This window comes from Triturus cristatus, chromosome 6 (assembly GCF_964204655.1).
Source record: "Triturus cristatus chromosome 6, aTriCri1.1, whole genome shotgun sequence".
In the NCBI taxonomy this organism is placed as follows: domain Eukaryota; kingdom Metazoa; phylum Chordata; class Amphibia; order Caudata; family Salamandridae; genus Triturus; species Triturus cristatus.
This window is the reverse complement of record NC_140589.1, coordinates 1446026205-1446170383: the sequence shown is the minus strand read 5'-3', so window position 1 is coordinate 1446170383 and position 144179 is coordinate 1446026205.

The following is a 144179-nucleotide window of genomic DNA, read 5'->3' as shown; positions in this document are numbered from 1 at the left end:
TATCTATCTATCTATCTATCTATCTATCTATCTATCTATCTATCTATCTATCTATCTATCTATCTATCTATCTATCTATATACATATTCACTGAAAAAACCATAGGTTTCACACACGTTATAGTTAGGAATTAGCATTTAAAAAACCTTGCAAATTCACTGAAAAAACCATAGGTTTCACACATGTTATAGTTAGCTGTACATTTCACTCGTAAAAAACCAATGAAATTCCACGTTATAGTTAGTGCAGGCAACTATAACTCACGCGACCGCAATCCTCTGCTAATGACATATGTGTCTTTATGAAAAAAAAATATTTGTAATATATGTATAGCTAAAATTTAATGGAAGAAGACATGGGCAAATAAGTGTCTAAATACAGTATTAGCATCAGCAGAGGATTGCGGTCGCGTGAGTTATAGTTGCCTGCACTAACTATAACGTGCAATTTCATTGGTTTTTTACGAGTGAAATGTACAGCTAACTATAACTTGTGTGAAACCTATGGTTTTTTCAGTGAATTTGCAAGGTTTTTTAAATGCTAATTCCTAACTATAACGTGTGTGAAACCTATGGTTTTTTCAGTGAATTTGTACGGTTTTTTAAATGCTAAGTTACTTTACGCCGTTCGTGCCGTGCGCGCCCACTTCACGTAGTTTGTTCCGTGCGCGCACGGTGCGCTTCGCGCACCGTGCGCGCACAGTGAGCACGCGGTGCGCTTCGCGCACCGCGCGCCCACTTAACGCAGTTAGTGCCGTGCACGCACGGTGGGCACGCGGTGCGCTACGCGCACCGCGTGCCCACGTAACGCTGGATGGGCCATGTACGCACGATGCCCTTCGCGCACCGTCCGCACACGGAGGACATATTATGCACTTCGTTGTGAAAGGTTTTCTATTAAATTTTTAGTTATAAATATGCCATGCGCAAAAGGTGCCCTGCGGGCTCTTTTTTCACACGGGGGGGGGAAATATGGATTTTTTTTTTTTATTATTTAATTTTTACCGCGTACGGTAAGCGTATTCAGCGTTTTTTCAAAAAAAAAAAATTTAATTTTTTGGCCTTGGATGGCCTTCTGGCACACCATAACCAAGGCTAGGTGGTTAGGAGCTGTCTAGCCTGCCCCCTTTTTATGATATCCATCTTTGTTTTTCCTCCACCCCTCAGAGTGCGAGAGAGAAAATGGCGGCCGACACTTCCTGGATTCGACCGATTCGAATGTTTACTAAGATCTAACAGCCAATCAGAATCGCGCTCGCGCACGGCACCGTACGCGTACGGTAAGCTTACGGTGCGCGCTCGGAGCGCGCTTACAGATATCTATATTGATTTAAATGCTATTTTCTCAGGAACTACTGAACAGATTTACACCAGACCTACAAAAGGCACTTCCTTGACCTGAGGACTACCTCTCTGCCAAATTACAAGTAATTCTGTTCAGCCGTTCAGGCTGTAGCTGTGTCTAAAGGTCCTATGGAAAAATGCATGGGGAAAACGCGTTTTGGGACCCCCCTTTTTTCTCAGCCCCCGCTTGACGAATCCCCCCGAGACTTTCAGGGTAGGAGCGGAGCGTAGCGCCCCATTAGTTTTGAAAATTTCACGAGGATTCGTCGACCGGCGCCAAAGTTATTCCAAATAGAATGTTGCGTATTTCCTATGGAAACAGGGTCCTAACTATAACTACCTACTGGCGACCGCCAGTAGGTAATATATATATATATATGTGAACACTCTTTTTGCAGGTACACCACGTAGCTCCATATCGAGAGGGCGCATCACTAAGCCAGCACCTGCTAGCTGGCAAACATCCCAACCTTGCTCTCTCCTCATGACGAAAAGAGTGTGACGCTGCTCCGGGGGTCGTTAAAAACGGCCTTATTTCTGTTAAAACGCTGGCATTAAAAGTCTCTGGAAACGCAGGGCAGACGCGTTTCCGCCTTCAATGGCTTCATCAGTGCCCATTCCAGATATTCTCTCGTTGTTCCTGGGGGTCTTTTCAAATGTTGTTTGCATCATGACCACTCCCAATCATGTGATCATAGGCCCCTCCTTCACCTTGCAGGTGTAGGCATCTCACGTTCCTTTTACCACGCTACTGCATTCTGGTAAGTGAAGTCCTCCATAGGAGCCCATACAGTGATGGACTTACCTTAAACATCGGTTGATGCTCCAAACCTTGTTGGCTGGTGACCCCACGCCTTAGCAGTCATGTGGAAGGTAAGGCCGTCTGTAATCCCCCTTCTCAGGCAAACATTTTTGCCTCCTCTCTCCCCATGCTGGCAGCAGACTCCTAGTGGAAGTGTAGCGCCTGGGGGGGCGACGCGTTACAGTTTAATGTGAACACTCTTTTTGCAGGTACACCGCGTAGCTCCATATCGAGAGGGCGCATCACTAAGCCAGCACCTGCTAGCTGGCAAACATCCCAACCTTGCTCTCTCCTCATGACGAAAAGAGTGTGACGCTGCTCCGGGGGTCGTTAAAAATGGCTTTATTTCTGTTAAAACGCTGGCATTAAAAGTCTCTGGAAACGCAGGGCAGACGCGTTTCCGCCTTCAATGGCTTCATCAGTGCCCATTCCAGATATTCTCTCGTTTTTCCTGGGGGTCTTTTCAAATGTTGTTTGCATCATGACCACTCCCAATCATTTGATCATAGGCCCCTCCTTCACCTTGCAGGTGCAGGCATCTCACGTTCCTTTTACCACACTACTGCATTCTGGTAAGTGAAGTCTTCCATAGGAGCCCATACAGTGATGAACTTACCTTAAACATCGGTTGATGCTCCAAACCTTGTTGGGTGGTGACCCCACACCTTAGCAGTCATGTGGAAGGTAAGGCTGTCCGTAATCCCCCTTCTCAGGCAAACATTTTTGCCTCCTCTCTCCCCATGCTGGCGGCAGACTCCTAGTGGAAGTGTAGCACCTGGGGGGCGACGCGTTACAGTTTAATGTGAACACTCTTTTTGCAGGTACACCGCGTAGCTCCATATCGAGAGGGTGCATCACTAAGCCAGCACCTGCTAGCTGGCAAACATCCCAACCTTGCTCTCTCCTCATGACGAAAAGAGTGTGACGCTGCTCCGGGGGTCGTTAAAAATGGCTTTATTTCTGTTAAAACGCTGGCATTAAAAGTCTCTGGAAACGCAGGGCAGACGCGTTTCCGCCTTCAATGGCTTCATCAGTGCCCATTCCAGATATTCTCTCGTTTTTCCTGGGGGTCTTTTCAAATGTTGTTTGCATCATGACCACTCCCAATCATTTGATCATAGGCCCCTCCTTCACCTTGCAGGTGCAGGCATCTCACGTTCCTTTTACCACACTACTGCATTCTGGTAAGTGAAGTCTTCCATAGGAGCCCATACAGTGATGAACTTACCTTAAACATCGGTTGATGCTCCAAACCTTGTTGGGTGGTGACCCCACACCTTAGCAGTCATGTGGAAGGTAAGGCTGTCCGTAATCCCCCTTCTCAGGCAAACATTTTTGCCTCCTCTCTCCCCATGCTGGCGGCAGACTCCTAGTGGAAGTGTAGCGCCTGGGGGGGCGACGCGTTACAGTTTAATGTGAACACTCTTTTTGCAGGTACACCGCGTAGCTCCATATCGAGAGGGCGCATCACTAAGCCAGCACCTGCTAGCTGGCAAACATCCCAACCTTGCTCTCTCCTCATGACGAAAAGAGTGTGACGCTGCTCCGGGGGTCATTAAAAACGGCTATATTTCTGTTAAAACGCTGGCATTAAAAGTCTCTGGAAACGCAGGGCAGACGCGTTTCCGCCTTCAATGGCTTCATCAGTGCCCATTCCAGATATTCTCTCGTTGTTCCTGGGGGTCTTTTCAAATGTTGTTTGCATCATGACCACTCCCAATCATGTGATCATAGGCCCCTCCTTCACCTTGCAGGTGCAGGCATCTCACGTTCCTTTTACCACACTACTGCATTCTGGTAAGTGAAGTCCTCCATAGGAGCCCATACAGTGATGGACTTACCTTAAACATCAGTTGATGCTCCAAACCTTGTTGGCTGGTGACCCACGCCTTAGCAGTCATGTGGAAGGTAAGGCCGTCCATAATCCCCCTTCTCAGGCAAACATTTTTGCCTCCTCTCTCCCCATGCTGGCGGCAGACTCCTAGTGGAAGTGTAGCGCCTGGGGGGGCGACGCGTTACAGTTTAATGTGAACACTCTTTTTGCAGGTACACTGCGTAGCTCCATATCGAGAGGGCGCATCACTAAGCCAGCACCTGCTAGCTGGCAAACATCCCAACCTTGCTCTCTCCTCATGACGAAAAGAGTGTGACGCCGCTCCGGGGGTCGTTAAAAACGGCTTTATTTCTGTTAAAACTCTGGCATTAAAAGTCTCTGGAAACGCAGGGCAGACGCGTTTCCGCCTTCAATGGCTTCATCAGTGCCCATTCCAGATATTCTCTCGTTTTTCCTGGGGGTCTTTTCAAATGTTGTTTGCATCATGACCACTCCCAATCATTTGATCATAGGCCCCTCCTTCACCTTGCAGGTGCAGGCATCTCACGTTCCTTTTACCACACTACTGCATTCTGGTAAGTGAAGTCCTCCATAGGAGCCCATACAGTGATGGACTTACCTTAAACATCGGTTGATGCTCCAAACCTTGTTGGCTGGTGACCCCACGCCTTAGCAGTCATGTGGAGGGTAAGGCCGTCCGTAATCCCCCTTCTCAGGCAAACATTTTTGCCTCCTCTCTCCCCATGCTGGCGGCAGACTCCTAGTGAAAGTGTAGCGCCTGGGGGGGCGACGCGTTACAGTTTAATGTGAACACTCTTTTTGCAGGTACACCGCGTAGCTCCATATCGAGAGGGCGCATCACTAAGCCAGCACCTGCTAGCTGGCAAACATCCCAACCTTGCTCTCTCCTCATGACGAAAAGAGTGTGACGCTGCTCCGGGGGTCGTTAAAAACGGCTTTATTTCTGTTAAAACGCTGGCATTAAAAGTCTCTGGAAACACAGGGCAGACGCGTTTCCGCCTTCAATGGCTTCATCAGTGCCCATTCCAGATATTCTCTCGTTTTTCCTGGGGGTCTTTTCAAATGTTGTTTGCATCATGACCACTCCCAATCATTTGATCATAGGCCCCTCCTTCACCTTGCAGGTGCAGGCATCTCACGTTCCTTTTACCACACTACTGCATTCTGGTAAGTGAAGTCCTCCATAGGAGCCCATACAGTGATGGACTTACCTTAAACATCGGTTGATGCTCCAAACCTTGTTGGCTGGTGACCCCACGCCTTAGCAGTCATGTGGAGGGTAAGGCCGTCCGTAATCCCCCTTCTCAGGCAAACATTTTTGCCTCCTCTCTCCCCATGCTGGCGGCAGACTCCTAGTGGAAGTGTAGCGCCTGGGGGGGCGACGCGTTACAGTTTAATGTGAACACTCTTTTTGCAGGTACACCGCGTAGCTCCATATCGAGAGGGCGCATCACTAAGCCAGCACCTGCTAGCTGGCAAACATCCCAACCTTGCTCTCTCCTCATGACGAAAAGAGTGTGACGCTGCTCCGGGGGTCGTTAAAAACGGCTTTATTTCTGTTAAAACGCTGGCATTAAAAGTCTCTGGAAATGCAGGGCAGACGCGTTTCCGCCTTCAACGGCTTCATCAGTGCCCATTCCAGATATTCTCTCGTTGTTCCTGGGGGTCTTTTCAAATGTTGTTTGCATCATGATCACTCCCAATCATGTGATCATAGGCCCCTCCTTCACCTTGCAGGTGCACGCATCTCACGTTCCTTTTACCACACTACTGCATTCTGGTAAGTGAAGTCCTCCATAGGAGCCTATACAGTGATGGACTTACCTTAAACATCGGTTGATGCTCCAAACCTTGTTGGCTGGTGACCCCATGCCTTAGCAGTCATGTGGAAGGTAAGGCCGTCCGTAATCCCCCTTCTAAGGCAAACATTTTTGCCTCCTCTCTCCCCATGCTGGCAGCAGACTCCTAGTGGAAGTGTACCACCTGGGGGGGCGACGCATTACAGTTTAATGTGAACACTCTTTTTGCAGGTACACCGCGTAGCTCCATATCGAGAGGGCGCATCACTAAGCCAGCACCTGCTAGCTGGCAAACATCCCAACCTTGCTCTCTCCTCATGACGAAAAGAGTGTGACGCTGCTCCGGGGGTCATTAAAAACGGCTATATTTCTGTTAAAACGCTGGCATTAAAAGTCTCTGGAAACGCAGGGCAGACGCGTTTCCGCCTTCAATGGCTTCATCAGTGCCCATTCCAGATATTCTCTCGTTGTTCCTGGGGGTCTTTTCAAATGTTGTTTGCATCATGACCACTCCCAATCATGTGATCATAGGCCCCTCCTTCACCTTGCAGGTGCAGGCATCTCACGTTCCTTTTACCACACTACTGCATTCTGGTAAGTGAAGTCCTCCATAGGACCCCATACAGTGATGGACTTACCTTAAACATCGGTTGATGCTCCAAACCTTGTTGGCTGGTGACCCCACGCCTTAGCAGTCATGTGGAAGGTAAGGCCGTCCATAATCCCCCTTCTCAGGCAAACATTTTTGCCTCCTCTCTCCCCATGCTGGCGGAAGACTCCTAGTGGAAGTGTAGCGCCTGGGGGGGCGACGCGTTACAGTTTAATGTGAACACTTTTTGCAGGTACACCGCGTAGCTCCATATCGATATATATATATATATATATATATATATATATATATATATATATATATATGGCACTTGCTTAAGAGCACACAAGGTATTATGTATCATCATGAATATGAAACACAGTGAGGGAACTGTGGTAATATATGTTAGGTGACTGCAAATGTGCTATATGAATCAAGATTCACCTTATGTACAAAGCTGGATGTTTTAAATGTCATTCTCTAGCAAGAGAGAAAGTGGCAAAGTGGCAAAGTAATCATGCACTAGCATAAATTATGCAGCCAATGACATAATATTTCTGATAACTTGCTGGAGAATTACTGTTTACAACTTTTAATAATTGTAACATTTTACGACCGTGAATTAGATATTCACTTGAAGGGAGATGAAGGAACCTGCATACATGCTCAGGTTTCCCATTAGGAAACAGTATAACAATTTTTACAGTATACTGGAGAACTGTTGTTTACAATTCAGGAGAATTATTAATTTTTAGAAGATTGTACGTGCACTTTAGTATACGACCTTGATTCAGATATTCACTTGAATGTAATTGAAGGACGTCACACATGCGCATTGGTTTCTCACAAAGAAATGAAATTATGGAAGTATTTGAATTTGATGACTAAGATTTATGAATTTAATTTTGTGCCGTTCAACAAAATGATCAATTTGTAATATTTAATTAATTAATGTATTGACTAAATGAAATCTAGCATTACCAGTTGCATTTACGCATAGTAACCATAAGAAGCATAGTCTGTCTTCAGTGGTAATGACTATTGTGACCCACGTGACCGGACGAGCCTAGTGGTTTTAAAAACAGTGAATATGCAACAAACGCTTGATGTGTGATCAAGGCTGGTAAAGCCGAAACGTGTTACAGACAGCAGTGAATAAATACCAAGCGCTAATTTTGCCAAGGAGTGGTGTGGAGTCTTTTCCCGGCGTGGATGTCCGATCCTAAAGCAGAGTCTGGAACTGGTAGTTGATATATATATATAAATATATATATTTTTTACTCCATAGCAACCATTGTTTTGTGATGATCCAGTCACACTCTCCCCGCAACTCCAACAAAGGTGCCAAGAATATACGAATGCTCATTAGGTGTTTATTTTTATTTTTCATTGAACAGCAACACCCACCACGGGACGCCAACGTGTTTTGGCTTACATCTTTAACCGAGCACTCCATGACCCACAACCACTGTGTTTAAAAAGACTGTCACATGCTCGTCTCTCATTTCCTTTCAACAACATCTCGACTGCCTACTTCCCCATCGTGTCTCACGGCTTCAGCCACATTGGAGTTGTTTCTAATTACATGCAGTAACATGTTCCCTGAATGGGAACCACATTTTCAAATATGATTTTTCAAGCATGATTATCAATATATCTAAGTGTCAGATTTGAAACTCTTCAGCCAAGAATTCATTATTAAGTACTAATGCACAACCAATCCAATACCCTACATACCTGCACAGCTCAGCAACTATTATACAGTGCACATTTCATAGAGTGTCGTGGTTCTTCAATACAGCACTATAACATATATATTGTTGTTGAAAACACAATATTAAATCGCAAATGCCTATGTAGTATTTCCATTTTTCAACTATAGATATCCAATGCATCTATTATTATTTCACAATGAATTGCAAGTGCCGCCAATATGTATCCATTTCTAAATGGCATCACCTGAATAACTAATATCGATTATAATTTTGTTCCAATATTATTGCACAAGCCACATAAAGTGTAGGTTCATACTTCTAGGCAATTTCCCACGGGTTTCAGCCATCCCACAACTAAAGTGCAAGTGCTTGTTAAGGACTATTATTTCTATGCTCTCATTTCTGCCACCGAAAGTGCAAATGCATGTTCACAGGTACCAACTCGAAAGCATCAAGTATGTCCAGTATAAAGGGTAACTGCTATTTGTAAACAAGTCACTTATCTATGCTGCCGGAATGCTTCTAAGGTGCAAGTGCTTGTTGGTAAACATTCTTTTCAAGTCTTAAAGTGCAGGTGCTACTTATAGGCATGTGCAGATGTTATCTTATTACTCTCTATATGCATATAAAGTGCAAATGCGTAAACATGAACAATTTTCCAAACAATTCCTATTAAGTGCAAATTAAAGTGCTGATGTTGTATGTAAATAATTACCACTGCATCCAACTTCCCTTACGGTAAATCCCCTGTTGTTTAACCATGTACTCTATAGTAACCATGTTTTGAACACCTAACCATAATTGTTAGCATGGTTCCATTCCAAATAATTCTCACATATCCCTCTGCATGTACCCTGGCACTGTAGCTCGACCCCTTGTGCATAGTATGTTTCGTCAAGGCTGATACATGTTCCTTTAAATATTCTCGCACGTGCTGTGCAGTACATCACATCAGAATATTCAGATAAAAACCCAGATAAAAACCCATTTCCTGTTCAGTATATGTCTCAGTTCTCAGATTCTAGAGGGTCTGGCAATATGCTATCAGTAAAATTCAGGCTATAAAGATGTAAGTACTCAAACGCAAGTACAGACTGTTCATAAATGGACATGCAGCTCTGCATCAAGGTAATGCCCCCATGGTCTTTCAGTGCCCAAGAGAATAATCATCCTCGATTCACACTGACTTAGTTCCCTATTGCTTCTATGTGGGTGGACCTTAATGTGTTTTATACCATAATATTGCAAGGATGTTAAATTGCCTTGGTGCACTTCCCAAAAATTCTTTGCCATGGGGTATGCTCGATCTTGGTGCTTAATAGCCCTGATGCACTGCAGAATCCTCAGTCTCAGCCTGTAAATGGTACTGTCAACATAACACACAACCACATTCCAAAACGTAGTCCACGAACTCTGTCTCACATGTGATCTTTTCCCTGATCTTGCATAACCTGCCTTCAAATGTCTTGTAACCTGCACAGTTAGTTCCAAATGTCAGCCAGTGTGGCTCTTGATAGAACATTGATCTTGTCAACATATCACCCAATGATGGTGTCCTGCGATATGTATTCCTGGGATGCAGACCTATGATATCTTTCAGATGTTCATCAAGTTGTAAAATGTGCCAGTTACGCTTGATCAGGGAGCTAATGGACTCATAGTCCATGTTGCATCCCATAAAAAAACGTATCACCTGGTCCTGGTTACATGTGTCCCCTGTTGTGGTTGTGGATTTAGCCTGAGTGTTCGAGAACAGCAATTGCTCCCTATTCTTGATCAGAATCCTCTGTTTGGCCCCTCTGAGATCTTGTACAGGATATCCTCTCTTAGAGAACCGCACAATCATCAACCTGGCTTCTTTTTCCAATTAATTCATCAGTCGAACATATATCATGAGCCCTTAATAGTTGACTGTAGGGTATACTCCATTTCAGGGAGTGTGGATGGCCACTATTGCCATGCAGAATAGAATTGCAGGCAGTCTTCTTCCGAAAAACATTGGTTTGGATGGAATCCCCTACTACTTGTACCTTTACATCCAAGAAGTCAATTTTATGCTGCTCCATTTTACAGTCAGCATGTATATTGTAGGAATTGGTGTTTAAACTTTCAACATACTCACTCAGTGATGCCTCTTCTTCATCCCACAGGATGACCAGATTGTCAATGAATATATACATTCTGGTTTTGTAATCAAAGGTAATCACACAAGGGCAAACACGTTGTAGAATATCTATCATGGGTTGGGTTTTATTCTTAAAAGTGTAAATTAGATCTTGGAACCGAAATATAATTGCAATTTGTAATAGTTCAATATATAAACTATTTAGATCTTGCCGGGACTCCCATCGTCCCTCCCCAGTGGAGTATCCAAGTACTCTGCAAGGCTGACGGTATCCCACCCGTCATATTCAGATGTGTGCTCGCGAATAGGACACGTTACAATGCAAACATTTACAATGCATGCTTTTAGAACGCAGTTTTTACATCGCAACATCCATTTCAACGCATGATTTTACAACGCATTCCATCACAACACCTTTTTAAAAACTACATTCACAAAACATTGCATTACAATGCATACCATTACAACGTATACCATTACAATACAAAATACTTTTAGGGTAACAGTGGGGTAAGTTTTAGATAGTGTAGGGGTAAAATTACTATTCCCACTCCAGTGAGTGCAACAGTAGGGTAAGTGTTGGATAGTGTATGGGTAAAAAATACTATTCCCATGTACACCCAAACCCATACCCACCCTAAAACAAAAACAAAATCCATTACTTACCTTATAATGCGTTGTAATGGTATGCATTGTAATGATATGTATTGTAATGGCATGCATTGTAATGACATGCGTGGTAATGCCTGCGTTGTAATGGCATGCGATATAAACGTAGTTGCATTGTAACACCCACGTTGTAAAGGTAGTGCGTTGTTATGACTGCATTGTACTGGTTGTTTCCCGTGCTCGCTGAACCACCATCTGCATAGACAAACTGTTTCCCATCACGTAAACGGCACACCTTCGTCGAGATGGCGGAAGCCTCTGCTAGCTAACAGTAATCCTTCGCCATCAGGTTGGTGGGTTTGTGCCTAGCCTATTTACATGTCCCGTTGTGCTGCCATTGTCCTAGCAGGTTTGTTGACGGAGTCAATCCCTGGTGGAGACTGGTAAGCACTACTGATTTATGTGTCAATACACATATATGTTGTGTTTGACTCTAAAATATATGTAGGTAATGTGTTATGCCCCTTTTCTTACATATTGCATAGCACACAAACAACACAAATACACTATTGAATGCACACCCACAGGCACCACACACACAACACCCACAACAACATAATTTGTTTTTAATTGTCAATACAGGTGTGTTCATTTTACCTTGATAAGTTGCAAAATGTATACTAATGCATTACTCATAAAAAAATGCATGTAAGCGCAATGTAAAAATACACAAGACTAAAGTAATTGTCAACACCCTATTCATAGTAAGACAAGTGTAAAAGAAGCTTACCTTGGACCCCCTCTTGTGATCATGTAGTAGCAGCAAAGGGAGGACTTGCACAATGGGGTTCAAGACTGAAACGGAAGTAGAAAACAGAAAAAAGGTAATTTTCTACCTCATTTCCTTGGATTCACAAAATCAAAGTAGGCGGAATCCCTGCCACAGTTTCTTTGAAGAAAGACACATTGTGATTGACCCGGCAGTAATCCTGTTTGGAGATTTGCCACTTCTGCCTAGGACGCCGTTAAAGCTGGTGAAAATTCCTGGAAGCGTCGGTGGCACTCAAGCTGTCTTTCGTCCATGGGCCCCCTAGCATCTAAATAGAGCAGGCAGAGCAACAAGTAGGTGGGTGGTGAAACAGTTGAAAAAGTGATGTCGGGACCAGATCCTTCAAGATCTAAATCAGGCCCTAAGTGTGTAAGCATGCTACTAGTAGAGGGTAAGTTCAAAAGTTCAAATTGGCATAGGGTATGCTGTGAGAAAGGTATGGGTGGGTACTCATGAGGGGCATTCACCAAAGGTGGGGAGCATAAGGGAGAACATGAAAAAAGCTGTCCTCAAATAATAGAAATAGGATTGTAGATAAAATTCTGATTAAATCGATGGCAAAAGGTTATTGGGGGAATGGCTGACCAGCAAGGTGGGCAGGCCCTTTCAATATTATGCTGGAATGTGATTAGGTTGCCGTTAAAGAGAAAACAGCATTTGATCCTTTCTGTACTTAAAAGAGATTATGTTGCAAGGGACACACTTGCTAAGACAAGAATGAAATGAGCTTATGCTAAAACTTAGGGGGGTAGATAATATGGTGGCCACTGATCAACAACACTGCACCAAATGTGTAACTATCTTAGTTAAGTCCAACTCAGGTGTGGAAATAATGAGACACAGGAACAATGAGGGTGAATGCTGGTGAATTGCTGAAATTAAAATGAGACAAAACCTTTTTACATTAGTCAATTATTTTGGCCTAAACACGGATGGTGTCTCCCCCCTGATTCAGCTCTTCACCACATTGGTGGCATTTAAGGATCCTATTATCTTAGCAGAATCATTTAATATTTTACTGGATAATCACCTAGACAGATCTTTAGTATGCACCCAAATTAGCTCACCAAGAATGAGGACCTATCTTCTCTCTATGATAGAAAATCTGAACCTATGTGATGTGTGGCACAAGGTAAAGGGAAATCGCAGGGATAACACTTTTCATAGCAAAACAAATGATCACTACTTAAGGTTACTTCTTATTAGGCAGCAGAGAGGTAGAGAGTATTTTAAAATTAGAACATCTCACAATTCACTTGTCAGACCATGCAGCTTTATTTTTAAAGATTAAGGGCCTGATTTACGTCTTGGCGTATCAAGTCGTGTCATGGCTCTTGCGGTGGTCTTCCTGCCTGCTGGCTTGGTAGTCCGCCTGCCCTATTTAGATGTTAGTGGTTCCACAGACGAAAGACCAACGCGGTTCCGCCTGCACCGCCAGGAAATCTCGACCACGTCGATGGCGTCATAGGCAAAAGTGGCTGTTGGAGGGAGGACCACCAGTTTCCCCACTGGTTCAATCACGATGCGCTTTCCCGCCGATGTGACTATGGTGGTAAAACCTCCACACCTGATTTGGTGGAATTGAAAGGACATAAGGCAGAAACTCACCTTTTCTCACTTTCGCACTTCCTGTTTCGCCAGGGATCCGATTTTCCAAGTACAGCCGCTGCTTCTTGCTGACAAAAAAACCAACACCATTGTGGATGCAATCGGCCTTAACCTTTACATAAAAAATGACCTTGTGCCCATGTAAAGTGACCTCAAGGCTGTGTGCTACTCTGAAGGGGTCTGGGAGATACTGGTAGCTTCCAAACAGCTATTTGGAGAGCCATGATCTAGGCTTAGTGATTTGTGGGATGATATACATATCTAACATCATTTTCATTTGGTTTGTAAGGAATACATATTTATGTACAATTGTGAAGAGTATATCATTTCCATGACGTGCGTTTTCAACGTATCACATGTAAATCAAACATACACATACATATAGCTCTACATACACACCAAATAGAATCAAGGGCTTTAAACACACAACAAATATTAATGTTGTTGTTTTTAAACTTTGTAAAGTGCTTGCAAATCCCAAACATCATTGTCCTATGTAAGGACCAAAATATATGACACTTAACATCAATCACTACACCTCACTCAGGAACTCAAATGGAAATTGTAGCTTGTGTCAATGGGAAAGAAAGACAGAATCACATATGCGTTTCAAACATGTACTTGTTTTTCTGGCGAGCCATAGAGCTGGCCATACAGAGAAATGACCTTCTTTACCAGCAACTCCAGCTCCTCTGGCATGTAGGCAGCGAGGAAATTCAAATACGGCCCCATCTTTGCTTGTAACACCATTACGCTGTTGCCCTCACTCAGGCCCCTTCAACCTTCACAGTGTTTCTTTCACATTCTATACTGTTGCACATATTACACGACCTTTCCTGTTTCCCTGAGCTAAGTCCATTCTGAGACCCCGCTCGAAGCAACTAATCCCCGAGATAACCATCTATTGACCCTTGGTGACCGTTCTCGGCCTCTCCAGTTGTTTTACGAATCTCCATCTTCAACACGCAAACACGTCCTGTCGTAAATTAATTTAACCAAGGAATGGCTATTCCACCTGACCTATAGGGTCGGGTAGAGAACACGACCTTAGGGAAGGAATTTCTATTACCCATTATCCTGTATCTTGTACAAAGAATGTTTTCTTGTGGATGATTTGTATTTTTATTGCACATTGAGGGGGGTTGTTGCTTTAGGGGATTCAAGCGCTACAAAAGACTGTGAGCCACGGATTGAAGTGGCAGTCTCCTGAGAACCTATCACTGATGTACTTCTAGGACAACTGTACCTAGCTGCAGCTAATAAATTGAAGTTCCTATGCCAAACAGAGTGTTCCGTGTCTCTGTAATTTGGAAGGAGAACTCAGAAGATTTCAGGCGTACCCTGCTCCGCCAGGCTTAATAAGCCCGGTTCTTCAATTGGTGCCCTCTGTGATGCCGCTTCAGAGGTCGTGGGTCCAGCCCGAGGATCGTGAGGAGCCCCGCAAGGAAATTCCGGAGGACGCGCACCACGTGATCGACCCCTGCATGTCGTAAGTGGACCGAAGGTTTTTTACCGTGTGGCTTCTCCCTTCCAACGGCTGCAAAGACCTGCTGCCCTGACTGCGGCCACGCTTTGGCTCCCTTGGTAATTGGGATCGCGAAACATCAGACGGACCTCTGTTGGCGTACGGAAACATCTGGTTAAGTTAAGTATAGTGGCCACTCCTTTGTCTTTGTTTTGTCTTTGTTCGACTTTTGCAAAAGCCGAAACCGAGGGGTGAGTGCAGTTTTTGTACTATAAAGTGACTAATTAACCCCTTGAAGTTTGTAAAGAAACTATTGTGGTAGTGATGCCTGGTTTCAGTAAGTTTGGAAAATGGTTTTGTTGTAATCGTGATAGGGCTTCCCGACTGGAGGACTCTTGTCCAATTCCTCCGGCCGGAACTCCCACTTATGAAGTATATTCTATACATGGTATTGGCCCCATAGCTTTTAATGAGGCATAGGTTCGCTATACTAGAAAAGATGGTGTTTTACGATGGCCACAGAACGGCAGTTTTGAGCTCAATATTTTAGATAATTTGGAGAACACTTTGTTTAAGCGAAAAGCCCGGCCGGCTATGTTTGACTCTTTTCGCCTATGGCGTAAGGAGGCCAAACAGAAAGAAATAAAACAAGCTAAAAGAGATAGGAGGGATATGTCTATTTTACAAGCTGCGCAACAGTTTAAAAATAATGAAACCGATCATGCGATTGAGGTCTCAGATAGGCAACATTGTATGGCGGTAGATAAATGTTATCCAGTGTTGCCAACTTCCCCTGCGGAGAAAAATGTGGACCCTGAGAAGGATCCTTTAATGTCCCATCTGTTGAGATTACCCCCGCCCTATGCGCAGGGAGCTAATGTACCTTTTGGATTACCGCCTGCCCCCGGCGCGAATGCACCTTTATTATTAGCACCTGCCCCGCCTGTTCCGCCTGTTGTCCCACCTGTCGCTCCTTAATCGGTTCCTGCACCCCCACCACAGCTTTCTCCGGTATTACCGAGCTCTCCCTTACCTTCGGCTCCCTTCGTAAATGTTACTCCCTCTTCTGCCCCGCCTAATATTCTGTCTCCTGTCCTAATGACGAATTCTCCCTCCGCTCGGAGGCGAATGATCGATACCGTTTCTGGCCTTTTGTCCCCTCTCTTTGGGCATTTCAAATGACCCCTGTTCCTCCTCGTAGACAAACTCATAGTCAGCTCCCAGGTCCGGAGGAATGGGAAGTGCTAGATCTTCAAGCCCGGAGATGGATCACGAATGGCCCCCAGTATAGTGTGCAAGATATTATGGTAACCTTTCGGCAGTGGGAGGCACCAATGCAGAGATATGTTTTTGATACTATGTGTAATATTTTAAGTCAAGAGTGGGAGGATATGGGATTGGGACGAGCCCCTCAGGGCCTGCTCAATGTACAGGCCGAGTTTGATAAAGGGCTGATTGTGGGCGCAGAGGTTGAGGACGCGGTAGGAACGCTTGTCACTTTTAGAATGATGCTTGCCTGCCGGTCCTTGCCAAAACGCGATTCCTCCGTTAGGCGAAAATTAAAACACTATCCCATGAGAGAGGTTACCCCAGTGTGGAGAGAGGAGGTTGCAGCACAGGGTGGTAATCCTCTTATACCTGCTCACTTTCAACGTGTGTGGGTACACGTTCCTTGGAAACGATCTGAGGTATTGGCCCTTAAGCAGTCGTTACCGGACCCCCGTAAAAATCCTGCTGGGTACTACAAAGAGTTGTCCCAAACTGTTGATGCATGTATTATGAATTTGGCCGATATAGACATGCTAATTGGTAATGTAGTCCCACAACCGTTATGGGCTAGGATTCGGAAGGAGGACCATGTGAGGGAACTGGGGGGGTGATTGGGCTGCCATACTCGCCGCGGACAGACTCCAAGTGGGTGGTGCCAAACCTGAGGCTCTAATTACAGAACTCCCAGCTAGGATCATTGCCTTACTGAAAACTATGATGCCCCCTCTGCGAGTTAATTGGGATAAGTTAGCAGCTTGTAAACAGAAAGCGGATGAAAACGTCTCTGATTTCTTCACTCGTTTCGAGGAGACGTTCATCGATCATAGTGATCAGGATATGAGAACGGAAGGTGGCCAACGATTGTTTGTAGGCAAATTTGTGTCAAATTTGATTCCGGAAATATCTAATAAGTTGAAGAATTCCGAAAGTGCGTGGGCGGTCTCCTCTTTGGCCCAGATATTGGCTACTGCCCAGTATTATGAAAATAGGGACAAAGGGGAAAGAGAGAAACTTGATAAAAAGACCAAAGAGTTGAAAACAAAAGTTCTTTTACAACAAGCTTATCCTTCTCGCCCTGCCCAACGTGAGTATCAGCCGTCTCCACAATTCCAGAGACAGTTGCAGAGGTCTGGGCCTTTCGTTCCCCGACCCCCACTGGGCCAAAATCAATGCGCCTACTGTAAAGAAGAAGGCCATTTAAAGTATAATTGCCCGGTTTTGTTACAGCGCACGAGCGGTATTCCCGCGTCACAAGGCCAGGGTGGTTATCAGTCAGCACCAAGAGGTAGAGGACGAGGTACGCCGCCTAATAACCAACGTTCCTTGCCCCCTGGAAACTCCACGAATTATTTTGATCAGCAAAATGTTCAGTCTACCAACTATTACAACAGTGATTACTATACTGAAGATGAGAGTCAGAATTCCCAACTTAGCTAGGACAGCCATGGACAAAGTAAGGGAGTAGTATAAGTTCCAGTGGACCAAAGCGGGACTTATGTTGACGTGGAAGCACTAGGTGTTACAGAGCCATTCCTATTAGACACTGGTGCAACAAAGAGCTCTATGATTCACTCTAAACTCCCTGGGGCACCTTTGTCTGGCTGTACAAATGTTTCTGTAGGTTTTTCTGGCGCCCCAGTTCAGAACCCCGTTTCATGCCCTTTGCCCATTTCCATAGGTCCTTACAAATTGAAGGCCCCACTCCTTTTAACAACTGGTTGTGGTGAAAATTTGTTGGGCTTGGATTTATTGAAGAGATTGTATGCGACATTACACTGTTCCCCTTCTGGTGTACGTCTTACCTTAGGTAAGAAATTGACCTCACCGATGTACTTGTCTAAAGATCAGCTTCCCCCTGAATTACAATCTCTTCCAGCCACCCTCTGGGCCACCGGCACCAATGATGTGGGCCTCCTGCGGATTCCTCCCTACATTGTAACACTCAAGCCTAATACTAAATTTCCTCGCATTCCACAGTATAAAATTTCCAGTGACGGCGAAAAAGCTCTTTTGACTATAGTTCATGATTTGGTACAAAACGATGTAGTCGAAGACACTAGGGGAAATATATGCAATAGCCCTGTTGTGCCTGTTTTTAAACGAACCAACCCTTCCCAGCCACCTGTCTATCGTTTTGTGATTGATCTCAGAGAGGTCAACAAGATTGTGGTACCTCAATTCCCTGTTGTCCCGGATATTAACGCCCTGCTGACAATGATACCAGCCTCAGCTTCCTGGTTTTTTGTCATTGACCTCAAAAATGCTTTCTTCAGCATTCCCATTGCTGAGGAAAGTAGGGATATTTTTGGCTTCTCCTTAGCAGGCCGAAGCTTCCGGTTCAAGCGAGCTCCTCAAGGCTATTGCGAGAGCCCCTCCATTTATAGTCAAGCATTGAAATCACAGCTCGATACTTTGTGTTTACCACCAGGGGCCCCTCTCATTCAATATGTGGATGACCTGTTGGTTGCAGCAGACTCTAAAGACACTTGTAAGAAGGCTACCATTTCACTGTTACGCCACTTATCTGACCACAACCACAAGGTTTCATCATCAAAATTGCAATATTGCTGCCAAGAAGTTACCTACCTAGGTCATCTCTTGTCAAAGGAGGGATGGCGATTGACCCCAGAACGTATCCAAACAATTGCCCAAATGCCTATTCCATGTACGCAAAAAGAGGCGCGTGCCTTTTTAGGTATTACCTCTTATTGTAGACAATGGATCCCCAATTTTTCCCTTCTGGCAAAACCTTTGTTGACACTCACTCTTAAAGATACACCACACCCGCTTCAATGGACTGCGGAATGTCAGAAAAGTTTCACTGATTTACGCACTGCCTTGTGCTCTGCCCCTGTGTTAGGTACTCCTGATTACAGTAAGCCTTTCACACTCTATGTTCATGAGAAAGAAGGTTGCGCGTTAGCAGTCTTAACGCAACGATTTGGGGACAAGCAACGGCCCTGTGCCTATTTTTCGGCCACGTTAGATCCAGTGGCCAAGGCATTACCTAGCTGTTTGAGGGCTACAGCAGCAGCAGCAGTTTCCATTCGCCAGTCTGCTGGATTGGTATTAGATAATACCCTTATTGTCATGGTACCGCATGCAGTAGACACCCTCCTAAACAGAACAAAGACTCAACACCTCACGAGTGCCCGCCTTTCGGGGTACGAATTGACGCTCTTGGCTAGCCACATACACATTAAGCGATGTAATACCTTGAACCCGGCAACATTGCTGCCAATTCCAGTAGAGAATGACACTCAGGAGCAACACGACTGCTTCCTCCGCACGGAGGAAGAGAAAAAAGGCAGAGTTGATTTAAAGGATACTCCACTCCCGGACCCGGATGGGACCTTATGGGTGGACGTTTATTGTTTTAAGCTTCCCAATGGTGAAACGACCTCAGCCTATGCAGTCACTACCTTATACACTGTTGTAGAAACAGTGCGTATTATACATAACTCAGCCCAGGCAGCTGAATTGATAGCACTGACTAGAGCTTGTGTGTTGGCTGAAGGAAAAAGGGTGAATGTGTACACTGATAGTCAGTATGCGTTTGGAGTGGCCCATAGTTTTGGCCGCCTGTGGAAGGAAAGAGGGTTTCTCACATCCCATGGCACTAAGATACAGCATGGCCAATTGGTAAATGACCTCCTTGAATCACCCACCCTGCCCACTCAGATAGCGATTGTGAAGTGTAGTGCACATAAGAAGATCACTGATGATGTAGGTCAAGGAAATGCTTTCGCAGACCACATAGCGAAAGAGACAGCTAGAGACACTACAAGCCGCATGTATGTTGCGGGCTCTGCTAGATGGGTTGCACAAGGAGGGATGTGTGAGAATTCTGTGGACAGTGTGAAAATGATCCAGGCAGAGGCCACAGAGAAATAATTGAGTGCGTGGAAAGAAAGTATAGGAAGATTGGATGTGACAGGGTGCTGGACAGACTTGTCAGAACATCAACGCTGGTTGTTACCAGATGCTTATGTACTCCCAGTAGTTACCATGGCACATGGTCCAGCCCATATTAGCGCTAAAGGTATATGCAAGCTTCTGGCTCCGGTATGGAAGAATGTGGGGATTCCTAAATGTGCAGACAATCTGGTTAAGCATTGTATTGTATGCTTGATGCATAACCCGGGGAAGGGAACACCAACACCAGCAGGACACTTTGCTTCCCCAACTTACCCTTTTGAGATTTTACAAATAGATTACATCCACATGGAATGATGTAACAATCTGAAGTACGTTCTTGTTGTGGTATGTGCCTTCTCCCGATGGGTAGAGGCCTATCCCCTGAAAGATAATACTGCTCTATCCACGGCAAAAGTCCTTTTGAAGGAGTTTCTGCCAAGATTTGGGTTATCCAGAATTATTTGGAGTGACAACGGGAGTGAATTTGTGGGTCAGATCATGCAGAAAGTATGTACAGGCCTTGGCATCAAGCAAAAGTTCCACGCAGCAAACCATCCTCAGTCAGCAGGTTTGGTGGAATGCTATAATGGCACCCTTAAGCTTAAACTGGCGAAAATACAAGCCAGCACGGGTCTTGCCTGTCCTGATACATTGCCCTTGGCTCTCTTATCCACCAGAACAACCACCCATTCCCGTATGGGGCTTAGTCCTTATGAGGTTGTCTTTGGACACCCTGCAAATGTTTGGGGAGTCCCAAGGCCAAAGAAATACTCAGAGATAGAGCATCCATTGTTGATTGACTATTTACATTATCTAACCACTAAGTAACGTGTCCTTCACCAACAGGTACAAGATACTTTGCCCTAGGCTTCAACGGATCCTGGTCACACCATACGGCCGGGAGACTGGGTCTGTGTCAAAAACTTCCAGAGGTCAAAGAACTTGGAACCTCGCTGGAGAGAACCTCGTCAGGTACTACTGACGACGCGTACTGCAGTAAAGGTGGTCGGCAAAAAGAACTGGGTACATGGGGTACATTGCAAGAAAGTGCCCCTACCATTGCCTTATGATCAATGGGTTCATAAACGAATTAGCGACTCTGAAACCGGAAGAGTACCAAGATTTGGACTATTCAGCGATACGCACCTAGACTTTGCCGGAGCAGGACAGGACGACGACGAGGTCTTCCAGACAGCTATACCACCGGCAGTGAAATTGGACACTACTAAACCACATCTCCTTTTCCAAGAGCAAACTGTACCTGGTTCCCGGAGGTACGATTTGAGGCCCAGACTGAACAAAATACCTCAATAGTGCTTCATTGACTTTGTTTTTATCCCGATTTCCACATGATTGCAGGGCCGTGATCGTAAGTCTCAGAATTGTGACCCAAGATGTGGCTCTAGGCCTGTGGGACTTGTAGGAAAGTATAAAGAACTACAGACAATCACAGCTGAGTGAAGCAACCTCCCGTCACGGGCAATATTTAGAGCTGGAAATAACTGTTAACAAGGGAATGAACAAAATGCAAACAATGAGCACAAATCATTGTAAATTATTGCATAATCGTTTTATAGTGGCTTTAATAATATTTATTTTGTGGTGTATTATATTGTCTTGTATAGGATGGGGACTACACGTAATTTTTACACAGCCTACTCCCAAAGTTACGGTTGAAATGCATACACATGTCACTCTACCACCTCATGTTGAGTCAAGAAGGAGTGAATTCCGCAACAACACATTTGTTTCCATGCTACACCAACATCAATTGGCCACTAATGCGACGAACTGTTGGGTTTGTGGTCTTCTGCCAAGTTCAGTGAATACTGGAATGCCATACATTACACTTCCTTTTTCATTTAATGGCTCTTGTAGTGCATGGTGGGAATTGAGCGCCAGTTGGGTATTTTCCGGAGATGGGGATACTCGAGAAGTAAGAAGCTTGGGAGTGCATCTATACCATTTATGTTGGCGGGACAGAAAAAGGATATATGGGTCGGATAGTGAGAAGTCAGAATATGCTGATCGCCAAACCAAATCTACGGATTTGTATTTTCTGCCCTCTAATAGAACCTCTCGAAAAGGAGAAACTTTTCTAGTGGTACCTGGACAAGCACCATTCTGTATTAGGAAAGGAGGGTTAGAATATAAAGGTACAAGCAATTGCCAACATATTGTGACATTGAATGGGACAGATTGGCCTCGCATAGTTCCCTCACGTAATACATACTTCGTGTGTGGAAATAAGGCTCACACTTCTCTTCCTGGTAATTGGAGAGGCACTTGTTATATCGCTTGGTTGTTGCCCCCTACATATATAGCGGATGCCAAGCATCATTTACAGAAAAGAGGGGTGGCGTCTGACCAGGATACGTCAGGACAAGAAGTTGGGGATGTCTTGAAAGGACTCCTTCCATTCTGGGACTCAATAGCCAACAGTAGAGACATAAGACAACTAATTTGAGTTGTAGAAGCCACTGTCAATGACACAGCTGGAGCTTTGAGTAACATCACTGCAGAACTCGCTGCTGACCGCCTTGTCACGCTTCAGAACAGGATGGTATTAGATATCATCCTTGCTGACCGTGGGGGCGTATGCAGATTGATCGGATCTAGCTGCTGCATTTTTTTATTCCAGACAACGCCCCTACAGTATACCAAGCCATCTCTAAGCTACATAAGATCGCTGAGTCCGTTCGCCAGAATGAAGGGAATTGGTCTCTGATGGGATGGTTTGGGGAACTACTGGCTACATGGGGAAGGAAGATTCTTACCTTTGTCGGAGCGACTTTAGCCATTCTCTTCTCAAGTTGCCTTTGCCTACAATGTGGCCCAGCTATATGCGGGCTCTGCGCCATCCTGTGTGTTCCAAATCCGGTATCACAGAAAGCAGCGAACACAAAGATAATGCTGCAACAACAGCTTGTAGATTTCATGGCTATTGAAGTTGATTCAGATTAACAACAGCCTCTGGTTTCTTTGCCTGAGTAATGGCAAAAGGAGGGTCTGAGGAAATTCAAATACGGCCCCATCTTTGCTTGTAACACCATTACGCTGTTGCCCTCATGCAGGCCCCTTCAACCTTCATAGTGTTTCTTTCACATTCTATACTGTTGCACATATTACACGACCTTTCCTGTTTCCCTGAGCTAAGTCCGTTCTGAGACCCCGCTCGAAGCAACTAATCCCCGAGATAACCATCTATTGACCCTTGGTGACCGTTCTCGGCCTCTCCAGTTGTTTTACGAATCACCATCTTCAACACGCAAACATGTCTTGTCGTAAATTAATTTAACCAAGGAATGGCTATGCCACCTGACCTATAGGGTCGGGTAGAGAACACGGCATTAGGGAAGGAATTTCTATTACCCATTATCCTGTATCTTGTACAAAGAATGTTTTCTTGTGGATGATTTGTATTTTTATTGCACATTGAGGGGGGCTGCTGAGGAATCCAACAAAGCCAGAGGAAGTGTGCTTCAATGAGGCCCATGGAAGAACATGGTGGCCTGTAGAGAGGGCTTTCGGGTTCCTAAAGGCCAGATTTCATTAGCTGGAAAACACTGGTGGAGTCCTCCTCTACTCACATGATCGGTGTGCCAAATCACCTTGACCTGCCGCATGCTCCACAACATCGACATGCGATAGAACATCCCTTATATATCGCAGAGGATGGAGACCATGAAGAGCAACCAGGTGAGGATCCTCAAATGCCAAATGAAGATGATAGTAGTGAAGAGGAAGAAGTTGGCTTACATCAAGATGCCATTGACAACATCTTCTTATGAGTGTAAGTATATCTTTACATGTTATCACTTTCACAGTTACACCAACTATTGATGTGATGATGAGAAGTATGTGGTGGTAATTTGTTAGGAAGGACAAGTTCAGGGAAATTCAGGCCAAATGTGTTTGTTGATCAAATATTTGACACATTGACTGCTGTGTTCAGTTAAATTTTTTATCTTTGATAGTTTAGTGAAACTGTGTCCTCCAAATGTTGGCTTTATAATGTATCTATTATGTTATGTTTGGTAATCTTTTTGTTTTGATCTGCTTTAGGTTCCTTCACCTTGTCATCTTCATTTGGACATTTCAGAGTTGTGATATTTGCAGGTGTAGGATGCTGTATTGAAGTACATGAGTTGATCCTAGGAAAGACAGACACAGACTTTGAGTGTGCACATCTTGTACCAAAGCAACTTGCACTGTGATTGAATGGAAGATTTGATGATTTCATCAGACTTGTTCTCTGTCACGTTTTGGCATTAAAGAAATATATGTGCCGTCATTAGCTCAAACCACATGTGGTAGTGGAGACAATTCATGCTAATCTCCCTTCACATTGGCAAAATCTTAATTATCTGTTGATGTGTCTCATCATTGTAGGACATACTTCTTGTGGCATACCACTGAAGCCTGGCTGTGACATTCCACAACATACTGGAACAGTGGGTTAGAATGATCCTGTATCTACAAAATGTGGTGCTGACATGATTGTGACTCCTGGTGTTATTGATGTGGGGTTTCTTATGTGAGCCAGAAGATCTAGTTCTAGCTGATGACATGAATCAATGATAATTTGCCTATTCACTCTGATTGTTTTGGATATTTATTTATTTATTTTATATATTTACTTGGTGTTTTATATAGCGCGAGCATGACCCTAATAGGGTGTCAGAGCGCTTTACATTTACATATCTTACAACTTAAAACAACATGAACGCAATGCAGTTTCCGTAAACCTAATCAGTGTACAGGAAGTTATTAGAAACAGTTAAGCTACAAAATCATAATTGAATTGTACATTGATTTGTGAGAGAAACGTTTGTGTTTGACAGTTGTATTTACAATACCAAAATGATGTTAGTGGTCAATGTGTGGTAGCGTATGTATTGAACAAGAGGGTCCTCTGATAATGTCAAGACTGCTGGAGTTAAGGAAGGAATTTGCTCATAAAAAAGGATTTGGCTGCATTTTTAAAAGCAGCGATGGACGAAATGTTTCTTTTGTTAGGGGGGAGAGCATTCCAAATTCTTGTTGCTGCTCCAGAGAAACTTGGTCATAAGTTCTTTTCTTTCGGAAGGGGGCCGGTTTCAGTAATAGATCTCCAAGACTCCGGGAAACCTGGCATCCTCCTGATAGAGTGATTTTCTTGGCTAGATACCTTGGTGTATTGTACTGTATTGCTTTGTGAGTGATACATGCCATTTTTAATTGTATTCTTGCTTCGTAGGGCAGCGAGTTGAGCGTTTCAGATGAGGGGTGATGTGGTCAAATCTTCTGGATCCAGCTATAAGTCTTGTGGCCGCATTGAGACAGGCTTTTAGTGGTGCTGTAGAAATCTTAGGAAGACCGGCTAGTGTTGTGCAACCATACTCAATCCTTGATATGACTAGTGCCTGGACTGCTGTTTTAAGATCTGAGTCAGGCGCGCAACACCCATTGGACTCAAAGGGCTTCAGCCCCCCCCCCCCCCCGTCGTGTGTGGCAGCCCGGGATGAGACACCTTCCCGGGCAAAAAAGCAGCCGCACCCGAGCACTTCACAGGTCTTTAAAAGACCATTTGCATGTTAATGAGGCCTCGCTGTTGTTTCACCCCTTCTAAGAGCCCCTGCAGCTCCACTCTGCCTATTGCTTAAAGTTCAGCCCCCCCGAAATTTTTGCTCAGCCCGCCCCGAAATTTGGCTCTAGTTGCGCCTCTGATCTGAGTTATTTAGGAAAGGTTTCGGTTTTCTGAGATAGCCTAAGTGGAAGCGGGCTTTTTTTGCCATTGTGTTAATATGTGTAAGCATGTTCAGGTTTTTATCTAGCATGATGCCCAGGGATTTGGTTGAATCTACCATCCTCGGAATACAGTTTAGCGGCGTGATTAGTTTGGTTCACTCCATGATATTTGTAGCGCTTTTCTGGGGGGAAATCAGAAGCAATTCAGTTTTATGCGGGTTAAACTTGAGATGATTACTAATTAACCAATGGACGGTTCTCTTTAGTGCTTGGTTCATGATACCGATCTCTTCTATCAATGTGATCTTGATGTATAACTGTTTATCATCAGCGTACATGTGGAAGGAGATATTTGCTTGCTGTAAGATTTCTGTGAGTGGCTCTACGGAAATTGAATAGAGCAGTGTTGAGCACTGTGGTACTCCAATAACATTTCTGGATGAAGCAGATAGTGTTTGGTTCATTCTATATTTTTGCGATTTATTTTCTAAGAACGTACTAAACCACTTCAGGACTGTACCCTCTGAGCCCATACTTTTTTTCAGGCGATCTAGTATTTTGGTATGGTTTACAGTGTTGAATGCCTATGAAAGTTCGAGCAGGATTAGAAGACAGGTTTCATTGCGGTTGAGGGCAAGTAGAGCATTGTTCATGATGTCCAGAATTGCTGTTTCAGTGCTATGGCTTGGTCTAAATCTTGATTGAAAGTCATTCAGTAGGTTGAATTCAGAGATGTGTTAGCTCAGTTGTTGTTGTACAAATTTTTCCAGGACTGTGGCTAGCATGGGAATGTTTGTTACTGGTCTGAAATTGTTTAGGTCTGTGGTATTCTCTGATGGTATTTTTAAGATTGGAGTGACATGCCCTGTTTTTAGGCAGTCCGGTAGTAAGCCTTGCGATAGCGAAGCGTTCATAATCTTTGTCCATAAGGGGATGAGCAGATGGTTTATTGTAGACCAACAATTTGCAGGTAGAGGATCGTTGAAGTGATTGTTTGGTTTTATGGTCGAGATAATCTTCACAGTGTCTGTGTCCCTGACAGGCTTGAATTCTGACCATTAAGCATTATTTTTAGGTATTTCCAGTGTCGTTGATCTTGAGGCTTTGCTGGGGTAATCTTTTTGATCGAAGGGCAATCCGCAGCCTTTTTGAGCTTCCATTGATCTAGCTTTAGCTGTAAAGAAGGAGGAGAATTATTTGCTGCGTATGTTCGATTTTGTAGCTGTTGGTGCAGATTTGGCCATTTTATTGGATTGATCTTTTAGTAGTTCGAAGAGTTTCCTCAGTCTGTTTTTTGCATTATCCAGTTCTTTTCTAAAGAAATCTTTTTTTGAATTTAGAATGCTTTTATTGTAGACCTTTCTGGCCTGTCTTAGTTGTATTAACTGGGGTGAGGAAGGGTGTTGTCGCCATTTCCGCTCTGTGAGTCTGAGTGATCATCTTTCTTCGTTGAGGGATCCGTTAAACCAAGGGTTTTTATCTTTGTCTGGGACCCTTTTGAGTTTTAATGGGGCAAAGACCTCTATTATGCTCGTCATTGTATCGTTGTATTAATCCGTGAGGTCATTGACGTCTACCAGGTTATTAGGAGGTTGCAGTTCTTTCTCACAGCGTGCAGCAAGAGTTTTCATATTGAATCCTCTGGTGTCATGCATCCATTTTCTTGGTTTTATTGATTGTGAGGAGGTTTTCGTTTTTATGTGAGGTATTTGGAAGGTAATGATCTGATGATCAGACCAGTCGCAGGGGATGATCTAAATTTCATTGACAACTTTTTCTTTATAGATGATCCAGTCTAGGGTAGAACCATTCGAATGGGTTGGTAGATGGCTTTCTTGAACCAGCGATTGATCTACAAGGAAGGTTTAAAGTGGATTGATCTGATTGTCAGTATGACCCTCCCAGTGAAGATTGAATTCTCCTAGGAAAATATCATTAGAATGGAGATTAGTGTTTGTTGTGATGATTTCTATCAGTTGGTCTATGAACATGGTGTTTTTGCCTGGAGGGTGGTTAAATGTGAGAAGTTTGCAAATTTGATTGTCTAAGGATCTTAAAGACAGACCGAGATATTCACAAGGAGTCTGATTGTACTTTTGTAGTGGTAATGACAGATTTATGTATACAGGTGATACCTCCGCTCTTTTTGTTTGGTCTGTCTAGTCTCACAAGGCAATAGTTCGGGGGGACTAATATATCTAGGCATGGGGAGGATATATCAGATAGCCATGATTCTGTTAGGATAGTTACATCTATTTCCTGGTTTAAGATGAGGGCGGCTACGTCTGCGGCATGTTTCTTTGCTGACCGACAATTGAGTAACAGACACAAAATGAGTTTCTGTGGTTTGATCGATAATGATTCTTGCTTTTCGGGAATTAGTATCACGTTTTTTAGGTTGTTGATATTTGCCATTCTATTGCTAGTCTTTGCAATTCTGTTTGCGTTAATTAGGACTGACTGAATGATATGTTAGTCTAGTTTAGTGGGAAGATTGGTGAAAGGTTCATATTATAGCAAAAGGGTTTGTAACTCAATGTCTGTCAGATATCTAAGTTGATTGCGAGGGCGGTATAGTCTGTTTGTTGCTGCCAATGGGATAGACTGTAGTGTTTTATGGGTATTGTGAGCGGATTTCTGTAGATGCTCCAGTTTTGATAGACATTTTTCTGATAGGAGTAGAAGGTTCTTCATATCCCTGATAGCGAGTTGCATGGCTTTCAAGGTTTTGCTCGATTAGGAGCTGAGATTATCATATTCCATACTGGGTTGAGGAGAGCTGAGATTTTCAAACTCCATACCAGGTTGAGGAGAGACAGGAGGTAGTATGGGTGACCCTGTTGGTGTGGTAGAGTAAGTTGTCTCTTGTAGATTTGGGCTACTGTTTGGTTTTTCTATGCATATTTTCTTAAATCTTATTGCTGTTTCACAGTTCTTAGAGCCTGTCCTATGAGTATGTCTCCAATTATCCTGGTCAGTGCCTGCTGACTCCTTCCTAGCAACATTTTTCAGCATAGGATTAGGACCAGTGCTGGGGCTTGCTTCAGAGCTATAGGTCCTGTGGTTAGTAGGGGATAAGGTGGATTTAGATAGCTGAGGGCTGTTACTCTTAGCTATGGAGCTTCTGGATTCCATTTTTGACTGTTGGGGCTCTATAGCGGTAATGTTTTCTATCTTGGCAGGTTGATTCCTGTGAGGAGAGATGGCTTGTGATTTATTCTTTAGCAGGTTTCTTGAGTGAGGGCTGTTAAGAACGTGTTCATTTAAGGTTGAGAAATATTCGGGGAAACATTCTAAATATTTTTTACGGCTTGTGTGAGAATTGTGCCGTTCTTGTAGCATGTTATATTCAGTGTAGCCATTAGTTTTCGAGAGGGTGTTATTAGCATCTTGATGCCGCAAGGGATGTTTCTTACTTTCTGTACATTAAGCATGTTATTTAGGGTGTTGCGCCATTTAGCCATTTTAGTAGTGAAAAATATTAGGTCATTAATAATGGCGCCTTTTTTATGTTGAAGGAGAGGTCTGAGATTAAAGTTTCTGGGTTTTTTCTAAGTAAGTTATGTTTAAAGGATTTGGTGACATTTGTTCAGAGATTAGGGGGTATGAGATTGTGTAGGAGTTCCTTCCTTCCGATTTCAGATAGGTCTCTGTTATGATTATGAGTAATGATTTCGGTCCTTATTATTCTTGAGTCCTCTACTCCTATGTTTGACTTGTAGCAGGAAGAAGAATATAAAGATATCTTCAATTATATGTTTCCTCGGTTTTTGAATGTTTTGTGATGTGGGATTTACACTGTAGACTGATACCTCATTGAATGGCAGGTAATCCAGCATACCTTCCTTAATGTTGTTGCTTGCAGCATAAATCTGTTTCTATCTTCATTGGTTGATTTAGATCTCTCCAGCGCAGTTCTGTTTCAAGTATCATCTGGATTCCTAAGGGCGTGTATATTCTTTCTTATATGGTCTTATTGAGGTGTATGGTTGGTCTTAATAATGTGAGGGGATTGACGCGTCCTGACCAATCCAAGATGGCTGCCCTCCATGTATGAAGATTGCACAGGTCACCTTTTCTATTTCTGTTTGAACTTTAACTCCCAAATGGATGCCCGCAAAACAAAAGTTTAAAATGGGCGCCTCTCCATAGCATGCAATTCACCTGAAGCGTAAGCGCGCGCTTACGCCCACATTAACCACGCTGCTCACAACCAGAGAGAACCAAGTCAGTCTAGCCAAATAGCAATCCTCGGGTGAGAGGAGATCGGGAAGCAGCGCGTAAATTCGCAAACACAGGCATGGAGCATCCCGTACTTAAACACACCAAAGAATAGAGAGAAGCCCAACTCGATGACACACTGGTTTTACTGTGGGTTGAAAGTGGCAGTACATCAACCCTGACGAGTTTCGGCCGTTAAATGTGGCCTTGTTCACAGGTGAGGCAGATCAGAGTCACACGATATAAATCGCGGTGACCACATGACAAGGTAAATCCTACATTTCCCATAGTATCTATATATATATATATATATATTTATATATATATATATATATATATATATATATATATATATATATATATATATATATATATATATATATATAGCCTCGCTCAATCTCCACTTCAAACGAAGCACTCTCGGACGGGTGCGGTTTTGCGGTAGTGGAACCCGCTACAATTACTGCTCAATTCCCTCGTTCGTGAAGAAATATCGCACTCACGGGGGGCATTTGAAATGTTCTTTAATCAACGACCAACAGCAAACAAACGCGTATCGGCGAAAAGCCTTCTTCTGTGTTCATGACACAATGTGAAGGGACGAATGCCGATCCACGGCGAGATCTAATAGTTGCATAGTACGAATAGGCCGATACATGGCGTGCTCACTGTGCGCGCACGGTGCGCGAAGCGCACCGTGCGCGCACGGAACGAACTGCGTTAACTGGGCGCGCACGCCACGAACGGCGTAAAGTAACTTAACATTTAAAAAACCGTACAAATTCACTGAAAAAACCATAGGTTTCACACCCGTTATAGTTAGGAAATAGCATTTAAAAAACCTTGCAAATTCACTGAAAAAACCATAGGTTTCACACATGTTATAGTTAGCTGGACATTTTACTGATAAAAAACCAATGAAATTCCCCCGTTCTAGTTAGTGCAGGCAACTATAACTCACGCAACCGCAATCCTCTGCTGATGACATATGTGTCTTTATGAAAAAAAAATATTTGTAATATATGTATAGCTAAAATTTAATGGAAGAAGACATGGGCAAATAAGTGTCTAAATACAGTATTAGCATCAGCAGAGGATTGCGGTCGCGTGAGTTATAGTTGCCTGCACTAACTAGAACGGGGGAATTTCATTGGTTTTTTATCAGTAAAATGTCCAGCTAACTATAACATGTGTGAAACCTATGGTTTTTTCAGTGAATATATATATATATATATATATATATATATATATATATATATATATATATATATATATATATAACCGACTGGCAGTTGCGTTAACTGCGTTAACTGGGCGCGCACGCCACGAACGGCGTAAAGTAACTTAGCATTTAAAAAACCGTACAAATTCACTGAAAAAACCATAGGTTTCACACACGTTATAGTTAGGAAATAGCATTTAAAAAACCTTGCAAATTCACTGAAAAAACCATAGGTTTCACACATGTTATAGTTAGCTGGACATTTTACTAATGACATCACTCATGACATCATGCAGTGAATGTGTGTTTCTATAAAATGTAAATATGTTTTATATATATATGCCAAGGTGTATTGAAGAATGAATGCATTTACAAGTGCCTAAAGGAATTATTTCGTATGAGTGTGACTGTATAAGTGAGTGATTAAACGTGTCTTACTGAATGCATGGGTTAGTGACTAAACTGTGTAAAAGTCTGTATTAGTCTCTCGATTGGTGTGTAAGCAACTGCATGGGTTGCTGAATACCTACATGAGTGTCTATATAGGTTATTGATTTGTTGTCTGAGTATCTGTATGGGTCCCTGAGTGTCTGTGTGGGTGGGTGGGTGTATGAGTCTGTGCATAGATGTCTGAGTGGGTGAGTCAGTGGTTGTATGGATTAAAAAGTACATCTGGAAAGGGCTGTATGGGTGTGTTAGTGTGTCTATGGGTGTGTTGGTGAGTTAATAAATGTCTCAGTGGTATATCTGTGACTAACTACATATGTTTTAAGCCACTATTTGTGAGTGTTGGAGTATATAAATGAGTATACGTGAGACTAAATTATTTCAAGAGTGGGTGAATAAATAAGTGACTGCTTCTATCAGTGATTGGATAAGACAGTAATCTGTGTTAGTATCTGTATAAATAAGTGATGTGGTATGTCTAAAAATAACGAAGTTGGTGTGTATAACTGTATACATGATTCATTCTTTGCATTACTGACTAGGCATGTGAGTAACTCTATGGATGACTGGCAGCGTGTGACTGCATGTATAGATGTATGAGTGCATATTATAGTCCTCTATTGATGAGTAACTACATGCATAAGTGACTGGATGTGTGTGTAGACCTAGGAAATAGTGAGTGCTATGTAGTATATGGCAATCTTCTGTGTATGGTTTCAAAAATAGTAGGCAGCATTTTAGAATGGGTGTATCAAAGTTTATATTAGAGCATCAGTATGTGCATCAGATTGTCACGTGAATGATGTCATGAGTGATGTCATGAGTGATGTCATTTGAGATGTCATCAGTGATGTCATGAGTGATGTCACTGACCATGTCATGAGTGATGTAATATGTGACATCATCAGCAGTGCATTGCGGGCGTGCAAATTATAGTTAGCTCAACTAACTATAACAGGCGAATTTCTCTGGTTTATATGAGTCAAATGTTCAACTAACCATAGCGTCCCTGAAACCTATGGTTTTTAGCGAATTTCTAATGTTTTTTAAATGCTAATTCCTAACTATAACGTCTGTAAAACCTATGGTTTTTTCAATGAATTTCGAAGGTTTTTTAAATGTTAATTTCATATTTTAATGTTTATAAAAACCTATATTTTTTCTATTATATTTTTAAATATTTTGGAACTCTATTATACTTCTTGTTTTTAACTTTAAAAATCATGTAATGTTTTTATATCTTCCTTAAAAAATATGTATATATTTTTTTGGGGGGAGAAAACTGCACTCCCATATTGTTAGTGTACCAAGCTCCATCACCACACAAATCCTATCCGCCATATTGCTAAACTCCTAAATGATGCGCATTTCGTATCCGACGAGTTTGTGGCACCGCGTCCCGCGTAACATCATATACGCATGAAGTTACCCCAGTTACTACTTTGGTATCCGACGGGTACGCAGTACCAAGCCACACGTTACGTCATGTACGTTTGGGGTTGCGCCTGCTGCGCGTTGCGTATTCGACGAGTACACGCTGCCAGGCCCTGTGTTACATCACAGGCGTATAGTATCGCGCAGGGTACGCATTCCCTTTTTTTTGTCTCAAAAGCATATCTAAATAACTTTAAACAGTATATGAGAGCACGCAAAAATATAAATTAGTTTAAACATTATATATTTCTAACTGTAATAAACTTATATTATTATAAATATATTTTGTCAAAATCGTGTCGGGTGCGGCCTCATTGGGCGCTCAGTGCGCAATTGCCATGTGACCTTAAAAAAAAAGCATTTGATTGGTTCATAACATTTCCCATTGTAACAGTTGTACGACCCCACCCATTTTACTAATTCTCTCTACAGCATTTGATGAGAGACACCTCTTCTGCTTAGAAAGCTTTTTTGAAAAGTGTTTTCCTGTATACACATATCTTATACTACACACAACATGCAACGTTCATCTTGATCAATATTAATGATCTGTACATTAGCCTTTCATGTGTGATTGCCATGCATCTCAAGCGTTCCATCAAAAAACAAATATGTGTTACACTATGCCTCTGGTGTGTTTGTCTGCACATTATTGTGCTGCCTTTCGGCCTGGGTATTGCTGGCTCTAAGGAGCATCATCAGCCACGGGCAGACTGCACATCCTATATCACATGCCATCTCATTAATGATAGTTTCCGCCCTCCCAACACACGCTACACTAATCTAAATTGCATACTCTGCGAGGTCAAAACTACAAAAGAAACACACATAAGTACATTTCCTGGTCAGGCAGGAACTGAACAACGCCCAAGTCCCCGTAATAATTATTCACACCCCTACGCTGGCCTGGCGTGCGCAAGCCCAGCCCACTTTGCGTACGTATAAATAGGATATCCACGATGCCACACGTCCCTCTTCTTCCACACTACCTCAAATGATTTGCCGCATCCACCTCGCATAGCACAATGCGCAATAAAAAAAAGAAATGGATCCATGAGGTGTACTCCATCCTGGCAATCAACACGGGCTCTAAATTGTGAGCCCTGCTGCCCGTCGTCTACGAAAGGGATCCATGAGGTGTACACTCTCCTGCAATCAACACTCCATCTGAATTGTGAGCACTGCTGCCCGTAGTGTTTGTTCACACAACAATGACAGCAGGTAAGCAGAGCAGACTGGGTGCACAGGGCCTCCAATTGAGCGTGCTGTGGCGAGAGGGGTGGGGTGCTTCAGCCTAGCTGCACAGGTCCGTACAAACGATATTGTCATGTGTTATGATGTGATCTTTGACCTCATTCAGTCACATCTCTGTCTCATTTTAAAGACCTGCTGGACTGTACTGTAGGTCTGAGCCAGCGGGCAGCGCTACCCTACAGACACCTCTTCAGCACAGTGCTGTCGGAGGGATGGGATGCATCAGCCAGACTACGCACATGCGAATAAGCGATATTGCCATGCGTTATGATGTGATCTTTGACCTCATTCAGTCACATCTCTGTCTCATTTTAAAGACCTGCTATACCATAAGATAGGCCTGAACCTACGGGCAGCCCTGCCCTACAGACACCTGTTGAGAGCGGTTCTGCCGGAGGGGTGGGGTGCATCACCCGAAGTGCGCACGTGCAAAAAAGCGATGTTGCTGTGCGTAATGATGTGATCTCTGACCTCATTCAGTCACATCGGTCTAATTTTAAGGACCTGCTGGACCGTATTGTAGGCCAGATCCAGTGGGCAGCGCTGCCCTACAGACACGTGGTGTTGGCTTTTAGGACACTGTAGTGAGCTCCTTACTAAGTGTACATGCACACAGGCTCCCGCCACTGCATTACACATGCACATTATGCTTCTAGCATGTGCTCTGTTCCTTTGTATGTGAACGTTGGTATAACATATTATTATTTAACCTTGTGTATTCTCGTGCACTCTAACTACTCTTTGAACCACGATTACCACTAACAGTTGGTAGATCGTACTTCAAAAACGACGAATTGCACTCAACTCCTATTTTCTATGAAGCTTGAAATTAACCTTCATTTACCTCCAGATGTTTCCACCATTAAATTATTTCTCCCTTTTCAGACATTCCATTGATTGCCACAAGAAGGGCGGAGCGGGAGCTGACCCCGCAATGATGCTCTGGCATTCTGACACCTTTCATCGTGGTATAAAGACACCGTCCCCGACCGGAGACCTGGTCTATCGTACAAACATACCCTGGACTAGGAGCTTGCACCAACACGTCATGGGACACACCAGTGGTGGCAGGTGAGCAGTGAAGCCTCGGTGTGCAAGACCTACAATTGAGCACAGTGCGGGGGAAGGGGTTGGGGTGCAGCACCCTGGGTGCACAGGTGCATGCAAGCGATTTTCCCATAGCTAATAATGTAGGACTATATTATCAAACAACGGCGATAACATTATCACCATTTTAGCGACAGGAAACTGCCGCTTAAGCGACGATAATGGGTTGATAATATGCCCTTGTAAATTCCCATAGAAGCCCAGGTTCACACCAGAACCTGGGCTTCTAAGGGAATTCACAACGGCATATTATCAACCGCTTTAGCTGCAGTTTCCTGCCGCTAAAGCAGTGATAATGTTATCACCCTTCCTTCATAATATGGCCCATAATCTCTAGCCTCATGTATTTAATTTTAAGGACAGGCTGAACCACACTCTTTCTCGCAGACCCCAGCATCCTAGACAAACGGGTGACGGAGGGTAAACACTAAGGGCTGGGTGCAATAGGCCGACTCTCTGTCTCCTCCTCCCTCTCTTCTTTTGACTCTCCCTCCCCTTCTACCTTCCACCCACTTCCCCTCCCTTCCATTCTCACTATGGTCCTTTCATTCGGACTACCTTTCTTTACCTCTTCCACATAGCACACATACTTATGTTTCATTTTTGTCATGCAGGTTTCCTACGCTGCTTCCCCTGGAGTCCAACCCACGTTTTTTTTATTATACTGTTCTATTAAAGTTACATTTCTATTTATTTCTGTTTTAATAAAGGTTACTTATTTTTTCAAATAAATAACTGAGTGTATAGGTCTTCTTTTTCTGATGACACTTGTCTATTGTTTCTTGTGAAAATCATCTGCTTATAGGAGATTTTAAAGACAACATTATTTAATATTAGAGTCCACGTACCAAACATAATCTAACTGACTATTAGACAAATGAAGCCTGGGTAATTGTACAACTACAAGAGTTCTATGAGTGTATCACTTTATAACACCAGAAGTACTGCCCGTGTGATTACAGAACAAATAAGGCACTGCCTAGGACCACCGAGGCTTCAGGGACTGCCGAGGCCCACCCTGCATATTTAAATAAAGACCCGGAGTGTGGCGATCCCCGGACTTCAGTTGGCCTCAAAACACCCCGAACAATAAGTAAACAATACCCGGAAAGGTGGCGCTCCCCTAGGCTGCAAAATGTCTCTGTGCCCTTCCGCGCCTAATTTACATGTGACCTTAAGATCCCCGGTCCTACAGAGACCCCGCAATATAATAAGTGGATTGGTCATGGAACATTCCCCACCCACCAGGGGCCTCATTTAAAAGATGAGATCCCGCTTTTTTTTTGTTTTGTTCTTGTCTCTCCATTTTTACCATCCGCATCCCCCTATCACAGCGATACAAGGTTTTCCTCCTCTCGCTTCAAGTAGTCTAACAAGTATTTGTTATCACAGGGTGGAAGCCATGCACCACCTTCTAATAGCAAACACAAATGTCCAGTGAATGCACACCCCCGGGACATTGTATGAGCTGCGCCTGAGAGGTCGCCCTCCCTACTACCATGATGCATTTGTTAGTATAAACGCACGCTAACACTACTTACACACGTGTAGTACAGTGGCCAGAATGTATTGAAGAAGCAGAGGAAGCGCAAAATCTAAAAATATCAATCCTACCAGAAGTCGGATGACATAGTTCACTGAGCTGACGACCCTGGCATGAGTAGAAACAGCTACACGAACAAAACGGGTCTTCAGCACAATGCAAGCAATTTTGAAATATTGCTGAGTGGTGCCTTTTTTTGCCTTCTCCCACTCATCGCCAAAGTTATGTAATGAAGAGACAGACAGCAGTGAATCCAATAAGTAGATTTATTACAAGAAAACAAGACACCTGAAACAACCACCAACAGGAGCAGACAGCAAAGCAACCGTTAAATCCAGCACCGTGTGCAAACTCCGCAAGGTTCCCCTCATGACAGTCCTACATTCTAACATTACATACTGAGGGCCATATATCAAGGAACGGCGTTAAAATTATCGCCGCTTTAGCGGCAGGAAACTGCCGCTAAAACGGTGATAATGGGCTTGATAATATGCCGTAGAGAATTTGTAGAGATATGTAATGTAGTGCTGATGTCATGGGATGGTCACCTAGCTACAGGTAGAATGTAAACAATGGAGGGTTCAGATGGGGAGCGGTTACTGAAGAGAGCATTGAGATGTGGAGACTGTAATTTGCTGGGATGCTGAGTTAAGAATAAACCTACTTAAACTTCAAGAAACCTGTGAAGGCTCTTCTTTTCATGGCGACGGGAAGCTGCGCAAGGAGCAGAAATCAGCATCTCACCCTTGGATTCACAACAAAAGATTAAGGCCAGATCAAAACTGATTGAAACTACTTAAAACTATAAGACTATTCTCTTAAAACTTAATTGATAATTATCCACGCGTATACTAGGTGAACATATCCATGTATGCCATGAGCGTGAACTGAATATTTAAAAGATCAAGGTTTTGCGCTGCTTGAAATAAACCACCGTTGTTCGCTTTTGTTCACCAGCAGACTTAATGTGTGTGTAATTTCAAGCATTTCCAAGAAGCGCTCTACAAAAACGATCAATTTCTCAATAGTCACCGACGCGTTGTTGTGAAGTGCATACTTGAAGGATTAGTATTCAAAATACTAGCGCGTACACAGAGCAAGCTTCAACAATCTAAGTGTTTACTTTCAAGCATTTCTGGCTGCATCACGCTCCACGCTACCTTCAAATTGTGAACGCCTGGCTGCCTTTAAGTGTACTCATTCAGACACGTGTTTGGTTTTAAGTTGAATATGGAATACACATGCATGGGGGCGTTTGTGTCTGCATCACGCGAAGCGTTTTGTTTTTAATTAAACTTAAAGGCTCGCGTGCATGACGCATTCCGTTCTCTAGAAGGTCACAAGTAAGATTGAGCGCGTGTCCTCATTACGCATTCTGTTTTCCCGGAGATCACATCGCGTATGCAACGAAGGCCAGAAAAAGACTGTAGTTAATTTAAAACACCAAACTGAAGTTTGGATACTTACAAATCGTGGACTTTCGTCCTGTTAGTTCTTCAGCTCCAATAAACACAGAAGGAGGACTAAAACTTACAGCAACACCAAGGAAGGACTTTCAACTACAAGTACATAAGCAGCAAACACAAAAAGAGGACAAAAACTTACAACAAGCATTAAAGAAAGACCGCTCCATCAAAAGAAGTTGGAATTTGGAATATAAATTTGAAATAACAAAAAGAAAAAGGGAAGATAAGAATAATAATAATAGCTATTATTATTATTCTATTATTATTAGTGTTCAAGTTGTTATTTTAATTTATTGTTTTAGATTCTTATTTTAGTTTCACTTATTTTTAAGATAATGTCGGATCAATCCATGTCATCTCCGCCTCCCTTTTTAGTGTCACCAGGGGAGCCGTCTATACCATGGTTACAATGGAAGAAATTATTTATAACTTATCTTTTAGCCATAGGGGGTGATAAATATGGTCCTGTTAGACGACAGGCAATCCTTTTGCATCATTTAGGAGTAGAAGGTAGAAGAATATATGAAGAAATACCAGAAATATCATTAGGTATGGGAGATGGTCAACCTACCAATATATATGATATGTCTTTACAAATGTTAGAATTGCATTTTAAACCAAAAACGAATGTTGTGCTTGAAAGTCATAAGTTTTTCACTAGGAACCAAAAAGAGGGTGAAGATATAAAATCATATGTTTCTACTTTGAGATGGTTAGCAGTAACGTGCAAGTTTGAACAGCTAAACGATTCTTTAATTAGGGATCAATTGGTACGCTGTGTAAATAACTAAAACATAAGAGAAAAGTTGTTGACAAAAGAGTACAGTTTAGATGAGACAATTGGGATTGCAAAGGCAATGGAACATACTGATATCTGGATAAAAGAAATGGATAAACCTGCTAATAGTTTTAAACAAGACAGAGTAGAACTTATCGAAAAGAGGAATGACAACAAGAGTGATGTAAAAACTAATCTTGATAATAAGAGGTTACCACCCCAACCTTCTAAAACGAATTATCAAGCAAGAGAAATTAAATGTTTCAGATGTGGGACTCCTGGGCATATAGCTACTAGTCTTAATTGTGCTGCAAGGGGGACATTATGTAGGAATTGTGGGAAAAGGGGAAATTTTTCCAAAATGTGTCGAACCAAAAGTATTGGGGAAAATAGAGTTCAAGAAGTAGAGAGTGTCTGTGAATATGTTGATGATATTTTTTTAATAGTTGATGTCGATCAAGAAGAGGTTCAAGAGAAAGAGGTCAAAGAATTATCTCGTAGTGATGTGAAAATGGAGAGTACAGATACATTAGAGAAACCTCACTGTAATGTCACACTTGATGGAAAGGAGATTAGGATATTAGCTGATTCAGGGAGTTTGTATACACTTGTGTCAAAAGATTCTTTTGAGAAAAACTGGCCTAGAGGCCATAATCCGACTATGTGTAACTCTGATATCCGAGCAGTGGGGTATGGGGGAAAGAGAATAGAGATTCTAGGAATGTGTTGGATGACTTTACGATTTAAAGGTGAGGCAGTCAAGGGTAGAGTGTACATTACAGATTTTGGATCAGACCTCCTAGGATGGAGACATCAAAAAGATTTAAATATCGTCATTGATCCAAATGCTAAAGAACCAGTTATGGTTTTAGAAAAAGCAAAGGTACAAGATATATCTGATGACGAGAGATTATTTGATAAATATCCCAATGTGTTCTCTCCCAGATTAGGATTGCTAAAAGGATTTTCACACAAGATAATTTTAAAAGACAATGCGAAGTCGGTTGTCCATAAAGTAAGAAATGTACCCAATTTAATGTTGGAACCTCTGCGCCAAGAAATTGATAATCTATTGAATCAAGGTATTATCGAGCCAATAGAAGCCTCTGAATGGTTGGCTCCGATTTTAATCGCGCCAAAGGAAGGAAAACAAATTTGCCTTTGTATCGACTTGCGCGATCTAAATAGGAACATTTGGGTAGATAGGGAACCTTTACCCAACATATCTGAAATGTTGTCAACCATGGGCAAGGGGCAAGTTTTTAGTGTCTTAGATATCTCGGCGGCGTATCATCAAATTAGTTTGCATGAATCATCTAGACACTTAACTTCCTTTGCTACACCTTTAGGTGCGTTCAGGTATAAAAGGATGCCATTTGGTCTGGCATCAGCTTCGGCTGTCTTTCAGAGGGCAATGAAAAGTATTTTTGGGGACATGAAGAAGGTTTGGTGTTTTCAAGATGACATTTTGATTGCTGGTGGAGATCATTCTGATCATGATTGGTTATTTGAAGAGGTGATGAGAAGGCTCGAAAAGTATAATTTAACCATAAAGAAAGAAAAATGTCAGTTGAGAGAGAGTGTAGTAGATTATTTGGGGCATGAAATAAGTGCAGAGGGCATAAAACCAAAAATAAGTATTGCTAAGGCAGTGACCTTGGCACCAGAACCAGAAAATCAGGATCAACTTAGGTCATTTTTAGGACTAGCAGAATATTGTTCAAAATATGTAAGTAATTTTTCAGAGACGGTTGAGGCCTTAAGAGAATTCATGAAAAAGGGTGTTCCTTTTGAATGGTCAGAGAAATGTAAAATAAGTTTTGAACTTATAAAAAAGAAAATTTCCGAAGCACCCACATTAGGACGGTTTGAAGTCGGTGGGAGAACGATTTTGACTACGGATGCCAGTAGTGTTGGTATTGGAGCGGTATTATCACAAGTGACTAAAGGGGAAGGAAGAATCATTGGATTTGCTAGTAGTAGATTGCAAGGTGCAGAAAGGTCATATTCAGTAATAGAGAGGGAAGCCTTAGCGTGTTGCTGGGGTATGTGCCATTTCAAGTTTTATCTGTGGGGTCTTCCGTTTAAAGTGCGGACTGATCACAAGCCCCTATTGTACATTTTTAAAGGGGGTAAAGGATTGGAAGGAAGTGTAACACCAAGGATTTCTAGATGGTTACTATCTGTCATGGAATTTAATTATGATGTTGAATATGTCAAGGGAGAGAAAAATGTGATTGCAGATTGTCTATCGAGGATGCCCTTGGAAGACGATTCTGAAGAAGTTTGTGGTGATATAAATGATGATATCTGTGGTAATGTAGGGGTGAGTGCCTTGTTGTCTGGAGATTGGGAGAAAGCTATGAAAGGTGATTCGGTGTTGGAAAAAGTGAAGTCGAGGATTGTTCAGGGCTGGAAATTGGAAGATTGTAAAGACTTAGATTTGATAGAGTTTTGTAAAGTTAAAGAGGAATTGAGTCTGTGTGGTGATAACATTATGAGAAGATGGCAGATCATACCTCCGAAGGAGGTAAGGAAACAGATTCTTGATATAGTCCATGAGGGGCATCCAGGTCAGGGGATGTCTAAACGAAGAATTAGAGAATCATTCTGGTGGCCGGGAATTGATAGTGAAGTTGAGGCTTTAGTGAAGAATTGTCAGTTTTGCTTGAATAGCGATAATTCGAAGGTTGTACGTCAACCTCCTCTAGAATGTACTAAATTTCCATCAAGACCTTGGGAGAAATTATCCATGGATTTCATTGGACCAATTAGTAAATTAGGAATGAGGGATAGATTCATCCGGGTCCTGGTTGATTATCATTCCAAGTGGTTCATAGTACAAACCATGGGGGAAATTACTACTGGTAATGTCATAAGATTCCTTGAGAAGGTTTTTATGGAAGAAGGATTACCAGGCAGAATTGTAACTGATAATGGGGTGCAGTTCATATTGAGAGAAATGGTTGATTATTTAAACAAGTTGGGGATTGTACATGAGAGAGTGGCTCTTTTCAGACCGCAAGCAAATGGTCTAGTGGAGAGAACTAATCGAATAATTATGGAAAATATACAATTGTCACTTGCTAATGGATTGTCGTGGAGAGAAGAGTCGAGTAAAATGATGTGGATGCATAGGATTACTCCCCATTCCAGTACAGGGGTAGCTCCTTTTGTATCACTCAAAGGAAGAGAGCCTGGAAAGAAAGAGTGTCCTGTATGGCTGTGTAAGAAAGAGAAGGTATGGGTTGATCGTGAGGAAGAGTTGAAAAGGGTGCAAGGAAATCAGGAAAAGATGAAGGATATTTATGATTCTAGGAAGGGTGTAAAAAGAGTGGGTGTCCAAAGAGGAGATTGGGTAGTAGTGCGGAAGAATGAGTGGGTTCGTAAAGGCGAAAGCAAGTACCTTGGACCTTTTCAAGTCAAAGGGGTTAGATCCAATGTTGTTGATTTGGAAGATGGTACAACTTGGAGTTTGGGGAATATTTGCAAAGTGTGCCAACCATGAAAAGAAAATGTGAGGTGATGTGTCAATCACGTAGGATTATCTATAAATGTATCTAGAATATGTTAAAACTTATTCAGGTTAAAGTTAGAGCTTGACTAAATATTGTATATAGTTATTTAGTACTTGCTATTTCCGTCCATATTATTAATGCTTGTTTTGTGTTATTTATTATTGTAAGAAAAGGAGATATGTAGAGATATGTAATGTAGTGCTGATGTCATGGGATGGTCACCTAGCTACAGGTAGAATGTAAACGATGGAGGGTTCCGATGGGGAGCGGTTACTGAAGAGAGCATTGAGATGTGGAGACTGTAATTTGCTGGGATGCTGAGTTAAGAATAAACCTACTTAAGCTTCAAGAAACCTGTGAAGGCTCTTCTTTTCAGAATTCCAATAGAAGCCCATGTTCTCGTGTTAACATGGGCTTCTATTGGAATTCTCTACGGCATATTATCAAGCCCATTATCACCATTTTAGAGGCAGTTTCATGCCGCTAAAGTGGCGATTATTTTAATGCCGTTCCTTGATAATATGCCCCTTAGATTCTAGTAGAATTACATACTAACATTCTACTATGACTTACGATGGAATACTACACAGAGCACATGACTTTACAGCAATGAGCTCATAGTTTCATCCACAAGCCTGCACACCGGTAGGGGTAAGACTTTCGCTTCCCACTCCCTATATTGTATAAACTTAAACTAACACTTCTTCCACAAGTATGCTACAGCGACCAGAGCACATCACTTTACAGCAATGAGCTCACTATTTAGGCTCACGGTTTAATCCCCGAGTCTTCACACCAGTAGGGTGAGTAGTTCGCTTCCCACTCCCTATATACTATAAATGCATACCAACACTACTTACACACTTATACTACAGCGACTAGTATCCTACACTGCCCAGAGCCCATCACTTTACAGCAATCAGCTCAGTTTCATCCCCAAGTCTTCACACCAGTAGGCGTAACTACTTCGCTTCCCGCTTCCGGTATACTATCAACACACAGTAGCGATCAGTAGTTCGCTTCCCACTCCCTGTATGGTATAAACGCCTACTAACACTACTTGCACACGTATGCTACAAACACCAGACCACATCACTTTACAGCAATGACCTCAAGGTTTAGACTCTCGATTTCATACCCGAGTGTAGCACCATATCATATCACCACCATGCCACTCTGAGCAACACCGCACTTTCAGACCATTAACAGTGATAACTACCTACTGGCGACCGCCAGTAGGTAATCAAGAACAAATTACAATAGTTCCTTAATTCTTTTAGCTTTCAAAAATTCTCTCTATTACTGTCTTTCTACTTTTCCATATAAATATATTTTTTAATATTCAAGTACACATCGAAGTCAAAAATGCAACGTATTCTATCAACACACTTTCTAGAACATCCTACAACACGTGGAGGTTAAAAGTTCATCAAGTTTTTTTAAACCTAATGATATTTTTTTGCAACATTTTCTCGAACATTTAACGGCACGTGCAGGTTAAAAGTTCACGATTGTTTTAAGTTCGAACAGTGCCTTCCAAATGCAAGTAGCAGGTGTGGTTGAGTTGAGCACATTTTATCCAATAATATGTACTATAATATGTACGTGCAAACTGCTTTTTCTTAACCAATCACAAACATACTTCTCCACAAAACGAATGTGCACCCTACTTTTAAAAAACAATGCTTTTTATGTCCCAATCAGGTACCGTTTTGTAGGCGAAAAGAAACTAGTTCCCCATCTTTAAACTTTAAACATATCTCTTATTCTACGAAGGGACTGCATGAGCTACAGACATCTTTCCATACCTTCCAGCCATACCTTCAAAATGCTAGTGTGGATCGTAGAACATTGCTATGTTTTCTGGTGCAAGAGGTATGCAGAACCGAGACGTATTGACTTAGACCTAGGTTTACAAAATGTGGACATTAAATGGTTTGGACAGAGAGGATTGAAGTGGCACCAATTGTTGCCTGTTTGCATCTCCAACACCCTGACCTCGTGATTGTGCACTGTGGTGGAAACGACCTAGGCACATTGACTGGGGTAGATTTGGAAATGCTTATGAAGGACACCTTTGGACAATTGATGTTACTTTTGTCTCAAACTGTCTTTGTATACTCCAATATATGCCAAAGACAGAAGTGGAAATGGTCCAAACAATTTTGTCCTCAGATTGAAAAATCTTGGGAAAAAGTCAACAAAGCTGTCTCTGCATACCTCAGAGACCACAAAATGGGGTCTATATACAACAACAACATATGTTTTGATATGGCAGATATATACAGAAGTGATGGAGGACACTTCACAGATCAGGGAAACCAAGTTTTCCTGAATAACTGGAAGCTGTGCATCCACACTTATAAGTAGCTCCAACTAATGAACACAAGGGCTCTTTTTAGAGCCACCCTATAACTTACAACTTAGGCCACCTATTTTAGGGCCATATAACGCCAACTCCCGCACCCTCGTCAAAATGTATTCTCCACACAGCTGTGGCGCAGCGGCCAGACCATCTCACTTTGCAGCACAGACCTCTCGCTTTGATCCCCAGCTCTACTCACCCATAGGGGTGAGCAGTTTGCGCTCTACAAATACCATATTGATTTACCTTCGCACTCCCTATACAATACCACCTAAACACCATACACAAGCTACAATGTTCTAAACAAAAGTTCATCCAAGTACCTATAACTACATGCTGACACTACTTGCACAGATGTGGCACAGCGGCCAGAGCACATGACTTCACAGCATATGACACACAGTTTGGGCTCCGACTTTAATCCCCGACTCCGGCAGCAGCTCAGCTTTGCAACATCAGACTCTAGACAATACCTCACATATATTCCGTACCCCTGGACATTCATACCAGTATGGGTCAGTAGTTCGTCCTAGTAGTTATTAACACATCCGGACACTACTTCCACAACTGTAGTGCAGCTGCCACGGCACATGACTTCACAGCATAAGACACACAATTTGGGCTCACGCTTTAATCCTCGAGTCACACACCAGCTGACCTTACCTGCATCAGACTCTACCCAATACCTCACTTAATTTCTGTTGCCCACCACTTACACACTGGTAGGGGTAAATACTTCGCTTCGCACTGCCTCTATAGCACACTCTAAACACCCCACAGAGGTTACAGTGCTCCTACCCTCCTATTTCCCACTTTTTCCCCCTTTTTCCCCCCTTTTTTCACCTTACTCGCCTCAACGGAATCACAAAATGGCGGCCAACACTTCCTAGTTGCAACCGCTCGCACCGCTCGCTGCCAATCAGCAACAAGCTCATGCTTGTAACGCCTCAGCCAATCAGATGGCAGAATTCCCAAATATCGATATCTGTAAATTTCGATATTTCTCAAAAACTACTGAACGAATTTACACCAAATGAACAAAAGCGTGCTTTCTAGACCAAGACCCTTCTCCCTGCCAAATTTGGGGTCATTCCATTCACCCGTTCGACCTGTAGCCTTGTCTAAAGTTTCCTATGGAGAAAACACATTTTGGGACCCCCCTTTTTTCTCGGCCCCCCTTGACGAATCACCCCCAAACTTTCAACATAGGAGCTGATCTCAACAAAGAATTAGTTTTCAAAATTTCACGAAGATACGTCAATCGGCGACAAAGTTATTGGGAATAGAATGTTGCCATTTTCCTATGGTAACTAGGTCCTAACTTTAACTACCCACCGGCGACCGCCAGTAGATAATATATATATATATATATATATATATATATATATATAGGAGGTAGTTAGGAACATCTTTCCATAGGAGAAACGTTTTCATTTTGCCAATCACTTTGGCGCAGCTTGATGAATCTTCACAAGATTTTCAAAACATTTGATACAGTCACTTCAGCTGCTGTGTTCAAAGTTGCAGGGTGATCTGTCATGTGGGGACCGAGAAAAAAAGGAGGGTCCCAAAACGCGTTTTCCCAATGCATTTTCCCATAGTGATTTAAAACATGACTACAGCCCGAACCGCTGAACGGAATTACACCAAATTTGGCAGGAAGCTTGATGTTGGTCGAGAAATTGTGCATTTTGTGATTTGGTTTAAAGCCACTCTGTTGTAGAGATATTTAAGTAAAAAAAATATAGATATCTGGGGACCGAAATCATTTCCATGGACTCGTAGATCCACAGTCCCTGTGCTGATATTTGATTGGCTGCCAACACTTCAACTAGGAAGTGTTGCCAACCATCTTGGGATTCGGCTTGAATCTGAGTCTCACAAAAAATGTAAAAAATAAAGAAAAGTGTGCAGGGTAGGAACACCCTGACCCCCCTGATATCCCACAGGGACCCCGCCGGGGGTTAAAAGCATTTTTTAATTCAAATTTTGCAGCAAATTTGCAGATTGACCCGCAGATCTGTGGCAAAATTGAAAAACAAATGTGCAGTCTCCCATGTGTCTTTTTCAGGAAGCCTCCAAGTAGGCCAAATCCAAGGTGCTTTTAGTGTTATTATAATAAAGGCGAGGGGCTCATGGGGCCCCATCTAGGTTTCTTAAAAGCCCCAGGGACTGCCACCTTACCGGGGCAATAATGTGTAAATGTGCAGGAGTGCACGAGCAGCATCCCCATGCCCTGGGGACCACCACCTCCCCAGGGCTTATTTATTTATTAATGGGGTCCTCTTAGACCCCCCAGACCACCACCTCCCTGAGGCTTTAAAATTGCAGAATGCAGGGAGCACGCGGATCTCACTGGCAGCCCTGGGGGCCGCCACCTTCCCGGGGTTCAGTTTTAAGTAATGTGGGTGCTGTGCAAACTCCCCTGCAGCCTCGGGGCCTCACTCCTGGAGCCATACATGGCCCTGAGGACCACCACCACCTAGGGCTGGCTCCAGTTATTTCCTGTGGTACCCAACCCGGAGACATTACTGTTTGCTATGGCTTGTCCATAGCAAACTGTGCTCCACTTTGAGCAAGCAAGAGCATTTTGCTCTTGCTTGCTCAAATCAGAGCACAATTGCTTTGATGGAGAGGGAGCAGCATGTTGAGCAGCATGTTCAGTGGCTATCTCTGTGTCAAAACAATGCGGGCTCCCGCAGGAGACAGGGAGCTGGCAGGGACCACGGGTGCCTTGAGGCTCCCCCGTGGTCCCCAAAACTACAAAGTGGGTGCCCCCATTATTTATTTATTAAAAAAATTATAAGGACTGGCTGGGCCCCGGGCGATGGGGTCCCTGGGGGTGAAATTGTCCTGGAAGGGGTTCCTCTCGGTCCCCCTCTCGTTAAGTTATTAAAAAGAAATGTTGGGAAAAAAGGCTGGGCCCCGGGGGAGGGGGTCCATAGGTCCAAAATCGGCCTGGAAGGGGGGCCATGCCGCCCCCTCCATAGTTCAAAATAGGGCTGGCCCTGGGGGATGGGGCCCCTGGTGCCAAAATTAGCCCAGGGAAGCGGGGCCATACAGTACCTCTCCCCCAAAAAATTAAAAATAAAATAAATAAAGACCATCTAGTCGCCAGAGGCCATCCCCCTTTCCTCACCACTCTGCAAATGCCCCTCCTGGTGCACTGTTGGTTGGGGAATGAAGTCCTCTTGGAAGCTGAAGGTCCTTACGGGTCAAAAGGCCCTCCTTTTACCTCTAGTAGCTGTGACAGGATTTGTGAGAGCTGCTCGGAGGCCCCACCCCCTTCCTCTACCACTCTACAAGCGGGACTACTAGTTAAATAAACACAGAAATTCACACAAAAAAAACAAAGTTTACAGGGATGTTATAGCTAGGCTGACATTTGAAAAACCAGATAAATTCAGCACTTATAGTTAGCCGAGATAACTATAACTTACGCCCCCACAATCCACTGCTTATGACCTCACATAATGCATAACTCATGACATGGTCAGTGACATCGCTCATGACATCACTGATGATATCTCAAATGACATCACTGATGACATCTCAAATGACATTGCTGATGACATCATTCCCACTCACAAACCTTCTCACTGATTCATAGATCCACTCACACATCAATTCGCCCCTACAGCCAGTGGCTGCAACCACTAATTCACATATATAGCCACTCATGCATCTTCTCACTGAGCAGTACACCCACTGTCACATCCAGTCATCCTCCAGATATACTAACACTTACACACCCACTCATACACCCATACAGCCATTTTCATACTCAGTGAGTCACCTATAAAAAAATACTCACATACCTACTCACTCAACTATATATTCACTCACACATCCCCTCACTCACCAATACAGTTACTCACACACCCACTCACAAACTCACAGATATACTAACACATCTATTCACTCATGTGTACAGTCACTGAGACAAGTACATATTCTCCCTAACAACGTCTCTCACACTCACTTACTCACTGATACAGCCACTGACATATCCATTCACTCACCCATACAGGTACTCACACACCCACTTACTCATACATACACCCACTTACACACCCATTCATGCACATATACAATCACTTATGCCCCGTTACTCACCCATACAGAAATGTATGTACCTGCCCAGTCACCCATTTAGCCACTCATGCAATCTCTCATTCACCATTTACAGCCACTGAAACACCCGCAACCACTCAGTCAACCATACAAAAACTTGCACACTCACTAACTCATGTAAACAGTCTCTCACATAACCACTCCCTCTTGTATACACCACTTACACACCCACTCACTCACCCATATAGGAACTCCAACAGCCACTTACCTTAGTATATATTTTTAACATTTAGTAACTTATAGAAAACATTCACAATCATTAGATGATGTCATCATTGATGTAATTAGTGATGTCATCAGTGAGGTAATTTGAGATGTAATCAGTGATGTCATCACTGATGTCACTGACCATGTCATGAGTGATGTAATATGTGAGGCCATAAGCAATACATTGCTGAGACACAAGTTATAGTTAGCTCAGCTAACTATAACTGCTGAATTTCTCCGGTTTTGTATGAGTGAAATCTGAGCCTAACTATGACATCTCTGTAACATTTTTTTCCCCGTGTATTTCTAGGGTATTTTAAATTTCATTTCCTAATTACAACATCCCTGTAACCTTTGTTTTTTTCAGTGAATCTCTATAGTTTCTTTTTAACTAGTAGTCATGTTTGCAGAGTTGTGGAGAAAGGGGGCTGGGTCTCCAACCAGCTTTCAGTAATCCCGCTGTGTAGGACTTACAGGCGGTACCAGGAGGGCTTCTGGGCCTCCAAGGTCCCTCAGGAGTAAAGTGGACTTCATCTCCCAACCAGTAGTGCACCACGAGCTGTGTTTGCATGGGGCGTAGCCTCCGAAGACCTCCTAGCAATCCCACTGTGTGGGACTTATTGGAGATAACTGGAGGGGTATTTGGCCCCCAAGGATGTCCTTGGGGGCCAACTACCCCTCCTATTACCTCCAGTAAGTCCCACAATCAATCAATCAGTGGGATTGCTAGGAGGTCTTCGGAGGCTATGCCCCCTTTCTCCACCACTCTGCAAATGCGCCTCCTGGTACACTACTAGTAGGGGGATGAAGAACCCTTGGCTATTGAAGGTCCTTGGAGGCCAACTACCCCTCCTGTTACCTCCAGAAAGTCTCACACAATGGGTTTGCTAAGAGCTTTTCGGTGGCCACACCCTCTTTCTCCATCAGTCTGCAAACACACCTCCTGGCATACTACTAGTTGGGGATGAAGTCTCCTTGGCTTTTTGTTCCCTCCAGTAAGACCCACACAGGTAGATTGCTGAGAGGTCGTCAGAGGCAACGCCCTCTTTTTCCACCACACTGCAAACGTGCCTCCTGGCACACTACTCATTGGGGGAAGAAGTCCACTTTTGTCCAGATACCCTCAGAAGGCAAGGAGACCTCATCCCCCACCAGCAATGCCATAAAGATGCAGCAAAATAAAATAAAACATGTACCCTGGTATACACTAGAGCACTGGGGTTTATTAGTAACCCAACACTTGCACATGACTAGACCATGGACGTTTCAGGCACTATTGCTTAGGTCATAGCCAGGGAGAAAAATCTAAAAGACAGTCACTGTGAATTTACCACAGCTACTGATTCACCCACTAATCCAAAAGTCCTTAGTGGAACCTGTGGTGCCAGATACATCCCTCTCTGGTCACTGTTTCCAGAAGTGAAAGACAGATTTGCCAAATGTGAAATGGACAGATATTTTAAAGTTAAAGAAGGTGCATCACACGCTATGTGATTGCATAAGCTTGAATGTTTTGACCCAGGAAAACGATCCTACAAACCCACAAAGAATGTATGCCTATCATCTTTCATCTTTCCATGCACAAAGCCTGGATCTAAGTAGGTGCCAAGACTGAAATATGTGGCATGGCTCCAACATATATTTCTTAATGTTACTGGCTTGATTCTATGATACCATGCTCACTGTTCATGCATTAAACATATTAGAGTGTGTGCTGCAAATGTAAGGTCAAGTAGGCACAACTATTCTGAATGATGCAGCTAAAAAATATGTGCTCGATTTCCATGTTTGTCTGATATTTATGTTAATATTCTGGAAAAGAACATATTTAATTGTTTGATGCTCTTTCTTAAGCAAAACAGCTAAATAATGACTTTCCAAATTGTATCTGGAAGGAAGGAGGGGAGTGTAGCCTTAAGCTTCTCAGTACTTCCTACATTTTGAACAAGAACTGTTGTTTGGTGTTTTGTGTGACAAAACAGGAGGCAAGACTCCTTCTCATTTCATAGAGCACCATATGTAAGAAAAGGATATAAGATACTGGTGCCGGGCAGGGCTAGTCACATGGAATGCTTGCTAGAGGGATACTTAAAAATGCTTTTCTGACTTCAGACCTGATGGCACAATAAGGTAAGCAGGGAGGCATTGCTTGACTTGCCATATGACGAATATAACCATGCTGCAAAATGGGTAGCTATAACTTAGGTAGAGTTCTAGACTAATTGATTATGGGTGTATGATGCAATATAGTTGGGTCTTATATAATCTTGATCTAAATTTGCATAATAATTTCTGAGTTAGTTGTAATATGTTCAATCATTGTTATGCATATAATTTGCAGACAAATGATGTACTATAAATGATCATTATCTTAAAATACAAGCTATTATGAATGCATACTGATTTCTGGGTACAGGGCGGTCTGACTCCTAACACTCTACCTACTGGACCATAACTATATAGGGAAATAATGTGAGACATCACCTGTTATTCATGCCTGTTGTGTGTAGGCTTTTCATGACAAGACCTGAAAAAAGCAATTGTTTTTTGGCATTCAAGCAAAGTAGATAGCAAAAGTAAACTTCAGTGCTGAACATGCCATTTCAGATAGACTGTCAAGGTCAGGAAATGCTTTTGCTCCTTATTCATCTGCAGGGTGCTCCATAAAAGCAGACAGTGCCAGCTTAATGAAAGACTGAGAGGTAGTGGTTCATCCATTGCAGATCACTCACACATTCCCAGCTTTTACAAAGAGAACGACATCATGTATGTATGAATGTTTATTCATATGTATGTATATATGTATATAAACGGTATTCGTGTAGCACAAACCTAGAGGAGAATTCTGAAGGGTCAGAAGCAAGCATACAGTTAACACGGGATAAGAGAGGCAGCTAGGTTCTGGAAGCAGAACTGTATTGCTGCAGCATTGTAATATACTGTTCTTTAAAGGGGTGCATCTTTAAAACATTCCTAGCCTGGAGCAGCTTTGGGATAGTAGTGATAGATATGAGGTTATTCCAGATCCTAGGTGTGTAGATGGAAAAAGCCTATTGCCTTGTATATTTTTTTACACTTCTTGGTCTTTATTCAGATGTTGTCTAGACTGAGGGTGTGCTGGGAGCCACAAGAGATAGCGAACGTGTCTCAGAGAAAAGCTGGGATACTAGTCATAATGTTTTTGTAAATGATACATCTGGTTTTGAAGATGGTGCTAGATGGCAGAGGGAGCCAACAGAGCTTCATACGATTGAGGGTCATCTAATCATGTTTTTCCAGGCCTAGAATGGATGTGTAGGATGCCCTTAAGGATGTCCATTGTGGACTTTGAAAGGCTGTGGAGCACGGTGTTACCACCATCCATATGCTATAGTACATGGTCTTGAACGGTAGTTCTGAAGTCAATTTCTGGAAGAAAGTGTTTACATTTCTTTATGAGAGACAGCTGGTAAAAGACAATCTTTGTTTTGTTTGGCATTGCTTTCTTTTGAGAGTGATGTTGGTGTCCTTGGTGAATTAAAGTAATTTGGAATTCTGTGAAATTTGGGGTTTGAAGCCATCATGGTTCAAGTCACAGAGCCAGGTTTCTTCTGTGTTTGCTTGGTGGGGTTGAGCTCCAGGTTGGCACAAGACCTCCAGGTCTTTATGAGGTGAAATCAGTTGTTGCAGCATTGGATGTCTGGAGTAGAGGATTCTTTCAATTAGACTTATGAATCACCAGCATATTGGTAAATGTTGTTGCTATTCCATGTAGAGGTTGAAGATGATCGGGAACAATATGGAACTCTCAGCAACTTCGCAGGTGATAGGGATCTATTGGGTCCTGGAGGTGCCTATGTACATCACCAAGGGAAACAATAGTGGTGAATGTGGCGAACAAACATGTGTTTCAAGGGAGGCTTGGCACGACTAGCTATGGACTTCAGGTCACACTAAGCAAGGCTTGTGTGTGATATATTTCTGATGTTCTTCTATTTCGCCGTCTTTTTCAGGCTTCCACCTCCTTCCTTTCCTCAAAATGCATCTAGGTATTCCACGGTTGAGCACTAGGTACAGCCTGAAACCTGAAATGAGGCAGTCAGCCTGGCAGTTTCTTTACTGATTATTTTGATTTAAGATATTGGCATTTTAACAGTACTCATTGCCAGTGAGCTTCAGAACAGATCATGGCAGGGGTGTTCATCTCTATTGAACATTAGGCAATGCTAGAACTATAAAGTGAAGAGAAGGTCTACTTCACATTTTACAGTAAGGAACAACACATTGGATTATCACAACAAGCAAGGCTGGACTGGCAATACCAGGCATCAGGCATTTCCCCAGGAAGTTGGAAGGGTGGGAGGCCTGTTTTGTTAGTGGAGGCCAGTTTTGTAGCAGAGTTCCTTGTATATACATCCAGCAGTTTTCAGACAACAATATAAGTGTCAAGATAACTGGTGATTAATGTACCTGCTAGACAGAGATCATATTTTTGTGTAGTGGCAGTTTTGACTCATCTAAGGTAGCATAGAGCGTTAATATGCCTGTTGCAAAGAAAGTGTATCATGCAGATCGCAGAACAGTATTTTTTGTGCATAGCTCAGTGTGTTACTGCTTTTGTCACAAAAATCTGTTTGTTACTTTGTAGTTCATAAGTTAGAGTTGTAATCTAGCACACTGAGCTATGAACTGTCATCAAAGAGCTGCTTGCAAACTGCATGGTACAGGTTAGAAAGTTATATTTTTACCAGTCTTTCATTATCCAAATAATGCAAAAAGAAATTTGGGTAGAACTAAAAACTTATTTAGAAAACCAACCCCAACCACTGTGTTACATTTTGAATCCTAAGGTTGTGCTTCTCCAGACCAAGCACTCTTAAAAAATGTCTACCATGACCGACTTTGAAGTAACATTGAAAGACACAAAATACCAGAAATTCAAGACGGATACAAAGAATTTCACACATGAGAGAGTCTACCCCTACACTCGAGATGACTACAACCCAAAAGGTAGAAACCCCCGCCCTCCCCACCTTCTTCTATGGACCACCACAGTTCCAACAACAACCCTACACATACTGGAACTCGGCTCAACAGGCCGAATACCCGGGACAATCGACTCCTTTTTTAGGGAGAGGCAACGGGACACAGAGAGGAACAACAAAAAGAGGGCAGCAGGAACATTGGTCATACCCATTGGAAACTATGAGGATGACAACGAGGAGCATGGACCCTCTGAACAACCCTACTACCAGCAACCACCCAGTCTAGTGGTCAATTTGTGGGGCAAAACTCTATCACCCACCCAACTGGGTTTACTGGGAAAAGGCTTAGGATTCGTCCCCACACCAAGCCTGGACAAATTCAAGCTGATCTGAGAGTTGAACGAATTTATCAGGAAGATCAAACTACAGGTCTACTTTGATAACAAACCAACAACGGAAATGGAGAGACAGGCCTACAGCTGAAATCCAACTTGACCACCCCCCCCCCCCCCCATCAGCCACATTGCCTGTGGATCTCCTAGCCTTTGAAAAAGCTATCTTAAAGGAAGTAGGGGAGATTGATCCAAGGGCCATTAAAATCTTCCACAACACGAGCAAAATTGAACATGAATCCATCCAACAACTGGCCGACGACACCAGCATAGTTGTGAAACCGGCAGACAAAGGGGGCGCCATTGTGCTACAGACCTCTGAGGCATACCGCCAAGAGTGTATGCGACTACTTGAAGATGAGAGAAACTACCTACGGATCCGAGACAACCCTACAGAACGCCTACAAGTAGGATTCGTAAGCATGGTGGAGGAGGCCATCCTGCATGATTGGATTACCAAGAAAGAAGGGGATTTCCTGATCAATACCCACCCGATAACCCCTTATTTCTACACCATACCCAAGATACTCAAGTCACTGGAGGACCCGCCCGGACGACCCATTGTTTCAATACTGGAACCCCATTCAAAAATCATTGATGCCTTTTTACGTCCTTTAATACAAGGAAAAAACACATACCTACAGGGCACAAAGGCAGTACTTCTTAAAGACTTGCAGTTCAAACCAGGAACTAGCATCCTCATAGGGTTGGACGTCGAAAGCCTGTATACCAGCCTACCACATAAGGAGACCCTAGACATCATTGCGGAGGTCCTGTATGAAGAGAACTGGACCTACCACACACCGAGACATCTGATGTTTGAGTGCTGAAAGTGGGCCCTGACAGAGATTTGTTTACCAGGACCAGTATAGGCAGCACAATCGCCCCAAGTGTGGTTGGGTTATACGTGCACCACCTTGAGAAGCATTAAATCCTGACAGAAACAAACCCATATCGCCAACACATCACACTTTGGAAAAGGTACATCGATGATATTCTGCTGGATTAGGATGGCGAAGAGTCCTGGTCGGATGAATATATCGCCTAGCTGAATCTTCAAGACATTTTTCTCAGATTCACTCCCACTATGAGCAGATCTCAGCTGGTATTCCTTGACCTCAATATCTATGCAGTGGACGGGGACCTGGAGACAGAGACAAACGAAAAACCCACCACCAAAAACAGTTTACTCCTTTATGATAGCTTCCACCGAAGACATTTAAAGGAGGATTCCCCTTTTGGCCAGCTCTTCAGGCTGAGGAGGAATTACACTGAGACCAGAGACTTCAAATACAAGCCAAAAAGCTATCCAACAAACTACTAACAAGAAAATACCCAGCAGGCCTGGTATCAAAAGCAAAGAAGAGAGCAGCCAATAACCACAGGGATACCCTTCTTGAGACACATTCAAAACAGGACACCAGAAAGACAGAAGCCCTATCTGCATCATGACCTTTAACATTGCCTCTGATCATGTTACCAAGATTGTAAAAAAACACTGGCACATTCCAAACAGCGGAAAACTCAACATCCCAGAACCAATGTTCTCCCACAAGAGCGGGAGGAATTTGAAAGACATTTTGGTGCATACCCACCCAAAATCAGTAACGAACAGAGATAGGAATCAATAAGTTTTGGGTACACCACCCACAGGCCATTACCAATGCGGTAATTGTAGTGTGTGCCACCTTACCACCGTTACTAAGAAAGTGTCATTCAATAACACGATAAGCTGGGAACTACGTAACCTAATGAATTGTAACACTACAGGCGTAGTATACATGATAACCTGCCCATGCAACCTACATTATGTAGGTATGACTACAAGAAAAGTAAGCATCAGGATATGCGAACACCACAGTAATATCAGGTGTCACCAAATTACCACAAAAATGTCCTCACATTTCATGGAACATAAACATACACCTAATGATCTGAAATGGGTGATTTTAGAACATCTTAGTCACATTGATAATTTGGAACATACACTATTGGAAAAGGAGCAGTGATGGGTGTATAAACGTGGCACAGACACGGAGGGATTAGGTGACAATATCCCTTGGTGGCTCTTCGTTGGCTAATCCATTAGGAGTAGCCTGTTTGGATCTCACCAAGCCCCGAAAACCATCTTCTGTACCACACACCTAAATATCATTGGTGTAGTGGTATAACCTGCATAATTCTTATTCTTGAGCACCTGACGATCCAGCCCGTTAGGTCAAATTCTCCACCTAGGGACAAGTGTTACCTTTATAACTCTGGTGACCAGAGGCTACACAGTGTACCAGAGGCGTCATAGAAATGCCCTGGACATCATATGCGGAGTCTGCAGCCCGGTTGGTGCATGGAACATCAGTAGTCATCATGAGTAATGCACAAAAAGGACACTCCCAGGTTCAGGCCTATTGTATACAAATTAATACTTACAGGGGCCACTAATTAACAAACAAAAGAACCCCCTCCCCCCGTTGTCTCACCACAGTTGTGCCTATAATCAGTTTTAAATGAAAAGTAAAGGATCGGTATACTACTAAGATGGCCCCGCCATTGTCCTAATGGGACGGCCATTTTGTTTGATAGTAAACGGTCTAGTAGTTCAGAAGGATGACAAGGCACTTCCACACCGACCGCTATGAATAGCCACCCGGCAGACACACGCATTAGTATGCGGTCTCTAGGGACAGAAGTAGGTAACTAACAGAGAGGCATGCTTTGATGAAGGAAGTACAAAGAGAAGGGGGCCTTGCTGTACTCGGGTGAGGAATTAACATCCTCCGGTTTTTATCTTTTTATCTTTAGAACAAAATGGCTAAATAAGTGTCTTATCTCCATTTCTAGGGTGTGACTACAAGCCCCTCAACCCCTGTTGTTGACCATGAGGCAACAGTATTGGCTAAATAGAGGTACGTTTCGTCATATGCTACATGTATTTTACATGTTGTTTGTCACATAGTGTCTTTTCTCACTAGTTTTCATTAAGAGTGTTTTCACTGGCATCGAGTGTGACACATTCACTTCACACTAGATGAGCACACAACAGAGGCACTAAGTGCACCCAGTATATACGGGTGTATTGATCTAGGTAAGGAGATGCATGTATTTACAAGCCTATATGGCCTGCCGGCTTGTCCGGTGGGCAGCAGTTGTTTTTAATGTATCTCTTTGCTTCTTCTTTCACAGATACGGAGTATCATTAAGTAACCATATGTATTTTGTGTATGTACATTAGGTGTGCACTTAACTGTATCTTCATTATAGGATTAATTAGGAGTGGTACGAATGGGGCTGGAACCCATGTAGTCCTGATGAAGAGCTTGTAGGGGACAGCTCAAAACATGTTGACACAGATGCAATACTAGTGGAACCAAACTCATTAAGCTCAGGTTTCTCCTTAGTATTAACCCCTGATTTTAACCATACCAGCTAGGGGCGGGAATAAAATAGTAGCTCACTAGTTAGGTATTTTTAAGACTTATCTTCATTCCATTCCACATCACTGCACCTCACATATTCCATAACTAAGGTGCATATCATCAAGGCCAGGCGATAATTATCTCTCAGCTCTCTTAATGCGAGGATAATTATCGCCGGCCAACGCTGAATTTTATCGCGGAGATAGCGTGCTATCAGCAACGCTTATCTCCAAAGCGATAAGATTCAACTCGCAAGCTGCCAACTGGAAATCCAGCGATAATCGCACAACGTTTGGCGAAAGCTTGCTGATAGGGCAAGGCAGACTTAGCCATGATATCCACCTTCCATAGGATATCATGGCTATGTCAGTTGAAAAGTAGGCGTAAGTAAAGTAGCGATAACCAAGGTTATCCCTACTTTTCTTGTCGCTCTGCAGGTTAGCGTGTGGCTAGATAATAGGAGAAATGTCGCTTGGCGACATTTCTCCCATTATCTTGCGGTGGAACGCCCACTTTGCATCTCATTAGAGATGCGAAGATGGGCGTTGGGGGAAAGGGCGATAAGGCAAGGATTCATGCTGATAAGGCGATAAAATTATCGCCGCTTTCCGTCCGAAAACAGACGCTAAAGCGGCGATAATTTTATCACCTGGCCTTGATGATATGCCCCCATGCACTTCTACATAGTTCGCAAGTTGCAGCATGCCTCAATCCATAGAGGATTGAGAGGAACCCCAATGATGAAGCATGCCACCTAGGGGAAACCCTGGTGGGTGAGGAGTCTCTAGAAAAAGAGTCTTTTTTCTAGTAAGGTGATTACATCGAACTTTCGTTGAATCCTAGTTCCTCCATATGTTAGTTGTTTTTTTATATACTCGAATTTAGTGAAACTACCATTATGGATGACATGTGAATCCTACACCTTAGTCCCTATTGTCTTATGTAACATTTTCTATACACTGATTTACATACGTATGATTCATTGTCACTGATTATGATGTAAAGTGCTTTGAGACCCTACACTGTTGTGAGAGACACTAAAAAACAAATTAAATACATGTTGGAGAGGGGCTATGGAGAAATGAGAGGCCCTGTTGGAGGGTGAGAGTGGGAGAATAATTTAATAGCCCTAACAAAAATTGTGATATCCTGGTGCACTGTAAGGTAATCATTTGCTATGCTTTTAAAGCTAATGCAATTGGACAAATAATGAAAAACATGTTGTAGAATGCACCATTTTTGCAATTCTTTCCCAAATTTCTTGGCAAGAGAAGCCCTCCAAATGTCCCCCCTCCCGACATCTCCACCCCAGTGGTGAGGCTCGCTGCACTCATTCCCTATGCACAGTGCGAGGCTGGTCTGGAAACATTTGCCAGTGCTGCTTTGGGTTTCCAGTCTGGGCCTGGCAACAAGGCACGTGGATTGGAGCAAATGCTGTTGTATTCAGTACTTACTTTTAGCCAGTGTATTCCGGTGCTGGGCACCAGCACATAATTGTCAGCACTGGCACCTTGTGGCAGTTTGCCACAAGGTGGTGCTGTCTGGCTAATTTAGAGATGACCACAACAACAGTTAATTATGTATTCAATATACATTAAAAATGACTATTATCTACCGCTCAAGTCATTCTTATAGCTTTGCGGACCTGAGTAAGAATTGTCACACTTGTAGGAGCGTGATGGCTATTAATTTTGTTGTCATAACATTGGCAGCATGGCAGGGGCAATGTGCGGTGTAAGCTGCAGTGACCTCTTGAAGAGAGCCCTGGCACTTATTGTGTTACAAATTAAGCACTGGTGGCATTAAACTTCTTTCGAAAATAAAGCTGCTTTTTATTTATTTTTTTGCAAAAATCTGTTTTTATTTTTCATATAAGAAACAAGGGGAGGGTCTAGGAATACACAACATCAGGCCCACAACCCTGCTTAGGGCCGGCCGCGTAGTGCAGTAGGGCTGCAGGAGGTTTGAGGGAGGCGAACCTGAGCAATTCATACACAGCATGTCGCCTACAACCCTTGGTGAACCGGCCGCGAGATATTCAAAGCAGAACAGTGAAATACAATTGTGGGCAAGAGTTAGGACCCATAATGAACTAATTAGGTAGCAAAGCAGAAAGCGGAACAAAGAGTGTCGGTGAGAGGCCTACAGAAAGAAGGTAGTGGTGAGCAGACAGATGAGAGGTAGGAGGAGAAGAAGATGTAGGGGCGAAAGAGGTCCCTGAGTCAGTGACCCTACTTGGCCGCTACTATATGGGGGGGTGTGAAGGCGGGCGTGGGGAGAGCCAAAGGAGCCAGTGTTGCAAGGTAGTTGGACCAGGGGTCAGCATGTGTGTTGTATGTTGTTGTGAGCAGGGTTAAAGTGAAAGCGTAAGTAATCTATCGGGATCAGTCGGGAGCTGATAAAGCTGCTTTTAACGGCTTTAAAAGCATTCTAGTTATACCGGTAAATGCAGCAGCCAAGGACGGCAATAATCAAAGTTTATTTTACTCATACAAATGTGTACTGTGCTACCTTTAGCTCTTTGGGCCAGATGTACGACCCGTACATTTTGCGACTCACAAATTGTGTCGTTTTGCGACTTGCAAAATGCAATTTACAACAGTGTCCCGGACACTGTTAGTGATTCCTATAGATGTCGCAAATTGCCTGCCTCATGAATATTCATTACGCAGGTGCTATTTGCGACCCCATTAGGAATGGCCAGCACTCACAGGATGGTGGCCCACTGGGGTCAGCAGACCACCATGTCTGTGACTGCTTTTTAAATAAAGCATTTTTTTTTAAATGTAGCCCATTTTCCTTAAAGGAAACAGGATGCATTTAGTCCAACTGTGTAAAATTGAACGGGGGAAAGACTGAGGTCTTGCTGTTGGGCTCTGATTCTTCTTTTTGGTCACCTAAATGGTGGCCTGCCAGTCTGGGAGACTGCCCAGCACCAGTGTCTAAGGTAAAAAATGTGGGTTTTATCTTCGATGATAAACTTACATTTAACAGTCAGATCAATACCCTCTCCTCAACAATTTGGTTCATCCTAAAAATGACCAGGATAATTCGTCCATTCATTCTACCTGATTACCTAAAACCTCTGGTTACAGCACTAGCCTTGTCCAGGTTGGATTTGGGCAATGCCTTGTACATGGGGGCCAAGCCCAATATCTACAAAGGCTGCAGTACCTGCAAAATGCGGCAGCCAGATTCGTATTGAATATCAAAATATACACAAAAGATGAAGGGGGGTCTGAGGGAATGTTTTAAGACCAGCGCGGATATATTTCCCAAATATAACAATAAACACAACAGAGTATCCACATGTCTACCAAGCCTATTGAAGATCTAAAAGCATGTCGCACAAGTAGACACCTTTATTTATAACTGAAAGGAATCCTTCAAAAAGGACGGAATCCCATCACTCACCGAAGTGACATGCTTCATCATATGGGATCTCCTCTTAGTTTCAAAACCTAGTGCAACCAAGGGCTACAACCCCCTCACCGAGAGGGAGGAGCTCAGGGATGTTTTCAGAGATAATGTCGGTTAATAGGGTTTCCTAAAATCCATCAGATGTGAAGAGTTTGAATTTGTAAAAGTGATGGGTGCAGTGCACATGTGTAGACTGTGCTGTGAGAGTTAAAATTGGCTACCAGGAGAGAATTTTTTTTATTCACTATCTCTTGATGTCCAAATTAAAAACAGTGTAGATGCAGTTGTGAAATAATGATTGCATGTGTCCAGAAACAAGGTCTACATGTTTCGGCCATTATGATTCTTTTGGAATCATGGCCTTCCTCAGCACCTAGATGTAATTATGCTACTGGGTTATAGTGAATCAGTGAAAAAAAATATTATCACAAAAAAGTAGTTTGAAACAAATACAACCGCAAACCTGATGTCTAGGTTCCTCGGTGGATCACAGAATGCTGATGGCACCTAAAGAGAAAAAAGGGTGACATCAGACAAACAAAAGATCATATACTTGTGCTGTATGCTTATAAAATATGTGGATCCTAACAACCCATCGTGACTGGTACATATATAGTGTACTAACAACATTATGTACTAAGTATCGCTTACCTGTAATTCAAAAGAAAACAGCCTCAACTCACCAGGCTACAGCTCAGGACGTGAGGCCCCGCTCTAAAGAAAAGGAAAGGAAAAGCAAAGGTGGTATTCAGACATGAAGCATGTCACGAAGTCTGTGATACCGATGCTATCAATGTCATAATGAGTCAATGCCAAAGAATAGTGCGATGTTGAGTAAAACACTATAATACTTTATAGGACATTAAACAGAGACAAGGGTTTGATCGCAATCCACATGGCGGAGCAATAAGTAATGACTACATGTAAAGTTGTTCTCTAATGGAACTCTCCATTGCATTACATGCAATCATATGAGGCTTTTCGAAAAATTATATAAAATTATATAAAATTAAAGAAAGCACACACACATCTTTCTAAGGTTGTATGGAAATGGACTTGATGACTGGTACCATTAGCAAGCAACTATCCACTTTTCTAAGGTGGAAACTAACGTGTAGTATATCAAGGGAGAAATGAAACTCCGAAAACACTAAAACCACCACAAATAAATAAAGATGTTTAGATTTGCGTGCACTCAATCGTGGCAGATTGCTTGTATCAAGGCCACTATGAGTCACAACCGGGTGAAAACAAAAACAGAAAACAATGCCTCTTGTGTAAGGGTAGCTATGCGTAAGCACAGAAATCATTTGGAAATAGATAACAACTCTCAGTCCATAAAACCAAAAGAATGTGCTCACTTAAGCGGTATGCCGGATTTAGTAAACGTAAGGTGTAATGTATTACAGCAGTGTGAGCAAGGCGTTATGTGTTATAGGGGTGTGAACAGGTGAATAGAACCTATAATTAGGAAGTAGTTATGAGTGAGCATGGGAGCTAATTCCTATCAGGTTCCCAACAGTCTAACAGTTACCAACAACATGTTCCAAAAAACCATCTAGCAAGGAGGGAGCGCGGATGTTTAGCTTACCTGTCCATCGGTACCTCAGAACTTTGTTGAGCTGTATATGGAAGTGACTGACGGCAGGTTCAGTCGCTGTATCAATACTAGAAAGACTGCACCGGTGTTCCTCATTACCCTCCATATGGGCGCTTACTAATCGCGTCAGTAGCAGCAGGACTACAAAATATCCCAATGCAGCATGGGAATTGGAGTCCTGACTGCATGCCTAAGACAACTAAGTGACACACGGTACTACCAACAAATTAAAGAAGATCCAACCAACAAACTGGTCATTATAATAAGAACATTAGTGACCAGTGCCTTAGTACAGGGCTGGATTTCGAAAAATGAGTCGGAATTCCTGACAAATAAGGATCCTCGGATACCTTACTTTTACACATTACCCAAAATCCACAAAGGTGTTCTGCCCCCGCCTGGGAGGCCGATTGTGTCGGGTATCAACTCGGTACTGGAACCCCTCTCGCGGTTCTGCGACCACTTTTTACGCCCTCTGGTACAAAAAACGCCAACTTTTCTACTAGACACCAGGGACGTCCTTAACATCATTAAACAAACTAACGAAACTGGCAGTAGAGTGGATGTCCTGGTCACTTTGGATGTAGAGGCCCTCTACACTAACATCCCGCAGAGGGCCACCCTGGATGTTGTGGAAGAAGTACTACGAGCACAAACATGGAACTCACCCACCCCAGTCTCCTTTATTATGGAGTGTGCAGAGATTGCCCTAACCAAAAACTATTTTCAATTTGAAGATCGAATGTACCATCAAGTCCAGGGCACTTCGATGGGGAGCACTTTTGCTCCCAGCCTGGCATGTCTCTACATGGCTCACTTTGAGGCCAACCACATCCTTTGTGAGACCAACATCTACCAGGGTAACATCACCCTTTGGCGAAGGTATATTGACGATATACTCATTTTTTGGAAAGGGGATCTGAACGCCATCCCTTCTTTTGTAACATGGGTTAATTCCCTTAACCCTTATTTGCGATTTACAGCCAATTCCTCTGTGCTTGAACTGCCGTTCCTGGATTTGCTTATTCAAAAAAGCACTTTGGGGCTGACCACAAAAACTTATAAAAAGCCAACTGACAGCCATAGCCCACTACTCTTCAGTAGTTTTCACCCCAAGGCTTTACGAAACAACCTGCCATACGGGCAATATCTTAGACTACGTCGAAATTGTAGTGCACTGGAGGATTTCAAATCACAGGCACACGAACTCACTGACCACCTAGCCCGCAGAGAATATCCGGACAGTATAACACAAACGGCCTACAAAAGGGCTCGCAATACCAACAGAGATGTCTTGCTGGCATCAACAGAAAAAATGAAAACTGACTTAATTACCTGTGTTAGCACCTTCACTCCAGAATCTAACACCTTCCAAAAAATAATCAAAAGGCATTGGAAACTTCTATCGGTAGGAGGCTGGCAAGCTCCGAAACCACGTTTCGCATTTAAAAGAACTGACAATTTGAAAACTATGCTCATCAGCACCAGACCCAAACCAGCTCCTCGAGCTGAACAAAGACTGTGGGGACTCCCGCCTGTGACAGGCCACCATCCATGCGGACAATGCACTGCTTGTAACCTTACAAAAACGAGTAAGTCTGTAACCTTCTCGGAAACTCTGAATTGGCAACAAAGATCCCATACCAATTGTAATACCCGCAATTGCATTTATCTAATCCAGTGCCCCTGTGAACTAATGTACATTGGCATGACGACACGTCCAATAAAGATCAGGATCTCCGAACATCGAAGTAACATTAGATGCAAAAAGATCAGCACAAAAATGTGCACACATTTCTTGGAAGCTAATCACACTGCTAATGACCTTTCATGGACAGTCCTTCAAGCCTTCCCAACAATCAGCAAGGAAGCCCTTTTCCGTAAGGAACAACAGTGGATCTTTAGAATTTCGAGCCATACCAACGGCCTTAACGATGATATACCGTGGGCCACTCTTAATAATACATGAACATCTGGCGATATGAGATGGCCATTAAGAATTCTATAACGGGTATATCTACTCAGGGCGGTGACTTGGGTTTTGCAAACAATTGCGACAAGCAATAGCGATTATTAGGGATAACCTAGACCATGCCCCATGGGCCTGGTGGTCCGAAAGTCAGTTTCAACATTCAATCCTTTTTTTGGCTTGTCAACCTGATATGCAGAGAATACAAAAAAATCCCCTTACATTTTTGTTATAATTACAATGGCGACAGAATCTATATCTATGTCTGTCCAGGGGATAATAAACCACATGTTACCCAATCACCTACATAAGAATCACCCATATCTTCCACATACATATTTTCCCTATCACGCACGAATTCTGTACTTAAAACTGGGCCAACTGTCCATTACCGCCCTCGATGGACAATAAAGTTATTTGTCACTCCCATCATGGCGGCCGTGACTTGCGGTCTAGTCTTTCTCCCGGGCTACGTTTGCTCACTTCCGTTATTAGCCACACACGCACAGCAGTGCGTTACGGAAGCCTGAGCCGCAGTAGGTATCCGGCAGCGAACGCGCCGACACTTTGTGAGTATTCCTCCAGCCATGGGTTCTGTCACAGTTATTTTGAATCGCCAGGTATGACATACTATTCTTGTACATATTGTTCTAGGACAGGCGCCCCCTGGCCGCCAGGCGAACCCGTACGAAAAGTTCTTTCCCAAATGGGGGTGAGTCCACTCCTCACTATCTACATTATGATCGATAGACCCACGAGTCGGGCGCGGCAGTTTTCTTTTGAAATAGTGTCTTGTGCCGTGATTGTTATCCCCCCACAATAGCGCGAGTAATTAATAACTATTATTTTGAAGGGTATTCCCCTAGAACACCTCACCACTCTTGACCCTTACGCGGCGGAGCATATGTAGCACCCAGTACAAAATTGCGACATATCCTCGTAACGGTGTGCACCCAGTCACACGCATCTAGTGACGTCAGGCATGCCTATAGTCACCTTAAAAAAAAAAACCCCAACATTAGTGCGAGGGTTCACTTCTTTAAGGCGGTCCACGAGAATATTACACCACGCTTTATTCTTCTACTGCGGAGCATGTGTAGCGCACAAGATATTTGCGGCACAACTTTGTTACTGCGTGCACGCAGTCGCACGTATCCAGTTTCGTGAAAGCATGCCCCACGCCTGGTAACTCTCTGTGCCAGCGCTCCACAATTTGTGCCACTTCTCAAACATCCGCCAGACATCTGCACTTTTCACTTATCTGGTAAACACTTGTATATATTAGATATGACTCTGGTTGGGGCACTGTGTGAGCACTTCCATATGGTGGCCACACCATACGCACGGTTCCCTTCAGGAGCCCAGAACTTTTGCGAATTATGTTTCATGTATTTGTGTTGTCCCTCCCTTTTTTTTTTCCCCTTTCTTTTCCAGGTACTGCAACAACGGGTCCACTTCCTTTAGGGACCCCATTGGATTGCATGGTGATGTATTGACAATTTCTGCATCACTAGATTATGTAGTAGGGTTTCCACAATTTTCTTTGAGCACTTTCTCACATGGTCCTGATGAATTGCCACCGACCCTTTTGGGCATAGAGCAAGAAACATGTTGACCGTCTGATCACCCTAGGGATCATCACAATCCCTTTGGGATCTCCTATTTTTTACTTAGGCTGGTATACCATCAGAATAAATTGACACATTGCCTGGTAATACCATACCTATTTTAACTCACTACACCACCACTCACTACACTTGTTGCACTGACCCCCACGCACCCATACGGCTGTCTCTTAAAAAGATCTCCGAAAAAGAGCCCCTTCGCGGGAGCCCGTCGGGCATTGCAGCGCCGGCCCGACGAGGAGCACAGCCCTATGATGAAGCATGACACCTTGCTAGGTGTGTGAGGGCATTATATAGAGACTAATCGCTCTCCCCCTCTCCTTTCCAGAGGAACTGCATCCCTTGGTTTTGTTCTGTCTGTACCAATGTCTACTGTTGTGGTGTGTTCAGTCTGTGGACATGATGCAGAAGATCCACACGGAAAAAGCCCTTTCACTGCTGGCAGATTCCATAGAGTCTCATGCGTGCGCACAGGTTGAATTTTAGGTCTTGTATGGACCAAGTTGTCTCGCAAGTTGGAACTCCTTTTAAAGGAGAATAAGGGTAAAGGATTCTCTTCTTTGCCGATATTAAGTATCCGCCAGTGTTTACGCACACGTTTTTGGATCCCATTAGATAGTGTGCTAAACGTTTTCACACATGTGAGTCTTTTCGTTGGTTGTTTCGGTGTCTGTGGTTCCAAAAGTGCATCCCGATTGTTATTGGATGCACGTTTTCAAGAGCGTCAAATTGGTCTCTTCAGATACTTCCTGTCTTGGAGTTGTTTGGAAAGTGACTTGGCGTGGTCCTCAAATTTATCTTTAGTTGAACAGTTCCTCCAGAGACGAAGGAATTGCCCATAGGGTAAATTGTCATAAAGTGATTTCGGATCGTAGCTGTTATAACATAAGAGGGAATTTCTTGCCATCGGTTTCTTATATAGTTTACTCTCCAGTCCTGTAGGTGTAGAAAAGATCCAAAGGTCGAGAAACGGTAGGCTGTTCTTGTTAAATTGAACAGTGAATTTAAGGTACTCATTCATTGAGTTGAGCCATGTCTGAAAAGTGGTGATGGTATCAGGGTCCCCTCGCCATATGACAAAAATTTTGTCAATATAACGTTTCCACAACCGGATGGAATTGTGGAAGTGATTGGTGTCAGTAAGTACATGCTCTTGCTCAAAAAGATGGACATACAGGTTCGCCAGACTTGGAGCAAAAATGCTGCCCATGTACCTGATGTTTGCAAGTAGATCTTCAAATCTGAAGAAGTTTGCTTTCATGGCTATTATTGCGCATTCCATAATAAAATGCATGGGAGATATTGTGTCCAGATCTCCATTGTTCAAAAGTAGCCTGATCGCATCCAGTGTCTCATCTTGAGGGATGCAAGTTTATAAAGACGCGAGACGCGACGTCAAACGAGACTAGAAAATCCCTATCCATGTTGAACTCAACTTCCGGTAGCAACCTCAATATGTCTTTTGTTTCTTGGAGATACGTGAGCATCACTTTCACCATGGATCTTAAAAAGTGGTCCACAAAAGTCAACAAAGGTTCGAGAAGAGAGCCCATTCCTGATAGAATCGGGCGTCCCGTGGTGGCCTTTAAGGTTTATGTATTTTTGGCAATATATAAAAATACGGCATAACCGGATGTGAAGTGGTCACGAAACCGGCCTCTTGCGTCGTGATCCAGCCTTCGTTTGCAGCTTCTTCCACAAGATTAGAGATTTCTCGTTTAATCCTCTCTGTAGGGTCTGTTTTTAAGAGACGATAAAACCTGCTCTCATTGAGTTGCCGTAGGCATTCGCTGCGGTATGTTGTTGTATCCAAAATAACTATGGCACCACCCTTGTCCGCAGGCTTAATAGTTATAGTTTCATCCTTCATCAAGGTCTGTAAAGCATGTTGCTCATTCTTAGGGAGATTCTGGAAATGTAGTAATTACTTATTGCTCCCCCAATTTTGGACTAAGAGTATAGAGGATTACGATCAAAGCCCTGTCTCTGTTTACTGTCTGATCAAGTATTATACTGTTTTACTCAGCATCGCTCTATTTTTTGGCATTGACTCATTATGACATTGATAGCCTCGGTATCACAGACTTCATGACATGCTTCATGTCTGATTACCCCCTATGCTTTTCCTTTCCTTTTCTTTAGAGCGGTGCTTCACGTCCTGAGCTGTAGCCAGGTGAGGTGAGGCTGTTTTCTTGTGAATTGCGGGTAAGCGATACTTAGTACTTAATGTTGTTAGTACACTATATAGGTACCAGTCACGGTGGGGTGTTAGGATCCACGTATTTTATAAGCATACAGCACAAGTATTTGATCTTTAGTTTGTTTGATGTCACCCTTTTTTTCTTTAGGTGCCACCAACATTCTGTAATCCACCGAGGAACCTAGACATCAGGTTTGAGAGGTTGTATTTGTTTCAACCTACTTTTTTGTGACAATATTCTTTTTCACTGATTCACTATTACCCAGTAGCATAATTACATCTAGGTGCTGAGAAAGGCCACGATTCCACAAGAATCCTAATGGCCGAAACATGTAGACCTTGTTTCTGGACACATGCAGTCATTATTTCACAACTGCATCTGCACTGTTTTTAATTTGGACATCAAGAGATAACAAATAAAACTTTTTTCTCTCCTGGTAGCCAATTTTAACTCTCACATCACAGTCTACACATGTGCACTGCGTCCATCACTTTTACAAATTCAAACTCTTCACATCTGATGGATTTTAGGAAATCCTACTAACCAAAATTATCTCTGAAAAACATCCCTGAGCTCCTCCCTCTCAGTGAGGGGGTCGTAACCCTTGGTTGCACTAGGTTTTGCAACTAAGAGGAGATCCCAGATGATGAAGCATGCCACTTCAGTGAGTGATGGGATTCCGTCCTTTTTGAAGGATTCCCTTCAGGTATAAATAAAGGTCTCTACTTGTGTGACATGATTTTAGATCTTCAATAGGCTTGTTAGACCCGTGGATATTCTGTTGTGTTTATATTATTGAATATCCCCTGGTTCAAGCCAGTTTCCCACGGTTTAAAAGCCTTACACTGGCTCCCGGTGGACAAGAGAATTAAGTTTAAATCCCACTGCCTTGCCTATAAAGCACTACATGGCGCCGGGCCTCAATTCTTGAGGACTCATCTGAAATAGTATGCCCCATCTAGAAGTCTAAGATCCGCACACAGCAAACTGCTGCAAACACCCCGGTTTAAGAAAGCTCGCTGGGGCGAAAGAAGCTTCCTGTTAGGGACAATCAAGACATGGAACCTACTCCAGGTCACCATAAAGAGTAGCCCCACGCTTCTATTTTTCAGAAAGGTGCTGAAAACCTGGCTCATTTCCAACTAACAGGTTCAACACACCTTTCTGCCAACCTTACTTGACCCACCTACCTGTAGCGCCAAGATGCCCCTGGGTAATCGTGCGCTTTATAAATGTACAAATCAAATCAAATTAAAAAAGAAAAATGAAACATTTCTGTTCCATGTTTTTTAGAGCAGGCAGTGGTCCCTGGGACCACTGCCTGCTCTTAAAAAAAAATTCCGCACACACTCACAAAGGGGAAGGGATCCACTGGGGACCCCTTACTGTTTGCAAGTGGCTTACCACCTACTTGAAGTAGGTAATAAACTGCAAGTGTTTTGCGACCACAAATGCGATTGCAAAACAATGGTGCATTCCATTGTCACTCACTATTAGGAAGGGATGCTTTTTGCGAGTCACCGACTCGCAAAATAGCATTTGTACATGCCAGGACCCCTTTTTCTGGTCGCAAACTGGGGCTGATTTCCTGTTAGCGACCGCAAAAACGGTTGTACATCTGCCCCTTTGTCCTGCTGCCAGAATTCAAAGGTGGCAGAGCACGTGTGAATGGATTCCTGTCACTGCTCTAATCCAGCACGCTCTAAAATGCCATCAGCCTCAAACGTTCTTGCATGTGAAATGCAGATGCGCTGCTGCTGATCCTATGAACATAATAGATACGCCCTCAAGGCCCTGAGCGCCTTGCCTCCTCCATAAATAACTCTGTGTTCCAACTGTGAGCCACGATAATGATGATGATGATGATGGCTGTGTGTGTGCGAGTGTTTGTTTTGAAGTAATCGCTGTTCATCTTAAGAGCAATATGCTGCCTCGTCACGTTTCATAATGTATACGAATGTGTTGGGGGAGAAGAGCTGAAGCTAATCAAAAGCAAACCATCCACATTTTCTGTGTGTTGTAATAACAACAATCTTGTCGAAATAGGACTGTGGACACTCAGGGGCTTATTTTACACCGCCTGCACGTTACTTTTTCCCATATTAAAAGGGAATCACCTGCCGCGCAAGGGGCTTGTAAATAAGCCCCTCTGATCTCCAAATATTTTGGATCTGAATCCGCTCCCAACCTGAAGAAAGTAGAGGCAAAAATGAACCCATGTGGAAAGAGCAGAAAATAATTAAAGCCTAGAAAACACAGAAATATGAAACTCTTTTGGGAGAAAAAGAGGTAGGAATTGCAAGGGAAAAAAAAGACTAAACACCTCATTTTCAGAGTATGGAGTTTATTAGAGAAATGAGGATTCAGGATGCACAGGCAGTAAACCGCATTATTGGTTTCCTCGCATGTGCATCAGGGTAGAAACAGAGCCATTGGAACAAAGAGCCTGATTTGGAGTAGGCCTGTGCAGTAAATTCCGTCCGCTCGCAGAATTTGGGTAATTTTTGGCTGACTTTTTTGCTTGTTCTCGCTTTCAAAATGCATGTTCGTGAGATATTTCCACCCCGAGCACGCAAACAGCGTTCGCGAACAGGAAAAAAGAATCGCGAACGGGCGAAACAAGCCATTTCATGTGTTCGCGGACTCTGAGTGCTCGCAGAGATTTATTACCTTTTCGCAGAGCTTTGCGTAGCGAGACAACGCAAATTCCGCCCACCCCTAATTTGGAGAAGATAAATATCTTGCAATACCCCTAACTGCACTGGTCACGTTATTTCTGCATTAAATGCCTAATTTCTCCGTGTTCTTCCAAGCGTAGGGTGACCATATTTTTGGACCAAAAACCAGGCCACTTCTAGACATAGTAATAAGACTAAAATGTTGTCACCTACTGTGGATGAAGTATCACAATGACAATATATGAGACATATAAATAAATGGGCCAAATCTATAAATATATTTAAAAGACTACATATAATAAAACAAAAAAGTGAGTCAAGCAGTGGCAGCTTGCCAAGGGAGTGCTGCGGGGCAGTGGGGCGGTCGGGGGAGGGGCAGGGTGGGGTGGTAGTGGACTCTGACATACGGCGGAACGGAGTAAACTAAGTAAATAAATAAATAAAACTATTTACCTTGCGTGCGCTGCATCACCAACTCGGCGATCCGCCACTGGACTTAAGGGTTGTACAACTCATTCCATTTCTAAAATATAAGGCTAGCTCAAAGTCTGTCCAACTTTCTTTGTCTTCTGGGACTTGTAGTCCTGTATTTATAATAGTAAAACAAGAGTACAAGAACCAGAAAGGAAATGAAAAAAACAGGACTGGATAAGTAAGTACATTTTTTATTGCAGATTAATAAAAATCATTGCAAATAAGCATCACAAGAGTTAAGATTTACATGTTGTTGACAACAGCAATCTGTTCGTTAAAATGAGCATAATGCATAGAAGCTATGTAAATAAAAAATAACAATTCTAAAATTGAGAGACTTCTAGATAGTAATGGTGATGGCTGGATCACTAAAGTGCAATGTAGTATAAAGAGTCATGTTTCACGAGGATTCACAGTTCACCTATTAGTTAAAAGTCCAATGCTAGAATTAGCTGTTTGTCTGGAACAATGAAGGCAAGGGGAGGTCTCTAAAGTGCAATATAGTGCAACTAGAGAACTGAATAAGCTTAAAGGGTGGGTGGTGGCCAGGGCTGACCTTGGGCATGGGCGTGATGGGCCCAGGCCCGGGGCACCAATTATCCGAGGGGCACAGCAGTAAACTGACTGACTTAATGTTATACAACCAGCAGCTCGTCCATCCCACTTGGTCTCAATTGGGTCCCATTAAAGACATGGGGCCTTATGTAGGTGGGCTGGCATTTACCACTTCATAAATACCGAATCATACCGATTCGGTATTTATGAAGTGGTAAATGCTATGTAGGTAATTGGTCTGTAAATATTACCGAATCGGAAAAATTCGGTAATTACCGAATCGGTATTTACCGATTCGGTAATGAGGCATACCTTCCCATTGATGGGAAGGTATGCCTCATTACCGAATCGGTAAATACCGATTCGGTAATGGGGGAGCACATGCAAGGGTGGCAGGGTGTCACATTGACACCCTGTTGCACCCCTGATTCGGCCATGTGTGCACATGTGGCACACATACATGCCCTGAGGGCATGTGTGTCTGCCACATTGCACACATCTACGGGCAAAATATTGCATTCACACACATATTCGTCATTTACCACCAACTATTAGTTGGTGGTAAATAACGAATCCCCACACACACCACACAGTCCCCCTACATCTCATTTCTGTATTCGGAATTTACCGAATCGGTAAAATTACCGAATCGGTAATTTTACCGAATCGGTAATTTTACCGATTCGGTAAATTCCAAATACAGAAATTCTCCCCCTACATCTCAAAAGCCAAAATACCGGTCGGTAACGTTATAATTACCGAAAATCGGCCGTTACCAACCGGTATTTGGCTACCTACATGAGGCCCTTAGTAATCAGTCCTTAATGTATTCTAGCTTAATTTGTAGCACTCCATCAACCCCCTGCCTTCCTGTCCTCACACCGCAACAAGCCCCTACCCCCACAATAAGACACCAAATTTTCTTTTCGCCCAAAGTGCTGTCCCGGTCAATCCGATTTAAGGTTGTCCCTGGTTGTGGCGACATGAGCAGGTCTTACTAGATCCCCATGACCTGCGATGCCTCCTGATCCACGTCACCCCCAACCCCACCAACTGCCTGAGCCCTTCTGAGTGGACCAAACTCTGCCATTTACGTCCTTACCTTTCTGAGATGAGCCCCAGGGGCAGGCTGCAGAGGATTCTGATTCACTGCTTTCAAAAACCTGCATTGCTGCGTGAATGAGACAGCACAGCAGGTGACTCTTGCAAGTGTAGAACTACTGTCCCTGGTGAAAGAGGCACAGTCAAAATGAGAGCAGTACAATGGCATGCAGGCGCTCCACCCACTCCCCACCCTCTTCAAAAACTGGTACATGTATTTAAATTACAAAAAAGTGGCAGGACCTGAGACAGTGGCACTTAATTTGAAATTAAATTATTCAAATATGAGTTTAACCTCGGTGATTTAATACCACTTAAGTCTTCAGCTAATTAACTCAAATTTGTTAAATACAATCTTTTACCCTGACAAGTGAATTGAAACTTTTGCAAATGTGTTGATTCACTAAGATTTTTGTGACTTTTGCACGCATTGCATTCACGAAAGTGAAAGGAAAGCAAAATGTACAAGCCATATTCACGTGGTGCTCTGGCGTGTGCATAGCTAAGGCTGTGCAGACAAATTATTGCAGGGTTTGCCAATGTAGGAGGGCATGGGCTAGGCCTTAGGCCTTGCTGGCTGGCCCATCTATGTGTGCATCACTTATTCACTAAGTTCCACTCACACACCGCTTTGTGTGTACATTCCCCCAATACTCTTGTGAAGCGGGGTTCCAGACAAATTTTGCCAATCACGGTGCGTCTGTATTTTTTTCACACGAGGCTCCAGAAATGCAAGATGGGGAACTCAAACAAAATTTGGTATCCCCTAGCGTGATATTCTAATGTGGGCAGTCACAGTCAGAGGGCTGCTTCTTGAGTAGATTTGCTCCTACTCCAGTAGATTTTCTACTAAAGCAGCAGCAAAATCAACATGAATGACCGCATTCTCTTGCACACAGCATGGCACGGCTCGCACTGATTGTTCAGTGATGCTCGCACTGCTAGGGCTAAATTGCAGCACGAGCAGCCCAATGTGAATATTTGTCACCCGTTGGTGGAACTCCGCAGAATCTCACAGAGTTTTTATGTTACTCTGCGGTATTCCGCAGAGAGAAACTCCGCGTGTTCCGCCCACCCCTGCTGGTAACATACAATCTTGAAACACCACCGTGGAATTCAGGGCAGATTTGTCAAATGAGAATAAATCTGGGTTATAATCTGTATTATTCATAAAAGTCAGACCAAAAGAACAATTCGTCTCTTCAAGCAGACATGGACAAGAGTTGAAATGTGAGGGACTGAGCGTGGACCCCTGAAAGACTTCCCATGGCAAAGTCTTAATCTCAGAGCAAAAAGGAGACAGATAAACAGCCGGATATCTGTACCAGAGATAAGATTTGATCCACTGTAGCACAGCCCCCTACAAACCAACCTCTGCAAGTCTGATAAGCAACCAACCTTTCAGGGAAAATTGTGTTAAATGAGGCACACAAATCTCCGGGCCCGATTCACAGAACTAACTTAAGACAAAATCCTAAACTTACTACCATTTTAGTATTCACAGAAGGCACTTACTCATTTTGGTATTCACAGAAGGCAATTACTCATTTTGGTATTCACAGAAGTTAGGACTCCTAACTTTAGGACTCCTAAATACCTTCTGTGAATACCGACAGTCTCAAAGTTAGGATTTTTCTCAGTTTAGTAGTAGTAAAGTTAGGAGTCCTAATCAGGTACCTCTTTTGTTGAAATTTCACCAACTCGTTAAGAATATTGTAGATCTGGGGATCTTGCTAGGGAATTACCTCTTTTCATAAGTTATATCAAGCTGATAATAAGGGTATAATTACATATGGCACATCTAGTGAGCATGTTGAGGGCGAGGCTGGAGTGGCCGTACCGGGCATCAGGCATTTCCCTAAGAGTCTGGAAGGGTGGGGGGCGGTTTTGTTACTAGGGGGCGTTTCTGTAGCAGTGCACCAGTTTTGAAAGAAGCTACTGCACAGTTCCTTGTTTATCCTGTAGTTTTTAGGTAACAATAGAAGTGTCAAGATAACTCTGGTGATTAACGTACCTGCTGGAGAGAGATTGGAGTTTTGTCTAGTGGCAGTTTTGACTCATTGAAGGTAGCTCAGAGGGTTAATATTCCTGTGCAAAGGACATTTACCATGCAAATCACAGAACAGTATTTTAAGTGCATAGTGTAGTGGGTTACTGCTTTTGTCCCTCTTACATAGACAGGAGGACAAGAGGATATTTAAATGATTTATTGTAACAGGAGCGGCCCCCGGTCGGCGACCTCTCAACAGCAACCGTCGCACCAACTCTGGCAAAACATTCTTGAAGTAGAAGCACATAAACAGTCCCCAAGAAATACAATGACATAAGCGATAACACATCTCCCCTCTTTAACAGAAACAGAATAACATTTTGCATGAATGATATCAACAATATAAAACAAAATAAAACATAAAAACGTACAGAATTATCAAGCATTACAAAATAATAGCAACTTAACTAAATACATACATAATATTCCAAATACTTGGGCCTAGATTTACACCACAAACTTGGAGCACTTACATTTCCATGGGTCTGCTAAATCTTACAAATATAAGATTCCAAATACTTGGGTCTAGATGTACATCACAAACTTAGAGCTCTAAACATTTCCATGGGTCTGTTAGATCTCGCAGGTTTGCTGGAGCTGCTACCACCACAATCCTCTTTCATGGATTTGCTGGAACTACTGGAACTGTCACCACACTTTTTCAACCACTCTCTACATTCTGCATCATTGCATTTGGCCACCTTTCTAGTGTTCCACCATCTACTATCATCCAACTTGACCACACCCCCTCTTACAACAACAATCCTTTTCGGGATGGATAACTTAGAACAACCTTTCTTTTAAAGATGATCGGAATGCGCTCTGACCAACATGCCTTTGTGAAATGCAATATGTTTTTTTCTTCCACTATCGTGTGACTAAGTCTATATCTTGTCTGATATTCGTCCACTTTGTCACATAAAACTTTGTAATCAACATCAACACAATCAGCCCTAGCCATCCATGCCGGAGCTGCAACAGTACATGGCACCCTGCCTTTCAACAAACTAAAAGGGGTAACTCCGGTTGTAGAATGATGTATATCACAATAGTTCCAGAACATCGCTTTAACTTGATCTTTCCAACACAAGTTACTGTGCCTTGCTAATTGAATACTCTCTCACAAAACACAGTTAAAACGTTCAACCATCCCATTCCCCCTAGGGTGATAAACAGGAGTTCTGCAATGTTTAATGCCCCATCTGTGAAGAAAGGTGTTGAACTCCTCCAATACAAATTGAGGACCATTCTCCGTTACAATTTCTGCAGAACACCCCTCACGCCGAAAAATATCCTCACAAAAAGCAATCATATTTTTTTATTCAACCTCCTTTACAAAACCTATTTCTAGCCATTTAGAAAAAAAATCCATTAAAACTATTGCATATTTTCCTTCAGCACCTAGACCTTCAAAAGGGCCACAAATGTCCATGGCTAATCGTTCCCACAGTTGTTTGGGAAACAAAACAGGACATATCGATGTTTCCTGTACCTTGTGAGACTTATCACTGCAAGCACAAGGAATGCAATTACGTACGCACCTTTCTATATGTTTGTCCATTCCCGGCCACCAGAAATCCATGCAAGCTCTTTTCTTCATACCAGTCATACCGCCATGTTCCTCATGCAGCAAATTCATAATTCTTTCTCTCAGACCCATTGGTACAACCAGTCTCTCACTATTTTAATTATTCCATTACAAACAGATAATTCATCCCATACAAATTTAAAAGGCATCAACTCATTATCCTTAATCCAACCTTTGTGTTTGGGAAGAGCCTCAATAATCCTCAACTAAAACAGCGCTTCTAACACAGCTTCCTTCCATTTCTCTTCACCAACGGTGCAATTCCAGTCTTGTATGTCGGCCACCATCCACTCCTCATCACAGTTCTCATCATGCTGTTCCAGAGGTAATCTAGACACACAATCCGCATTTATGTTCTGTACACTAGGTACATATTTTACGGTGAATACGTATTCTTGCAGAAGGTATAACCATTTTGCAATGTGAGGGCTAGCCTTACTGGCACCAGTTGTAGTGAATAAATCTACTAAAGGTTTATGGTCTATATGCACTTCAAATTCCACTCCCCAAACAAAAAAATTGAAAAGTGCTGAATGCCCCACTAGCAAGCAAGTGCCTCTTTCTCGATAGATGGAAATGTACTTTCCGCCCCTTTGAAAGTATGTGAGCCAAATGCAACCACCCTTTCTTGACCACCATAAACCTGCTTGAGCACAGTCCGAAGACCACAATTACTACCATCCGTCACAACAATGGTCTTGTCCGCAGGATTCAAGTGTTTAAGTGAAACAGCATTTACAATAGATAGTTTCATAAAATCGAATGCATGTTGATGCTTGTCAGACCAAACAAATTCGACCCCTTTTTTCATAACATCTCTTAAAAGACTTACAATGTCTGTAAAATCATGTACAAATTTGGCGTAATACTCTGCCATGCCAAGAAAAGATCTTAACTGATCTTTGTCTTTGGGCGCAGGATCTTTTCCAATAGCTTCTACTAATTTAAGTTTGGGTTTAATACCATCAGCTGTGAGGGTGTGCCCCAAATACTCAACTTCATCTGTGCAATATTTGCATTTGTCCAAACCAATGGTTAACCCCGCATTCTCTAGCTTTTGATATACCATTTTGAGAATGTCATCATGTTGGTTTACACTTTTACCCCAGATTAAAACATCATCCTGAAATACCAAAACATTCGGCATGTCCTTCAGAATTCCCTGCATAACTCTCTGGAAAACTGAGGATGCAGATGCCAGACCGAAGGGCATGCAAATTAATCATTTAAATATCCCATTCTCGTCACCAGTCTTACAAAGACAGGTGGACGAGAGGATATTTAAATGATTTATTGTAAGAGGAGTGGCCCCCGGTCGGCGACCTCTCAACAGCAACCATCGCTCCAACTTCGGGAAAACATTCTCGAAGTAGAAGCACATAAACAGTCCCCAAGGAATACAATGACATAAGCCATAACACAGCTCCCCTCTTTAACAGAAACATAATAACATTTTGCATAAATGATATCAACAATATAAAACAAAATAAAACAAAAAAACGTGGGAGTACAGAATGATCAAGCTTTACAAAATAATAGCAACTTAACTAAATACATACATAATATTCTGAATACTTGGGCCTAGATTTACATCACAAACTTGGAGCACTTACATTTCCATGGATCTGTTAAATCTTACATATATAAGATTCCAAATACTTGGGTCTAGATTTACACCACAAACTTAGAGCTCTAAACATTTCCATGGGTCTGTTAGATCTCGCAGGTTTGCTGGAGCTGCTTCCACCACAATCCTCTTTCATGGATTTGCTGGAACTACTGGAACTGTCACCACACTTTTTCAACCACTCTCTACATTCCGCATCATTGCATTTGGCCACCTTTCTAGTTTTCCACCATCTACTATCATCCAACTTGACCACACCCCCTCTTACAACAACAATCCTTTTCAGGATGGATAACTTAGAACAACCTTTCTTTTAAAGATGATCGGAATGCGCTCTGACCAACATGCATTTCACAAAGGCTCTTACAACAACAATCCTTTTCAGGATGGATAACTTAGAACAACCTTTCTTTTAAAGATGATCGGAATGCGCTCTGACCAACATGCCTTTGTGAAATGCAATATGTTTTTTTCTTACACTATCGTGTGACTAAGTTTATATCTTGTCTGATATTCGTCCATTTTGTCACATAAAACTTTGTAATCAACATCAACGCAACCAGCCCTAGCCATCTATGCCGGAGCTGCAACAGTACACGGCACTCTGCCTTTCAACAAACTAAAAGGGGTAACTCCGGTTGCAGAATGATGTGTAACACAATAGTTCCAGAACATCTCTTTAACTTGATCTTTCCAACACAAGTTACAATGCCTGGCTAATTGAATACTCTCTCACAAAATACGGTTAAAACTTTCAACCGGGGAACAGCCATTACAACGCGGTTATTACCACGCTGTGCAGTTACATCGCATGCGTTACAGCGCATGCGATGTTACAACGCTATGCCATTAGAACGCAAGTCTGTACATCGACTTGCGCTAGATGGCGTGCTAACATTACAAATAGTGTAGTTTACTATCCCAACACCTTCCCTACTGTTAAGTGGACTGGAGTTGGAATAGTAATTTACACTTTTTTAATGTCAGCACGCCATCTAGCGCAAGTCGATGTAAAGACTTGCGTTCTAATGGCATAGCGTTGTAACATCGCATGCATTGTAACGCATGCGATGTAACTGCACGCGTGGTAAAAACCCGCGTTGTAATATCATACATCCCGTTCAACCATCCCATTTCCCCTAGGGTGATAAACAGGAGTTCTGCAATGTTTAATGCCCCATGTGTTAAGAAAGGTGTTGAACTCCTCCAATACAAATTGAGGACCATTGTCCATTAAAATTTCTGCAGGACACACCTCACGCCGAAAAATGTCCTCACAAAAAGCAATTATATTTTTTTATTTAACCTCCTTTACAAAACCTATTTCTGGCCATTTAGAAAAAAAATCCATTACAACTATTGTATATTTTCCTTCAGCACCTAGACCTTCAAAAGGGCCACAAATGTGCATGGCTAATCATTCCCACGGTTGTTTGGGAAATGAAACAGGACATATCGATGTTTCCTGAACCTTGTGGGACTTATCACTGCAAGCACAAGGAATACAATCACGTACGCACCTTTCTATCTGTTTGTCCATTCCCGGCCACCAGAAATACATGCAAGCTCTTTTCTTCATACCAGTCATACCGCCATGTCCCTCATTCAGCAAATTCATCATTCTTTCTCTCAGACCCATTGGTATAACCAGTCTCTCACTCCTTTTAATAATCCATTACGAACAGATAATTCATCCCATACAAACTTGAAAGGCATCAACTCATTATCCTTAATCCAAGCTTTGTGTTTGGGAAGAGCCTCAATAAGCCTCACTAAAGCAGCATCTTCTAACACAGCTTCCTTTCATTCCTCTTCACCAACAGCGCCATTCCAGTCTTGTATGTCGGCCACCATCCACTCCTCATCACAGTTCTCATCATGCTGTTCCAGAGGTAATCTCGACACACAATACGCATTTATGTTCTGTACACCAGGTACATATTTTATGGTGAACACGTATTCTTGCAGAAGGTATAACCATTTTGCAATGTGAGGGCTAGCCTTACTGGCACCAGTTGTAGTGAATAAATCTACTAAAGGTTTATGGTCTATATGCACTTTAAATTCCACTCCCCAAACAAAAACTCGAAAGTGCTGAATGCCCCTCCAGCAAGCAAGTGCCACTTTCTCGATAGTTGGACATGTACTTTCAGCCCCTTTGAAAGTACGTGAGCCAAATGCAACCACCCTTTCTTGACCATCATGAACCTGCTTGAGTACAGTCCGAAGACCACAATTACTAGCATCCGTCACAACAATGGTCTTGTCTGCAGGATTAAAGGGTTTAAGTGAAACAGCATTTACAATAGATAGTTTCACAAAATCGAATGCATGTTGATGCTTGTCAGACCAAACAAATTCGACCCCTTTTTTCATAACATCTCTTAAAGGACTTACAATGTCTGTAAAATTGTGTACAAATTTGGCATAATACTCTGCCATGCCAAGAAAGGATCTTAACTGATCTGTGTCTTTGGGCGCAGGATCTTTTTCAATAGATTCTACTAATTTAAGTTTGGGTTTAATACCATCAGCTGTGAGGGTGTGCCCCAAATACTCAACTTCATCTTTGCAAAATTTGCATTTGTCCAAACCAATGGTTAACCCCGCATTCTCTAGCCTTTGCAATACCATTTTGAGAATGTCATCATGTTGGTTTACACTTTTACCCCAGATTAAAACATCATCCTGAAATACCAAAACATTCGGCATGTCCTTCAGAATTCCCTGCATAACTCTCTGGAAAACTGAGGATGCAGATGCCAGACCGAAGGGCATGCGAATTAATCATTTAAATATCCCATCCTCGTCACCAGTCTTACAAAGACAGGTGGACGAGAGGATATTTAAATGATTTCTTGTAACAGGAGCGGCCCCCGGTCGGCAGCCTCTCAACGGCAACCGTCGCTCCAACTCCGGGAAAATATTCTTGAAGTAGAAGCACATTAACATTCCCCAAGGAATACAATGACATAAGCCATAACACACACAGAGATCCTTTTGTTACTGTGCAGTTTGTAAGTTACAATCAAAATGTGGCACAGTGAGCTATGAAGTGTCATCAAAGAGCTGCATACCAACTACATGGTACAGGTTAGAAAGTTATGTTTTTTTCTGAGTCTTTCATTACCTTAATGTTGCAAAAAAGGGTTTGTTTGTTTGGGTAGAAATACATTCTTATTAGTAAAGCAAATCCTAACCACTGTGTTACATTCTGAATCCTGGGTTTGTGATTCTCCAGACAAAGAACTCTTAACCCCTCAGCTGCTAGGCGTTTTCCTCCCCTGTTCTGAGCCATTTTTTGGGCTATTTGGGATAGTTCGCACTTAGGCCTCTGTACCATTTTGTCCACATAAGGTATCCTCACCAAAACTGTGTCCTTTTTTGCAACATCCTGGAGATTCTTAAGGTGCCCCGGGTTTGTGGATTCCCCTGGAGGGGAGCGAGAAATTAGACATAATACAGTAAAAATTTGGGTTTCGGGGGAAAAATGGGAGAAAAGCGCTGCAGAACAAAGCATCTGGTTTGTTTTCTGAAAATGGCATCCATTAAGGGTTTGCAGTGCTACAATCACTATCTTCCCAGCTTTCAGGCTCAGGTAGACATGTATTAGAAACCTCTTGCTGCCCGATCTCCCACTGGGGTGGGACTTGGTCCCCAAGCCTGCACCTGGGTCAGGGAGGTGCTGCAACGCCATAAAGCCGGCGTTGGACTCCCACAGCGCGTAATGCTATAATCGGGCCGTGTGCCTCCTGCACCATAGCATTGCTGCCTGATCTCCAGCTGGGGTAGGACTCAGTTCCCCAGCCTGCACCTGGGTCAGGGAGGTGCCGCAACACCATAAAGCCGGCTTTAGAACTTCCGTAGCGTGGGAAGGCGTGTGCCGGGGCAAAGTCGGGGACAAGGTTGGGCCCATCTGTGCCCATCAGAGCCCGAAAGAGGCTGGACTGGGCCATCCCTCGAACATTCTGCTTTTCGAATACTAAAGTACTGTCAATCCTGTCACCACGCACAAACCAGCAAGGGACAAGCTGTGTTTAATGTTCTCACACTGTGCCCCATGGCAAGTTGTGCCCCAGTTTATAAGTGGGGGATTGTGTTTTCTTTCACTTTTTCTTTTCTGTGTAACACCATTGATTGAACCAGGGCTACGATGGGCAAGAGGAAGGCAATAGAGGAAGGGGGTGAAATGGGAATAGGGAAAGACGAGAAAGCAAAAAGATTATCAAAGCATGCCGGGAGCAACTGCGTGCTCAACTGCATTGACATCCTTCTGGTCTGGTGTGAGGGAATCATGGACATAGGTGAAGAGGCTTCCCCAAGTGATTTCAGTAGTCATCCTCCACCTAGGAGCTCTAGTGTAGCATATACCATCCCAAAGATGTTTTAGAAACCTAAGGCTAAGAGCCACCTGGCAGCCATGAGCAAGTCAGTAGTCCCCATCTCGGGAGTAATGGCTACACCATTAGACCTACACCTACAGGTTTCGGAAGACCCAATGATCAAAGTAGTAGCAGATTTGACACCCTCTAAAGTTTCAGTGAGGACTCCAATACCATAGAAGATCATGTGGGCTGGGGGACCTCTCCAATCCTCACAACTATGCCCTATGCACAGGACACCAGCGCCGCTAAGCTCATTAGTGATATTAGAGCTGAGATTTATGCTTTGAAATCTGTGATCAGTAACCTTACTGAGATGGTGAAGGAATTGCTCGGAAAGAATAATTTGGCCTGTTTGTGCCCTAAGGTCTTGCCCAACTTGGCTTCCTTCCACCCAGAATTCTCCAAGTTGTCTGATAAAAATGGCACCTCTCTTGTGGGGGTAGGCCTAGTGCCCGTGACAGGAAAGGGTCAAAAACACAACATGGACACCACATTTTTCCATTGAAAACTGACCCTTTTTTTGCAATGTACAGAGCTGTGGAGTTTTGGGCCCTAGGGAATCCTAGCAAACTTGTACATTTTTTGTGACTAAGAATCCCTTGCAAGCCTCAAAATCTTTCTAAAAAACACATTTCCTCAAATTTCTGTGATAGAAAGTTTTGGAATCGGAGAGGACCCACAAACATCCTTCACACAGCATTCCCCCAAGTCTTATGATAAAAATGGTACCTCACTTGTGTGGGTAAGCAGATGAGGACCGCGTACAGATCTCCCATCATGCTCTGTAGCTGAGATGTCTGATGGCAGTCGATGCATTCAAGATGGCGTGCTGCCTCAATGTTGTGCTTAGCGCCCGGCTGCGTCCGCTCCTGGCTTGAGAATTTAGTCCGGCGCTGGTGGAATATGCAATGCCTGGCTTTTGTGGAACCCTTAGGATGGATTACAGACTGCAGTATGCCAGAGCTGGCATCTGTGACAAACAGCCACCCCCCTGCTCCCTTCGCCGACTCACTGGATTCACTGCCTCCGGCTACTGGTGCGACAACTCGCTAACTCGCTACATGTAGGCCAATACCATTGGGACAAGGACATTCAGCGCTGGGTTAGTCAATGAATATGAATATCGACAGTATTGGCAGGGAATATGTATATATAAGATACAAGTTACCAGCGTGTCCACCGAAGTCTGCTTTGGCATTTTTCTTCAATGTTATGGATAAAGGCAGATAAAAAACACTGCTGAGAGAGGGGGAGAGAGTCTTTTTGTTTTTTGCACTAGGCTATTGCAGAGCAAGGCATTGAAAAGGACTATTGGAAGCATGCCTTTAGGGGAACGCAATAGCCTTCTCCAGGGCATGGAGGACCCTTAGGTTATTACGGAGTCGACCTGTGTAGCCACAGTTGCATCTTGTGACTTTCAAGGAGAGTCCCAGGTGCGACCAGTACATGTACAATACAATACAATTAAGCGGATTTACTGCGACTCCCAGATCAAATTGTGCATCTCCACTTCTACAAAAGCCTCTACGAAAGCAGCTCATAAACTTAAGCAAACAACAATTTCTATGATAATGAACAAGGGCTTCAACCCATTGTCCGATCACTCCTAGCTGGTACGGAAAAAGAAGGACTTCTGTTCGGAGCTATTGACCTTGATAAGGCCTACTCAATCCCGACGGAGGTGAAAGAAAATGCACCCCTTATTCCAACTATAAAACAGCTCAGCCTTAGCCTTGCATCTAAATAAGTATCTAAATCAGTGGGCATTGACATTACAAATTAAATAGGAGGAAAATATCCAGTTAAAAGCTCCTTTGGAGCCATGAAGTGTAAGACGTATCCCCTCTTTGTGGGGTCCTAGCTGAAGGAACTGCCAAAAGATGCTGTTCATTTGAGACCTGGTGAAAAAACTCTTCTGCAGGATCAGACCAGATGTATTCAGCCCTTCAAATACTGAGTTTCCTCCACCAACTCTTAGCAAGCATCAATAGCAGATCTAGTCCCGCCATCACCACTGATGTGGGAGAATCAGCAGGACACAAATATAGCGACCTCACCAACAAAGACAGCTCTTCTCAATCTTGGATGCCATCACATATCAACAAAACTGGCAAGGCAGAAGAAAGTTACACTACTTCAACAGAAACCCTTCTCCTTCAAATTCTAGGGAAACTTAAAATAATGAAGATCTCTCACGATGAGGCTAACAAAAAACAGAACAACAGTTAAATCTCATCAACCACAATATGCAACTGTTATACCTGCTGCTCATCCAGTGTGACTGTGGTGGTGGAATGTTGGTCTGTGAGGTGGCTGTGAAATGTTGGTGAGTGAGAGAGTCAGTTGGAGGATGGGTTTGTTCCACGAATTCCCCCCTTATTTCGGGTTTGGGTGAAGGGCAGCTTAGATGTCATACGGTTCGTGTGAGGTGGTGTTCCACACTTTCTTAGTTTTGGATGGTTTCCTACCGCGCCCTGTGGTCAGTGCCCTACGTACCACTTTTATGTTAACTGGCCAACTGGCATGTTTGTAGTATCAGGGTTTGGTTTGTGGTTTTGTGGTGTGGTAGTGTGTTTGTCTTTTGGTTTGGTTAAGAAAGGGAGATGATGTTACTGTATTCTCTTTACCTTTCACAGTGTTTTCTTTGCTTGTTTTATTTAAATATTTGTTGTGCGTGAAAATTTCCCATCTGTTATGTTCATGCATTCACATTAGTCCTTTGCTACATTGTTTATGTGCATGCAATTGTTCTAATGCAATTCTTTTGCATGCAATGTTTCAATTGTCATTCCTTTGCATGCATTAGTTATAATGTCATCCTTCTTAGAGTTCCATTCTGATTTGTGTAAAGAAAGGATATGTGTTATACCTGCTGCTCAGCCAGTGTGACTGTGGTGGTGAAATGTTGGTGTGTGAGGTGGCTGTGGAATGTTGGTGAGTGAGAGAGTCAGTTGGAGGATGGGCTGAGAAGCAGGAAGGCTGCTCCTGGTGGGGCTCTTGTTAACATCTTACTCAATAAACCTACTTAACTAATCTACTTGGAAATGGACCTGCTTTCTTCTACAACAGCAACATTTAACCACACACATCTCAGAGGTTGAAAAATGGGTGTCAGATCCAGAGGATGAAAGGTCTCAGCAGATTACCTCTATGGTCAAGCTCCAAACTGAGCTGGTTGACTTGCAGGTTAAAATTAACAACTTGAAAACAGATCATGCAGTGCTAACCTAAGGTTCCCTGGCATGGCGGCAGGGCATGAAAATGGACAAACAACTGCTAGTCTAATTTCTGACCTAGTGTGAAAATTTGTCTACCCTGAAGCTGAGACCCATAAACTGGATCTTACCATCACGCAGGCACACCGCATTCCTGCAGTCCAACCCTCCAGTCTAGCCTAGGACGGGTAGTGCTCCAGGGTTGCCTGGGGTAGGGCTGGGCAAAAGGGTGGCAACCAGTTGAGGAGCACTCATGAGGTGTGCATCATGAGGTATAAAAATGAAAAATATGTGGCAGACATCTTGGAACAGAAATGTAATTTGCAATGTTCCATAATAAGTTGACAATTGTCTCATGCACGTGTACGGCTTAAATAATAGACTGAAATGTCAAGGCATGCTAGCCTGGTTTAGGTCTTTAAATTCAGATATAGTTATTTTGCAGTAAACACACTTAAAAGATGAAGGCTGCCAACCTTGCATCCCTTCATACATTCAACAAGCATATTTTGCCTCATCACATCGGGAAGTAGCTGTGCTGATCACATGCCTAGCCCAGTCTGAAATTCTCAGGGTATTTGTTAAGTATGAAGGACACTTCGAAGTAGAGGTTTCATTATTCTATATTGAAGAAACAGATGATAAGCTGCTGGTACAAAGGGTAAAGGAAACACAATGCCCAGTAGGATTCAAACCAACACAACAATGTTCTAAACTGGAACATAGGGAGAACCAATAACATTACATATAAATATTACATCATAAAAAGTCTAACAGGGAGGAAATACTATCTAAACATGCCACAGTAGTGTGAGATCCAGGGGCGGGATGGGTTGTAGTTAAAGCACTTATTAGCAAGGAAGTGTATAATCTAATAATAGACTACTATGGGTCTATTGAGGACTCACCCTCCTCCCTACATGTTCTTTATTCCCTTTTGCAACAGGAGCCAGGCCATCTGATAGTAGGTGGAGATTTTAATTTAATTCAGGATTTGTCTAGACACTTCGAGCTTAAATAAGCATCAAAACAGGCCTAAATCTATATGTGGCCTCCAGACTCTTATCCACGACTTTGCCTTTATTGAACAGTGGTGGGCACAAAACATGTAAGCACATCAATATAACTGCCACTTTAAGTGGTATGATGCCTCCTTATACATAGATTGTTAAAAAATATCCCATGTAGTCTCATGGAGAGATGCTGCTATATTGAATAATGCATTTTATGATCACTCACTGATTAGCTTAGTAGTACCATTGACAATACCAGCCTCACAGGGACCAAGATGGAGTTTTAATAAAGCACTCCTTACAAATGACTCCTGGGTCACGCAGATGAAGAGTAAATTTTGAGGAATTTTTTCATTTTAATTGAGACACTACTCCGGATTTACAGTATGGGAAGCTCTAAAGGCGTATTTCAGAGGTCAGGTTATTTCCTCCCTGGCTGCTCGAAGACAGACGGAGAAAATACAGCATGTTAAATTATATAAGAGGTTGGACAAAGCCATAAAAGCACACACACAGGCCCCCAATAAAAATACACAGAAAGCTTTAGATGAAGCTACGCATAACTTTCAGGTGTTCTTTACTGCCGAAGAAATAGTGACCCATACATCATACCTTTAGAAAAGATACGAGGAAAGCGAATTTGTAGGTAAATACCTAGCCTGGTTTTTGAAGCGCAGAGCCATGGCTAACATCAATAAAACAATTTATGACCCTCTGAGCAAAACAACCCGAACACACCTTTCTGAGGTCGTTCAGACATTTCATCAACATTACTCCACAATATACTCTGAATCCCATGATAGCGCCTCTGCGGTTATTAATGAATAGCTAGGAGGTATCCAAGTACAGAATCTGACCTCGGAGCAGGCTGACTCAATAACAACGCCAATAACACTGTCAGAAGTACAACTAATGATTAAGACACTACCCAATACTAAAAAGATAGCAAAAAGGACGGTGTAACTGCAGAGATATATAAGACATTTTCTCAGCAATTAGTGCCTTTCCTTCTATGTCTTTTCAATCAGATTCTTCAGGGTTGTTCTATACCAGCTCCTTTAACGAATCAGTAGTGGTTAGCTTCTCAAAAAAGATAAATCAGAGACCAACCCAAATTTATATTGCCCCATAAGCTTCCTCAGTAGCGACTATAAGCTATTTACTAAGATCATGGCAAACAGGATATCATCGGTATCATCATCAATCATTCATATGGACCAAAAACGTTTTTTACCTGGAAGGTTTATCCCCTCAAAGACAAACTTTCCAGTGCAAGCGATAACTTTTTCTCTCATCAGAACATTAAAGCCGCCGCTATAATGCTTGACGCAGAAAAACCATTTAATTTAGTCAAATGGGAAGTGTTATATGGAATTCTCCATAAATTTTCATTCCTGCTGAATTTCCTGCACCTGTTGGAAACATTATATTCTTGGGCCAAAGCAACTATAATTATTAGTAACACCCTAGCTGGAGAGAAAGTCATCAAATGCGGTACTCATCAAGGGTGCCCAATGTCTCCTATTTTATTTGTGCTATTTATAGAACCATTAGCTTCTGGAATTCGTCAGGTTCAAACTACCAATCCATTTATTGTTGGAGATCTGAGTCTCAAATTGTATGCCGATGATATTGTGTTATATTTAGCTGCAAATGAGACCAATATCCAGGGTGCTTTTTAAAAAAGTGCAGAATTTACAGCTACTGGCGGCTACAAAATCAATCAGACAAAGTCAGAAGGCTTATTGTACAATAGCTCCCCAAGATTCTTCCAGCCACTATGCAAACGATGTACCAAGTAAGATGCCCTATTTGATATCTGGGTGTTCAGGTGACCTCAAATGTGGGCGATTTATACACTCTAAATTATGCTTCCTTACTAGTCAAAGTTCATATGCTAATTAAACAATGGGAAAGAATTCCCTTCAAGGTCATAGGGCGCATTTTGCTCAGAAAAATGGATTTGTTACCTCTGTTTCTGTTTGCCTTTTCTAATGTACTGATCAAAATTTCCAAATCATTCTTTGAGGCCATTGCTGCAGACATACGCGCATTTATTTGGCAAAGGAAAAGACAGAGGATTAAGCTTTCGATTCTCTACTTCACTCAAGAGGAAAGGGGTTCGGCTTGTCCCTATTTTAAAATGTATTACCAAGCAGCTCTGTTAAATTGGCTAACTTTCACCTCAAAAATGCATCCGGTGAAGATAACTATTATTTGAGTAGTATGTTAAAAGTGGCTGGAATTGATCCCATCTCTTTCTTATAGATTTCAAGACTACCAAAGAGAAACCATTATGAGACTCCTTGAATCATTGTTAATAACTTAAGAATTTAAAATCCAACATTTTCATCCACAAAATAAAACTTGACCTCTGTTCTGGGATTAGCCTTAGCCTTGGCTGGCCCACGCTTAGCTTTTTGGGCAGCTCTGGGTTTTCAGAGGCTTAGGGATATTTTTTTCTATAACAATCAATTAATTTTATGGCGAATACTCAGTCCTGAGAATCCATCAATTAGTCCAATTCTTTTTTTTAACTACACTCAAATACAGCATGGATGCTCAAGCAACCCGATATAGGTAAATGAAATAGCACAGAAAATATGTCAGGCCTTCTTTATTTCTCGCCTATCGGGGACTTGAAATTGGTATAGAGTTCTTCAGCATCTAGGACCGAAGTTAATACCCGACCATGTAAGTGTAAAGGTGTCTACCACTGGCTGCGATATAACTACAGCACAATAGAAATATTATAACCAAATCAGTGGGAAAGCCATACATGTGTTTAATTTTAAGTGAATTTTTTTTACTGGAAACGGATGTTATACTATACTGCAGAAAAAATCAAAAAGATGTAGTGGAGCTGATGCCAGAAGCTTTAGATGTAGGTCAGAATGGTTGGCTCCATATGATTTTTATTTGCCCTAAATTGGATGTATTTTTGACCAATATTTTTTATGAAACAGTAGTGCATATGGGAAGAGTGATTGTTCCAGACCTGCTGGGGTTCCTTTTCGGCACTCTGTTGAATTCAAACAATCTCCCCACTGCACTGAATCAGCTCTGTTTCATAGCCACTCTAGTATTAAAGTCCTTAATACTAGCAGATTGGAAGTCAACAACTATGCCTACTATTGCTCAATGGTGTACTAAAACGTGTAACATGAAAAGTCATGGGAATTTGTATGCAAAGAGAGTCGTGCTAATAAGTGCTTTAACAAAACAGGAAGTGGGCTGCGTCTGCCAAAATGTGGGATATAAGAGACGCCATTCACAATTATTGTCAATGAGTATCCTATTAATTTCTCTGATTATTCAATTTCTGTAAATTAATGAACTGTTATTTTGAAGTGTTATTTCGAATTAAGAAGCATCATATCTGCTGCACTTTTGATAAATAAAAAAAACTTGACAGGAAATGGCTCAAACCACAATGTGGACACAGCACATTTTCACACTGAAATTGGACCCTTTTTTTGTAATATGCCTAGCTGTGGATTTTGGCCCCAGCTCAGCCAGCACCTTGGGAAACTTAGCAAACCTACACCTAGGGGAATCCAGTATGGGGTGACTTATGTGGCTCTCACCAGGTACTGTTACCCAGAATCCTTTGCAAACCTCGCAATTTGTCTAAAATAATGCATTTTCCTCACATTTCTGTGTGGAAAGGTTGTGGTATCACTGGGTCGGGACAAATTTCCTACCACCCAGCATTCCACCTGGTCTCCTGAGAAAAATTCTACCTCACTGGTGTGGGTGGGCTAAGTGCCCGCAGCAGGAAAGGGCTCAAAACGTATTGTGGAGACATCAAAATTATCTATCACAAAACGACCTGGCTTTGCAAGGGGTTCATCTGCATTTTTGGCACAGTGGCCATCTAGGAAAACCTACCACCCCAGACGTTTCTGAAAACAAAATACCCTGGGGGGACTAGTGAGGTGTGGCTTGTGTGGATCCCCCAACGTTTTTCTTCCCAGAATCCCCTGCAAACCTCAAATTAAACTAACCAAAATCACATTTTCCTCCCATTACTGTCTGGGAAAGTTGTAGACTTCCTGGGCCGACACAAATTTCCTACCATCCACATTCCCCCAGGTCTCCTGATAAAATTCGATTGCCTTATATTATGTTATCACAGTATCTTATTCATGACCTCAATAAAAATATTTTAAAATAAGAAAAAAAAGGAATACATTCAATGTTAGACTGTCAAAGGTAAATAGAGACCAATTCCCATTAAGGTCAAGTGAATGGGTTTGAAGTTCCATGATGCACTGCGGTTGAGTCTTCATATAGTCCCCACTCTTACTGTTTTAGGACTTGAGACATGGGTGGAAGGACACATCCACCAATACTCCAATTGAGTCATTACTCTGGATGGTGTCCCAGTTCAAACCAGAATATATGTCTTAACCCGAACCTTTAAACAAAGAATAAAGTAGAAACATTGACTGTATAGTTCTAAATTTCTTAACCTTGCAAAGCCTAAAAAAACAATTATCGTCATGGGAATGATTGTTAGGTACCTTTTCATTCTTAGGGTGAATGGCTATAGGATAACATTTCATTTGTCATTGTGGAAATTAAAAAAAGAACAGGAATGAGAGACTGAGTGGTCTAACCATATTTGAGGATGCTCAATTACATTAGCGATTTGAACCTTCGTCTGTGAATACTCACTTCAGTATCTGTCAAGCTCTGGGAGATAGGCTCACTCCTAAATTGAAGCTCAGAGCTCTCTTGGTTTCTACCATCTTCCAATTTCTTTTCTTGTAAAACCACCATAAAGGACTTTGTGGAGAGCTCCCTTTTTAAAGATAGTCAGATGTGGACATCTGCAGGGGGTTTCCTATTAAAGTCCAATGCTGCATTGAAATGGCACATCTTTCCCTTCACTCCTCATGAGTGACGTGGAATCAACAATGACCCTTACAAAATGACCAACATACCTACAACAGCTTAGACCTGTGTATCTCATGATTGTACTTCATCTACACACCAAAATATCAGAAAGGCACTTACAAACAATTTAACAAATCAGACTATTCATTATGGGGGCGTGGCTGAGGCGCCGCACAAGATGGCCGCCTAGAGAGTTTTATCCGGCGCATCGAGACGCGTGTCGGAGCACTTGCAGTGCTTTTCATGCAGTTCATCGTCTATAAACGGTCGCATCATGCGTCGGAAGCTTGACTCCCTCTGGTGAGCTTTTTTGAAACTTCCAACGTGCTGCATTTCAGGACATTTCATCGCTTTATGTTCTCTCCTCATATCGGCCGCCATTTTGTATGCTCGCGAGTCAGCTCCATGTGTGGGATTTACTGCCTCATGGATATTTCTTCCATACGCTGGCTCCTCTCCTATTTTTTGGGACTTCCTGCAATGTTTTTATTATGAGCTGCCACATTATTGCTGAGAAAACCGCTTCACTGTTTTGCTTTCTGCCTATTGTATTGATGAGGCTCCATTTGCTTCTTCATCATAACTGCCACCACAGTTGCGGTGTGAGTCCTCTATGTTGAAAAGTTACCAGGATTACCAACTGTGACTCTGCCCTTCCGTTCCTGATATTTTCGGGGCCCTCTGGGTCACTGTTGCTGTGCGCTTAATTTTTCATTTTGCTGATTGCTTTTTTACTACAATAGATGTTTAGACTGCCTGCTACATAACTTTTTTGCTTCTATCACATCTTTACCTGCCCTACACGGTCAATTGTCACCGTTTTTGAGATTTTGATCTCATTGTCCTCGTTTATCATAACGACCTTTTGGTTACTCTACTAACTGAAGATTTTAATCTCTATGGGCAAATTGCGTCATCCGAAGTTCGTCTTTACACCATCAAAGAGTGCTCTTGCATCAACATCTTCTCACTCCTCTACTTCAGGCTCTTCTCCTAATACAAGCCAAATGGCGGGAGCTGCTCCTACTCGCTCTTCCTCTACGCAGCCCCCTTCAAGCAAACCTTCTCTACCTACTGCGTCCACTAAACGTCTGAAGCACGACCCACCATCTCCTGACAAGGCACCATCTCCATGGAACTACTTTCAGAGGAGATTAGCGCTTTACACCCGTTTGTAGAGGAGACCAATAACAAAATGCAGTTCCTTGAGGCGAAATGGTCATCAATGGATAACAGAGTGACGTCTGTAGAGCAGCAAGTTTCAGACCTGCAAGTTAATTCTCAACGCATCTCTTCTTTGGAAAAGTCGGTCCTTGCTCTTCAGCAGCACACTGAGGACTTAGAAAACAGGAATAGGAGGAATAACCTATGCATTTACGGATTGCCGGAGTCCCTGGAAGGTGATGACCCTGTATCGTGCTTTTCTTCTTTCCTCCCGAAACTTCTAGACATGCCATCTACCACTTCTCTCAACATCCAAAGAGCGCACCGGCTTGGTCCCCGCTCATCTGCCTCAACTAAGCCACGTGGTGTCATCATTCTCTTCCTTTGGTTCACGGATCTTCTTTCTGTTCTCTCCGCTGCTAGATCCAAGCGTCAAGTCTCTTGGTTGGGTCAGAGAGTATTTCTGTCTCAAGATGTTTCCAATGCTACCGCTTCTAGAAGAAAAGAATTCCTAAGTCTCCATGCTCCTTTACGTTCTTTTGGCGCTAGATATGGTTTATTCCATCCATGCATTTTCAAAGTTACTCACCAGAACCAAACATGGACTTTTCTAGATCCAGCAGAACTTAAAAACTTTATTCATATTCAAACTAACAGTGGCATGGATACTTCCACTTTCCCTTGTGGTTGATTGCTTCATTTTCTTCTTCTTTACAGGTCTTCTTTTTGGGACTATTTTGCATTCATTTTTATTTTGTTATATTGTGGTTTTTGCCTTTGTTGTTCTTTTAAACAGATTTACTATGGTTCTTTTCATTGTATACCTCTCCTTTTTTGTTTGTTCTTCCTGACATATTAGTCTTTTTCAGATCTTGTATTTTTCTTTAGCTGTTTGTTGGTTGCTTAGCTTATGTATCCTTATGTATTTCTCTGTTCTTAACTATTTTTTGTGTTGATTTATACAGATTGGTCGATTTTTTTTATCTTCTACCCATATGGTTCCCTTTCTGCGTCCTCGTCCTGGTGCGGTTGGACTCCCAATTCTCGGGAGGCTCGTCTTGTCCAGTGTCGCCATTGTCCCATTACCCTCCTTTATGTCCCTCTCAGGTATGTTACTTTCAGTCATCCTTTTTGAATATGTACTGTTCTTTTTGTATTTCTGTCCCCTTTTTTTTTCCTCTTCACTTATTGGTCGAACTCCTCTTTCCTTGGTTTGTCTTTCTCTCCTATTTTTCTATCCTTCTTCTCTTTCTCTCATTTTTTGGCTCTATAATACATATGTGCATTTTTGTGCTTTTTGTTTCTACTGATTTTATGTTATTTGTAAATTCAAAGTTGTTTCTTGGAATGTAAAAGGTTTTATTAATCCCATTAAGCGGCAGAGAGTTCTTTCCCACTTAGCTTCCTATAACCCTGATATAGTTCTTTTGCAAGAAACCCACCTTAATGAAACTGAATCCCTTAAATTAAAGAGGAGTTGGGTAGGTTCAGTCTTATTTTCACCTTCCAACAACAAAAAGAATGGAGTTGCCATTTTATGTCACAAAAATTTAAATTGTACTGGTTTGTCACAAGAAAAAGACACTGAGGGTCGATGGATACTTACTAAATTGCTAATTAATTCTATTCCTTTCACTGTTTTTAATGTCTATGGTCCTACACAACCGGATTGTTCTTTTTGGCCTCTCATCACGAAAAATGTATTCAACCTAAAGATAAATTATTTATTTTAGGAGGAGTCTGTAACCAGATTGTTGATCCATTCCTTGATCGTAAATCTGCAGTTCGTTTCATACCTAACAAATCTCACAAACAATTTCTTGACACTCTCAATCACACTTTATTGACTCTTGGCGACTCTCGCATCCTGATACTTTGGACTATTCTTTTTTCTCTCCTCCTCACTCATCTTCAAAAAGAAGCAATATCTTCAAAAACGGAAGGCTTCCCTAGCGCATATAAAACCTTTGGAGAATAACTTTTATACCTCTTAAGATAAATGAATGTCACCAGACCTTTTACGAGCAAAAGTAGAATTTAATAAATGTACTACTGACAATGTTTCTTCAATTCTTCTTCGTAGCAGTGCTCGTTATTATGGAGGCCGCAAGAAATCAGGAAAACTCTTAGCTAATTATCTCAAATCTCGTAAAGAACGTACTCTTTTAGAATCTATTTACTCTTCTGATCTCCTCCTACTTCTTCTCTTATTCAGAATTATTTTGAGAAACTTCCTAAACCTCCTAATTCTCATCTCAATTTTCCCGGACCTTGAACTTGACCTTTCACTACACGAACTTTCCATAGCGTTGACATCCCTCACTAAAGGTAAAACACCCAGTCCTGATGGCTTCCCCGTTGAATTTTATTTACACTTTTCTGATCTTTTATTACCTAAACTTCTGATCCTTTTTCAGTTATTTTATTCATCTGGTAAGGCGGAAGGCACTTTTCAGGATGCTACCATTTGTCTTATCCCAAAAGAAGGTCGGGACCCCCAATTATGTAAAAACGATCGTCCGATCTCTTTAGTTAACGTAGACTATAAATTATTTGCTAAACTACTTGCGTTGCGCTTAGATCCCTTTATGCCCCATCTCATTGGCAAGGAGCACTGTGGCTTTGTTAAAGGCAGGCTTACATCTGATAATTCTCGCCTGTTTCTTAATGTTTTAAACAAGGCTTCATCTCTTTCAACTCCTTTAGCTGCTATCTCTGTTGATGCAGAAAAGGCTTTTGACAGTGTTGATTGGTCTTTTTTGTTTTCTTCATTACATTGGCACGGCTTTGGTCCCAAATTTATATCCCTTATCTCTCTGTTATATTCTGCTCCCAAGGCCTCATTGCTTGTAAACGGTCAGCTCTCTTCGACCTTTCCTCTTCGGCGGGGCGTTCGTCCGGACTGTCCTTTATCTCCACTTCTTTTTGTTCTGGCTCTTGAACCATTTCTATCTTCCATTCGTAGTAATACCTCTATTTCTGGTTTTCCTTATGGTAACAATCAATTGAAACTTTCTGCATATGCAGATGATATTCTCTTGTTTATTTCCGATCCAGAAATATCTGTTCCCCCTTTATTATCTGAATTTGATTCTTTCTCCTTGGTTTCAGGATATAAGATCAATTCAAAAAAGACTGAAATTCTTCCTCTCACCACAACCTGTCTTCCTCATCTTTTCTCCTCTACTGGTTTTGCTTGGAATAGCTCAAAAATTAAATATCTGGGTATTTGGTTCTCTAACTCTATTTCTTCTTCAATTAAATTAAATATGTCTGCAGTTTTATCCAGAATTGAACAATTGTTCTCTACCTGGAACCCTCTTTTTCTTTCCTGGTGGGGTCGATTGGACTCAATTAAGATGATGATATCCCCTATTCTAATTTATATATTTTCCATGTTACCTGTTCATGTTCCTGTATTGTACTTTAAGCGTATCGATTCTCTCCTTTTGAATTTTCTCTGGAAAAATAAAACATCTAGAATCTCTCTTACTACCCATAAACTTTCGTAAACCCAAACCTAATGGTGGAGTTAACTTTCCGGATTTTTGTCTCTATCATAAGTCCTTTTCTTTACGTCAAGCCTCGAGATGGCTCTCATCAATCCATTCCCCTTTTACTCCTCTTTGGCTCCTCATTGAACAAACATTACTGTTGCCCTTCTCCTTCGATGAAGTGGTACGCTTCTGTGCCAAGACTCCCTATTCCTCATTCCCCTTATTCAAACATACTTCTTCTCTTTTAAGACCCTTGGTTCATCCTCTTACCATTACACGTGACTCCTTTTTAAATACCCTCATTTGGTATAATTCACTTCTCTTTTTCAATAATAGACCCATTTTTGGGAAATCCTGGAGAGTAAAAGGCGTCATTTGGGTTAACCAACTCTTTGATGGATCATCTCCTTGCTCCTTTCCCCAATTTCAACTCTTATTTCACTGTCCCCGATCTTTTTTGCAGAAATTTACTACCCTCATGGCAATAATTTTTGATCGTTATTATTCTCTTTCTTCTTTGTCATCATCAGCACTTCCATCTCCTCTACTTAATATTCTCACTACCCTCCCTAAAGCATCACTTAATTATAAATATTTCACCTCTCCTAATCCAGACCACAACAAAACTAAAGTGGAGCTTTCCTGGGAAGCGGATTTTGGTTGTACTTGGTCTGTTGCTCTTTGGGATAAGCTTTGGTCCAGATCCTTAAAAATTTCTCGTTCTGCTTCTCTTACTCAATCTTTATTTTATCTGTATCATAGACTCTATCTTTCCCCTCTTTCCTTGTCTCATTTCTTACCCTCTTCTGATTCTAAATGCTGGACTTGTGGCACTTCTAATGCTGATCTTCTTCATCTGCTCTTTTTCTGTCCTGTTGTTTCTGCTATCTGGGAAAAAGTTTGGCTAGACCTCTCTCGCATTTTTACATTTTCTGCTCCTTTCTCAATCACTTTTCTCTTTCTGGGTAGTCTTTCTGTTTCTTTAGAACTACCTGCACATTCACGTGGTCTTTTCGATCTCATGCTTGCTCTTGCATTCCAACACATCTCATCTAATTGGAAATCTCTCACTAACATTTCCATACAGGACTGGTGGAACACTTTATGTCATTTTCACAGACTTGATGTTGCCTTTACCTCCTCCTCCAAACCAATACGTAATGTTGATCTTTTCTGGTTACCCCTCACTACCTACCTAGATCGATTGGCTTTGAAGAAATCTACACATATTAACTCAGAACATGTTAACCCTCCTTGAAGGGCCTCGACTCTCTCCTTCTTGTTACCTTTTACAGGTTTCTCATGTTAAATCACTTTTTATACTGTTCATTTTGTATTGTTCATTCATGTCATTTGATTGTAGGCCGTAGTTATCTTTAGAGTTTACATTTTATAATCTTACTTTCTCTCCCCCTTCTCCCTCCTTCCCCTCCTATCTTTCTCCCTTTCTCCTTCCCCTTATCTTTAAAATCCTCATAAAATGCTTTTTGTTTCTTTAACATTGATATTAGCATTGTTATCGATTTATACTATGTTTGAACATATTTCCTGTTTACGCTGATATCTTACTTGTTAACAATTTTTTTTTTCAATAAAGCTTTTCAAACTGAAGACTGTTCATTATGTCCATGTTTTACAAATAAAATAAGCGCAATGGATATAAAATGCCCTTGTACCATGTAAAAATGAAAATAAGAACATCTGTGATGTAATATGACATTTTTCTCTATATTGTACCATTTTCATTTTCTCAATAAGTATCATTTACCCCTTTTCAATGTCCTGTTGGTTCATCCTGTTCCTTTGTCATTGGGGATGTTGATGTGAGGCAGTTGGTTAGCGGACAAACTGCCGTAGAGAAGAGCTTGGAGACATTTTTACCTGAATAAAGCTGTTACCTTTAACCAGTGTGGGTCGTTTCTCCAGTCTGCTTTTGCATGGTTGGATAATATAGTTCCATCATCTTTTCTCAAACACGAATAGAAAAAAATAAAACATTTTCGTACAAATGCAGTAAAACACTACACGATGCATGTCTTTTCAAAGCTACTCATGTCCATTGTACCCTTTAAGCACAGATTTTCCTTTCAGAGCTCGTGTTGTCCGCCGCCCTGACCCAGCCTGCGTTGATATATATTCATGCCGAAAGAATATGTTCTTGGAAGCTTTTTGTCACTTCTTAAATGCATTTCTGCAGAACACAAAGTCAAACCAGTGACTTAATTAACACAGTAGTGAAGCCTTCAGTTTAGCTGCACAATAGCTTCCCTGACCTTGTAGAAGGATGCATGACTTCATTACTGAGTATATTGTTTCCTATAAACATATAAAGCCCCTACAATAACAACCCCATCAGCTTAAATGAAGTTATCTGAGAAGTGAATTAAACTCCCGGTGACCCCTTGCTCTATTCCATGGACCCCTATTAATAATTTCTAATCTAATCAGTGTGGATAAAGGTAGGGTTGCAAACCATACCAGGCGCTCTGCCAACGTGGCCTATTGCTGTGCATCTAATTCACGGGGTTCATTGGTGAAGATGCATCTTCCACGTAATGACTCTGGTATCTATCTATCTATCTATCTATCTATCTATCTATCTATCTATCTATCTATCTATCTATCTATCTATCTATCTATCTATCTATCTATCTATCTATCTATCTATCTATCTATCTGGATCTGTGAGTCTATATATATATATATATATATATATATATATATATATGGATATGTGTGTGTATATATATACACACACACATATCCATCTCTCTCTCTCTCTTTCTCTCTCTCTCTCTATATATATATACACACACACAAATCCATCTATATATATATAAATATATATATATATACTCACACATCCACCTAGATAGATAGATAGATAGATAGATAGATAGATAGATAGATAGATAGATAGATAGATAGATAGATAGATAGATAGATAGATAGATAGATAGATAGATAGATAGATAGATAGATAGATAGATAGATAGATAATTGTAATTAGCCATTAAGTCGCTGACAACAGTCTGTGCCAGAAAATAATGAAAATAGCTTGGCGCCGCTTATGCCACCCTGGAAAACTGTGCCACAGTTGACACCTTTATGTGAGTCGTGACTTGTCCAATGCATACTTTTCAAGATTTCTGGGACCGAGTCATCATTGGTGCAGTAGGTTAGTGACACCGGTGCCCAAGGGTTGAAAGGGTGTCTGTGCTCCCTTAGATAGGTCTTACATTATCCAGCCGGAAAGAGTGGGGCCCATCTATCTTGCTTACATTAGGGCCCATGATGCCTTTTCTTTGCCACTGCAAGGTTTGTTTTAACGCTACAGCCGTGCCCCATCAGTCAGATTACAAGCCCAGTGAGGATCAATGGTGGCACGCAATTGACAATCGTCTACTTCCAACTAGTCTGCCCATAAATCATTTTAATAATGCGGCGATGTTTATTGAGCGTCTGCTGGCATCACAGCTTTAATGGGAACTGATGTCAGCTTAAATTTGTGCTGTGCTGTTGTGAATTTCGTGTTTTGTTCTATGCGTTTTATTTTCCTGTAATTAAACTTTGGAAGTTTGCGATGCTAGTCAACCACTTTTTTTTCGAGAAGATGAAAGTGACTACACACGTAAATGAGCGCCCGCTGACGATCTCTGCATCGATCATGAAGAAGTCCACTTAAAATTATTTAATAGTATTTACTGTCAACCTGAGACAACTTTAAGTCTTTAGTGTCCTTCAATATAACAGAAATGCTGCACAGATCAAATACATTTTAAGACATGGATAGGGTGACCTTTGAAATGGAATGAAAGATAAACCACGGCCTTTCTCAATTTTTGCAGGTAAATAATATTTCTGTATGGCCTAGGGCTTTCCTGGCTGTAGTCAACACTAGGATTCGTGTATTGTGCATTTATTGTAGTGTGGTATTTTAAGGTGTCAGCAAAGGTGGTGAATATTCAAAGGGCGGGGCACAAGAATGAAGACACTACCCAGACAAGGTGGGCTTCTAATTCACCAGTGTGCTGCTGTCTGGCATACATTATTTTAAAGAGCATGTCAAACAGTTATGACGCTCCATCACATGACAATGCAGAATAAGAATAGAAGGGTAGCCACAAAATGCAGTGCTAAAGGCATTTTACTGCTTCTGATCCTGCATTCCCCTTGGATTACACCAGTGCGTGTTTAAAAACTCCTCTTCTCCATTACAGTGTTTTTCTAAGAAATCTTTCCCAGCCTCCCCTCTGGAGAGGGAAAAACTGTCCCAACCCAATCAGGCAGGGTGTTTGAACTCAAACAATGCATTGGCCACTGGTTGGCAACAGCCTGGATTGGTTTGGAATAGGTGGAACTGCTCTCCAGCTCGCCGGCCATACTTTTGACCACATTGTTCTGTTGGCGTATGGGGCTGCTGAGTACCCAATTCCACATCGCTAGATCTGAACTTGTGTGCCTGGAAGAAGCTTTACTGGAATTCCCTGCTGCTGTTACTCTTGCCTGTGTGGAATCCCCCACCAGTCAAAGGAGTTCAGAGATAATCCAGCACATTAAAGCCTGCTGTAGCCCTCACTACAACACTGTAGATTGGCAGCAGAAGCATCAACTTCAATCACAATTGATGTTTGTGGGCATAGACTGAGCACCTGAACCGCCCCACCAGAAACAGGCTGCACCGTACATCGGCTGCTACAAAATACACATTGTTCAGTTGTTGGCAACGCTTCAAGAGTAAATCCCTGTCTTCACCATCATTGTTTCTTTTGTTGTGTCGTTGAACTCTTGAATCTGGTGGTCCAGTAACAATTTGACTCGCTAACTGGCTGGATCTAGTAACCCCCTCTTGATCTGTTATGAGACATGTGTGCTCCTAAACTTGTACTTGTGTATCCATCTTGGCTTCCCAGTTCAGCCTGCATTACCACTGTCCAGAAACTACAAACATTAATTTAGAGATGATACCCCTGTCAAGATCTTCAGTGAACAGACTCCTTTTCGTGGTCTTGAAGCGAAGGTGGAGGTGCATGGGTCCGGGTACTGATGGTTCTTGTCTGCCTGTGGTAGGGGTAAGCCTTTTGGATAGCCACAGTGCTGCTGAGAATGGAATGCCTAAGCAGACAGTGCCCTCCAGAAGGCGTCCCCAAGAGGAAAAACTCCAAAGTAAAAAAACCTCTGATGGCAACTGGAGACTCCCAGGAGGCAGAAGAGGACTGGAACAGATGAAGATTCCAAGGCCTGCAGCAGGGCGCAGATGTCGCAGACAAGGTAAGAATGTCCATAATAGGAAGAAGAAGGATCAGGAGAGAACAACAAGGGCCATGATCACCAGCGGACAAGGAGACACCAATAGGAGCAAAGCATCAGCAGTAGGAGCAAACACACACCGGCAACACAAAGAGAAAGAAAGCTCTGACCGTTATATAACCAAAGACAGGAAGTGATGTAGAGGAAGTAGTAAGCTGCCATTTTGGATAGGGAAATATTAACAGAAAAACATGGCAGTGCCTCAATGATGGATAGGTGTAAAAAAATCCTTCTCGAGGAATTCTGGGAGTAAGAAAACTACAGAGGACAATAATATGGCCCGCAAGGAGAAGAATGCCTCCAGCCCACCGACCAGTGAAGCTAAGAATGACCTTCTGCAGCCCCTTGTACTGTGGTAAATAATTTAATTACCGGGACTTAATTTGATACAGAAACATAATAAAACAGCTCAGTAAATAAGAGGCAGAATCCGTGGTATTAGAGGTTCGGAATGGGCTTTATTCCAATGATCGATTATAATCGGTTGCTCCAAGTTCCGTCACCACGAAGGTTCAGGAAGTGAAGTACATACATTATTGACAAGAAATGACTTTTATAGAACATACATTACAATGGAGCGACTGCGGTAGGCGTAACAATTGATAAGGAAAATGACGATTCACATGCGTAACCAAAAATGGGCGTAATGAGGAGTAAAAAGGAACATAATTGGTTATGATGTCATATATAGGTGGATCTATAAGATTATACTTGGCATAGATGCGTGCGCAGCAGCATGACGTGTGATTGACGTGCAACTAGGGGGTGAAGGGGACTTGACATTTAGCTCTACATGTGGAGACAAGAAGTCTGGGGGGTCAAGTCAACCTAATCCCAAATCATATCTAACATCCTATGTTTAAAGAACTATGTTATCCACAAAGGGAGGACTCTTCGAGTAGAATCTTATTCTATACTGACTATACTGACCATTAGTGCGTGTACAAGCGTCTAAGTGTCTACACTAGATGCGAGGGCGGAAATCTTCCATAGCAATAGGGCTATGAATTGCTTTCATAAAGACAGAGAAGCCGAGCCTTTGCTCGGTAGCTGGAAGAATGTTTACTTAAACTACTAGACAGGAATGCATCGGGCAGGGAACGGAGCAGATAATTTCGAAGGTGAAATACAGTTTTTGGCAGGCAGCAGGCTGATGTCAGGCTTCGTGAGCCGCGCAGAGAATGAGGCAAAGTTCATGGTCACAGTTGCAGGCTCAGACTGGAGCTTTCAGAGGCAGAAGAGCAAGAAAAGCTTGATGACAGAATCAGGGCCTACTTGCCTGGACTGTAAAATGGCATAAGTGAACCATATAAAGGCGGTGGCCTTTCGTACTTAGGAATGGAATATCCGGCCCATTCATGGCGGATCAACAGAGGACATGTTAACGGTGGACGCACATGTATTTGCGTCTTCATAACTGGAACTGGAGGGAACATACATGTACTTGTGATTTATACATGGAACCGTTGTGGTCCAAGATAGGGGACATAACTGATCAGAAAAATCCATATTTCCACATTCCCTCCTTGTCCCCTACTTGCCCGTCAAGAGATATCAATCTTCATCAATCCATTGATCTGTTCATATAGCATCATTTGCTCTTCTTTCTTCTTCCGTGATGAATGAAATCCTGGTGGTGGAATACACGATGTGGCACACAGACCACAGATCGCTGGTCCACATTGTAGACATAGACAGCAACTGAATAGTATGAGAAGGCCAATACCTAGGAAAGATAGGACCTTCCATCCAAAGGTAGATAATACACTCCAAAACCAACCGGACCAAGTCCAGGTGCCTGGGTTCTGGTGTATCTGGCTTACAATCTTATGAAGGCGAGTTATGGCCTTATATACAGATGGCGAATTCTCTGGTATGAAAATGCAACAGCTTGATCCGATGACCCTACAAGCTCCGCCCCTATCAGCCAGGATGACGTCAAGGACAAGACGATTTTGAAGCACAACAATCCGCATAGCAGACTGCTCTTCTGTTAAATTGCCTAAGGCGGAAATAGTTTCGTTCACTACTGCTTCAAGGGTTCTGGTTAATCTACGTATCAGCTTACTATTGGTAACTGTACCTATATAGGGAAAGAAACCTTTATTGAAATCTGTGTATTTTTCCCATGCTGTTTCAGTGTAATCGACAATTGGGAGATCTCTCCTTACTCTACTATTTACTAAATGAATATTTCTGTGATAATCAGGAGGAGCTAAAAAAACAGGTGGCAAAAGGAATCCAATATAGCAAGTACCATCCCAGTCTAGAGGCAAACGTACATATGCCGTCTGACCACATATGAAATAGGAATGGCGGGAAGCTCTAAATGTGGACTTGCCTTGATCACTAAACTCTACTACAGTCGTGCATTTACTATGGCCCATATGTATGGAACCATTTTTCCTTACACATAGTTCACCCTTTACTGGAAATATTGACATAGCTGGTAAAATTGGAGTAGCTTCGGATTCGACATTTAAGATCATAAGATTAAGCGTGAAATTACCTAATCCATACACTTCATTTTCTAGATCAGTTCCTGTTCTCTGGGGAAGTCCCTCCTTGTTGGGGTAGCAGACCTTAAGCAAAATTAAGTTCAAATTTCCCCATACCTAGTTATCTTGATAAACTGCAGAATTCGAATCTAGAGAATTAATTAAACTAAACCATGCTCCACAGGAGCCGTTGTGTGTGAACGGGTCTGGAAAGAGAGGTAAAATTCCTTTATAATTCTGATAGGGAGGGAGTCGGCCACATATCCAACAATTTGTAGCATTGCTAACCTGATGGGAATGATGTAACATACTAATAAAAGTGTTATTGCGCAGCGCAAATCTATAAGACAACTCAAGCGGAGGTAATTCACTAAAAGAATGTTCAGCAGTAACATTGTAAACATTTCTGGAAATAGGATAATATATGTGCAACAATATACTTGCAGTAATTATTAAAAAACTTAAGAAAAACAAAATTAATAACGTCATTATGCAATGGCTACGCAGTGATTTACAGTACGCCTGTCGTTTCAACATTTTTCGCGATTTTCCATGATTCAGGTCTAAGGGATACATGTCGGAGGCAGATTCAACCGCTTCACCTTGGAGAGGACTTAAACAATCAAATCGTCCGACGGTCTAGGCCTGAATTTCAGTTTATAAAGTTCCTGACTGTTGGCCTCAGCCAAAGGTAGTTTTGAGTCAATGGGGGAAGACACACGAGGTGGGCTATTCACATCCGAAGGAAGTCCATGAAATTTCTTGATATGACTTGAATGCACCCATCCTTTTCTGCCTTCGATCTTCACGGCTGTCCTTGTGGTGAGCAGGACCAATTTGGGTGATCTCCACCTGGGCTCCAGCTGACTCTTTCGGTCGAAATTCCTCACAAGAACGAGGTCCCCCGGAACTACGTCAAGGGGTTTCACCTCAGTGTTGTCGGGAAAGGCTGCAGCTACCTGTGAACGACAAGATTGTAGTGCAGACATCAAGGAAGCCAAATAATCTGTCAGCATATTACAGTCAATATCAGTTATTTTTCGTGGCATAGGCGTCCCCCACATATTTGGTGGTCTGCCAAAGATCACTTCATACGGGGATAGCCCTGTTCGAGAGTGTGCTACCATTCTCGTGTAAAAGAGTGCAACTGGTAGTGCTACTACCCAGTCGACACCTTTCTCCCTGCATATTTTGGACAATCTAATTTTCAGGGTCTGATTATGTCTTTCTACGAGACCTGCTGCCTCAGGGTGTCGGACACAGTGGAATTTCCACTGATAACCTAACAAAAGTGAAACATGTTTCATTAATTCGGATGAGAACGGCTGGCCGTTATCTGAGTGAACAACACGTGGTAAACCGTATCGTGGGAAGAATTCTCGAACCAACTGTTTGGCAGTAGTCGGGGCAGTGTAATCTGAAACCGGGTATGCCTCCGTCCAACGGGAAAGAGCACAAACAACTACAAGAACATATTTGAATCCTCGACATCGTTCCATCTGGATATAATCCATCTGGAGGACTTCAAAAGGGTGATCAGGAGGATGAAATCCACCCTGTTCTACGGGAACGCTTTTTCCTGGGTTGAACTGGCAACAGATCATACAGGTACGGACCTTTTGTTTGGCTGCTGCTCGTAAATGTTTATTGAACCAAATGTGTTGAATGCTATCTAGCATAGCTTTTTCTCCTAGATGTGCTGGACTATGTATAGTGTTAATTATAACTTGGACCATTGAATCAGGAAGGAACCACACAGACTTTTCCTTCATCATCCATCCTTGATCCGTTTGGATCCCTCCTAATTCGGTCCATTTCTTTATTTCATCTGGTGTAGCATGTGTCTGGATGTCAATTACGTCAAAAGTAGGATCTTTAACTGTCATACAATGTGTCGGCGTCGGGACTATTGTCTTTGTCATGTCGGATGTTTGTGTTTGAGCAGTCTGTTTAGCTGTTCTGTCGGCTAGATCATTGCCTTGAGAAATGATATCAGTGACTTTCGTATGAGCTTTACATTTCATAATTGATATTGCATTCGGTAGATGTATCGCATCTAATAAGGCATGAATGAGGGGTCCGTGCTGAATGTGGGCACCGTGGGAAGTTAAATAACCTCTCTCTCGCCACAGCACGCCGAAGTCATGTACAACTCCGAATGCATAACGTGAATCAGTGTATATGTTGACTTTTTTATTTGTGGCTTGAATACAGGCTTGTGTCAGAGCGATGAGCTCTGCGGCTTGAGCTGACAAAGTATTTATACGATTTGTTTCAATGACTTCAGTATCTGTTGTGACTGCGTAAGCGGCCACTAACTCTCCTGTATTTGTTCTCATACATGAACCATCTACATACAATGTCAGGTCTGGATCTGACAATGGGACATCGGTTAAGTCTTGTCTGGGTTTCATCGTTATAGTAATAACTTCAATACAGTCATGGGCTAGTGGGTCTGTTCCGATTACTGGCAAAAGTGTGGCAGGATTCAATGTGTTACAGCGTCTGATTTCTATATGGGGCTGGAACAATGTAAGTTCGTACCCTGTAAGTCGCGCTATAGTCAAGTGTTGTGTTTGCGTTCTATTTACAAGAACCTCTACTGCGTGAGGTACTTGAACTGTCAATGGATGTCCTAACACTATGGCATCGCTTTGTCTGATTGCTAGAGCTGTCGCTGCCACTGATTTCAGACACGCGGGCAAAGCCTGAGCTACTGGATCTAATGTACTAGAAAAATAAGCACATGGTTTGTGTGATCCTGCTTGTTCCTGTGTGAGTACTGACAAGGCAGTACCTTCGCGTTCTGTGACAAAGAGTGTAAACTGTTTTCTGTAACATGGCGTTGCTAAAACAGGTGCTTGACATAAGGCTGTCTTTAGGCTTTCAAAAGCTTGTGTGTGTTCCTGAGTCCAAGGGAGGACAGTCGATGTGGCTGCCTCCTGTGTTGTCAACTGAATGAGCGATTTTGCTAGAAATGCATATTGAGGGATCCACTGCCTACAATATGAAGTGAGGCCTATGAAAGCCCGTACTTCCTTTTGTGTCTTGGGTATTGGCATGTTAGCTATTAACTGAATGCGGTCGGGTGTAAGCTGCCTTCCCTCCTTGGACAGCGAGTGTCCAAGATAAACGACTCGCTGGACACAGAATTGCAGCTTAGAAGGGGACACCTTGTGTCCCTTTTCAGCTAGGAATTGTAAAACTGTCAGTGATGCTTTCTCACATTCGGGTTCGCTTCTAGCGGTGATCAACAGATCATCGACATATTGAAGCAAGGCAGTGTTAACTGGCATGTGGATACTGTCAAGTTCTCGTTTCAGTGCTTGGCTATAGATGCTGGGGCTTTCTGTAAATCCTTGAGGTGCGCGTGAGAATTTAAAGCTACGTCCATTTAAACTAAATCCGAACAAATATTGGCTTTCCGGATCTATTGGGACGCTGAAAAAGGCATTCTTGAGATCAATTACAGTAAAGAATGTTGCTTCGGAATCAATGGCCGTCAATAATGACGAGATATCAGGGACCACAGGGAATTGTGGCACAATGCACTTGTTTAATTCGCGCAGATCAATAACCAATCGATATACTGGCGGGGCCTTTGGATCTGTTCGTTTAAGAATCGGAATTATTGGTGAATTACATACATTGGAGTCTGTTTCCACAACTACTCCTTGGGTGATGAGCTCGTCAATGATTTGCAGCAAAGCCACTACAGCATCTGGTGGTAACTTGTATTGTCGCATTCGTGGTAGTACCACTCCTGCCTTTAATGTGACTCGATATGGTGTAATATTCATGCAACCAACATCAGTAGGGCCTTGTGCCCATAGATGTGTAGGTAAAGTCTGCAGTCGGGGATCCATGTCTCTAGATACATAGTGACCTTTAAAATCACGTAAAAACAATCTTACTCCTTCCGGAGAACAACATATTATAGCTCCTAGAGCTTTCAGTGTCTTTATTCCTAACAGATTTTCTGGACATGATTTAGTAAGCAATAAATCTGTAGTTCGGGTCAAAGGTCCTATCGTAAGTGGAAGAGGTTGTGACACTTCATTAACAATAGGTTTTCCTGAAAAACCAAGGGAAATATTCTGAGAGCCTGAGAGGGGTGCCCCTGGAACTTCACTACGTTTTATGGTTGTTCGACTTGCCCCTGTATCGAGTAAAAATGTTCTGTCTTGGCCTAATAATTCACTATGTACATAAGGTCCTTCTTGATCTACAGGGATCTCGATAAGGGGTAAGTCAACTTCCCTCTCTAGGCTGGTTCATGCGTATCGTTGGTAATCAGGGTAGTCGTACTGTGCGGTCTGGTACAGTTGTCGTGTCGTGGTTTGTGTGGCAGCAACGGGCAGCGCTGGTGCAGCTGGCACAAACTGTACAGACTGTGGTGGAGCTGGCATGGACTGTGTGTGCTGCGGGGCTCCTTGTTCATTCTGATCCTGTCTAGGTGGCCGTGGTCTTTCTTTTGTATTACCTATGGCGATATTATGTTTCAAAACTGGACAATCGTGTACGTAATGACCTGGCTTTTTACAATAATTGCATGTCCCTTTTACAGGTCCTGCTGAATCACCGGAATGTGTCATACCCTTTTTATGTCCTTCAGCTGGAACTGTCTGAGAAACTAGCATTTTCATTTTCGTGTCTTTCATGCGTCTGTGTTCATGTTCTTGTTCCTCTCTAATTCTATTGTGATGGTACTGTAACATTTGTAACATTTGTGATGGAGTGTTACCTTGCCAGGTACTCTCGAATTTTAATACTCTATTCTTTACTTGGGGCAGGGCATTTTCTACTAATTTTGTTACAAACAGATGTGGGTATGATTCGCTACTTGCTTTTATGCCACTATTTATACCAAAACATTTTTCAAATCGGGCATAGTAATCACTAGTGTCTTCATCTTGCTTCTGTTTACAGGCTGAAATTGTACCCCAATCTTCTTTTTTCGTAGTTAATAAACGTGGCAGTACCTGTACTAATAAACCTGGTAATGCTTTAGTTTTATCCCCAAGTCCTGCTCCTGCAGTTCGGGCCTTTTCTTCTGCTTCTAATACTGACCATTCTATTTTTTTGGTCTCCTACCTCCCACTCTTTTTCCCTGAGTTTCTCATAAATGCCAGCAGGCATTAATACCTTTAATATTGTCATGATGTCGGGATAGGTATACTCTCCCATGAGCAACATGTCTTTAATTTCTCGGTGAAAACCCGCTGGATCTTTGTCATGACTGGGTACCACTTTCTTCATTTCTAACAATTCTATTTTCGATATGGGCGTGTATACAAATACGCGTTTAAACTCATTGTCCTCGCCCTTTATTGGGTGTACTTCTCGTAAAGGATTCTGTCTGTCCATGTAATACGTGGTTCTTTCCTTAATGGGTAGTGAAACATGTTCTGAACATACAAAAAGAATGTACTGCTTTCTTGATTCTAGAATTTCTTTAATTAATTTAGTACCTGAACCTCTCCATCTATTCATGAGTAATTCAGTCAATATATCAGGTAAGGGACCAGGGTCCGAATGCTGACTCTGATATAGTATAAGGAGTTGTTGAATCATATAAATCCCAGCTAAACGCTGTTCATCTGGGGTGAGATTCAAAAATGTGCGTGTTACTGTATCATCACTATATTTTCCGGGACTGTCAACCCAATGGACAGCTGACCTGGCTAATTCTTGTTCATCCATAGAATCGAGAAAATGATAACCCCTTCGTTCTCGGAGTAATTTGTCAGCTGCTTGGAACGAATGCTCGTTAGACCTTATATGGACTATGGGTTTTTGGAAATTCCTGTTATTATCTGGACATATCGGACGTATCGGGTCAATAAGACATCTATTACTATTACAAGATCTTCCTCTACCTACATAGGCTATGGTTTCTGACTGTCCTGTGGGCAGTCCTGATCCTTCCTCCTCGCTTTGTTCGAACTGGTCTACCGCTAATCTTTCTTCGTGTAGGCGTTCTATTTCTTTACGGATCTTTCGGCACATGGCTATTATACAATTCTGCTTATCATGTCTTCCTTCTGATATATTCTGACTCCATCTGGTAAGAATTTGCATTGCTTCCGGGTCTACCCCTGGTCGGTCTTGATTTCTGATCACACAATTTATGAGGAAACGTAACAGTTCCCCCTGTATCTCCACTTTCTGATATTCCATAGCTCTGTTAATACTTTCAGAATCTCGCCCTGTTTGAACAAAATGATATATATTATCTAGATGCGCAGTCATTCCTGGTAACTTCACTAAATATACTGCGGCTCGCCTGATACGCAATGATGCCAGGATCATTTCGTCCTCTTTGCCGGGCACAGGGTCATATCTACAATCTACAAGAAGTTCCTTAAGCGTACGGGCGTTTATGAGTTTGGGTGTACGTGAATGTGCTGACTCTTGAAAAGTAAGTTTATTTATTCTGGGTGGCGTAGAAAAAATATTGGTAGCACCTCCGGTAGCCCCGTCTGGGGTATCGGGTGTGAAAGGATTCGTTGAACGCGATACAGCGACTATAGGTGTGGACACAGCTATAGAAGTAGCTGTAGGAACAGATGTAGAAACAGATGTGCTTGCCGGAACTTGTTGCTGTAGAGATACGGGTACTGGATCTTGGCGTTGAACCTCCCTGGCAGGCGGTCTATGTGGGGCGGAATTAGCATACTCGGGAGCTGCGTCATCTAAATATGAGGAAAGAAAAACATCTTCTGCGGTTCTAGGATGCCCCTTAGGATGTACCTTTATTGGAAACAATGGGGTTGGCAAGTCTTTTGGTATCTCTGGAGTAGCCTTAGGTAATCCTTCGGCCAGAAGGGGATACATACCATTCATAAGGGCATTTCTTTGTCTGTCTACTTGTTCTGATTTCACTCGGATACCTTCTTCAATTAATAGATTTTCTCGAACTTTATTTGAACTCTCTTTATTCTTCTCTTCCTGTCGGAGTGCTTTTTCTGTACGTCTATGAGATTCTTTACGCCATAACTCAACGGCATCTTTCTGTGACTGTCTGACTTTCCTTTTCCATAACTCTTCCTCGACTTTCATGATGCACTCTGCATCCCAGGTCCCCGCTGCGGGCCACCTCTGACTTTCTGGTAATTCCTTGGTGTAGTCTACCCATAAATCAAGAAATAATATAGCGTCTAAGCCATGTTTATGATACATGAAGTACCCTGGAGTGTCCCTAGGAGGAATAGGAACGGCTTCTTCGAGTACCCCTTTTCTTGTTGTGATCTGTCTTAATTTTGAAAAGAGCGGCATATTGAGAACTGATCTGATACCTGATTTAAAACAAACTTAATACAGTAAACACGATAATGAACAGTCATTCACACCACAATATGCAGAACGTACTTAAAACATTTTAACATTTAACATTTACCTGAACAGTCAATAATGATGACGATCTAAGGAAAACTTAAATCACTAAACATAATACTCGACATTAACTGAATCATTCTGAATTATATACTTGATATACTGCTAAACAGTACAGATACACTGCTGAAACAGTGCAGACCGGATTTGTGTACCCAAACCCGTCTTGACCGGCACAAACTATGTGCACGTCAGAAAGCCTCCCCAGTAATGGTACTCACCGGGTAGCTCGGAAACGGAAGGCCTCGGAAACTGAACTGAACTTGAACCGGACTGGACTCGACTCGAACACTGCGGAGACTGGACTCGACTTGGGACTTCGGAAACTGGTGGGCCTCTGTACACCTCGGATCTTGCTCTCTCAGCTAGGCTCTGGTCGGGATACTTCGCACTTCTCACCGCCTCGTCTGGGTGTTGATCGCAGCCTCAGTCGCCCCCGCTTGACCGGAGGGAGATACAGGAAATCCTGCTGGTACGCGTAATTGTCCGTCCAGCTGTGGCAGGAGACCGGGCCTGCAACTCACCGCCGGCGCGTGAGATGAGAAAGTGTCCCTGTTCGGGCGCCATTCATGTGGTAAATAATTTAATTACCGGGACTTAATTTGATACAGAAACATAATAAAACAGCTCAGTAAATAAGAGGCAGAATCCGTGGTATTAGAGGTTCGGAATGGGCTTTATTCCAATGATCGATTATAATCGGTTGCTCCAAGTTCCGTCACCACGAAGGTTCAGGAAGTGAAGTACATACATTATTGACAAGAAATGACTTTTATAGAACATACATTACAATGGAGCGACTGCGGTAGGCGTAACAATTGATAAGGAAAATGACGATTCACATGCGTAACCAAAAATGGGCGTAATGAGGAGTAAAAAGGAACATAATTGGTTATGATGTCATATATAGGTGGATCTATAAGATTATACTTGGCATAGATGCGTGCGCAGCAGCATGACGTGTGATTGACGTGCAACTAGGGGGTGAAGGGGACTTGACATTTAGCTCTACATGTGGAGACAAGAAGTCTGGGGGGTCAAGTCAACCTAATCCCAAATCATATCTAACATCCTATGTTTAAAGAACTATGTTATCCACAAAGGGAGGACTCTTCGAGTAGAATCTTATTCTATACTGACTATACTGACCATTAGTGCGTGTACAAGCGTCTAAGTGTCTACACTAGATGCGAGGGCGGAAATCTTCCATAGCAATAGGGCTATGAATTGCTTTCATAAAGACAGAGAAGCCGAGCCTTTGCTCGGTAGCTGGAAGAATGTTTACTTAAACTACTAGACAGGAATGCATCGGGCAGGGAACGGAGCAGATAATTTCGAAGGTGAAATACAGTTTTTGGCAGGCAGCAGGCTGATGTCAGGCTTCGTGAGCCGCGCAGAGAATGAGGCAAAGTTCATGGTCACAGTTGCAGGCTCAGACTGGAGCTTTCAGAGGCAGAAGAGCAAGAAAAGCTTGATGACAGAATCAGGGCCTACTTGCCTGGACTGTAAAATGGCATAAGTGAACCATATAAAGGCGGTGGCCTTTCGTACTTAGGAATGGAATATCCGGCCCATTCATGGCGGATCAACAGAGGACATGTTAACGGTGGACGCACATGTATTTGCGTCTTCATAACTGGAACTGGAGGGAACATACATGTACTTGTGATTTATACATGGAACCGTTGGGGTCCAAGATAGGGGACATAACTGATCAGAAAAATCCATATTTCCACAGTACGACTCCCCAGGTTTCAGGTGAGTATATGGAGTGACCCACTGTACAATGCGGGACGCTAATGAGGCAGTTGCGGCTTCCGCACGGTTCTGTGGACTGCCCAGGAGTCAGTGTGGCAAACCGCAGGTTCATTCACGACCTGCGGCGTGACACCCCCTTTCATTGCAGGTACTATGGACAGTGCATTGACTACCGTGTTTGCATTATTCTGTCCTGCTTAGATGTTTGCAAAACTTTAGAGTCATGAAACTTAATCAATACCAAAGAAATATAAAGTAAGCAATTTTTATTAGAACATGGTGTCCCGTTATTTGGCTACAACATCCAGATAGAGTTGCACAAACATTAGTGATTTGTGAACTTGGAGTGACTGTATTACTTTTGTCATGCTGCATTATCCTTTTTCTCTTGTCTCCAGTTCTAGGAGTGTTCCATGCTTCACGAACATTGGAGATTCGTCAACATTTTTAACCAGTTAGCTTTTTAAATATATGATTATAGTTCTTATAGTTCGATTCAAGGGTAAGTGATTTACATCTGTGTATGTTTTTGTGTGGTTTCTTTTTATGTACTATTGTCTAAACGCTACCATATTTAAAATGCTTGAGATATTATAAAAAGTGGCCTACCAAGTAGCATTGTCTGAACAGTCATATATCTTTGCAACTTTGATAATTGTATTGCTCCACACCTTTCTCTTTACTTAAACCTTGACTGCTCATCCACATCAATTCAGAGAGTCATAGAAGCTTAGGTGAGGTCAAGCTTCTGTTGCTGATTTGATATCTGACCCAGGATGCACATCATTTTTCTCTGTCAGTGATAAAGAGTTTATTTCACATTATTTGAGGCTTGAAAGACATGGGTTGATGGCAGCAGCCAGCTCATGAAGAATGCTGCCTATTGAGCAGTTTGACCGCTCTGTCAAGTTAAAGTGCAGCAGATATCCTGGAAGGCGTCATTTTGCACAATACTATTTTATGAACTCTCACAAACTTGTATTAATCCCAAACATAGTATATAAGCTTAAACCCACAGTGCAACTATGTGACAACCTCATAGTGCACTTTCACACTGAAAGATAATTGGGGTTACATCTGTTCTAGGAACACACCAAAGTCTATAGTAGCAGCTGGATGGCCCTCAACCTTGATATAGTTTGTGATGTCAACATTGTTCTAGGGGCATTTTAACATGGTCAAGTGCCCATCATCTCAAGGTTTTTCAGTGCCACCATTTATCTTCCCAATGTGGAAAAAGAAATTGAGAGCTTCATTGTTAAAAAAAAAGCCCAATGCTTACCAGAGACTTTGGCTAGTTACAGACTAATCTCTAACCTTCCCTAAAGTTGCTACAGTCCTCAAGATGTTGGTAAACATCCAATTATCTAAATATCTGAAACAAAATCAGCTCTTCAGTGACTTCTAATCAGGGGTCCATTTACTGCAAGGGGATGAAAACCACTTCATGAATATCAGAGAGAAATAGATTACAGGATTGGATAATTTTCTGGCTGAAATATGGATACTCATCCTTTGTCTTTTTCCACTGAGGTGAGTGACCACCAAAAGGGAAAAGGCCCTCAGCTACAGGTGGTCAGAGAAACAACCCTTAAGTGTTTTTTCTTTCTCATCATGCTGGTCCCAAAAGATAAAAGTATCCTCCTACCTATTTCCCTTTACCTATATCACATGCACGGTGACATTAAAATCAGAATTGTCTTTAATGCATACATGATATCAATGTTACACATCTTTGACAGATACAGCATGAGCTTCCAGATGTATGATGAGAATAGTCAGATTCACATCAGGAGAACCAAGCCAGAATATCACCAGTATATACTGAATGTCAGGCACACTTTTACAAGATGGATGCATCCGAATTTCGTGTGCTTCAATACCTTCAAAACCCACTACTGGGCTCAGGTCACCTAGCTTCTCTTGCATTCAACTAGGCAGCCTCTTTGGAACTTCCACCTCTTTATTTGCTGTGTTCAAACCTGAAGTCATCCACAGTGCAAACTTATTTTTGATTCAGCTAGTGAAAAACATCTCCATAAATGTCTTCAACATCTACCTATTCTGAGGGATACAACTTCTCCTGCCTCACTAGATTATAGTTCTCCTAGCACTGATTATTTCTGGGATTGACTCTTACAATTAAATATACAGAGGTCCACCTGCCAAAGACATAGACAAGCTTCAAAGAGAACAAAACAACACTGCCCTTTTTCTTTACCTTAAGTGAGCAGGGCATGTATCTCATGCTTTAAAGTCAATCCACTGTTTCTTGACCAAATAATAAAGTTAAGGTCTTTATGCCTTATAAACAAGCCTCCTCCTACCATTACAACCAGTGCCTCTGTATGAACTGAACAGACATCCTTGGTCATTCACCCAAAATAAATGTTCAGTCCACTTAGTGATACAAACATTTTGGAGGCAGAATACTGCACATATAATGCACCTTTCTAGGGGATTTGCTCCTCCTACAAAACTACTTTGAAGCAGACATTTTAATATTCAGGAAAGCTGTGAAATGTTATCTGCTACAGTAGGGCTTTGGCCTGGATTCAAGATGAACGTATACCACAGCACTGATTTCCTGGACAAACACTCAGTGACACCTAGCACCCATGTTTTCCCAAACTTGCAAAACAACAACAATACAAATACATTGAAAAGTTAAAAATTGCTATAACATAACTAAGAGTAAATCTGCACAGCACTATTTTAAAAGTATCTCATGAACCTTTAACATCTATGAATCTGGATTTCAATCAAACTAAAAAAGAGAATACTAGCCCGTCAGGTCTATCTGCTTGTGTGTTTCAACTGAATAGTGAAATGCAGAATAAGATCATTTTAAGCTAATTTCCCAATATATGTTGGATCATTTATGAATTCTCTGGAAGGAGAATCTGATCAAGTTCAAAAGTTTATTTGTGTTCATTTGAGATTTTCTTTAAAAAGTGAAATATAGCTATTGAAAAATGGCTGAATTGGGCAGACTATATATTATAATATGAGGTGGTATAGTGGGCAAAAAAGGTGTAATGGGATGTGGCCTCAGTAAATTATCAGTGGCTGAGATTAATTCAAGCATCCCGACCATCACTATTGTGTTTACTTCTGTGAGTTGCCCTACGTGCCACGGGTATGCCCTGATGTGGATGGGCTCACTGTGCCATTGAAACCAAGCTGCATCCGACTCAGGAGCTCCAACTAGGGCGTAACCAGTCTTTGGTTGCATGTGTTCTGGTTCAGATAGGAACTCACTTGGCAGTTTGAGTTGGGCTGTTCCTATTTGAGCAAGATCAAGGCTGATTTGAATATGGTTGGTTTTAACTTGAGGTGATATGGTTTCATTACCATTGGCTGAGTTTAACTTAAGCATTCCAAACATCACTTTTTTGTTTACTTAATAACATATTCTAAGAAGTACCCCTAGTTCAAGTTTTGTTTTAGAATCCTACCTATCAAGCTTCTTTTCATGACAGATTATCCATCGGTTTTATACAGGCTCATTCCTTCATTTCTTTTAACATGATGGCCATGAATACTATCAAAATTCACTTCTTTAAAAAATAGCTTTCTTTTAATATCTCACCACTGATGAGTACTCTTCCAATATCTGAATCAGAGCATGGCAATCACAAAGTCTTTTTCGCTAAGAAATACTCTCCAATATTTTGAATTACGATCAAATGAATTTTAATCTGTTAGTCTTCTATCCCTACGTTGAGCTCTATGCATCAGTGGGATTCAAAATCATAATAGGTAACCCTAATCTTCATCCTCATCATTGAATACTTAATTCAGCTAAAACCCATAAAAGTGTAGAACAATAAAAACAATTCATGTATTATGTATATAAGAGAAAACATGAGAAGATAAAATCACATCAAAACAATTCTCAGTATAAATAAGTAAAATTCAAAGCACATAAAAGCTAAGAATCCTTACAAAAACCCATATCTTTTCCTAGCCACTAGTGCATGCTGAATATAGTTGACTGCTGCGACACAAATGCTCAAACTGCTCAACTTCTGTAAGAAAATTAAAGCTCCTTATGTTGCCTAATTCCATTAGAATGCAGAATAGGTGTCAACATTTGTTTCCGTGTACAAGAATATAGATTACAAAAGAGCATAGAGTGCATTGTGCTTTGTAATGAGGCATTATCACAAGGACAATTTGAAAACAGCGTGTTCCAATCAAACTGTTGGGGAAAGGCCACTAAAAATATATAATATTAAAATTCAGTCTAGTTAAATAAAACCTATACTTAGTAATAATAATACCCACCAAATAGACTCACAACCCTGGGACTGTGAAATTGATCTATAATTAATACTGGAGCTTAAATGTTCAAATTCCCCCTGACGGAGTCTGGCTTACTTCTTCAATCTGCATCTTTAATCGTACCTCAATATTTTCTGGATTATAAAAAAGCTCCAGCAGTCCTAGGCCTACACAACTATTTTCAATATATTTTTTCAAGGGTTCATCCAAGGCATTATCTAGAGAAAGGCAATCTGACAATAATTCGCTCATAACATGTGCTTCTGGGTTCCTCCAAATCCATATCCAGAGGAGTAGAGGGCTTAGTTTAATACTGTCTTCCATGGGAATCAACACCATCTCAGAGAAACACAGAAAAGAGGATGTGGATTGAGGGACAGCCAAAAGCCTGCACACAAATCTATTTTAAACCTGCTGTAGTTGGCTGGCACATTTGTATGCCCAAACCCCAGCTCCATAGACCACTAGGGAAACACGCTTGCTTCTATATATGCTCACCAACACTTTTACTGGTTTATGTCCCAGTCTACGGGTAAAATTAAAAATGAACTCTCAAGTTCTCTGAAATTGAATGGTCTAGGAATGACATAAAAAATTCCCATTTAGGTTTGACTCAAAGGGAAATCTCAAATACGTAAAAGTTGTCACTCTTCTAATCCCCACACCTGACAATTGGAACTTCCTGCTTTTAGTATGTTTTGGGCCCAATCTCATAACATAAAATTTGCTAAGATTAGTTTAAAGGTCCAACTCACCCGTAGAACTATAAAAAGCACTGAGCAGAATTTGTAAGCCATTTGCTATTCTAAAACTGCATGGTCCACGTAAAGTAAAGCTGGTATTGCACATGAGCTAATTTGGGGCAAATCTGGTCCTGCCTGACTTAAATATTTTCCTAAACCACTTATACAGATAAAAAAGAGCAGTGGGGCCACCACGCACCCTGCGTACCCCTGAAGAAGCTTTAATCAGAGGTGAGAGTTCCCTTCAGGCCCATATCCAATCATGGCCACTGTATCCCAGGGTATCCATTTGAGTAAATCAACCTGATCTATCCCTATCCTCTCCATAATTTAACTTTGTTGACCATGTCAAATGCACAAGAGAGGTCCATAAATGCTAAGTGAATGGATCCTTTCCTGGCCCTGACTACTACACAATTATTGGCTGGAGGTTCAGGCGCTGTTCCACAGAGCCCAAACCTGGACAAAAATCTTACTGTACTCTGGACAGAGCCTGTTCTTCCACTAACCAAACCTCTAGTTTAACATTCAAAAGCCTACCTAGTATTTTCAAGGAACTATCTAGGAGTGAGATTAGTTCAAATCAACATGGTGAGTGTCTGTTCTCTTTCTTAAAAATGAGACCTACCACAACCAGCTTCCAGGGTGGAACACGTTTCCCAGTTATGGCAGGCCTAATGACATTAGTCAGCAACGGTGCCCAAAGGTTTAAATTACCTTTGCACAAATCTAAAGGCACAAAATCCGGCCCAGAGACTTTTCCCGGAGGGCTTAAGTTAATGGCAGTGATCACATCTCTCACCTTAATGGCTTTGCTGAGTTGGACAGCATCCTCATAGTTACAATTACTGTTTCCCGGTGATATGTGGTATTACTGTTATTACCCAGATTGAAAACATTACAAAAATGATCCAGCCTGGACTGGTATGAGATATTCCATCATAGGCTTTTGATATCCTGACAGAAAAGGCAGATTTACCACCTTCCAAAAGGCAGCGCCATCCCTAAATTTCATTGCCTTCTCTAAGTCCTCCAAATCTTTCCTCTAAGCTCAGATTTCCTGTTTTCAAGACTTTTTTTATACGACTTCCTAGTACACATTATGTCTACTTTTGAACGTGGTTGGTTTGACAGAACCGACTTTAAACGCTAGGGTGCAAATGTACAAGCTTGATCAAACCAGCCTTGTGGGGACTTACATTCAACAGGTTTGCTTAATGTCAGCCCCTTAGATATTGAAACACATAGGGTATTAGTGGACTCTATGATGTTCTCTGGGGTTTCATCAATGGAGGTCAGTGTTGTAAGTGCATGAGTATTACCCTTAATCAGCCTATATAAAAATGTCTCTTTATCTACTCTTTCCCAATTAATTATAATACCTGTATTGCGTGTGTGTGATAGCACCAGATTTTCCTCATACCCTTTGTCGTCATTTTGGTGCAAATGTAAGGTGATAACAAGTGGATTGTGATCACTCAGACAGGATACGTCAATATTATAGTCCCTCAGTAAGGCAACTAAATTAGAGGACAACATTACAAAATCTATTTCACAGCTGTTTGCAATTCCTTTTAAAGTCAGAGGGAGAGGTGTCTCTTTTGACCTGTACTCTTTGGCAAAGACCAAAGTTTCGGACATGATAATCCTGTTCATGGCCTCCCCATATGGGACATGCTGGAAGTGTATCATGTCCGTCTCTTCCTGTGTTTTTATGTCACATAGCAATGTATAACTAATGTTACACTGTACATTGAAATCTCCCACCCAAATTGGTAAGAGCTCTTTTCTATGGTCATCTGTGCATTTTAGCAGACTAGCTTCTAAGTCATCTATAATCTTAGTAATATAAACATAAAAAATATTGCTATAAAAATTAATCAGCATGACATCAAAAGAGTTGAGGATCTCCAGACACACCAAGTGATAGTATAGAGTAGAATCAATTACTTTTGACTGGAGTTTAGTTAGTTACACTGAGAGAAATATAACCAAGCCTCCTTCAGCTCTGCCTGCCAGAGATGGACCATTTAAATATAAGTGCAGCAGTCCAAGTGTCTTGCAAGCAAATAATATCAACATCCTTAATAACAGATAACCAGTCTAGATTTGTCAGCTTTGAGTGAATTCCCGCAATGTCCCTTGAGAGAAGTGCAGGTCCCTGCTTTTCAGTAGGGAGCCCCATGTATCCTTAGTGCCACCCAGCCTCAATGTAGGATTAGCCTCATGGGCCACGTCATCAACTGTCTTCATTAACTCCTCCTTTCGAGGTTCAAAAATAGTCTTATAATCTTGGGCCCCTAGACCTTTGATAGCGCAGCAGTCAATCCAAATCACCCAGAGAAGATAAAAACTGTCTCGAACTTTCAAATTGAATGTTGGCTTATCATTTGAAAAATGTGAAGGTATTGGGGTAGTGAGAGTAGAAAAAGGAGTCATTGGGCTATAAAAATAGCCAAAGGGCACAGCGTGGATTGAACTTGTTTCCTGTAATACAAACAACTTAAAAGCAATTTGACGCTACTTGGGGATTTAAAATTGATGATTGCAAAGTCTCCTGGAGCTTCCTTCTTGCTCATATCAATCCAGGGATATCAACTTCTCATACCCAATTCTGTTATAAGATCATTAGACCAACCAGTATTTAATATTTTTTACAAATGAATTATCTTTTTTTCTTAAAGCACAATAGTCCTCCTTCACGGTTGGCAATGAATTCAATACACCTTTTAAAACTACTATGTATGGGGTAAACTCTGGAGGTAGTTGAGGCAATTTTCCTATTTGAAGGAGCACCCAGATCTCCACATTTAATTGGAGTTTTATCAATATTACTTTCCAGGCTCATCCTCACTGTACACTATTTGGGTTCCAGGCCAGACATAGGGGGCATATCCCTCAACTCAAAGCGGCAACATCCTCAGTCTGAACAAGATAGTAAGATTGACTTCCATGAGATTTGTAAGATCGTTGGGTGGGTGCCTTAAGTTAATCAAGTTTGGAATTTAGCTCATTTAAACACTGAACCACCTCTGAACAAAATTCCTTTATCACAGACTCTAACCTGTCCAAACAGTCTAAATGTTTCGACATTATGCATGTTTCCAAGTCAGACATATCCTCTTCAGATGTAGCCCTCAAGTTAATGGATTGTTTCTTTTTAGAGCCCCTAGACACCCCATTTTCCATTTCTGATCCTGTTCCCAGAGTGGGAACAGCCCCAGAATCTCTTAAAAGTGCACATTCATCTTTATTCCTCTGCAGAGAGGGAGAAGTAGAAATAAACTGTGCTGCCTCCAATGGGTCATTCCTCTGAATAGTTTTCCAACCAAGCTTGAATGGTGAGCCTGGGGCAAATCTACCATGCTTGCCCTTTCTCCAATCTGTAAGCAAATGGAAGAACTCTTAGTCTCCGTGCCCCTATTAGTTGTGAGATTATGATGGGCCATAGACACTCTAGAGGATACTTTTCAAGCTGCTGTAATTCTCCCCTCGACAGAGCTGATTTCTGAATTAATGGCCCCCATAGCCATCATTAAGAAATTGGCAATAGACCTAATAGCTGAGCCATCTAACGAGCAGTTGGCTCTCCTCTTGCCCATGATGCTATTGATATGCAGTAAAAGGAACAGTTACAAAGCAGTAACTAAATAAACTAAAACTATCACAATTACCTTCCTCTGGTGGCGATTAAGACCTTGGATCAATCTACCAAGAGAAAAGTCCCAGCCCACAATATTTTTGAAACCCTGTACAACACGAGCCCCTCCTAGTGGCTGTGGGCTATAACAGGCTGGGGAACAGCGTTTACAGCGCTGCCATTACATCGCGGTGCTTTTACAACGCGGTCGTTACAACAACCGCGTTGTTAGTACGCGATACCTTTACATCGCAAGTCATTAGACAGACTTGCTGTAGGTCGCGCTCTAAACTAAGGTATAGTATAATTTACTATTCCAACACCTTCCCTACTGTTGACACTCAGGATTTGAAATAGTAAAGTATACTATTCCTAAGTACAGCATACCCCCTACAGCAAGTCGATCTAATGACATGCGATGTAAAGGTATGGCGTTCTAACAACGCGGTCGTTGTAACAACCGCGTTGTAATGGAACACGATGTAATAGCATGCATAGTAACATGCTATACTCAACAGGCTGAGCTATGTAGTATGCTTGACATACTCTTGTAGTTCAGAGTGCCCGTGTTGGGGGAGGCCTGCAATGTTTTTAAGGGTCCGTACAACAGGAACCACTCTTCTTCAGGGCTGTGGGCTATAGGAGGCTGGGAGATGTAGTCCGCTGGATGGACCCTTGTACTTCAAAGTGAACACTTTGTGGGAGGCCCAAAATGTTTTTGAAGCCCCATAAAATAGTAGTCCCTCCTCCTCAGGACTGTGAGTATAACCGACTGAGAGATGCAGTACGCTGGATGGACTCTTGTGGTTCAAAGTGTCCCAAAACAAGAAGAAGGTTTAACTCTGATCTTCTAAAACCAAACCAGCCATACACATACACACTATGCTTGTTCTTAGTCTTTTAGCACTACCTTTCAGTTTTTAAATGCTATTTATGCCGACGGCCCTCTGGAGAAACAGTTTCCACCAGGCTGGCTGTTCTCTTGAAGAATTTCTGAATAACAAAGAGCTACTTCCTGGACATGATTCTGGCACCTGACACAACAGCATTTTCTCTAATATTATTGCCTAATTTCTTGAATACTTTTTAGCTAGATTTCAAATAATACCATCAGAGGTGCACAAAGCACTTTCCTTTAATTTTGAACGTCAAAACCCAATCTTGGAATGGTTTGTTAATATACCATGCACCTGGACATAGAAATATCTTGATTCAAAAGGTCTTATCCTTATTAGAGCCTGGCTTGTTCTTAGCCAGCTTTACACTCCTATGGGATTTTAATTTTAATTTGGAAACAAGCCTAGATAAAGATACTGCAACTCTACTGGACACCATCTCTTCTATAGGCCTTGAGCAATTGATGGAGGATTCCACCCATTGTTCATGTCATAGGCTGGATGGTATTTTTACCAATTACTCTTCCTTGGCGATTATAAACGTTCCACCACTGAGTAGGTCTGATCACCACTCCATTCAGTTCAATATACCAAGTTCAAATTGCTGAAGCTATTCAGCCCCCACACAATGCTGCTCTCCTCAAACATACCGACAGTGGTCGGAAATTGAACCTAAAATGCTGAATAAGCTTCTAACAGAGACTCAGCCTGAAATATTAGAAAATCTAGAGACTCTTACTGCTAATTTCTCTGACTGACTCCGCTCGTTGGCCCACACATTAGCCCCAGCCAAAATAGTTAATCATCAGTGTTCTACACCTTCCTCCCTTTGGTACTCCAATAGATTGAAACAACAAACACAGATTTATAGACACCATGAAAGGCTTTGGAGAAAGGATCACAGTCAAGAAGAGAAGCGAGCTACAAGCAGGAAATCGTAGCTAATAATATCATGATAAATGATGGAAACTCTCAGTATTTCATTGAGGAAATAGAGTCGGCTAAACATTCTGTAAAGGCACTTTGTCCGACAGTGAAAAATCTCTTCAATGTTCGTTCAAAAAATACCCTGAAAGACAGTTTTTCTTTTTGTAACACTCTGGCCTCCCTTTTCCAAAGCAAAGTTGAGCAAATCTTCAGCAAGTTTTCCTCATCTGCTATTCCTTCAATTGAGGATAACAGATCTGGCCTTCCTAATAGTGCAAACGCCACCTTTTTGGAGTTTGCACCACTGAATAAAGAACAAGTAATTGACTTGATTAATGCCACAAAGTCTGGTTCCCCGCATGACCCTTGTCCTATGGCTATTATACAGCTGGCCCCTGAATTCATTGCCAATTTTCTCATGGTTATCTTTAACAACATGATCAAAACGGGGTTGTTTCCCTCTTCATGGAAAAAAGCATCTATTCTTCCCTTGCTGAAGAAACCCAGCTTAGGTCCCAGTGACCCCTAAAAATTACCGGCCATTGCCAGACTACTCTTTCTTGCTAAAATCATCAAAAAAGCCTTAAATCAACAACTGGCCATTTTTATTCATACATAGGAGCTTCTTCACCATACACAGTTTGGTTTCAGGACCTGTCAAAGCACATAAACTGAGCTGATTATGGCCACGGAGGAGATCAGGCTTATTGTAGACAATGGTGGGCATGCTGAACTTATCTTTTTAGATCTATCAGCGGACTTTGATACGGTCAACCACAGGCTGTTGGTTGACCATCTAGAGAGTATTGTGATTAATGGATCCATCCTGTCTCTCCTGAGCTCCTTCCTAAGTGGAAGGGAACAGACAGTATCTCTGAAGAACATCAAGTCTGAATCATTTGTCAAGCCCTGTGGGGTTCCCCAAGGATGTTCTTTAAGTCCAACACTGTTTAACAATTACGTGACACCCCTGGCAGCATTGATCAAATCATATGGCTTTTTTTAAACATCTTACGCTGATGATACACAAATTATGATCGCCTTTTCCGATTCATCCAACAGTACCTGCCACAATGTCTACAATTGTATGCTATCTATCAATGACTGGATGGACAAACATTGTCTAAAACTGAACTCTAGCAAAACAGAGGTTCTTCTCTTTGGGAAGGACACCTCTTTCTGGACCCCAGCATGTTGGTTGCTGAAATTAGGACACCTACCCTTCCCAGTTACTAAGGTAAGTAATCTTTGTTTCCTAATAGACAGCAGGCTTGTTCTGGGGGATTAAGGGAATGCCACTATATCTGTATCCTTTTACATACCCAAAATAATCAAGAAGATTTTGCCTTTACTTCCTTAAACTCTTCAAACAACTGTGATTACCGCTTTAGTTATGTTAAGACTAGACTACTGCAATGGTCTTTAACTCAACATACAATTGCAGTATGCCAACAAGCTTCAGGTCCTCCAGAACGCAGCAGCCAGACTGTTACTAGGAATCCCCAATTTTCAATCAACGTCTCTCCAGAAACTTCAATGGCTTCCAGTCAAACAGAAAGTGAGCTTCAAAGCCTTATCCATCACATTTAGGGCGCTACATGGTTCTGGTCCGAAATACTTCCATGACAGGTTTGCATGGTATCAACCGGAGAGGCCTCTCTGACCCAGTTCTGCTAGGAATGTGATTGTCACCAAGTTTCAACTCTCCTCCGGGGGTGGAAGAGGTTTAGTGGTGGGAGCCTCTTTGGAACTCTCTCCCTCTGTACATCAAGCTCTCTTCAGATCTATTGTCTTTCAGAAGGGCTCTCAAAGCCTGTCTTTCAACAACTAAATGGGCCAATTTTCATCTCCAAATCTTAGCAGCGCCTAGATGCCTCTGGGTGAGTGTTGCGCTTAACAAGAACATCTAACATAACATAACATTGAAGCCTACTTGCTAAAGATATTTCACTGAACAAGAGGCTTACAGTCTCCTTTCAATCTATAAGGCAAGTGTAACACCAAAGTATTTCAATACTAGTTTGTCTAATGAAACTGTCTTTCGTGTCTTGATTGATTACCCTTCCTCATTCCTACAAACCAGCTATGACAGCAGTTGTTGATGATTCCATTTATTGATTGAGATTAATTATTCCATCCTTCTAAGCCAATATAATCGATTTTTCAGACTCTTAAAATGATATTTTCCTTCTTTATCACCTCCAATTGATATCAGAAAATGCAAGTTCGAACAGATGACCATGTGTTCCCTTCAAATCCACTAACTTGCAGAGTTTTCAAAGATCGGACCTTTCCCTTGTGTTGTTCACTATATTTGTGCATCCTGTAGCCATATGATGAAACCATAGGAACTGAATTGAACATTGACCGCAATGACATTCAGCTCTAGTAGTAGTAGAAGTGTCTGATGCGGCATGGCACAGCCCTCAAATCTATTTCTAAGTTTTGAGTGTAATATTTCTATTTTCGATTGACAGAAAGAAATCTTTAGGTTCTATTATTGATACTGTCTCCTGCTCTATCCTAAACAGTAACACTGCCTTGTTGTTAAAAAAATGATTTATTGGCCAGAGATTCTGCCTAGCTGTAATGTTTAGTTTATTTAAGCTTAAAACTAGGGTTACGAGAAATGTGAATTTACACATAACTGGACACATGCAGAACCATCATATCTAGCTATATTTTAGAATGAAATGTGTCCTTGTGTCAATTTTTGATGCAGGGGTACATTCTGCACAAAAGTGCAAAAAAAGCTAAATCACCACAAACAACAGCCTTTTCACGTTCTGTTCTTTCCATGTGTTTAAGGTACATTTGTATAATAAATAGGGCATTTGTGGTAACTTTTTACTGCACATGACGTGCAATTATGTGAAGTGGCATAATGGTGGAATGTCATGCATTTCGCATAGAAAGTGTAACACGAAATTCCTGAAATTATGTGAATTAAGCCAGCGTAGTTGAAATTTTTCCCTGGCCTACTTCACACTCCACTGCAGTTTTCAGCGTAATCTCCACATATCAACAATGTCAATTCTGCTCCAGCAATATTTAAAGCAAAAATCTGACCCACTGGAATGGTTGTATTACAAATTATTAACCAGAAACATTTAGTGGTACAAACATTTCGTAGTTACAACATCAGCCAGAAAATATTTTAACTTTGAATATGGATAAAGTAAACTACTAAAATATTGATAACTTATATATTGCGGTCCAATATATCGTCATTATAATGATAAGTGCATCAGGCTTAGCATTCGAACTTTAACAAATATTAGGGCAAATGCATACATGGGAGAGGGGGGTGCGATCTACTATTCAAACTCCAGTGTAACAAACATTGGAGTGAGTGAATATTTGAGGTGCAGGAAATTTGCTGCTCTAACTTCAAACCAACAAATAATTTGGTAAGTGCATAGATGAGGGGTAGATGTTACTATTCCACTGACAGTACAACAGATATTAGAGAAAATGTATATTTGGGGGTTGAATAAATATTCTAACTCCAGTCTAACAAACATTGGGGAATGTGCACATATTGAAACATTGATATTTAACTATTCTAAATTTAGACAAACAAATGTTGGTAAAAGTACATACATTGGAGGTCATATTCATGATTCTAACTCCAATCTAACAAATATTGGGGAAAGTACATACCTGAGGGGCAGAATTACTATTCTAACAAACATTGGGGCAAGTGCATACATTAGAGAGGGGAGCAGCTTTAGAATGTAGCTTAAGAGGCCAATTATGAGTTTGGCAGTCCTCCTGTAGGACTGTCATCAGCGGGCAATGTGGTGGTGGTGTCACAGCGGTGGTCTGTTAGGCTCCTAAAAAAGCCTAACAAGCTGACCGCCGCCATGAGAGTGCCCACTGCATGTTGCTGCATGGTGTGGCATGCACCATGTCATGCATGCCACACAGTTCAGGAACAAAGGTGCAAATATAGGAGGGAACAACATGTTGTGCCCCCCGCATGCACCCACATGGCTAAATTCACCCCGGGGCCCTCTTAGGGGTCCCCTTACTGGCATTTCCACCACCAATTTGATGGTGGGCTCACCACCATGAAATGGGTGATGGAAATGGAACTCGTAATGTGCTTGGCAGTGCCGGCATCGGCAACGCCAGCATATTCCTGCCACTTTCCACACTGCCACAGGATCCGCGATCCCTGTGGAGGTGGTGGTCCGACCACCACACTCGGAATAAGCAGGCAGACCCGCAGGGGTGGTGGTGGTCGGACCGCCACTGTGACTGAGGCGGTCCCAGTACCACCGTACTCATAATAACCCCCTAAGTCTAAAACGTCCTCAAAAAAGTATCAGTATTTTTCACAAAATCACCTTAAAATACTCAACAATTCCTAAAATGAGTATGGCGCCACCAACAAATGATTTATGTTGTGACTAAAATCTGTTATCATCTGTTGTATGTGTTCCTTTTTGTGACCATCAAACCTGGCATTCACAACAATGCATTTTAAAGGAGTTCAAGTCCCCTGAGTCCCGTAATGGCTACCACAACATGCTGTCAATGTTATGCTCAGCCAATCAAGAGGAGGGTCTCTTTGGGATCAGGGTCTGCTCACCTTCTCCCCTTAATCAACTACGATCGGTTACAACTGACTAATAATTGCTAATCAGGGCAAAACCAATCTTGCATTGCTTGTCTTCCAGTTCAGAAAAGACCTGGCCTAGCAGTTTAGGCTGGACTGTTTCTCTTGGAGCAGGGTCAAGACTGATTTGTAGTTGGCCATGTCCAAACTGACTGGCATGGTGGGCAATGGACCGATGGGCTGAAATGCTACCTGAGTGATTGCCAGTGGTTAGAACTATTGCAAGCATTCCCCCATCATGTTTAGTGTGTTTGGTGGGATGCCCTGTATATCCGAGGGTATGCCCAGACATGGGTCCAGTGGTCACTGTGCCGCTGGAACCAAGTTATAGCTGACTCATGATGCCCAGTTAGGGTGAAACCGGTCTTGGAGTGCTTGTATTCTGATTCAATGAATACCTTGCCTTGCATGTTCGGGCTCGACAGTTCCTATTGGAGCAGATTCAAGGCTGATTTGCATATGGCTGGGTCCAAACTGAGGTGACATTATGGGCAAAAGAATGATGGGTTTGACTGAGACCCCAAGTGAGTACCTGTGGCTATACTTATTGCAAGCATTTCTCCCATTACCTTTTGTGTGTTTTCTCTATGTTGTGAGGATAGATCAGTGCTAGGGCCTCCCCATTGGAGAGGCAAGTCATGTAGCAAAAGACGTTTTATGATACTATGACCTATGCTCTGGAGCCATCTTCTGATTCTCCTCCAAAGAGATTATATTCTATTGTCATTTCATAAAGTATTAAGGAGTTTGGCTGCTTTGTTAATCCACCTTTTTAGATGACTGATCCTTGATTCTTTGTGCCTAGATATAGTTAAGTCTATGATGTGTGCTGTACATAAAATTAAATAGATACATACTATCTTCTGTGGCAGCTCTTTTTTCAGTATAAGATGGTGAGCTATCATTCTTATTTAAAATCTTGTTTATGTAGGTGTTCCAAATATCCAAGTATTGTAATACATCATTGGTCAAAGGACATCTCCATCTGCAAAATCTCACATTTCTTTTTTCCCTTCAGTCTGCACTTTACAAGTGAAACCCTATTGAATTCCTACAGTAATTTGAATATTTGAATTCTGAATGTAAGAGTTCATGTCTGCCTGATTTTCCACAGTTTACCTCGATCTTTGCTTGTTATTTAGGTTTTGAGTACATAGTTAGTTGTTATTCTACTTTACTGTCTTCACTATTCTACTTTTGATGTCAGTGTGTTATTTTCCTGTCTGTCAGCAGTTTGGTCCTGCATTCCTTGTGTCAAACACATGCCTCCTGAAGTAATAGTTATGCCTTTGTTGCAAACAAATTGCCTGGGGTAGCCACTGAGGTCATATTTTACTACACATATTTAAGTTGGCATACAATTTTCAAATTTGAAAATCTAATTAGTTTGGATAGTTAAAGTTTTAGGGTACGAGCGTTGTAAGGGGCGAGGAGTTGGCCTAATTGCTAGGGCGGTCGTCCTCGAATTTGGGGATCTGGGTTCGAGCCTCGGCAACGACGCTGAACATCCTGTGATTCTTGGCGAATAACTTAATCTCACCGTGGCTAAAAATAAAAATTAATGTGTCCTCGTGTAACGTAACTGATGCTATGTAAAGCGCCCTGATGCCAGATTCGGATCAAGTTCGCGCTATATAAACTCTGTTAAAAAAGAGCTGTTTTGTGTTCGAACTGCTTCAATTATGTTATTACAAGTTTTGCTCTAGATGAAAAACCAATTGCCACATACACATGGCAATAAAATGGAGCATTTAGTCATCATCATCTTGCCTGTGTATATTCGTTCCAGGTGAAGACAAGATGCTGCTAATCTGGGAACAGTAAATATCCACCCTGAGGCAGTGCTTAATTTGTAAAAAAATAATACCTTCTGAGCCCCAAAACGTTTGTTAGGAGGATGCCACCCACTTACATAAGGGGTGAAGCATTTCTACCACTGGCATTAGCCACTGCACCATGGGTGTCCACTCTCCTATTGTTTCCTCTCCTCTTCTAATTAGAACTGTTGTTACCTCTCCTCTTGTATATTTTTTTCCCACCCTCCCCATCGTTCATCCTCACTTTTCCCATCTGTTTCACTTTCTTTTTCTCTCTCTCCATTTCTTTTCCCTTTATCCCCAATCTCTTTCTCCTTTTCCTTGTCAAACTAACTTTCTCTTTCTTCATCTCATTTACAATCTGGGTGTATGGCCCACTGTACAATACTCTGTATTATGAACCAACCCATAGACAGAACCATCCCTGCACACCCCGTCTACAAATCAACTAAAGAAGGATGAGCAGCAAATAACTCATCCTCCTCCCCTCTCACCTAGCGTAATGTTGGATCCGTGTTCTAAGCAGCTCCATTCCAGGCAATCCTGGCTGTCCACAAGTCCGCCAGATTGCTAGACCGTGCCTCCAATGAGTCAAAGAGAACTCTAGGCCCAATGTTCAAAATATATTCAAAGCCCCATTATTGATGTGTATTCTTTTTAGAGAGGTGAAAATAATATAGTAAAGCATTGAATGTGAGCGCAGATCAGTGCATTGTTGAACATCATACATAGCATAGTTTCGGAATCCTGTTTAATGCAATTTTGCATTTGCACCAGCCCTCAGATGGTTGCATGTCAGAACGTCAGGTGGTATATATTGATGTGCTAATAAATCATCACCTAAATACCAAAGACCAAAGCATCTAGAAAGTGATTATATGCAGGTAAGTATTTATTTACTGTTCTTTCCTCCACATCTATGTACCTTGAAGATGTATATATCACCATGGTGGATTTTTATTACAGAACAGGTCCCCTTTAATTTCTTTCATCTCCATTTGATTGTTTTAATTTTTTTTAAGAGCACGCAGCAGCTCCCCTAATATTGCTTCTAAACTGCTCGCTTGCCACTTATTTCACGTGGAGTGTGTCACATCCTATGCAGCCACAGGTTCTAAACTGATTGACCATATTAGAATAGTGTTGCCCATATTGCATCATTGTATTACTGTTCAAAAATGGCCATCCTGTTTAGAAGCAATATGTTGGCCAACATGATATTCTATGCAGCATGCCAATTCAAGATGACTGTGCAGCATGATGTTTGCTCAGTGACCATCATCTAATGGTCTTGTGCACAATGTATTACTATTGTACTGATCCAAGATGGCTGACATCTTGATTCTAAATTTAGTGGCTATGTTGTAAAATTGAAATGATGATGCACTGTGCACAATGGCACTCCTAGATGGTGGCCCGCAGCTATTTAAAATTTTTACTTATTTTTAATTGCTATCATTTGTCCATCACATTTAGGTGACGGGATTTGTCAATATTTCTTCTTTTCTTCTGAAAATTGATCTTGCATATGCTTGTTTAATTTGTGTCTGTGATTTGTTATAGCTGGGTGAGTGGGGGGATGCAAGAATGAGTTAGTTGGTGAACAGATACACGAGTGCAGGGATGAGTGAAAGAGGACAGTGATGAGTTATTGAATTCCTAACTCAACAGTGACTGAAATATCACCTTCTGTTATAAGTTAGACCTACTGGCATTGCTAATGCTTGTTTATGCGGTGGGGCACTTTTCAAGGTAACATTGCATGTGTTATATTCTGCTCAGAAATGCTGGTAATTCCTCTCTTTCATATAGAGATGGGTAGATATGTTCGTGTATCCTTTATGCCTTTAGAGCACAAGCAACCTGGGTCAAGGGAACTTGCTGTGGCACAATACTTGTTAAGAACTTGGGCTTGCAGACAGAAGCACATGGATTCTCAGAGCATTGCTCCATGAATGCGTTGAACAACTTGCAAATGTTGCTTTAAGATGGTTTATTGTATTTGTAATCCATAATTGAGTCATTCAGGCACTGTGCATTTTTACTTTTAATTGTAATTGTGTATTTTCTACTGATATTAAGAATTGCAATAATAGATATTTTTCTATTTTTTTAATAGATATCTAAGCCCACAATACACTTGATTGATTAGATTGAGGTGCTGTCTCATGAACGCAAGTGCTTAAATTTCACAAGAACGAGTTCCTGCAAATCTAAACAGATCCAGTGCATGTGTGCCATGCATTAGCACACATATATGGCGAATCTCGCCCCTTGAGTGATACTGTGCTGACATTCTTCATTAAACTGTCTCTATAAATGAAGCAAAATGAAATTACTACAATGCACTTCCAACATGTGCTATTTCGTAGCAGTCTGCCTTATGAAGACATATGATGATAATGACAATTGCTTGATTGCTATGTGACAGAGCAGTTTCCTTGGAAATCTCTGTGAAATCACTTTGGTTCTAGACTAATTGAATTATGGCTTTTATCTCTCCAGTTTTAATTACTGTTATTCACTTGAACTCTTTCCCATGAATTACAATTCGGGGAATTAATTTTCTTAACACTGACATCTACCAGCAAATGGATTGTATTACTGGAAACCTAAAAAAAATCTGATTCATGTTTTCCCACATATCACTTATTTCTTTTGAAAACACTTAATATTGAGGGAATTGCAATGCAGCTTGACATTGGCCCATGAACTTGACAATTACACAGTGGCATTAGAAAGGAAACCCAAGCTATTTCGGTAATAAAAAGGAAAGTTACTACAGCGTAATTGGTATTTGAAGGAGGTATGCCTCTGTCAGTAGAAACTGTTTGAAGGCACAGTATTTGGTAAACTTTAATTTATAAGTCACATTTAGGATAAAAACACAGATATAGATGTTATTATTATTGTATGTGCTTTGCTGGTCCCGGTATGATAGTGTAGAGCTGCAATGTAGGTTCTAATGCATACACAAATTTCAGGACTCGAGATTTCAATGGACCAAAAAGTTAAAAGTGAGTCACAGAAGATGACCATCCATTTCAGCATTCAGGAAGATAGTTTTCGAAAGGTTTTTTTTTCTGAGAACGAAAGAGCACATTGACTTGGCGCTTTTTGTCAATAATGTAGAATTCACACTGGTGTGGCCTTCTTGTCTTCTAAATGCCGGCTCCTGAGTCTTTTCCATTTTAAGAAGGAAGGATAAATTTTTTATTTCGCCATTGCCAAAAGCAATCCAGGTCATCAGTGCTGATTGTGGAAAATGCATAGTCTATTTGTGATGTGAACATTTGACATGCAGTTATTATCTCTACAGTAAACAAATAAGGAAGATGGCCCCTGGAAACTGATACAGCAGCAGGACCAGGGGAAAGAAACACTAAACAAGAGCAATTCCTGCCTGGTGAGAAAATACAATTCTAATGAAAAAAATCATACATTAAAGAGTGCAAAAATGTCACAAAAAGCCCACCATACCACAGTAAGAAAAACAATCCCTTACAATGATTTTTATAACACAACAATACATTTTGTACAAAATGTATTATTTTCTGTTTCTTGTTCTTTGTAGAAATACTATATCATAACCTAGGCAACAACATTACGATACAATATAGTGCATACACTGACAAAAGTAGAAAAATACTTATAAAGTACAAATAATAAACACCAAAATTCACAAAAAAGCAGGAAGCATGCCTCAAGAAAAATACCTCATACAAACTCACATATACTCCACCTAGGCATACACAGACAGACCCAAAGCTTCACTCATTCAAACAAGCACATTTTTGACTAGGATAAACAGCACAATAATTGTCAGTAGACTAGGAGGCCCAAAAAAAAAACATTTTTTAAAGAACCCCATATTGAATACAAATTCTCAATTGATTATAGTTTGTAGCTGTAGAGTGGTCAGCATTTCTTACATACAAGCAGGGATAAATTGTATTAGTGGTCCTGGTCTGACTGTTCTCAACTGAAGCGCTGATGAGCGTTTCGGTGTAGACCACAATCTGAGGTCAACCTTCTTCAGGGTGGCAAATATAATAGGTATACCAAGGTTCAAAAGAGGGAGAGGCAAACCTGACATAGGTCACCAATGAAGTCAACAAAGGATGTGTCCTTAGATGAGAATCTGTTGTACATGTAGGCAAAAAGAATAGGGGCGAGTGACAGCGTTCACAGGAAGGTGGCGCTATGAAACAGATACTCATATAAATAACAAGACGTCGTGGAAAAATATGTGGATAGAGAGCAGCCTCAGCCTACAGGATCTGTGGAGATATCCAGGTATGTTGACATCAACAAGATTGTAAAGAAAACAGATAATTCCACGGAATTTCTTAGTCTTTCACATGTCAACATACCTGGATATCTCCAATGATCCTGTACGCTGGGGCTTCTCTCTATCTGCATATTTTTTCATGACCACTTGTTATTTATCTGAGTATCTGCCAATAGGTGCTGCTTATAAATGAGGCTTCTAAAATCTGTGTGATTCCCTGTAACAAAATAAATATGCCCCTCAAAGGCCTATTGGCTTTAACATTTGCACTTAAATCAGGCCTACTGCCTTTGTTATAACTTTTCATACTAAATAGAGTTGCCCTATGGCATTTTAAATACCTTTTCCCAATGAACCAATCAGGCCTCTATCCTTTATCATTGGCTTGTAACAATTGCCAACTAAGACCTACTGTTTTGATCATAAGCATTCTTGGCAACCATCAGGTATACAGTAATACAATTACAAATATGTATACAGTTACAGTTGTCAAAACAATATAAAATACCTCAAAGGAGGGCCTGATATGGATTATCCTAGTGCTCACCTTGTATCCCCAGTTTGTTTGAGTGAGTCACTAACACCAGTACTGTAATCTGTGAGACTCCATGTAACAATACTCCTGCCTACAGCTTTTAGCACAGTGTAATAACAATCCACTTTTAAAGCCTATTGCCTTTCACAATAAGTAAGCCAGGACTTCTGGCTTTGTCCTATCGTTTCATAATAAGCAGATCAACCTTATTCAATCTGACATAACTTTCTCAAATGAACCAATACGTTATAGAGCCTATTCCATTTGCTTGCCACCATAACTACACAGCCCTACTGAAATGTGTGTAAATCAGCATCAATCAGGATTATAATCTTACAAATATCTATAAATTTACATTTGGCTAAACAATATATAATCCCCCTCAAATGGCCTTGCAAGGATTATTACAGTGAAGATCTTCTACCCCCAGGGTAATTAAGAGGAAGTAACCAACACCAAGCCCTTTACCTACTACGGTAATCTGACATTTCTTGTAACAAAATACCACTCTACAAACTGTGACACATTGTAGAAGCCATCAATTGTTAAAGGTCTACTGAATTTAGCATATGTTTATCATGTATTTATCATTGGCTTGGCAACATAACCAACTCAGACCTACTGCATTGAGTGTAAACCTTCCCAGAAGGCAACCATCAGGAATGTAGTGATAACATTGCAAATATATACAAAACTACAGTGGACAAAATAAAAGATTATCTCACTCAAGAGAGCCTAACAAGGATTATGATTGCGCAAATCTTCTACTCCGAGGGTTTGTAGGGAGGTGTAGCCAACAATAAACCCTTGCCTACTACAGTAATCTGTGAGATTCCATATAAAGGCAAATATTAAATGCATATGGACATTAACATATGCTTTTGACAATAAATTTGCAATCCTACTACCTTTATTGTAAGTTCATCATTGGTTTGCCACCATAATCACCCCAGTCATGCCATGGTGAGCATAATACAGCCTAACCCTGTGCTCCAATTTCGACTACTCTTCCTACTTTGTTCCTCCTTCAGCATACTCACCAACTTTTTTCCTACTTGATCCTGCCCATACCTCTATTCTTTGCCACTCCTATACCTAGTTCATCATCTCTGTGTCATGCCCCACCCTCTCCCTGTTTCTGGGTCCTTCATATCACCATTTCTGCACCTTTCATTCACCTTTCTCTCCATCTTGTTTCTTATCCTCTATGTCAACTCTCAATCTGTACATCCCTTCCCCACTCCCTCTTCATGTTCCACCATGAACCAATACTTATCTCTGTGCCTCTCTGAATCATTTTTCCCATCTCTACTTCTCCTGCACCACTCGTGAATGGGTACCTGCAGTCAATTTAAATGCCCGCTGTGCTCCGCTTCAAATAATGCATTTTTTGTCAAAGCATGAAGCTACTGATTGCAACCCCGTGTCAATTGTCTTTTATGTTTTAAATTCAATTCTATTTGCCTTTTTCCAACTTGTTTTTGGGAGAAAATGAAATTATAGGGAAGGTTACACATTTTTTTAGGAGGTGACCTACATCATGAAAATGGTGTAGTAAAGTGTAGAATTAGAGAATATTCAGATTATCAGAAATTCACCCTGAATACACTTTCTGCTTGGCAGTGGAATGAAGGGCAAAATAAGATGAGGGGGTAATGTAACATAGTAGGTTGGTACACACGTGTATTCATCCATATTGCTAAAAAATGGCCCCTGACTGTCTTTCTCCTGTTTTTACCTTGAAGCAGTACTTCTAGAGACATTGATTTCTAATCCCACTCACAATGGATACAAGATAGGAAGTCAGATGAAAGACCAGCTCATTGAATGAAAAGGAAATAGCAAAGGTCTTGAATTGAATGTGGTTACCAGAACATTACTGGAATTGTTGGGTCAAACGCTCATTGTTAGAGAAGGGGATCTGTTTTTCTCAGGGTCAAGAATTATCATTATGGTGAATTAGTTGTGGGCAATCATCAACAGATGACAAAGTGAGAGGCTAGCTGAGATTGCAGACTGCCAATAAGTTCATGACTGAGAAATCACACAAGCTTCCTAAGTCGAGACTGTACATTTGAACAAAGTCTGTAATGTCAGTGGAAATGGACTGAAGTCAAAGTGGGTGAAGGAAAAGACTCTTGGGAGAGTCCTGAGGGAGCTCTTGTTCTTTTTCTGGGAAACGGCACAGAGAACAGTGAGCTTCTAGAAGGGAAGGATGGGTCATATGAACAAAAGTATTTTGTGATTTGAAAAACTGAGATTTGCTAAGTCAGATTTTACAATCACAAAATGCCTTTTCAGAATGTACAAAAGCCTTTTGATGAATCGCAACAGTTTTTCTAAGTTGTAAAAGGGCTTTTATAATCCGTTATGATTCACAACTAGGAAAGAAGGACAAAGAGGCATTCCCTCCTTTTTGAGAGTCACAAAGTTATATATTGATGATTTGAAATGGTACTTGCAGTTTCAGACATTGATGTGTAACCAATAGCCAAGTTGGTGTGATTCCCAAACTTGAACTTTGGCACAGCTTCTTCTTGGGAATTGTTGTGGGCATCCAGGAGAGAAAAAGACATTTGTCCTTCTTCTTGAAACCTTTCATTTTTTCGTTTGAGACTCCTTATTAACCCTTGTGAGGACCACAGATTTATTAGGGGTCTTGTGCTTTGCTGGACACTCTCTGGCAAAATCCCATCCCTTTCCACAGTACAGGCGTACATTGAGGTTTTGCCTCTTTTCTTTTTTCTCATTGGAGAGGGTTCCTCGAACCCTTTCAATTTGCTTCAGCTGAATCCCGTCAGGGACTCCTTTTTCTTGGTTCTCTCTTTTCTCATATTGATACACTAGAACACAAACCAATTCTCCTGTTCCTTTCTCTCCTTTTTGCTCTCCCAACCTCTGGTCTAGTTTTGGCAACTAAAAAGTCAGAAGGTCCCTCAGTGGAATATATGATTTGGGAAAGGATAACTTTGAGCTCGCCTCAGAGACTACGGTAAAAATGAGAAGTTCTCTTCTCTTGTGGCCAGTGTGTTTCAGCTACCAGTCTATTAAAGATAGCCACATAAGACAACCTATCATTAGAGACTTGCCTCAGGGTTTAGTAGCTCAGTATCACTCGCCTGCATGAAAGTGTGTTTCGTGAATAAACTTCACATTTTTTCTCTGAACAAGGCAAAGTTGTGAAATATCGGATCATCTTCTTTAACCAGAGGACCCGCCCAGGCCAAATGTGAAATGACAAAGGCCACCTTTGCGGCGTCATCAGGGAAAGAGGTGTGCCTACAGAGAGACTGTAAGTGACACTGGTTCATGAAGACACTATATTTAGAACTGTCTCAATTAAATCATTTAGGGACTGCCAACGGAACTGGGCCTGGGGTCATGGCTGTTAAATTCAATAGTGGATTGCTGTCTGACCTTGTGGGAGAACCATCTGTAACAGGTACTGAAAAAATGACCAAACTGAATCAGAGGGATGTGGATTTTATATTGCCCCTGGAGGTCTCTCTCAGGGTTCTCCCCAAGTAGATCTGTTTGCATTGCAACTAGAGCCCTATGTAAGTCTTCCACTGTAGGTGGAGGCCCAGGTGAAGGGCTGAGAAGAGCCTCGAATAAGTCTTTGGGGTTAAAATGGTCTCCTGGCTCCATCTTCGCTCAGGCGGATAGAGATTTTGTGGGCTTGACTTTCTCTCAAGGTTCCACTCATCTGCAATGCAGGAATCTTTAGAAGCAAAGACAATCCACCCAATCCTTCTAGGAACAACCCTAAACATGTGCTGCAGTTGTACCCAAAAGCAAAGGTGGTTGAGGATGGCAAGTACGGATTAGGTAGACAAAGATTCTCTGGTCCTTCTCACAGCATGTATGGTAGTTTGCACCAGAATTTCTCTGACCCTCTGAAAAGCTCTGGAGGAACACAGGCTAATAATTAGTGTCAATATTCTCATAAGACATATGTAAGTAGCAAGAAACCGTTATTACATAGAATGCATTTGCTGGTTCTCCCCCCACCCTGTGCATAAGCTCACACGATTTTGAATGTGAAGCTGTAATGTTCAAAAAGTCCCTTGAGTTCCCGCGCTCAACAAATGCTAGCTAATGTCTATACTACAATTGGCTTGAAGATCGAGTGAACCGCTCCTGTAGAAAAACTACAGTTAATCCTATTCAAGTAACAATGTTTCTTTGTGTTGGAATCGTCAGGTTCAGTGCACTGACCTGAATTCCTGTTGCCGTTGACCTTTGTTTATTTGTGTTTGCTATTTCAGGGAACAGATGCAAGATGAGCCAGCAGTCAACCTAGGATCTGCAGAGGTGCCGCAGTAAGCGGAGGAGATGTGGAGCTGGATCTCTCCAAGGTAAATTTAAGAAGGAGCAGTAGCACTATCCTTATAAGACAAACTCTTGAAACCAAGCATGGCCTGGTGGGTGGATACGGTATTTATACTACCACCCCCAAGATGGCCATCATATCTCATGTGAAGAGGAGTACTCGTGAGATGTTGGAAATGGGTGGGAAACCAGGGAGAGGAAGCCCAGGAACTACACAAGTGTAATAAACAAGGTTCAATACTGCACCCAAAACATGTGGAGATGTGTGTTATGGGGGGTGGTCTGTGGGAAGGGTCAGGGAGAATTCTACGGGTGCAGAATGGGACTGGACTAGGGGGTCACCATTGATGGCGATGACAAGCACCAAGGGAGAAGGTAATAGGGTTGGGACAAGCCTAGGGGGTAATTTTTTATTGCGCGCTGGGTAGAAGGTGACTGGCGGGATTAATGCCTTCATATTGGATCCTAACTGGATCCCAGATGCTGGCAGACCAAGAACCATATAGGGCACAGATAAAGCAGGGTGTAGCAAATACAGCTGTTTATGATGCGAAGGTAAGGTCCTTTATTCCAGCCGGTGCTTTTTAATACCCTCTTTCTGATTGGTTATGTGAACAGTACCTTTGCATTGGAGCGTGCATCTTTTCTAGGTGAAGCCCTTTTAACTTGCTTGTATCAATGTGTATACAAAGTGGATGAACATACCATAACATTATTATCCAACAGTAATTGTCAAAGTGTTTTTTGGGGAGAAAAACGGTTATTGAAACTGAATATAAACAAACACTTGAAAACGTAGAATCGCATTTTTTAAAACTCCATTTGCAATAAATCAGAATTTTGATTTTTTTGGGCTGTACAAACACATGCTTCACCCCTGAAGGCACGTAGGTAGGCCTGGTACGGTTTCAAGCCTGTGGATTGAAATAAGGGGAAAAGGATACAAATAGACAAAGTGTAAATTAAATTATTTCTAAAGTTAGAATTAAGTGAAGCCACAATTTGAACCACGTTGCACATGCTATAATATTTCATCCTATGCTGCTACATGTGCTGTACACATGAAAACAGCGAGGGAACAGATGTAGTGAAAATATACTTTGCAGTAAAATCTATCTAAAAATTGTAGGGAATTCTCAGTTGGGTTCTTTAGTAATGTACTTAGGGCACAGGCCAGGTATGAGTCACTTGGGTTTAGTCAAGGATAAGGATGAGTATAATCATTCCTTTAATAGTTTATAGTTTGGGAATTCAAGAATCAAATTTGTGATTCAACACTTTGAAGGGGTAAGTACATTGATACCTCTTGTAATCAGGGTGCCCCTTGTATTAAGAGGATGTGGCTGTTTCATTAGCTTGCCGAAAATTGACTTATGCCTGGGAATTAGTTAATTCATGTTCAATTGAAAATGAGAGATGTCGAGCAATGAGCAGATTTAAATTATAAAGAATTGTTTTGTAATGTAGTGTGACCTGGTCCTTACTTTAAATCTCTAGGTATTCAGAAAGAAAAATCACTGTAAATGCTGAAAAGGATAACGCCCATGAGTGAGATGTTTAGCAGTTTTATTATTTTGAGGTAGATCACAGAATCTGGGTAATTAGTGCATGAGATAAAATAATGTATAATCTAAGGAAACATAAGGCTAAAGCTGCAACAACAAATTATTAATGCAAACAACTTTTTATTTGGCAAATATGTAAAAGCGATAAATTTAGTGCTAAGGAAGTTATCGAGCATCTTACCCAGTGAGCATGCACATGCATGGCAGCAGTCTTGAAAAGTTTTTATGTGAAATGAAAACCATTTCAAGATGACCACTTTGAGTGTGCCTACATATGGAGCGGCAATCTTTGAATTTGCTTTTTGTTTAAAAACAAAATAATCCGATGTAGCCGCCACACATTGGCAGATATGGGGTGCCATCTGGAAAATGGTTTAATATTCCTTCAAAGTTGGCCGCTTGCTAAAACAGTGGTGGGCACTGATGACACCATTGAGAGCCTCTGTGTTGTTATGTCTGGAAAAGGTCATTGGGGAGGTTTAAGTACAGGCTTTGATGAAAATCCAGCAAACATCTACCTGTAGAAATGTGTAATCTGGGAATAAAACAAAAATCCAAACCCACTCAATTGTGGCAGGGGAAAATGAGGGTTAGGGAAGTAAAGGAAGAAACACAGGATGTCTCGGCTTCTTCTTGAGAAATTCAGACTGGCTCATAATGCTCAGAAGAAGCAGTAGAAGTGGTGACTCTCACACAATCATATCTACATACTGCTGTAGGATGATACAAGCACACACACAAGGTAAGTATTTATGAGTGCCAAGAAAATCCTGCTGGTCTCAAATTGGAAACAAAAAAAAACACAATCCCAGTGCCGAGCACTTTGCCAGGACTGGTTTTGGTTCCCAGTCCGGCCCTGGCAGTTGTGGTGAAAAACCTTTGCTAAAAGGAAAATGCTCTGAGGCTGAGTGAGAAAAGGGCCCCTTGTGAGGTCAAAAGCAGAATAATATATATTGCTCATTCTGGGCAGCTTCCCCAACATCGAGTTCTGTAAAGTTGGAATCCCGCTCCATGGCTTTGACAGATTTCCATTCTTCCAGTTCCAGCACCATGTGAGCATTTTCCAGTGCTCTCTGCACTTGTCATAACATTAGAAACTAAATGGCACAGGGAGACCTGTGCAAACGAGGTCACCCTCTCCTTAACAGTGTCACCAACACTTGAGATCAAATCCAAATTCTCAGTGTAGCTTAAAACGATAGTACTTTTCAGCAATATATCTGAAAAGTGACACTAGGCAGAAAGAGTTGCTCACACCTTTACGGGCCTATTATTTCTACCTTCTTTGATATAACATCGATGAAGATGAGTCTTTGTTGCACTCCTATAGTTCATGGCATGGAATAGGATACCTTTTGTCAACTTATTTATTTCAAATAATAAAGAAAATAAATTACATTGTTCCCACGAAACTCAGAAAGAGACATCCCAATGAAAATGTAACCTTAACCTCCTACATCAATGCTTTCAGACGAAATCATACGAAAATACATGATTGCATTTATTATTGTCAATTACATAGTGTCTTTAAAATCAACAAAAAAGTAAAAGGACGGGTGGAGATGTTGATCTCCATTTAAATGTACTTAAATTTTTTGGGGAATTCATAAACATTCCTAGAAGTGTACCTGGAAATCGTCAGTTGAACGTCTGGGATTTAAATGTGACTTTTCTTAAAGGCTTCTATTTCCCCTGTGTGAAGTTCTCAATTGCAGAGATCTGCACACTGGAGGAAATGCATCCTATTGTACCAAAGTCATTTTTTTTCCATGGGGAAATATTTTTCCCCCATGGAGAAAGACGATGCCCTACGAGTCTTGTCGTGATCCGTTCCCCTTTCTATCCTCTAAAGGCAGTAAATCTCCGACCATTTCCAGAACGGAAAAGGTTTGGAGAGACCTTTGAGAAGGCTCACAGATGCACTTCAGTTTTCTAAAGCTTTAACTAAAGCCTCAGAAAACTGACAATTGCTGACAAAAAGTGTTCCTATAATTAAACAATGAAACTAGTTTTGAATGTGTGTCATTTGGATGTAACCCAGTTACTGAAAAATAGTTGATTGGAATACCTCTGTGTGAGATGAACACTGATTCACATATTTTTACACACTTATTCCTAATGTCCATGGTACTGATTACACTTCCTGCCTTCAGGTCACCACCATTTATTAGGTAGGGTTGGTTTGTTATAGAGTGGTGTTGTGAATACTCATTTGTATGGGTTTAGCCTATTAGCCTAGGTTACGTTTGTACAATCTCATACTACGAGTGCGTAATCCAGAAATCTTATGCCAAGTGCAGTTATTATTATATGCAGTGGTATACCCAGAGCAGATTACAACATATTTTCGCTTCACTAAAACTCTTGATTTTGGTC